Source organism: Struthio camelus, chromosome 12 (genome assembly GCF_040807025.1).
Source record: "Struthio camelus isolate bStrCam1 chromosome 12, bStrCam1.hap1, whole genome shotgun sequence".
NCBI lineage: Eukaryota > Metazoa > Chordata > Aves > Struthioniformes > Struthionidae > Struthio > Struthio camelus.
In genome coordinates, this window is record NC_090953.1 from 10237952 (window position 1) to 10359847 (window position 121896).

At 41.5% G+C, this 121896-nt stretch overlaps 3 protein-coding genes across 11 annotated transcripts; 1 reads left to right on the forward strand and 2 right to left on the reverse strand.

Moving 5' to 3' along the window:
* Positions 1 to 23806: 23806 nt before the first annotated feature.
* Positions 23807 to 47838, reverse strand: MTHFS (methenyltetrahydrofolate synthetase). 2 transcript variants are annotated; one of them, XM_068958355.1, is made up of 4 exons: positions 47503 to 47638; positions 47288 to 47347; positions 44067 to 44331; positions 23807 to 24619 (listed from the first exon to the last, which is right to left on the reverse strand). In XM_068958355.1, exons 2-4 carry the CDS (start codon positions 47324 to 47326, stop codon positions 24396 to 24398), a joined length of 528 nt encoding a protein of 175 aa, XP_068814456.1. In that variant the 5' UTR covers positions 47327 to 47347; positions 47503 to 47638; the 3' UTR covers positions 23807 to 24395. The 2 variants fall into 2 exon arrangements, with proteins under 2 accessions (XP_068814456.1, XP_068814455.1); XM_068958354.1 differs by lacking the exons at positions 47288 to 47347; positions 47503 to 47638 and adding an exon at positions 47685 to 47838.
* A 1854-nt stretch (positions 47839 to 49692) lies between these two features.
* On the reverse strand, positions 49693 to 80806 carry BCL2A1 (BCL2 related protein A1). 2 transcript variants are annotated; one of them, XM_068958356.1, is made up of 3 exons: positions 80684 to 80806; positions 52192 to 53353; positions 49767 to 50684 (listed from the first exon to the last, which is right to left on the reverse strand). In XM_068958356.1, the coding sequence occupies exons 2-3, from the start codon at positions 52609 to 52611 to the stop codon at positions 50580 to 50582; spliced, it is 525 nt and encodes a 174-aa protein (XP_068814457.1). In that variant the 5' UTR covers positions 52612 to 53353; positions 80684 to 80806; the 3' UTR covers positions 49767 to 50579. The 2 variants fall into 2 exon arrangements, with proteins under 2 accessions (XP_068814458.1, XP_068814457.1); XM_068958357.1 differs by lacking the exons at positions 49767 to 50684; positions 80684 to 80806 and adding an exon at positions 49693 to 49742 and having other exon boundaries at positions 52192 to 53766.
* ZFAND6 (zinc finger AN1-type containing 6) lies at positions 80543 to 121069 on the forward strand. 7 transcript variants are annotated; one of them, XM_068958350.1, is made up of 7 exons: positions 80907 to 81042; positions 83720 to 83814; positions 106655 to 106824; positions 108091 to 108202; positions 109854 to 109954; positions 119381 to 119494; positions 120125 to 121069. In XM_068958350.1, exons 3-7 carry the CDS (start codon positions 106674 to 106676, stop codon positions 120271 to 120273), a joined length of 627 nt encoding a protein of 208 aa, XP_068814451.1. In that variant the 5' UTR covers positions 80907 to 81042; positions 83720 to 83814; positions 106655 to 106673; the 3' UTR covers positions 120274 to 121069. The 7 variants fall into 7 exon arrangements, with proteins under 7 accessions (XP_068814452.1, XP_068814450.1, XP_068814449.1 ...); XM_068958352.1 differs by lacking the exon at positions 83720 to 83814 and adding an exon at positions 106294 to 106355 and having other exon boundaries at positions 81036 to 81164; XM_068958351.1 differs by lacking the exons at positions 80907 to 81042; positions 83720 to 83814 and adding an exon at positions 80543 to 80648.
* The last annotated feature ends 827 nt before the right edge of the window (positions 121070 to 121896 follow it).

A 121896-nucleotide genomic window follows, 5' to 3' on the forward strand; every position in this document is an offset into this window, starting at 1 on the left:
CCCAAGGCACCCGGATAAGTCACTGCCTCAGTCACGTAGGGGTTATGGTGATGTATTGTGCAAGGTGCATTGTCTGTGGAAACGGATGGTGCTGTTTACATGATTTATGACGAGATAAGATGACTTATAATAATGAATAACGAATTCCTACACATGTTAACTGGAGCCACAGCATAAATCTAACACCCCTAACAGCAAAGTGTTTGCTTCAACCCAGCGTCCCCATGCGCTCCTTTCCCTGGTGTTGACCTACCGTAGGGTTTGTTTGTCTTTAGTATTTATGCAGCGCTGGACCCTGGAAGCCCAGGCGAGCCTAGAGAGGCGGTCGTGCCCGATGCTCTGTGCCAGGCCCATGGGCTCAGCATTTGCAGCAGCCTTTCTGCTCGGGGCTCGTGGAAACACATGAGACAGCATGAGTCCTCCCCCCCTCCTGCCTCCGAACCACACTCATGCAACTCAGTTGTCTTTTGCATTTGTTCTGCAAGTCGGGTAAACACTCCAGCAGCTTTGTTACTGCAGTTTTAATTATGTTTTTTTTTTATTTATTAGATACTGACAATGCACTCCGTACTGTGGAGGGCTCAAAGTGAGTTTGTCCCCGCTCCTGTGAGGCTGCCAGCCATTGAGGCCTAGGCTTGCAGGGAGGTATGCAGGAACATGAGGCAGGGCATAGCCCTGTGTCCAGAAGCGCCCTTTGATTCCAAAGGCCATCTCATGTAGGAGAGAGGTTGCTACGCCTCCGGATGGTCCTGCTCTAAATGGACCTGCTCCAGTGGTCCTCCTCCAGATATCGCAGGAATACGGGAGGCCCCATAAACGAGAGTGAAGTGTAGTGTGGTTAGCAATTGCTTGGGAAGGCCAGGGCAGGTCATCTCTCTCTGACTCCATGGAAAGTCCTCCCATGTGAAAGTGGCCCGTTTGGCCACAGACTCATGGCACCCCACAAAGGTGATCTTCTCACAGGATGCTGAGGGTCCCAGGGCTGGCACAGGTCTTGAGTTCTTGCTGGCCTCTCAGGAGCCCCATGATGATGAAGATGGCGGACAGGGATTGTATGCAGGTCCCACAGCATGAGTCAGATGGACAGTGAGAAACTGCCCTGAGACACTGCAGCCCACGCTCACGCGGGGTGATTATTTATTGACCATTGACATCTTAGTTCTTGTGAGAATGATGAGGTAAAAAAGCAAAAAGGGTTTTGGAAGAGTCTGGAAGCAAGGAAAAGGAGATGAACATGGATGAGAAAGGCATCTTCTGCTGACAGAGGGAGCTGTCATTCCTCTGTCATTGCCAGCTCCTGAACTCATGTTCTGGGCTTCCTGCTAACAGCCTGGGAGATGTTTTCGGTAATACTTACTTGAAGCTGAGGCTGTTTCATAAATCTCAGGAGATACTTTCAAATATTTTTCCCAGGTGGCTGAGTTGTAGCATCCAATGCAGACATTTCCACTGGTGCTCTGTGTTTTCCATTTTTGCTTAAAAACATTTTGCGGAATGAAAATAGGCATTTTTGGGCGGCACTAATTTTAGTCTAATTTCAGACTGGTTGGTAAGGTAAGGTCAGCATTCTGTCAATGACAAATTTAATGAAAATAAAGGTCCAGATACCAAAATGTTATGGAACTGGATAAGGCTCTTTGATTGCTGTCATTACAATTGATAGTTCTATTCAGTCACTTAAAATTTTATTGATTTTTTTTTTTTTGAGCACTCCACCTTAAACTTATTTTTCATTTCAAGAAATCAATACTATGGATCCTTTGACATAAGGCATGCAGTGCTCTGCCACAATATGTATTTCATGATGGAAGGAGTTGAGATTTTTTTTTCCTGCTCAGCTTCTTCCTTCTTGAACATAAACTGAAAATCTCAGTTACTTATAAAAATACAGATCTGGAGAACCACTTCCTGCCCTTGATTCTCTGTATTTTATCATCCGTGCTGTGACTGCCATGGAGATTTTTTTCCTACTTTTGATGAAAGACAGAGTTATGAATGTGCTTTGAAGTATATCTAACAGCTCTGGTTAATGGAATTTTTTCTCCTTCTTCTGCCTGCTTGTTTCTCTTTTATCAATTCTGTTTTCCTGCGCACAGATGGAAAATCTTATTTTACAATTTTGCCCTTAGACTGAAAAAAATAGTTTTTTTTTCTGCGCAAAGGTTTTCATCTGGTGAGCTGAGTGAAAGAGTGCAAAGTGCATGCAAACACTCCCTGCATCAGGTGAACCTCAGCGAACACACAGAGGGCCGAGGCAACCCGTCCCACTTTCCCTGCGGGTTCATCCTTCAGTCAGGAACCGTTTGTGTCCAGGACACCTGCAAAACTCCTGAGGCATATTGTTGTAGTGTATGTTCTGCTGGGGATATAACGAGAAAAAATCTTGTGGGGCGATGAGGCATTATTGGGATAGGTCCCTGCAGAGTCGTCCGGTGAGATGTGAGAGACTGGAGGTGAGTGAGGAGCCTGCCTTCGCACGAGGTCCCCACACCTTGGGCTTGTTGACTCTGGGGACCAGTCTCCACCATCTCCCCCACCAACACCGTGCTTCCAAGCCCACATCTAATAGCTCTGGCCTAGCATTTCCACCCTTATCTTAGCCACACAGAAGGCTCTGTCTGATGTCCTTGTGCGACTGTGCACAGAAAACAGCTGTAGTTTCAGGCCACGTTTCAATGGCTGCAGAAGGCGCTGCCCTTCACCACCAGCCTTGTATTGGCTCTGATGATAAGTCTTTGCTCTTCCCCTGTGATGGTCGAGGGAGGTAGACATCCACTTCCTAACTTTCACATCCACACAACCCTCCATGCTGTATTTTTCCTAGTGAGTGTACAATTTTCAAAGCCTAATGTGTGCTTGAATAGTGCCCACTGGTTACCACTGTCAGGAAAGCTCAAGGGAATAGAAAGTCAAATCCCTTCTCAACCTGAAAGAGATGACCCTTTTGGTCAACTGAGGTCCTTAGCAAGACATCTGTATTGTGGCTCCCACAGTCTTTCCGGCTGACAAATAATTCAGTTTTCAGCTTTATGAAATATGTGTCCCTGATTTTTTATTGAGTACAGAAATTTTTTACAAGTACAGAAAGTCTCGCCTTTATAAATAATTTAAGTTGGTTACACACAATGGCTTTAGTCAATGATCTGAAATTTAAGTGAAAAGATGACGTATTTGTACCTCTTTTTCAAAGAAAGAAAAAAGAGAGTAGAGGGAGTGATAATAATGTAAGAGTATACAGAAGAGGTGTGTGGACTACATCGGTCTTCAGACTCTCTCTCTGACCCAATGGATGTGTGACTACAGATCTACAGATCTGTAATTTTTGAGGTAAATGAATTCAATTCAGACAGAAACAGGAGAACGGGGAAGGAAGTATGCAGTCAGCTTTTGTATAAGTGCAACAGGTATAAAAAGACAATATTCAGCATCCATATCTTATTACATCCACCACTAAAACAGAATGCTATTAGCAGTCATGGCACAACAGAGAACAGGAGGGTAGACAAAGAAAGAAAAAAATTAAGGACTGATGTTCTCTTCCAGTGTTTGTTATCTTACAGGAAACAGCAGCAGAATACAAATCAACCCATCCCATATATAGAGGGGCTAGATCCTTTGAGACTCTGATTTTATTGATGAAATACATTCAGTCATTGGGAGAAAGGCTCTATAAGTATAAAGAAAACCTAACCTTCTGCCTATTTTTTTTTCAGTCAAGATCTTTAGAAACACATAACAAGACGAAGGTAAACTCTAACTGTAGCTCGGCTAAGGTAACAACTTTCCTTTATCATAAGAAATGCTCATATAGATTTCTTCTACTCCTTTCCCGGGAAGTCCACCCTGGAGGGGATAGTAAAATGGAACACGAGGAATTGTCACTCATTTAAAAACAATAAATCAACCTTTAAAGAAGTAAACAAGCTGGCTAGTGAAAAGTACATGGAAAAAAGTGGAAAAAATACATTCTTCAACCTTCAGGAGACTAGCAGCAGTGACTGGTAGTCTATTTCTTTTCAATCTGCAGTTCTCCATCTAAAAGCAAAAGTTTGTATACACTGCATGCAAAAATAACATGCGTTACACTTCTAAAGGAGTCTGCACCTTCACTGGAGCTACAATCCAAAAGAGGTGGAAAAGCACAGTATTAGAGTTGGCATACGTGCAACGAAAAGACAACACTTCATCTGAAATATTGGGCTCTACTAATGACAAGTTAGTAAAGCAAAAAGGAAAAGTTGCTCACAAAGGAGGTCATATCTTTTCAGTGCAGTGTGTGCTGGGCAATCTCAAACTTTGGTTGACGGAACAGAGTCATGATCAGAGGCAGGAGGCCTGAAAGGACGGAGCAATACAGGAAATGTGCCAGCAAGGTAGGGTCACCACAACACGGTGTTCGCACTGAGCTCTGAATGAACAGGAGTGAAGCAACTGAGTTAAGAACAAATAGTACCTTTTATTACTAAAAAAAGATACCATACTAGCAGTTACATGACACTGAATATCATTAAATCAACTTCCAAAGGATGCTAGATAATTTTGAAATCTGTACTCTCTTCCACTCTATCTCTAGGCTTAGGAAAATCAGAACGATCAGTTCACCATGTTAGCATGTAACAGCAAATACAAAAAAAAGAAAGGGATTCTAGAGGGGCAGACATGTTCACAAGACAGCAATCAATATTTTTACAGCAGTGGCCATCCTAGATCTCATAGTATAACTGGGCTACATTTCCAGAAGGATTTAGATGCTCCCTTTGCAGTTCAACAGGGTAAAAACAAGTCAAAAATGCTTGTGCAAGTCTGAAAATCTGATCCCTAACTTTATCAGTGACACTCTACAGGCAAATGGACAGGGGTCCTTATATGTCTGGCCAGTCTGCAGCCAGGTTGGACTGACACAGACTGAAACAGTGGCCAACTTCACAGCCAGTGGAGCTAGCAGGGAGTCATCAGCTGGTCTAGAATCATGTGGTCTAGAATGTGTGTCTCATTCTGCTTCTCAGAACATAAAAACACAGCAGGCACCAGACTGGAGAAGTAATCCCACCTCACCACCACCATCTGCATTATTTGTAGTGCTGTAGCATGCAGGGATCAATCTTGTCCAGAAAACTCACAGTCTAAGTATGTAAGATAAGACACTGCAGACAGAGGAGCATAAGGAAACAGGGAGGTAATGCTGGACCCTGATGTCTGCAGATCAGCTGTCTAACCACTGTACAGCCTCTTTATGAAGAAAGTATCAAATGTGGTCCCAGGGAAGATTTAAGTCTGGAGCAATGCTCCAAAGGTCCTCAGGAATGGAGGACCACAGAAAACACAAAGACTGACCTATACCACTACTGAACACCTAACGTGAATTTTGCATCACATGATGCAAGATCAGTGGGAGGCCTCACAAAGAGTAAAGCAGAGGCCCATCAGGTTTTCCCAGCAATTTGCTGCTCAGTGGATTGGTCCCCTGTTCTGCAGTATAGGCATTGCAAAGTCACTTCCTATACTATAGTACACATACACCTTGAAAGGCAAGAGAGATTTGATATCAAACTCATTAACAAGAGCTGAAATTTGACTGAAAAGCTACCTAAAGTATTCCCTTTTTCATATCCCTTGCAGATTAACATATTGTGCAGACAGCTTTTATAAACACTTGTGTTCTTTACTAAAATATATTGATTTGCAAGGTGCAGTCAAGACACTGGTCATTATAATGGTATCACTCATAAGACCTCAGCCCCTTCACATTCCCATCATACCAAATATCCCAGATCAGCTGGGATTCTTGGGGTTTCCAGAAACATTGGCTCTAGAAGGTGATTACTCTGTGAAATCAAATCATGATATAAACTGAAGGGCATTTTTCAAATTGGTGATGAAATTCTTAATTATGCAGCATCAAATGCAGCAGTAGTGGGAAGAAGCAAATTCACTTACAAATTATGCACATACATCAAAACCACCCTCTGTTTCAGAGACAAATGCCCAATCAATCTGATCTATTTTGCCATCTACAGCAGACGCTGCATCAGGCTATTCTATAACTATAAATTTTAATGTGTCTTTCCTCACTATAGTCAGTCAACTTATGATTATCCAGACTTGGGGGAGGGAGCTGAACTAACCCAAATAGAGCTACAGCACAGTCACACAACATCTGTGTAAACCAGATTATGAAAATAAATGTTTTATTTGCTATACTATCCTTTTAAAAACTGGAGTTAAGATATGAAAAAAAGATCAAAGACGTGAACAAAAATGTTTTGGTTTTGTGTTACCGTGGTTCATTTGTAATTGGATAAAATGCCCACACATAATTAAAAGTTGACAGTGTCTGTGTTGCAAGCTATGCAAGAGATTCAGGGGAAAGAGCAGACTGGGTTTTCTTCAGTGTTTGCTCGGACTCTCTGGTTTCGTACAGGTGATGGATTAAGATGGTGCTGGAATGCAATTTACAGCTCTGTCCCCTGGGTAGCATTTCAGGAGAAAGGAGAGCAGCTATGCAACAACCGTAATTCTGATCTCCTGGCAAAATGTAACTTGCTTCCAAAACACAAGGGGCATGGCCACAGACAAGGGTTTAAATAAAACCAGTTTGTGAGAGACAGATCTATTGCTAAGATTAAGTAGAAGCTGCAGTCATTTGATACTTGGGCAGCCAATGCCCAGCTGCATGGGGAGGACATACCAAAGGCAATGCTTGCATCAAGAGAATTGGATCGAAGTGGATGTCACATAGCTCTTTTGGCGTTATGTGCACATACAGGAGAGGCAGATAACTGTTAGAAGAAATTCTGTACATTCAATAATCATCCTTAAAGGGATTTGCTTCTCTATTACATTGTTCTGACTTGAGAGAGAGCATACAGAATAAAGATCGGGCACTACTTTCATTCTTTTGCACTACTAAACCAAGCTGGAATGATAGAAAACAATAGAGCTACTTTTTTCCCTCTTTCCTTAAAGGAAAAGGTGGTTAATGGCAGTTTTAAAACTAAGAAGGAAATGGGTATTTAAAAAAGAAACGTATTCCTCTTGGGTCACTATGAAAAGCTGTTTCGTTATTGCCTAGAACCAACGGAAATAAAGCCAGCATGTCATAAAATTCTTAATACAGCATTAGATCTAATTGAATCTTTTGCATCTATTTTTAATGAGCAGCTCGTTTGTTTAATGTGACGGCTACATAATTATGAGATGGGTTTGTTCTCTACTTGGGACATATTGGTTCTAATGTGATGATATTTAATTACTACCTCTCAAGGAATTATGAGAAACAAGCTGCCAAGCTTGAAAATACAGTGATTTACTCCTTGTCCACTGGACTGAGCAGCCTGCTAGGCAGCACCGGCCCTATTTACCTGAGTGACATTCCCTGCTAGATCAAGCCTTTCATCTTACTTTTCTTCATCAGCATCTAGCACTCAGTTTCTGTATGGAAGATAGCCTAATACCAATACATGCAAATGCATTATTGGGTGAGACTTTCTTAAATAGAACTGAAAGCTTTGTAACAAATGTGGGATCGCTTAATGCAGAACAACTCAGTGAGCTGTTAGAAGCAGGACACAATCCAGCTGTTGAGAGAGAAACAATGGCGCACACTGGGAATGCACAGCTGTTTTATTTGTAACCGTGTGACCCTATTTTTGTCTGCTAATAGGTAAGGGAGGCTTCAACGCCCAGAAATGGCTGTTAAGAAGCCACTACGATTCCTGCCTTGAGCTTCTTGTCCCAGTTTCTGTCCCCCAGGCCTGTGACTTGACATGCTTTTGCTGTCACGAGTCACTGCTGAGCCTTTTCTCCTCTGTTCTACTTTGGCAGCTGATTATTGCAGAGGGAGGTGACAGAGGAATGGAGACGAGGGAATCATTGCTGGTAATAACATGTGCAGCAAGTCTACCCTCTACCTTCTTTCCATGCTTTGTTTTAACCAAACTTGCTTAGCATGAGGGGATCAATTATCTGAAAATTTTCCCCTATCACCAAGGTCAAGCCGTGGTTCCCGAGACCTGCTTGCCTTTCTCATGTGTTGTTGTTTTTGCCTGGTATCATTTCAATCACATAGTTCTGTTCTGCTCCTGATAAAATCATCAAAGCTCCTTAAAAAAGCAAATAACACATCTTCACCCTCAATTCAACCCTATCTCAAAAAGAATAGTATATGCCCCATGATCCTCATTGTCCTTTTAAACTAATATACATAGCCACATTTTTGCTAAGATTTGAGAAGAGTTTTTCACTATTTTTGCAGGACTGCTATATTCTGAGCCTTCCTTTTCTAGTCAGGCCTGAGAGCATGAAAGAGCTACTTAGCAGTAAGGGATTCATGCAGCAGGGCTGAACAGAGATCATTTCACACCCAGCCCATTTCCTTTTCTTGCTCTTTATACCATTACCCTTCTCTTCTGTGTGAGACTCCCTCACATGCGACCCCATCAATAACACCGAACGCAATGCAAAGCTCTCTTTCAAAAAATAGTCATGGAGCCTCACTGCTAGTACTTGGCCAGGTCTTCTTATTTGGGGTTGGTGAGCATAAGGGAACTACTCCAAAAACACACAGTTTTCTTTAATGACATATCTACCTACTTACTCTCCATTCCCTGGGATACAGCACTGGCACAAGTTAATTGCAGAGTGATCAGGGGAAAACGTGGTTCTGTTGACCAGCAGAACTTACACTGTAGCCCCCACAAATAACCATGCAATTAACTTCTATAACCCTGCAATTGCCTTCAAATGTTTTATAGATAACAGAAGCCATCATTGCAAGGGATTTCAAAGGTGTGTATTAACAAAATTAAAGAAGATTTATAGTTTAGTCAAAATCAAGAACTCCACTAACATTATAGAATCAAACCTTGCTACTTTACTCATGCAAGATGAACCCACGTAATTCAAAACAACTTTTTGTACAAATAAGATAAGAAGGATTTAGCCAGGCTTCTTATGGAGCGTGCCCAAAAGGTACCATGACGGACATCTGGAGTTGTAACTTCGCATCTTCGGATAACAGACCTAGTTCATCACTCCAAGCCAGGTAAAATCTATATGGAATAAGTATGCAAATGTCTTGGGGGGAAATAGGTCGGACAAAAGCCAGTTTTATAGTTTGCATGATTTGCTCCAGTTTAGAATGACACTGGAAAGGATGTGTTTTTTTAAGAAAAGGCACATACTCTGTCCTTCCAACTGCAAGGAAGGCACAGTACACAACGAGAAGAAGAGACAGAACAGAGTAAAACAATAGCTTGGGCTGGCAGTAAAATATCACACTCAGATGCCTGAATAACCCACAGCGAAGAGGAAATTAGACAAATGAACAATAAAACTGACTGATCCATCTTGTCCTCAATAGCTAGGAAAGTAATGAAAATCTCATGAAAGATAAATGGTAAAGTTAGTTTAAAATGGATTTAATGAAAGTAAAATAGGATGAGTGTTCACTCTAGGCTGCTGATTTATATTTTCTGTATTTTAGCCTTCATAACCGAGTTCTGTCTCGTTAGCCATTAGAAGTTTAATACAGAGTTACATGTTCAGTCAAAATCCAAGCAGCTTTTAATACTTTGAAAGAGCACAATGCTGCATTTTGAAAGATTAGCAAGCGTGTCCTTGGCTGGAGTCTTGCATATTAAAAAGTGAGCTTCAAACCCAAGGCTTTCTTGCAGGGTGGGGAGGGGGGGATGAGGAATAATTCAAACTTTCTCTCCCTTTTTTTCTTTCATTGGACTTGGCATAATATAAAATTACCCCAAAATTGTAACAAAAGGAATAAAGGTTTACAAAGAATTAGCTACAAAACGAGTGGATCTCGTGAAGATGAAACGGGTTCCAAAATTAGCTGGTTTTTTTTTAATTCTATATTCTTTGTCTTTCAGCTGCTCAGATTCTTTAGAAAGAATGAGCTAATTTTTCCCACTTTTTCCTCTCAGTAATTTTTTCACAGTGTAAATAATATATAACAATAACAATATTGGTTTTCTTAGAACAAAATGGAGTCTCTCTCTGCTGTTAGGGCCAGGCTGGATGCAGCCATAATACGGATGCTGCCATAATGTGGATGAGGGTCACACACTGTGACAAAACCCTCATGTTACCGCAATGAGAGCCACGCACCAGCAAAACCATCCTTGGCTACATGTGCTGGAGGAACATCAACAAATGGATGCATATGGATTGGATTCATGACCTTTCAGATGGGCAAAAATAAGCGAACATCCTCTGTAAAGCAGGAGGCACACATAAACTCAGCCCCAGCCTGCCCACATCACCTTGCCAGTGACTCAGCACCGAAACTGAGACTCTCTAAGGGTCGACCAGATAACTCACTCTCCTGTGACTCATCCCCAAAACAACAGCAAGGCTGCCAAAATGCCGCGGGGTGTTGTGACAAAGGTAACTATGCACCAGTGTTGAGCAGTAGAACAACCCACTCTCTTTGTATAGCAAAGGGCAGCAATTTTAAATTGCCACTAGTGACCTGCACTGAATACAGGCGTGGGAATGAACAGGTCTTCGTCCCTGCAGGGTGAGCTACAGCAGTGCTCAGGCAAGACAGGGTTGCTGGAATGGCCAGGAAGGAGCTAGCTGCATCCACAAAGTAATTTAGAGCCCCAGAGGCTGAAGAAGCTCCTAGTCGGCTGCAATTCCCTGCAGTCCCTGGCTGCAGTGAGATAACATCTAGATGGATCTAGATCACATCAGTAATGCCCTTGATCTATTTAGCTGTATAAATAAACAAATAAAACACACACACACACATTTTTCATTAAAATCAAATGGGCATTTTCAATATACGGTCAAGGAGCAGCTCTCTAACTCCGAGTTTCTTCCCATTCACAACCACGGGACTTCTACAGAACAGAGGATCCTGCTCCCCTCCTGCCCGCACCTCTGAATTTCCTTTTCCAAGCTCTGTTGCCATGAAGCAACTGCTAGTACTAAGTGACTTTCTGCATCAACGGTCTTCTCATGAGCAACACCAATATTTCTTCCCTTAGCAACTGAAGATGCGGGGTCTGACTTCAGTCAATTGATTTTGATGAGGATTGCATCCACTTACATAGGGCAGAATTGGATGCACCAAGACTGTCTCAGTCCATGAACGAACAATTGTACTAACAACAAGAATGTAAAGGCAACAGATTTCAGTCTGTTGGAGGTAGCTGTAACAGTCAATCACCTGCACAAAATGACTGTGTTACAGTAAATACTCTCGCTCCATGGAGTGAAACCAACCTGTTGCAGGCCTCTTTGGATTCAAAGAAGCAACTTGTTTCTTGATGAAACTCAGCTGGCCTTTAGTCTCCCATGGGAACACGTTGCATGGTAACTTCATAATCCCTGATCAAAACGAAGGAATGCAACCTTGGCGTGCTTTTAGCTGTAAAGCTCGTGCTTTTAGATGTAAATACCCCAGATGCACTCACTGCTCTGCACTCTGGTTCCGATGTATTAGCACCGAAAAATTACAAGCGGTTTTTGCTGGGTGTGTATTTCAGTAGTGTCTAGAAGTCTCAGCCAGGACTTGGCCCCGTTGAAGTAGGCCCTGCACAAACACGCAGCGTGAGAAACCCATTGGCCGAGAAGCTCCCAGAAACCTGCCCCACTGACGCCTGCCCATGCAGTCACGATCATCCCTCTCCTGTGCTCTTTACACCACGCTGCAAAGGGGTCGTCTGGGCACAGCCGCACCCCAGCTGACCAAGAGACCTGGAAAACTGGGCTACGTGCGTACTACTGCCCTGTGGCAGGTTTCTGGCCACTTCTAACCCTGAAAACACTGTGGGTGCCACCAGCAGGCTCTCACACATCACTAGCAGGGCAGAACAGAGACAGAGGCAGACTGAACTGACACCTTCCACTCCAGCCTTTACCAGCTCAGCAAGTTTTCCTCCCTGCTACAGGAGGGACAAATATATTACCCACCACAGCATATGCCAGATAAATAAACATAGGAGCTTTTTGGACCTTGATGAGTAGAGCACATCTCTCCACAGAGAATAATCTCCCAGAAATCGACGTATAACATTGCAAGACAAATGAGAATGAAAAGGCCCCTCAAATTTAATAGCCTCCATGAATTACACTGCTTTTGGTCTACATGGACTGTCACTCTTTCTATTAAAGATTCACTGTCATCAGTAATCCATTTTAAGATTTATAGATGTAGAGATTTATAGACTTACTGTTCTTATCTTGCCTTTTTTTACATGCATCTTCACAGGCCCCCAGAAGACAGGATTCCAAAACCTCTACCCTGCATCAGACCAAACTAAAACAGTGACAGGATGGCAGGCTTTTGAACTGCATGCCAACAAAGGTAATAATGTCGATAAGGACTGCAAGGACGATAATGTGGTAGGGACAAGGACAAGAAAAAAAGGATAAAAGGTGAAGCAGAGAACAATGAGAGAGGGATAATCCAGGTTTTAATTTATTTTTCACAGACTCCCACCCTGTAAGTTCCATAATTTCTTGAAAGAAAAAAAGTAATTAGCTTTTTTCCTATTTGATCATTTTTTCTTAACAGGAAAGAAACTGCATCCATAAAGTGAATATATTCAGATCTTATTCTTGCATACAACCAGGCCACTTTACAACACTCTCACAAAAAAGAATATGCTCAGGTGGGAGTATACTGGCATTATAAAGTCTCTTTAAACAGCTAGAGGAATTTTAGTAAAAACGAGCCTCAAGCTACCTGCTTTGCATATTTTTACCTGATTCTAGTGCAGTTGCATAGTTTGTTCTGACAGTAAATGAATACCCATGTGTGTATTAATACCTCCAGCACAAAAGAATGGGAATATATTTGTGCTACTTGAAACTAGTCTGTTTGCATGTGCAACTCAATGCTGGGTAAAACTGCAAATACTTACATGACTTAGAAATCAAAGTACTAGTCACAAGCTTATAGCTCATTTTAAGTCGGGTTTGTGCGCGTCTGTGTCAGAAACAGATCTATTTATCTTCACTCTATTATTCTATGTATTACACTGACAGTGGGTAGTGCTCAGAACAACTCTAAAAAAGTAGCATTGAACAAAATTCTTTAGGTAACCTTTAAAATCTCTGTTCCCGCTAAGTATTGTTCGGTGTTTTTGTACATGCCTGTCTATAGGGAGAACTAGGACAAATTTCTTTCAGAGTGTTGCTGCTGTGTTAAAGAAAGTTGCTATATTTGGTGAGGTATTGAATAAAATGTTTTGGTACAAATGGATATGCTTTATACAATGGAAGTCTGTAGGCAACACTATCTATACCTATTAAAAATAAGGCTCCCTTCCCAAATGCAAATTTTCTTAAAGAACAGTGAACTGTCGGGACTGAATGTGTAATGTATTCTAATTTAACTTCCTCTTAGTCGTAGCTATTACCACAGGGTATCATAATACTGGAAGCTGTGTCTATTCTGATCCTTTACAAGGTACACATATGACGGCTGTCAAAGTAATTATCAGCACAAATTTCACTTTCTATTTGTATTTTCTAGTTTGAGACAGAGAGAAACTTTGGTGGTGGATCAACATTGCCATGCTTTTAGGGAAAAGCAGAACAGTACTAGGATTCATTTTAAATTGATCTTGTTCGAGCTCTTCAGCAGATAGGGTTATCACCCATGAATTCCTGCTCTTAGTGATTACGCAGAAGGAAACCACCAAGCCAAATCTGTTACAGCCTCCTCCTGGAACAAATAGTTTCCTAAATAAGTGCCTGGGGTTCATTGCCTTTAATAATCTTTTGATTGAATGTCACTAATACGCTTGTTTTTCTCTCTCAATAGCTTTATTCAGTTGCTAAATAGTTTCTATATTGGGTCTTTTATGCACAACATTTTTTGCATGGCACAACAGCCATTTGAGATATAAAATTAAACAGGACACAGCTGTGAATGATGGAAGTTTAGTGTGCTTACACTTATCCTAGCCCATCTTTAAGGTGACACTGAACACGGGTTACTTTATGGAGAACCAGAAATGAGGAGTCCTTGAAAAGAAGTGGGATGCTCAGATACAACCAAATTCTTCCCTTCTGGGAGGTGCATTACTGTATCCTGAGCATCCAGGGGCTATCTGTGTTGTTCCATGGGCTGTCCAAGGAATAAGAAAATGGGAAAATGTTGTAGAGCTCACTTACCCTTCCAACACTCCTCTTGCATCAGAATGAGGGTGCTCTGTGCAGGCCGCCTCCTCCTCTACCTGAAGACATACATTTGTGAAAGTATAAGAACTGGGAGTTATGGCATCTTCCCTAAGCCCTGGACCTTGAGGATCCAGGAAGATGTTTTACCTGGAAACAGGTTGCACTGTAGCTGCTCCAAAAGCGTTGCTCTTTCCAAGACAACCAGCTCCTGCACACACTGTTGCAATCAGATGAGCTCCTTGCTGACCGCAATATTTGTTCATTGCTGAATGATTCCCACTCGGATCCACAGCAGCAAAGACTGGCGCAGTAGTTTGGGGAATGGCCTTTCACACCTCTTTCCCCAAATGCCCCAAATGTCTGGGCAGAGCCAGTCACGTCAGAGACTTGAGGGAGAGGGCGGCACGTGGCAGCAGCCAGCAGCCATCATGCCTGCATGAAAACTTGCCGAAGAGTACGTTTACCAGTTACTAAGTACATCTGTAAACAAAGCAGACACCTGAAAATGCCATTTCACAGCCTCCTGCCAGCAGTCACCATACTGACAGAGCGCAACTCGGTATCAAGACGGTGGCAGAGCTTAGAAACCATCATTCTCTACGCACAGTTCTCCCCTTACTGTAGGAAGTGATTTAGAGATCAGAGAAAGGATTTGACAGTTTAATATTTAAACAATTTGTTTCATGTTTGGACCATCATGTTAATGATCTGTGTGTCACAACAATAATCAAGTGGGGTGGAAATTCGCTTGCAATTAGCCATGTCTCCTGTCACAGACTACAGTACATCAGGCCCTTGGATTCTAGTTTTAGCCAAATGCTTGCTTTAAAATTTAATTTATGTTCTGTTTCCCCAAGATCCACAAATGCTTTTGTTCCTTATAGCTTAGTATATAATGTCTCCCCCTCTGCTCCTGATTCACAGGGGATGAAGTTGTGGTAGCCCTGGTTCAATGCCCAGACGGCTGCCCTCCTGTAACTGGCGTCCTGTGAGAAACCCACTTCATTTCTAGGTGCCGTGCCGAGCAAGATAACCATGGCATGCCTCGGTAAGGGCTTCTGTCCACGGACCTCTGTATGCTACAAACATTGCGGAGGGACACTGTTATCCCAGAAATGTGGGTACCCATCAGGGAAAACTTGAGATAGAGCCATAAAACGATATGACCAGACTGTGTTACAAACAGTGACGTTATGAGAATATAGCCTGACTGGTCCTGCTGCTGGTCTGCAGCCCTTGCTCAAAGCCAGATTTAAGCCTCTTGCACTAAAATATCCTCATCTTTCCTCTTTGTTCTCCCTCCTTAATATTCTATATTGTGCTGGTACTAATCCCAATCAGAGGCCTATTGTACTGGAGACCGTGCAAAACAAATCCAAGGCCAGCGCCCTAAAGAGCTTAAAAACTCATTTTAATTTTGGTGCAAATTATACGAAACAAAGTGTTTGCAGCACTGTTCAACAAGCTGGGGAATTTCTTTAGGAATTTGTATTATGTTTAAAAATTGAGCTGGACTTTTTTTTTTAATAAAAACAAAACAATAACCTCACCGCCAACAACAGCTTTTATCGACATCGACAGTAACTTGGATCATTTTACAATATGAGAGAGTTTTTGACTGATTGTCCTGTGCACATCAAATCTCAGCTCTGCTGTGGTGGAGACCTAAGTAACCACATCCACACCAACATGCTGCCTGCACCTCTTGAACATCTTTATTAACGATGTGCAGTGGAAACCCTGCTGCTTGCTGGCACTTACCACCAGATTTATGGCTAAGTTCCAGGGCCTTTCCCACTACTCTTAATTTATTATAACAAGTGTGCATACATGAGCATTTCCTGTTAGGGAGACAGTAGCGTGTCCAGTAGCATTACAGCAGATGAAGTGTATTAAAGCACTATTCGTTCAGGCAGCAAAAGTCTCAAGGAAGCAAGTCTCTCACCGCTAACAAGCTGCAAAGTTGCCTTTTAGTCCTTGCACGGCGAAGAGTGTTTATCATGTTCGCGAAAGAGCAGTTTGCATCTGGCCACTCGCTCGTGTGAGGAATCCCCAGGAGGGCATCTGCAAAATGCTCTCTTTTGCTGAACTTTGAGCTAGGCTGCTTTGCCTCCCACCAAGTCTCTTAAAACAATTCTGGTAATCTGTTTCATGTGATTGATTGTCCCTAAACCTCCCAAAATTCCCACCTCAGCTCCTGCTTCCTGATAAATTTACCTGCTTTCTGTCGATGTTTTCTACCTAACTGCATTAAAGGGCTGGCAGGGCCCATGAGCACGCTGTTCCCAGAGGACCACTCACCTCCCCCACCTGAAGAAATGATGTGAAAACTCTTTAAAAAAAAGAAGGCCTGAAGAGTGAAGTCTGTCCTCCACAGCTGTCAGAGCCTCTGCACAGCCTGATGCTACTGCAGACCTTAGAAAAAACACAACAGTTTCCTTCACTCTCCTTCTCTTCCTGGCCTGTCATCTCAGAGAGGAGCTGGACGAGCCTCGGGGGCCTCATGGAGAACAGACTCCCACGACTCTCCGTGAGGGATGGAGGGAGCAAGCTGACCTGCAGGGCCAGCCCTGAGAAAACACAAACCACACAGGTGACAAGCCGGGGCAAGCAGGGGTTGACAACCTTGTTCTTCACAGTCAGAGTGTACCTGAAGCACGGGATCACTCTGCGGCAATAGGTTAGCATGACTTGAAGGTAATTTGTAGTGTCAGATGAGACTTGGGAACTGATTCGCTCAAGCACCTTGGTCAGAGATGGTACCTGCCTCACCTGCCCTTGCAGCCAGGCCTCGTTCGCGGTGACACTGATTTCTGACTCGGCCCCCCTCTTGCCTTTGCTCTCTACAGCAAGGAGAACTTAGGAACTGCTGTGCCTTTGAAACCAAACGGCATCCACTGCTGTCAGCTGGATATATGTGCCTTCCATGTGCAAGGAAATCGGGCACGTGCAGTTGCACTGCCTGCCTGCCTCTCTCCCCATGTGAGCCCGTTTTCCAGTTTCCACCAAATGGGAGCCGGTAGCGAGTCTGTATGAGGGCCAGAAGACATTTTCTAGTGACTTGCCAAGCAGCTCAGCAGAGAGGCAGTAGAAGAGCTCCATTAGAAGCCATTCCTGTTAGAAAAGACATACTGTCTCTTTTTTATCCTGCCAGTGCCTGTGCTTGCTGGCTGGCTCTTCTCACTCCCTCTACTCGCAGCACATTTCTGCAGTCTTCCTTAGGCTAAATCTGACCGTTCACTCCTGCTCGTTCAACTACACCAACAGCGACTTTCTTAAAACTCTCCTACTGGGCTGCCCACGACTCCTCTGCCCAGCAATGTCCCCAGCACACAGACTGCTCAGACACAGCGACAGCAATTAAAAGTAGCAGAAACGGCCTTGGCTACGAGGAGTTTTGTTGGGACCGTGTCAGGGACAGCTGCATTGCTTTGAAGGTACAGACACCTGCAAGGAACAGGACTGCTTTTCTTCATATGTATGTTTTGGGACAGCTGTCTGCTTGTCACAGTCCCAGAATATTTGCAATCTCTTGTGTTATTGAGGACGGACCAGGAGACAAGCCCTGGACAATCAGCCTGCAAAAACATTTCACACAGGTGCATTTCTGCAAAAAGGTACAGTACAGGAGTGAGCGGAGCGTGCAAAGGGCCAGCTTCTCCAGGGCTCTCGCATGCATCCCTGACCTATACACCCAGAAAAAGCAAGCAAGCAAGGCAGCCCCAGCGGGACCTCCTCTTCAGCACAAAGCCCAGGAGACTTGACTGTTTTCCCCTGGATGGATCCCTGAGCCCCAAGGCTATCCCGTGTTATCTTACTCCGGTCAAGGGATACAGGTGAGACTATCTTTGTTTCCTGCCTGGATCAGTCTCAGGCAGTCCCTAGCTCCACTCTGACTTACCCCTGGAGCGCACACAGGCAGCAAAAGACAGCTAACCAGAGAAACTGAGTCACAGGCAATGCAGCAATAGCAAAGGCCCTTCACAGTTTGTTTGCAACTACATTTTCTCCAGCTGTATCCAGAATGAAACAGTCACATACATTTTAATATGGTCCAATAACAGTTACTCTATGAATCTAAACTATTTAATAGCTAATGATCCTTTTCAGTAATTTTGTTTTAGAAATTCTTTATGAATAATTCTTTATTAAATTTGACAGGGCGGTAACAAAAGGCTACAGAAAAGTATTCTGTTTTATTACAGTCTTCAGTACTTTTCCACAAAGGTTAATACGGACTCATCACTCCTAATAATTAAATGGCAATACATCGACTGAGAACGTTCACACCTTAGAGCTCTGCTCTTTAGAGACTAGGGTGTTGCTTTACATTTATGTTCTACTCCACTTTTCTTCTGTGGTTTTCCCCATGAATAAGCTACATTTGCAGAAATTTAGGGCTGTCTTCCCTTTCCTCCTCAAGTACTACTGGATGCACTACAATAAAATACAAAATAAAAAATAAAATCTACTGATCACGACAATTCTGAAGCCGTCAACACATCTTGTTCCCTAAACATACATCCAAATCATCTCAAAGGTATTGTAGTCTTCTCTTGGAGCTGATAAGCCATTTAATGTATTATTCTGGTGACAGACAGGATGGCATTTGCTACAAGCATTTTTATGATTCAGTAATTTTCAGAAAGGCTAGAAAACTAAGCAGCAAATTTCCACTACAACAAAATAAAAGCAGAGATCTCATCTGCTTGATGAATGACTAAAGCAGCTTTCATCTAAGGATTTTCAGCTAGTTTGCCTGAAGGTGGAGGACTTATTGTTTAGGACATGATAACAGTACCCTAAGGCTATAATCAAATGGCATGCCTCGAAGGCTCTAAAAGACAGAGGGGAAATAGACTGTTAATTTTGTGGCAGTGTCCATCTAAGCAAGACATGTAAGCGCAATAAATTTGAAAGGAGAAGGAGATACAAGGAGATGAGAAATTCTATATGCATGTGCATGGCCTAATAAGCCACTTAAGTACCAGAAACCCTGCCTGGCTGTCCGGTCTGCTCGGCCAGTCGGTTGTTTGCTAAGGGTGCCACAGCAGCATTTACCTCTTTTTTCAGAAAGAAATAAATGCAAGGGTAAAGGCAGCTCCGAAGGGCTATTACATACATAAAATTTGGCATCAACAGGCAGGCAGTATTACTGGCTGTCTCGTTCCTTAGCAAACAGATATTAGATAATGCCTCCTTCTCTGCCAAACAATGAGTCAATGGTTGAGATGAGAGGAGCGCTCTGGCCTCTTGACTTCCACTCTCCACATCTGACCAGAGATCACTCCATCTTTCAGCAAAGGTCAACTCCAGAGGAACTTCAGGAGCAAACACTTAAAGCACGTTTGACAAGGGAGGGCAAACAAGTCAGGTTTCACCCATGCATTTGAAAAGGAGAGTGCCATTAAGTAAGCGTGCCTGTCTTCTTGGCACCACAGCCCGCATTCAGACCAGCTGCCACACAGGGTTAACCATGCTGTTTTGAACTGAAATGCCACAGACAGTAGGTGTGAGAGCAATGGGCTATTCACATCTACTACCAAGCCTCAGCTTTGCGGGCAGCTGCTGTCGTAACATGAAGTTAAGCATTTATAATAATGGAGCCAAATATAACCCAAGCATCTTCTTACTTAGCATCATCCCTGATCGTTCAGCCCACATCACCTGCACCCTATTAAAGGCCCCGAAAAATCACTTCATGCCCCGCAACAAAGCAAATGGCCATGAGGACAGGAGGCGCTATCAGACCGGAGCCTGTGAAGGACATATGGACTCTTCTGAGGCCACTGGGAATACCGGTCAAAATCAGCACTCGTGTTTGTATGCATGTACATTTTGGTGCTTTCCAAGTGACTTTTAAAACATGAGTGATGCCGGCTTCCAAAGATTTGCCCTATATTGGTACCTTTCTCACAGTCTTCCACTTGCTTAGCCACGAACATGATTTTAACAAAGCCATTTCAACCTCTTAGTTAATTTGTTTCTGAGGCCTTTCTCTTTCAGAGTGTGTAATTACCCAAAAGAGCCTGGAAAAGCCCCTTACAGTAAATAATTTACAAGTTCCTCCCTGGGGACGTTTTTTAATTATAACTCCACCGGTCAGATCTTACTGAATACTCTGAGATAGCATTCTCTGCTGGGATCCTGAAATATAATTAACTGATTCCTATGGTAATGATATTTTTCCCTTAAATTATCCAATTGTAATGCAGAGTAGGTAGATTTGTTTATAAACAAAGCAGAAATTGATAGATGCTTTGTCATGAGAATAGCAATAAGAATAGCAATAACGACATTCACTGCAACAGATAGGGCACATCAATTTGGGGAAAGATGATACCGTTTTGGAGCAATTTTTATAAATTCTACCCTGACAATGCAGAGCTGAGAAAGAGAGCAACCAGACAACCCAGATTCCTCTCCTTCTGGCAGCTTACCTTGCTCCCCAAGTGCCACTTTATGCATAGCAAATATAAATAATTCTGGCGCACCTACCAACCCCCTAACCTTTGTGCTTCGGAAACACTGTTACATACCATCAAACTGACAGTGATTTCATGTTTTGTGGCAAAAAGAAAAAACCCTGAGCGACAGCAGCAAGGTTCAGATGTCAAATGAAAGCTGTCACATTTATTTAGCTCTATGATTCTCAAGATAATATACATAAATATTGTTTTACTATCCTCATCAGCCAAATGGTAAGAGCTATCTCTAAGAGCCAGGGCTCTGCAGCTCCCAAATCCTGGCCAATGAGCCTGTGATGATCTCCTGGCCCAAGAGGGGCCAGCAAGAGACAATGCGGCAGCTCTTCCTGTTCCCATTCATTCAGTACATGAAGCAGTTTCCTAATTCGTTCCCACTGCAGCTGTAGCCAAAAGGAGTGTGAGCAGGGGAGAACGGCTCCACGAGGCATCGAAATGTGATCTGTGAGATAAAAAGTTTGGGGACACTCACTGCCTCAAGCCTTGACAGCCTTCAAAGCATGTTGGCTTCTGCTCTACCAATTAGCTCCCGCAAATCCAGCTAGCCCACAAGGACAAACCTCGGCACGTGCCTGAGGCTGTACTAGACAGGGGTGCCTATATTTGGCATCCAAATTCCGGATTTTTACTTCTTTCCTTGTTTTAAACTCCCATACAGCAAAACATATGACCAAGTGTTCAGCTCTCTCTAAGCACTTGGTTTCTGTACAGTTGTTAGTGCTGGCCCTGAAATCACTTCATCATATGCTAGCCTTTTTAAACGCAGTTGTTCACCCATTATCACCTGCAGTGAAATATGCATGACTCAAGCTCACCCTTATTCTACTGTATAAATCAAACCTCAGTCAGCCAGATCAAAAGCTAATCCAAAAAGGCTGTAAAATTTTGTGAATAAACTCATATCTAACTGGCCAAAAGAATAATAATAGACCTCTTATATAACGAATGCCTCGAAAAGCAAAACCACGAGGCCCAGAGGCTTTGGATAAAACATTTGTTTCCACAGCAGTCACTTGATTTATGTGACATAAGGTATTCTAATAAAAGAGACCAAAAAAATCCTAGTATCCACCTTTAAAACCAAACATCATGATTTTTCCCTCAGCTTGATTGCAACAGCAAGAGGTGTTATTCTCTGATTTCCTTCTGTTATGCTGACATGGCCTTTTAATTTTGTACCTAAAGCAGAACTTGAGTAGCATCCACGTAATCAAGCTGAGGTGTCACACTAACCAAAGACATAATTACCTCTCAGGATCCCATGGCTAAGCCTTGAGCCACCACTTGACATCACTAACACTGTACACTGATTTTGGTGGGATGGAAATATGTGGTTGGTTGAACGGGGCTGGACTTAATACACGCATTTCAGACATTTATCAGATTTGGGAGCCAAATTGCCACAATGAAAAATACAGGCTTCAGCATAATTCTGCCAATGGCAGGCCATACCATACAGCATGGTCCTGATCCTAATGTGACTGGCGAACTCAAAAAACCTAGAAGATGAACTAGAGATGGGTCTCCTACACACAAAGACAGTCCCATCTTTTTTTTTTTTTTTTTCCATACACCAGTAGAAGTTCAGAAATGAAAAAGGGATTAAAACACTGACAGGATAGGCGTTGTGAAAAACTGCTCCTATTCTCATCACATTTGTTCCCCCAAAGTCTTGAATGATAATAGGCTGTCTTTCTGCTGTAAGGCAGTACAGCTGGCAGCACTGCAGAGCTGAAACAAGCTGGAGAATGATCTGCTCCATGCCCCAGCACCAATACTGTCATCTCACCTGCTGGTTGCAAAAGCCTGTATGACGCACGAACATATCTTACTCTGCACAGTTTGCAGCATGTGAGGTGCAAAAATTCAACTTGTGGTTAGTGGAGTGAGGTAGTTTGATATCAAACTGACAGAAGGCCGTATCTGAGCACCAGCATTTTACTAAATAGCTGACATTACAAACTGCCACCGGCTGTCTTGTTCAAGTTGCACCCTTTCTGTATACACTGGTGGGAACCCTGGCATGCCAATACTGCCATTCCATAGCAGTTGGAAGTACCAGGGAGCACGAACCAGAGAGTCCTCAGTTTGCTGAGCTCACATTAACCCCGAGCAAGAGGGTTTAATTGGTTACTGTATTAGCAAAACAGAAATAAAATTGAATACAAGCATTCTGAGGTGAAATATACATATAATGTAGGCACAGTCTTGTTCACAAAAACAGTTATTGTCTAGGAAGTCTTAAGGGCATTCTGCTCTGCAGCTAGTCCTTGAGAACTCATGGAATTTTTAATGAAGACACAGAGCAGTTTGGTTAAAATAAATGCACTGATTTACTGCTTGAGAGAGGAATTAAACACGTATAGAAGAAGTTAAGTCATGCTGAAGAAGGCAAGGAGGATTATGAACAGTGCAGGAAGGCGAGACAATGAGTAGCTTGCCCCCTTTATTATTGCTTATTGTTTGACTTTAATTGCCAGAATTCAGTTTTACTCTAAAAACCTAGCACCATCTCTCTGAATGGTAGTGCATTTTTCTGGGCACACATACTTCAGACACGGTGCAGACCCCAAGACTGAGGCGTGCTTTGGTTTGCTTCAGTTCCAGTTCATCCATGCAGTGCGTATTTAGCGACACATAACTGCAGCAAAAGCCCCTGCAATACTGGTGAAGGCTTTTGGGCCACCACATCTGTACCACAAGAGGCCCTGCAGAGACCCTGCAGCCATTCCCATCCACCTGTCAGAGATCGAGAAGTGCGGCACATCTCCCCCCCATTCTGAGTTGTTTGCTGTGGCCAGGACTAAAGCGGGTCCATCCTCCTCCAACCTGCTCCTCGACATCATCACACCAATTGTATGCGATTGCTTTAATCTACCCTGGGGTAAAATTAAAAACTCCCACCCAAAACCTTGCTTGATCCAGAAAAACTGTCCTCCGTAATTCTTAGCTTCTCTTTATCCTTTAAAATACCAATATTTCCAACATTATCCTGGGATATTATGAATGGCTCATGTACCAAATTATAGAGGTTAAAATAATTCTGAGTTTTGTTTTGTTTTTTACAAAGAAACCCTTGTTCTTCACACTGAGAATCCACTGACCACATTTCAGATCACAAGACATTCCTAAATTCAGATACAGTAAACAAATGTGTACCAAAGCCACGGTTGCTGTTATTAAGAGATACTCCTTTTATTATTAGACAACTTTAAGAAGTCAAGTACATAATCAAAATTATTGTATACACTAAAATTAGTTAAGGCTCTCTCCCGACCACCATTTTTTGCCTAGCTTAGTATAAGGCTTATCTGGTGGTTTCTTGTTTGGTTGATGGATGTATATAATTTGAAGTAGTAGAGACATTACTCTTAACTTTTGCCATAACAAATATCTGACTCCAGAATGGATCAAGAAATCTCACTAGGACATAGCTCAGTTCTAAACTGGAGCAATAAAACTGCTAAATAGCGAGCAGCTTGGTGCTCCGACGTATGATGAGAGGAAATGATCCTTACCATAATAAACAGACAGCCACACACCCTTGTTTCTATTTATTCTAGAACAAGAATTCACACCAGATATTCTCCAATCAGAAGCAAATCCGTGCAGTCCTCAATTACCATGACCACAGTTATTGTCTTTCGTTCAAACAAAAATAATTATTTCATTGCTCCCAAAATCATATATGACTTTTAAAAGTTGTGATTGGATCTGAAGTCTTCAGCTGGTCACTCTGCAGGTGGTATCGAGATACCTTTAGCAGTCTTCATACAGGATTTCATCTATTTGGACATCATTTTCTGCCACAGGCACTGATTCACAAATCTGTTCTCTAAAAGCCAAGGCAATTGTGTAAGGCTTTCCACTGGGATGTTTCATACACCTTTCAAGATAGGTATCGTAATATCCTTTCCCTCTTCCCAATCTGTTGCCTTTTTTGTCAAACCCAAGGCCTGGCATGAAGATAAGGTCAAGACCCCCTGTAGAAAATGAAATAAACATTAGTGGATGCATCGTGGATTTCCCAGTGGCCTGACTACATCCACATAACTTCAGACATCAGCAAAAAAAAAAAAAAAAAAAGCTTCATATTTTGCAAAATGCTTCCTTTTCTTTGATCAGATGAAAAATACCTTGAATACTAAACCTGGAAATTTACATTTTCATCTTATCAATTGCATACTAGATCAGCTGCAAAATAATTAGACCTTGAAAAGCTAGAAAGTAAAAAATCTACTTTCTAACAATTTTTTTTTTTTATCATTTTAACCCTGCACTTCCCACTACTAATGACTATAAATCTAGGCAGAGATTGAACTCATAGAAATTATAGCCAGAGTTCATAAAATTATAACTAGAGAGTAAATGCAGAGAGAATCAGCAAATCAAACGAACTTCAACATCAGACACCAAATTAGAAAAGGAAAAAAGAACGAAGAGACACAAGAAAGAGAGTGTCTTCTTGACTTAACCGTAAAATGTCATGAACCTTCACTTAACGCCCCCAAAACCAAAGGGTCTTGAATACAATATACTCTGAGAGTGGGCATTTGCCCTTTTATATCAAGATCAAGATTTGAAAGCCTGTTTATTCATGATGTCATATTCCTCTTCTCTCAAAGGACTGTTCTCCTGAGCCTCCAGCAATGCACTGTTCCTCCAGCAGCACATGCAGCAGTTTTGCTTGCTTTCCCCAAATATGCCTCCCTCTGGAGGGATGTATGGGCTCCCTGAGACTTTCTGAAATTGTACGTGATTGGAATTCAGAATCAGTGAAAAAACGGAAACAAGTAGCATAAGCAGCCTGTCATCTGGACAAAACGGATCCAACTGGCTTGCAAAACCCTGACAAAAGATCCCAACAGCCAGCTAAAAAAGGCACTCTACATGGAAGGTCAAGCCATTTTTTCCTGCTTTGCTCCTACTTTGCAAACAGATGTGGAGCGGCATCCTGCCAGGCAGGCAGCTAGAATTTACAGTTTGCTGCCCACTTGTTTCGGGAGCTGATTCACATCGCTGCCAGGTAGGCAAAGGAAAGGGGCTGCCACGCTGAGCGATGGCCAGGCACAGAGGCAGCCAGTGCACAGGGCTCCATTACTTATGCAGGGCTTGTTCTTTTAGTGTGAGACCTCATGCAAGGACATCCTCTAAACAAATGAGCTTGGTTGTCCTGGTTGCTGACTGCTCAACTCAGGAATGTACCAATTTCACAATGCAAAGGAAGTCTTTCATTACTTGCTGCTGTAGAAGACAGACACTTAAAAGAGAGAAGGGCAGGAACGGCAGGGGAAAGCCAGCACAGGCTAAAACACAGTTAACACGAGTCTAGAAAGGAAGCAAACATAGCATCTCCATCCTCTGCTTCCTACTTCTTACTGAAACTGCATTTTCGTAATCAGCTTCTGCTCCTTCACCAGGGCGAGGTTGTGTCAGGTATTTTTCTTCTTCTCCCAAATCCAAATGTGACCGCTACTGCCATTTTGGATTGCACAGAGACCACCATCAAACACTCTGTTGGCAAATATCGTATGATGCTCCTACATCTAGCTGAGGAATGAGGCTCAACATACAAGCTGAAGCCAGATGATCTTCTCCCCCATTAGCCTGGTTCGTGGTACAGATTCGGCAGGTCAAATCCTCCCTCAGTCGCTCCTGGGCTCGTTACTTATTCTCTCTGTGAGTTGCCTTGCACTGGCTTTGCACAGGTATTCAGGAGACCCAAGGACCAGCATGTACCAAACAATAATGATGCACAGAAAGAAACACATTCTGGCTTACGCTTTTCCAGCTTTTCTTCCTCCAAGTGATTCTCATGGCAAAAAGCAGAAAACGTTTGCAGTCACTGCTGTTGGCAGGTAAGAATACACACGAGGGGCAAATCTGCAGAGTAGAAGGGCGCCATTTCTCCTTACATTTATATTACAGACAGGAGGAAGACAAGTTAGTGGAAGCAGTAAGGAAAGAGGAAATTGGCAGGAACAGCGCAGGGACAAAATGTATTTTCTATGTAATTTAACTGATAGGACAAGCCACATTCAAGTGAATTTAGATGTATTAAAGAACAGTGTTTTCCTCTTGGTTCTCTGGAGAAGCAGGGTCTGTTTTAATGAGTCAGCTCTCTACAGTCATGGATTTTTATGCTGAATAACTCAAACAAGCTTGTGCAAATCTCAATATGAAAAATGATGCTGTAAATACTGTAATAGTTACCTTCATATTTTTTTCCACTGGAGCACTGTGATGCTGAATGCCTTTGCTCTGACTCACAACACACGGTCTGATATCAATGCAACTCACACAGCACAAGATTAAAGTAAAATGCCAAGCCAGACTTTTAGGAGGAAAATGACACAGCTACCCTGCAAGGAGCCTGAAGGCAGCTCAAGCAGCATTAGCCCCAAATCCTACCCTGGGAACTAGAATGAACAGCAGAGTGCCCCATGGAGAAAACGCTTCCTCTCTTCATAACTTGGGGAGCAACAAAACCTCTTGTGGTGCCTGCGGTGGGGCGGGGGAAGAGCTGTCACAGGATGAGAGGTGACACAGATGAGACCAAGACTGTAGACAGCTAAGATTACTATCAGCGCTGAGCATACATCAACAGGATGGTGAGCGAGGGTAATAACATCTTGTCCTTCTAGGCACATGACCATCGCAGTCCCAGGCACTTCCAGCGCTGCAGGCCACTATTTGCCCCTCAGGACGCACGGCAGGCTTGCTCCTTTCTCACACCCTGCAGTGTGAAACGGCATCCTCATCCCTGAGGAGACAGGGCAGGTGTGGGCATCAAACAACACATCAGTTTTTACTGCTAACAGTGTAAGAGCGGTCTCATGAGCTGCCCCCACTTCTATCCCTCTCCTTGTCATGTCTGCTGCCCACCACATATCCAGAGTCGTTAACTGGAGACTCTTGGATCCCTGAGGGTCCTGTGACTACACACTAGGGACCCAAGAAAGAAAATCAAGAACCCACTGTCAAGAGGTCTTTTGCTATAGGGAATCCATGCTTCTCCTGGAAAACTTTTAGGCGATCTGCAAATTGTTACAGGTAGAAAAACACTATCTCAGGCAATCATATACTGCACCTGCCCAGGGCTTCCAAGCAGGGAGTTGCAATGCTTCTTATAAACTTCAATTAAGCTATATGGTATCCCAGTAAGGTTGGCAATTATGATGACCATCACCTCATACTTTGCTGTGTCTGTGACGTGAGCTCTTGCGGCTACGGTTCCTTCAACTGTGTATAACTGTGTCTGAAATAATATACCCTGACTTATCAACGCGGGCTTACAGCCATGCTGACATGGCCACACAGGTTTCTTTTATACTGCTAAATAAAGCAGGGCCAGAAAGCAAACTCATTTACAGGATCACAGATGGCTCACGCTGCTTAATTGTCAGCACACTCCTGACGTGATTCTGGGACTGCTTAGCTTGCACCGTCCAAACGAAACCCAGGCATATTCCAGGCGACAGGATTCCCAGGAGCAGCAAAAATAGAAGTGTCCTGGTCTGGCTCCCTTCCCCCTGCACAGTCCTCCTACACCCTCAGAACAGGCTTTACTTCTCAGATACAGATGCAGGTTTTCCTGACACATGCCAGAACATGCAACACAAATCTTCAGTTTCACACTATTAAAACACCCCTGCCAAAAGGTCTCATGTTATTTAAGATACTATGCACTGGGGGAAAAAAAGCACAAAAAACCGGTATTGTCTTAGGGCCACAGAGTCCATTTGGTCCCATTACACGGACCAAAAAAGGAGAGACAGGACAAGTTCTATGTAGTGGACAGGACTAGTCTGTGCCCCTTGGCCCTGTTTTATTTAGCAGTATAGATATAGTCATAGCTTCAGAACCCGCCATGTGGGTGTATAGGCACAGCTCATTTGCACTGACTTGCACACAGACATACCTTATGGCACAGAGAGTGAAATGACTTGCCCAAAGACTCAGGAAATGTGTGGCAAAACCATATGCAAAAGGCAGGTGTGCAATCTGCGCGTCCCCTGACTTAACCAGCAGACCAAAACATTAGCATCCCCTCTCTGCTATTTTAAATAGGAATACAAAGTTTCACTTCTTCTAGGCAGCTGCCCTGAATTTCCTGAGTTCAGCAGTGCATTTCTCATTACCCTTTATGATGATATCAGGTTTGATTTGTTCCCCAGGGAAGGATTTTCTTCTTGCACCTCATTACCTGTCTTCCCCTTAATCTGATGTTCCTACTTGAAACGCCAACCTGCATTTTCTGAAGTGCTCTTGACAACGGTTAATCACACAAGGGTCCGTCAAACTGCACGGCTACAAGTCATGTGAAGACTGCTGGGGACTTGACCCACCCACACAGGGAGCGCTAACAAGGCCCATCTCCTTCCAGATTTGAAGAGGCCTAACCAGCCTACTGCTACCCCTCTTTGTGGGCTCAGTTCACTTCCCCGTGCATAGCTAGATAGTCTTAACAGCCAGCGTGGTGGGAAGATGAAACCCTAAAACTCTGTCATCCCACGTTCCCATCCTTCTTTGCCATTTGCTCTGTGAACATAGCAAAGTGCTTGGGACCCATGAAAATGAGAGGTAGGTCTCTTCCGATCCCTGCCTCCAAAGCACTTACAAGAGGACTAGGCAGAGACTGAGCAGTAGCAACTGCAAAGAATAGCAACGTGTTTCTCAAGATCATGCTCACAGCACAGACACCTGCTAAGCTCAAGACTACCAGAGGTCAGACAGCAATCAGCTCCATATGCCATCGCTGTTGATTTTCACAGCGGCAGTTGTACAGTTGAAGCATCTTTTAAAATAAAAAAGTTTGTGCAGTGTTTACTCTTGTCCCCACAAAGATGACTTGATTCCCCCAGGCTGGTACCTGGGACTAGAACGAGCTCTCAAGTGGTTGGGTTTCTTCAGCGCGTTGGTAGTTACGGACTCCCCCTGCTTTGCTCAGATGTAAATGATTACATAAGCTGCAGGACTGTGAAGAACCGGGCCCAGACAGGAAAATTTTATTTTCTGTTTACAGAAAAGGAGAATCTTTCTGCATAATGCACACCATAAGCAATGTCAGATCAGTCTATGCACAACTTCTGCAGAGCTGACAAATACTTAAAATCTGTTCACTTATAAGGAATGAAAGCTTACTTTGGTCCTTTTACGAGCTAGCTGGGAAGCAAAGACCACAAGGGAGAAAAACTGCTAGTCCTTTTGCAGTAAAACTTTACTTTTCAAAATGAAAAGGAAGCAGTAACTGCCTACTGCCCATTTATCTGCTACCCTGGCACAGAAGCAAAGATTAACTATCACCTGATCTTAATATTGAAAGCATCAGTCTTGGTGACATGTAGAGTATGGGCCAATGAGTTGGAATAATGCAGAAAATTCTAATTAATGACAGGGTTGTTACTGTAACTTTAATGCTATTAGCATAGTTGGACCTCTTAGGTAGGCTTAGCTTTTCACCATGCACTCTTTAGGGCACAGACCATCATCCTGTTCCATATTCATACAGCACCTAACACAGTGCGGTCTGGATTAATCACCAGGCCTGGGGGAAACCAACTCCACAGAAGTAAATATTTATATTGTGCTGCAGCAAAATAAATCCCTTCTCCTTTATGACTAGTACTAGGCTTCTGCCATAGAACGTCCTGGATGTCCCTAGCACCACTACTGAGGTTGATAGTAGCTTGGTACCTTCTTCCATTTAAATGTTTTCTGCCCCTTGGAAAAGAAGCACAGGCTTCAAACATAGCATCTCTGCTATTGCACATTTGCCTCAGCACAGGCTCGAAAAGGGAAATGACAACTCTGCTCACTACAGGCCGAATCCTGAACCCACTGAGGTGTGTGGTTCCTGGAACAGCCGGGATTGCTTTCAAAGGAAACCAGTTGTGTTCTCCTGAACAGCCCATGGAAAAGAAATGAAAAGGTGCTCAGCACCCTGCACCCTGGGCAGAACCTGGAGGTAGGCCACATTCTCACTGCTCTTGGCCTCTGGGACAAGTGTCTTGTAGGATAAACTTTTTCCACCAGCAGAAGAGTTGTTCTATGGAAGCCAGGTAGTGTCATCTCCCCCATCTAATGAGCAAGGAGATAGAATTACCCTTTGCTGCAATTGATAAGCGTTTGAAAAAGAATCATTCATCCAGAACCAATTACGCTGACTTTTTCCAGTAACACAAGTGATTACAGACATAAACAATTACATTGCTTAACTTTCTCTCAACTGGTCTGCTAAAAAGCAAATACAATCCCTTAAACAGAAAGGAAATTCTTATCCAATAACTCATGTTTGCTCACACGATACAGTCTTTAAAAATCAATATTAGAAGCACAGCATGAACACTCATCTCCTTAGAAGCCATGAGTTAAAGTACAAAGGAGCAGCTCCTCGGCAGCCGTACATCAGTACTGCTTCAGTGACTCCACTCTACACTGGCCTCAAGAAAAACATGCAAAATACCACAAGTTAACTGACAGAAGTTTGAGAAAAATCAGTTCATTTCTCTTGTAGACATTTGTTGTTGTTCATAAACAGCTTTTCTCTAAATGCTTTTCTACAGTGCTCACTCTGTAGTTTCCTTAGGATCCCACACACAGTTATACGACAACACGACTAAAGTTATGTTTGATATTAGAGTGAAAAACAGGTAAGTTTAAATGGCAGTCATTACCTTTTTTCCCAGGTGTTTCCATTGTGTGAATGCTTTTAATTGTGCAGTATCATAGCCCTTTGCCAAGACTAACTTTTCTCTAGCTACTCGTATGCTTTTGTTTCTTAGGTAGGAAAGCCAAAGAGATGCTCACTTTTTAATCCAACAACGCAAACAGATAACTCAAAAATCTAAATATTGGCACAGAAAATCGAAAACGCTAGCACAGAAAATCGAAAACGCTAGCACAGAACTCAAAAACGGAAATGTTGCAAAGCGCAGCTGGGTGCAGACTAGCACCATTCAGCAGCCGAACCCCCTCAGTGCCCACCGAGGCAACAAGAGCCTTTCCCTAGTTCCCATTAGCTGGCTTCAGCCCGCACCAGCACACAGCCAAATCCCACTGGCTGCATCCATGGTCTCCAGTTATGGGGCACCCCATGAGGTCCTCAAAACCACATACTCTGCGCGGCTTCATGCCTCCAAGCCTTAGCACACCAAGGAGGACACCTTGGGAAAACACAGCTCTTGTAGCATCCTCCAAGACACACCAGACATCCACGTCCCTTTCTGAGGACAATCTCCAAGGCTCTCCTATGGCCCCAAGACACTGCAGCACTCCCATACGCTGTTCACCTCTGTGAATGCTGCAGCACAGGGGTGGCACCCAGCCCTCCCATCTACAACACGGCACTTCAGCTCGAGGGAAGGGGAGTCTCACCACACAATGAACTCCACAAGCAGCGTGAGGCAAGTTTAAGCACAAATTCTTCAAAATCCCATCCAGTATTTAAGTGCTTTTTTAAATCCCTCCACTAGCAAAGAATGAAACGTTATTCTAGCCCAGACAGAGTTGGGACTAAGGGTCTGGGCAGGCGTGACAGTGGAGCACCTAGGTGAAAACACGCGCCAACAGCCCTTCCTCAGGCAATCCCTGCCTGACTTGCCTGAGACCTCACCTCGAAGTTTTGGAGTCAAGAAAGTTATAACGCAACCATCAATGTACAACCTACTGCTGGGCAGAGGACTTCTGCCTTTCACTTCATCTAGGGAGGAATGCTTTTACCATTAAGGGCAATCATTTGATTTATTTTTGATTCCTATTTCTGTGTAAGACTACTGTAGGTATCGGGCAGGTTTTGCTTCCTTTTGTCTTCCGGAAAAACAACATTTTACCTCGCATCCATGCACATCCATGACCCACAAATCTATCTTTCATACCCATACATACACCAAGCAGACTATTTTCCCCTGCAATCCACGTGCCACAGGTAACTGGCCCACTAGCACGACTGAGATGCCTTTTGCTAACGTTTCAACAAAATATTTTGCAGAGAATAGAACCATCAGCAGAATCCACAAACAAGCACTGAGCAACTCAGCATTTATCTGTCTACTCATCCATGTCAGTACTTTGTGTCAGCATGAAACATTGGTCTCCGCAGTTCACACTTGCCCTTCTGAACTGCAGCATAATAAAATATTTATACTTCTCCCTAAGAAGCTACATGATAGCCATCAGTCATACAGGTTTAAAACAACTGAGTGGCAGTCACTCTCCCATTAATAAATTTGCAAGCGCACTAATAATGCTTTTTGATCAGGTCCTGTGCTACTAAGGTAAGATCAAGTAAGCATCCTCCTTCTATTATGAATTAATTTAAAACAAAATCTTATTAACTCAGTTTACAGCACAGAGTCAGATGTAGACTGGGTCAACCTTGCACAGTCAACCCTGTCCAACTCCACCAATAATACCATTTCATGGATAGCCTTTCACATGCGATCAGGGAAGCTGCTGTGTAAGGTTAAGACTTGTGTCCAAATTCTAGCTGGTTTCACAACGTGGGAAGATTGTGCGAGACTATAACCATCACGCTCATTTCCCCTGAGGTTTAAGCTATAGTCAGCTGAGGTGTACTGTCTCATTTTCAGAACTTGCCAAAATGCCTACCTAAAAGAAATAAAATACGAACAAGTTCTTTCTTATTTCACTATTATTCATCAAGTCTCCATAACCACAGTAACTAAACCATAACCTCTCAATGCCACCTATAAAAATGTCTGGTTTTCCAAATTCAAAGTAAAGGAAATCATTGCTTAGAAATGTTTTAGTTATCTGCCTGTGAAAAATGTTTTATTTACTCCCGATATTCAGGTATGTGAGCAAAGAGCTAGAACGGTTTGATTGGGGAAACACTGGTAATGGAAGATTGTTGGTTCTTAGCGTTGCACCTGGGTTATCCTGTGATTTTTAACCAACAAAATACTCTGAAACAAGACTTTCTACGGAGCAACTCCAAAGACAGGAGGAGAAACTGCATTAGAGCCACTCTACAGCATTATCAATGCATCTTGTTAAATCAACAAATGCTGGCTGCAAAGCTTCTGCTTTAGAGAAACTCTGAAGGCCCTGGCACTTGGACTGTTTGTGTCTGGACTGCCATGACACTGCTACAGCATAAAATACAAGGATCTTTGTGTAATTTTATGTGTGTTTATGTGAGATTTTTTAAGATCTTATCAGCTACATTTCCCATAGCGTTTATCTGAGCACTTATTCAAATACTTCCACTTCATACACACGCATGTGCACTTCGTTTTTTCACTCAGGTCCTCTTCCTTTGCATACTGCTGTCTGGATATTTTTAAATCAAAATATGACACACATGAATCATTTGGGGATTTTTTCAACACATCATGCAGCATCACTATCAAAATTTCCAACCTCTTTTACTCTGTCAGCAGATACTCTGCAATAAAATACACCAAATTGCCCATGAAATGTAAATGGTTAAGCCATCAACTTCTTTGTCAGTGCACAAACATGACTCCTGTAAAGAGCTACTCCACTGGATGGAAACATTCGGAAAGCTTACAGGCAGGGTTTATTGAATATGTCGAGTCAGCTAGTTTGTAGGTGACAGCACCTTCACTGTTAAGTCTCAAACATATGTTAACATCATCAAAGCTGAGAAATTCAGCTCCTTCTGTCACAAGGTTTCTCTGACAAAGCCTGCAGAGCTTAAAAAAAAAAACCCAACCGTCCCTGGAATCCTCCATGTCCCCCGCCCCAGCCACCGGTTTTTGGAGATGTTGGGCTGGAGCATTTGTTCTCCTGTGTGTGTGATTACAATGCTTGAATGAGATTTTAATTATAGGAAAACAGCCTAAATGACACCAGCGCTCCATAGTAAATCTATGGAATACTGACACCTGCCGGCAAAGGGCTTCGCATCACTCCTGAGAAGGAAAATCCTCTCCATCTACACCCCAAAAGCTGATTCCCATCTCATTTGCACAAAAAGCCAGCACAAGCAGGAACAGAGCCCAGCTACAACGCCAGCGCAAAGACTGGGAGCTATCCTTACTGTGCAGCGTGAGCCTCCCGCGCTCCGAGAGCCAGCGGCTCCCTGCCAGGCTCCAAGGAATTTCCCACCATAAGGGAAATGACAGTATATTTCGAATCTCAGCAAAGAGCACTGGGATTAACTGCACCAGGAAGACAGATCTGTTGTAGCCTGAAAAGCGCTGACTATATTTAATAGCCCACTAAGCTGGCAGAAAACAAACCAAAGGGGAAAAAAAGGTCATTTTCCACCAGACTCGTGAGCTGAATCTGCTCAGCAGTGAGGGCCAGAGATGGCACGAGTGTGAGGGGTGCAAACAGGGAGCACAGTGCAGGCAGCAAGGAGGCAGCAGGACTGTCCTTTCTGGCAACAGCGGGATGCAAGCAGGGCTCAGCTGTCCCACCAAACTGCACCCTGAACCACGCTAGCCTGCACAGCCGGGCAGCGTGGAAGAGCTCCCGTTCCTTCACCAGACTGTCCAGGCTCTGTGCACAAAAGTACAGAGACAAGCTTCGCATAGACAAGCCTCCTCTCCAAAACTAAAATTAAAGGGAGATAAAAATCTCTGTTTGAATTAGTTAACACAGCCAGAAATACTTGCATGCTTGCATTTCTCCTTTACTAGTTTGTGGTAGGGACTCATGCCACATGCCAGAAAAGAACATACCTCTCATTTGCTTTTGAAAGACGCCTGTATCTAGGAAACAGTAAGAAGAAAATGACAGCGCTACTGTTCACGCTGTAACAAAATCAGCCCTCTTCTAAACAAAACACTTGAGGGTCACTGGCAGTGAATTTTAAACCTTTGCCGATCTTGCTTTCTCTTCCCTTTAAATTTTAATTAATTATAGACAAAGTAATCTTTTTAGTTGTTTTGCTGAGCACAAGGAATTAGCAAACAATGTTTTATGCAGGAAAGCAAATATGAATGCAACACTTAAGATGATTACAAAGAAAAGCCCTCTTTTAAAGCCCTAATGAACTTTATGAAAGCAAAAAGCTTTAGTATTCGAGAGCTCAGAACTCCAGATTCGCTGCAGGACGCCACCGCACAGACGGCGGATCGGAACTAAACCACACCGTGCTCATGCGCCAGTCCGCACGCTGACTTTTGCATTTCAGAACTTTTTTTTTTTTTATCTTCCAAAGAAAGCGATTCTTTGGGATTGTGCCATACGTGCTTCTGAGCAGAGGTACTGTAAGGAGCTCCGCTAAAAGTGTCCTGTTCACCTAATAAAACAGGTGCTGGTTGTCACCAAGCTGCTCCAGAGAGCTGCGGAGGCTAGAGCGGGCGTCCATCCAGGGCAAGGGCAGACGCCAGCTGCAGGGGAAGCCATCCCAGCGCCAGCGATGGAAGCTCACATCTTTCAACCAAAGGGTGGCATGCAAAAAAACCCTGGGGGACCCAGTTGCTATCACAGCTGTGTCCTAAACCTGAAATATTTTATTTCCAAGCAAGTATTTTCCTAGCTTTACCTATGAGGGAACATATTGTACAGAATAAAACTCTCTCTGGTCTGTTCTATGGATCTGGAATACTGGAACAGGCATTTCTGCTACAGCCTGTAGTTGTGGGATACCTGTGCGGAAACCAGCGAAAAAGATCTGCCCACTGATCTTGATTAGAAAAGCAGTGTTATGGTATATACAGAAAGAATTAATTTGTACAATGCCATCACATGTATTTCACAGTATGTCTTCACCCTGGAATATTACGCTCTTAGTCATCTTTCCTCCAAAATAACATCAGAGAAATTCCAAAGGCTGAAAGACCAATGGGTGGATACATTATAGATGCAGAAAAGCTTCAATATGAGAATAAGAAAATGCATGAAGTTTGTTAGAGAAAAAAAATACAACTGATATAATAGAGGTTTAACTAAACAGTGAATAACAGAAAGTAAATCAACATCCTTGTTTACCTCTCATCACAGACAAATGAGGTATCAGTTGACCTGAAAGCAGCAAATCTAAAACAAATACAAGGAACTATATTTCACATTACAGCTAACTAACCAGTACAGCTCACTGCTGTCAGAAGGCAGCAGAGCCAAGGGCTTAGTACAAATAAAATTACATGCTTATAGGAATTATCAGATTGTCCAGAGGTAAAGAAAAAACAAATCTATTTATAAGGGGATAAACCAGGAACTGCAGCTGCAGAGGCAGGAAAAAAATTTACTTATTGTTACATAGCTACACGTCAGGAGATTTCTTGAACCTTTCTGTAACTCATGACACTGGGTTGTCCAGTGCTCTGATCCTCTATTATGTGACAGGAAGCAACTTCTCCCCACAAGAAGACTCATCACCAGAATGCTAATGCCTCACTTGCACTGAATTTGTTCTTCTTATGCATATCAAAGTACTATGGCTCATTGTCTCCTAGCAGAAGTTCATTCCAAACTTTAAATCATTTCATTAAAAAATAAATTACATTAAGAGCTAAGCCTCAATTTTCAACTTTGTTTCATGCCATGGTCTCAGCTTTTCTTTTTTATGACCAGCGTAAAAAGATTTTAAATTATAATCTATCCCTTGATATATATCGTACTGTAAGTTTTAATCGAGTCTCCCAGAGGAAAAGAAAATCTAAGAGCACCCTCAATCACTTTACAGTCTTGTTTGTAGTATTTTCTGTTTTTCTGCTAAGCTCTAATATTTAACATCTCTGCTTTCTGCAGCCTACCGATACTTCATTTCTTCCAGACATGTTCCAATCTGCATATATCTCATTTAAATATGTCACGGCTACCCCTGAGTATTATTTACTATATGTCTTTCTTCAGAATGATTAACATCTTTTTGTATGATCCCATTACACCTTCATGTACAGCTACAGAACATCTAATGGGTCTGAAGTGACATATTAGACATTCCTTGTGTTTCCAGTTATAGCATTTTCTCCTTATATCGTTTTTTATTTCTAAACTCTTATCTGCCTCATATTTCAAAATCCTTTCATTTCTGGTGCATGGGGATTTGGGGGCTGGGGGGTGTCCAAGCTATTACCTTTTTTTCTAAATCTCATTTTATTCCCCATTTCTCTTAAGACCGCATTGCCACTGCTTTACTCACACTTCGAAAGAACTGTGCTAAAATTTGGAATAACTAAGAATACCGATGGCATCACAAAGCCATCAGTTCTGGAGCAATTGCAACCTCTGCTAACATATGAATAAACAGCAGGAATTTAAAGACACACGAAACAGAGCTTTTGCAGACCAAAGTGTTTCTGCAGTGCAGATCCTAATGGCAAAGTTTGAAACAGGGCTAATGGTCCCTCAGCAATAATTTCCAACTACTTGTAAATGGGCTGCTTGAGGTTGTAGACTGGAGGTAGCCAGCCATTCTCCTTTCCATAGGGCTGCAGCTTCCTGGCGTAAATAGCTCTTATGTACCAAATGCAACCCAAGCAGTTAAGGGGTCACTGTCTGTTTCTGCTACTAGCAGTGATTATGTTATTTATGTTACACAGCAAGGCTCAAATTGTTCTGGAAGTTATAAGGGCAGAAAAATATAACTACCTTAATCTCAGGAGCCAACTTACGAAGGTTTATGCGAAAAGGAGGCAGCAAGAAGCCAAGTCACTGCTAAACATACGTTAATATTTCCTCGCTTGATTTGAACTTTGTATTTTTCCCTAAAATTATCCATGATAAATATACTGTCATTAAAAGTGTGGACCATCTAGTTAATATTTCACTAAGTATTCGGTAGATAAAGCACAAATATTGTCATCATTAAAGTTTCCAGTACAGGAAATTGTGTAACTCTCCAAATTAACTTACAAAATACAAGTCCAGTTCTTCATACCTTAATTTCTGGGAACAAAAATATATTATGCTTCAGGAGAGAAGTAGCAGAGCATTCAACACTACTCATTACATATAAGATGCAATATTTTCAAGTGCTGACATTTTTCAGCCTGGGCATCTGTGCCAAGCTGAGGGTTTTTAATGTTTATGTTTTATTTCAGGCAAAATGGTTCATGAGTTTCTAAGAACAAAGCTAGGAAAAAACAGTTGTTGGGAAAGCTCTGTTGCTTCATACTTTTAGGCCAGAACTTGAAATCTTGCTCACAGTAGCCTCTACGTCAGTGAGGTGGCTTTAGCCTTGTTCAAATCCATTTGAGTTTGGCTTATCAAATGATGTAAATGTTTGAAAACCTGTCATTTGCACAGGTTCAGAACAGACGAGCTGGGGGTTAGTGCTCGGCCTCCCTGAAGACATCACGCTTTCTGTAGCGCTGCTGCAGTCCCAGAGACCTGGCCCCACGGTTCTCTCTCGGAATCAGTGCTGCTTCCCCATCCTGGCTACTCATTCCCACCCCACACGTATTGCACAGACATGGCTGCATGATAAATCGAATCCATTTGCTGATCTGGGTTAAAAAAATCCCCAGCAAAAAAGGCATAGGGGATAGGGGAGGAGAGGAAAATATTTGTCCTCCAGAGTAGTTCACTGATCCAGTTTACCGCAGAGAGGCAGGGGGTAGGAAGATGCTGGAAACACAAGGAAGAAAAATTCCTAAAGCAAATACTGTTGCAAAGACAGTGCCTTTGGAGCTGTAAGTGCAGGTCCTGCGGATAGCCACACTCCAAACTGCAAAGGCTGAAAAGGACTTTCATGTCAGTGGTTGCTCCTAGCTGCTCTGACTGGGACCAGACTGGGAACTGAAACATGGAAGGAAATGAGGACTGAAGTTTCACGAACATTTGCTTTGGCATGTCAGTGGTTTATGCAACTCCACTTCACCAGCTTTCTACCAAGCCTTCAGCTGTGTCAGTCTAAAGCTTTGTAGTGGCCCTATCTGAGATAAGAACAGCCTCTTGTTGGTGGTTCTGCGCCATTTCTAACCGAGATGAGTTTCCCAGTGGAGCTCATCATGTGGCTGCATGGACAATGTCCTGGCACAAGAGCTGAGGGGTGGGAACAAGGAGAAAGGAAGCAGAGGAGGAGAGAGGGCGAGGGCTATTTAATCGGGAAGCACCCAAAAGCAACAATCATGAAACTACGCTCGAGAATCTCTTTTGTACTGCTTAGTACAAGAAGCACTATTTAGGAGAAGAGGAAGTTTTCCGAGCCGATGAAAAAGAGAAAGCAGATAGCTCAGTGGGGAAGGAAATGAGTAAATTTGGACAAGCAATCTTGTATGTCTGGAACCGGACAAAGGAAAGAAGAGAAAGCACGCTCTCTCTTCCCTTCTGGCAGTTACAAGCTATTTACGCTGGCCCGGCCGCCCATGAAACGACAACCTAGGACTGAGAGCAAGAGGAAGTGGGGAATATGGTCAGAAAGGCCAAAGAAGGTTACTTGGAGAGGGAGATTCAGACAGGTTGGGCAAGGGGCTGGGCAAGGAGCAGGAGGAGACTGGCATTGTGTAGGCAAGAAAAATTAAAACTGAGAAAAGGGGGTCTAGCACAAGGACGAGACAAGACTTGGGAATTTTGGAGGGAACAGAAAAGAGGTGCTAATGTTTGGAAAAACAAGCAAAAGAGTCTATATTCACTGGGAGCTGCTTCTCCCCACAGCCTAGGCTGGAATCCAAGATCCTGAGCCTCTGCTGTTCCTCTTACAGCAGATACCGGTTAATATTTTTAAGTCTCTGAACACTATAGCGATAAAGAGCCCACATGGAAATGAATACCTCTGTCTCCATATGAAGATAATGCAAAAAAGGCCTGAAGCTGTAACTTGAACAGGGAGAAAACAAATGACCAAACGCATACTCATTAGCAGCATTCGTTAACAGCAAGCAGTGTTCATCTTCTGCACGAATGAGTCCAGAGGCAATGCGCTAAGAATATATGATGATGATTTTAAGGATTGGGCCAAAATATACACAGACAAAGAGGCTGAATTAAGTTTGTACACCTAACCCCATTTCTTCCATTTCTTAGGAGAGTGCTTTACAACACATCAGAGTAACCAGATTCAGAGTTACCATTTCTAATGCCTCTTGATTTTTCAGCTAAAAACAAATATCTAAAAATCCTTTTAAACCTTTCCCCCTCACCCAGATGAATGTTTTAAAAGTTGTCTAGAATTTATTATATATCCTCAACTGTAATTTGGCTATAATTTGGTTATGACCAGTCAAGGGATCCATTTAGCTCCAAGATTTCCAGCTGAGATCTCTCGGTCCAAAGTTTGCCACCTGCCTCCCTTCAAAGAATAATACTACGAATAATATCTTTTTTGGAGGAGAAACTTAGCTTTTCATCCATAGCTCTCAGAGCAGGTTTATACAACAATAAATAGCATTAGAGATGAGAAAACCCATGTCCAACCCGCTGAATCACACCGCCTCCCTAAACCACATTGAAATTAGGGCTGCTGGGGAAGTGTCCTTTAAACTTCTGTAGGAGTTGTGATAAAAAGCAAACAAGGAGTGCGGTTTTATCTGATTTAGTCCTTTCAAAGTTGTGCAAGGTGTCTACACTCCAGTAAAACATTTACTGCAACCAGCCGGAACTGCCATCAAAAGTATTACCTTGGGCAAGAAACAATATGAGTGTACATTATGTTTCTGATGGACAAGGATACCAACATGTGAATTTGTACTTATTAAGAAAATATACCAGGGGCTTGCTCCAGAAGTTGTGTCTTTCAGTAGGTGCAACTGTAAATTAATCAAGTCATGAAGTTATATACGCTCCTACCTGCCCCCAAAAATGAATTTCGTCCTCTTTTTTTCTTTCTGCTGCTGTGTCCATTTAGCCTAAAGAAAGCAACATTTCATACAAAAAATGCTGTCACTCGTGCGTGGTTGAGAAGATGACAAACCTTCTACCACAGAAACTGCAGTGATCTTTGCTTATACCAACAATTCGTAACGCAGCGCACTGCCCAGATGAAAACAGACAGATCCTGGTCCAACAGAAAAAGGACTGTCTCCAAAAGGAGGCGTTCCTATCTATTGCGCACAGCCTGTCCTACCAAAGACTGAGATACTCTACATGCAAATTATTCCTAGTCTTACATTTGAGCTATTCACAACAATCATGCCAGTATAAAGGAAAGAAAGTTTTAAGGACAGTCTGAATCTAAGCTTTTTGTCATGCAAAATGAATACACTCAGTAGTGACATGACTTATTTATGTACCTGCAGGGTATTTCTTGGAAATTACATAGCAACTTATGCAAGCAATGGGAACATTACTAATATAACACCATGTTATCTCCTTATAACGATGTAAATGCCTCAGATCACCACAGTATTTGATAACATCACAGATATAAATGTTTCATGCATGCATAACTCCAACAACGGAGGATGGACGTAGTAGCAAGATCTGCATTCCAGCAAGTGTACCAAAGTTCAAAAAAATATGGTAACTGAGACAAAAAATATAGCAAAAGTATTTCAGAAAGATATTCAAATGCAGTATGTGCTTCTATGAGGAAAATCTCATAGGGTTTTTTTTTTTTTTCTGTTTGATCATGCAATACTGCAAAAACTCTAAACTTACTCTAATCTTCAAAAACTGTTCAGGGAAAAAGACTAAGGTCTGACTTCCAATCCAAATAGAATTATTCCTGAGTTACTAAGTACAAATAAACTGAAATCAAGCTTCAGGCAGGACAAGTCTGGATGTACATACACTAGTTGTTACAACACCTGGTCAGGAAAACAGGACACCATTTGAAAAGCCAAGTCAAAGCAAAGGAGCATGAGAAATGCTGAGCAAGCATGCTCTCATCCTTCTACGCTCCTCAAAACATGAGACACGGCATCTATGTGAAATGTATCCTACAGCTTTTCCCATGATCTAGCTCACTGCAGTCCGCAGCCTCTTTCATGAGGATTACTGTAGCTCTCTTGGTGTTGCTCTCTGCCTGTAATCACACCCTGGTGCAGAGACGGAAATGGGAGCTCCAGGACTAGCCAGGTACCAAAGCTTGGTCCCGTCTTCCCACTTTTCACAGCCTTGCATCTGGGCCATCCCTGAAGGTACATCCCAGTGCACTCTATACCAGGTAGTCTCTGTTCCCACCATACCTAACAGTTAATGGTCACACCTGGCATTTAAAGGGTCATCTTCAAAAGCCCCCAAATCCCACTGATGCACACAAGGTTTTCACAAAAAGTAGGAAAATAAGTAGCAGTGCTAAGCATTAAATGCAAAGATGACGACTGTACAAAGCTGTAAAATCCCTCACTAGCTATAATGTGAACACAGACAGGATTCTGAATTAAGAAAGAGGAAAAAAAATCAACAAAAAAGAAACAAAATACAGGGAAAATTCTGATAATTGAAGACCTAATGCTCGGGGTAACGCTCCCGGCACTAATTGTCTGAAGGGTAGTGTTCTGGGAAAGCATATTGGCAACCCAAAGCAAACACAAAGCCCAGTTTAACCAAACAGATTCATATAAACTCTATGTTCTTCTATCTAGCTTAAAAAGCTAATAATTCTGTGCAGTGTGTGGAACCTGTTTGCATGTTAAGTTTCCACCTAGAGAAATGTTCCAAGACTGAGGTTTCAAACATGAATTCAGCATGAGTTTTCCATTAATATCATTAAACGTGTCTGCAGATATTTTAGGAAGATGTTAAAATTTTTTACAAAAATCATAAAACTAATTAGTGTGAACATCAAAATAAAATTTGTTTACAATTTTGTAGAAATTGGAGAATTTTAGGTTAAGAAAGAGAGAGGCTATTGTGGACCAAAATGAATATGCCACTAGTTCGACTTAAACGTCCTCTTCACTTTTCAACCTTATGAAGAATCCAATGTTTGAGCTGGCATTATAAGATCAAAATAAAAACATGAGAGAATAATGATGGGAAAGGCTTTGCAATAGTCATCCAAGCCTACAAAAAAGTCCTTTTATTCTCAGTCAAAAGTATCAGGCCAGAGAGCTGTTCTACATGGGCAGCCTCCATATCAGCACTATGATTCATCCATGCAATACAATTTGCAGGATCAAAGATTTCAGAAAATTCCCATGTTAGCCTACAGGCATCACCCTAAAAGTTGCATAACTTTCAGGCAGTGGAAATTAAAGTTCTCAGAAAGTATCCAAAGCTGCAAGTCCCCATGACTCTCAAAGGCAGTCCAAGGAACCCCTTGCAACCCATTCCCTCCTTCATGTGCACCTCCATGCTCTGCTGTCCAAGACTGCATCAAGGCTATCCATGGAACTGGATCAGCGAACTGATTTATCTTTTTTTTTCCAAGTTGGCTCAACTGTGCAGTTTGGTTCCCTGCACAAACAGCTCTGCTGGCACATCACAGAGGGTCGTACAGGGTAGAGAAAAACAAGCAAGGGAAAGTAGCTTCCCTTCCATGAACTTAACCAGCTCTACCACAAAATGTAAGACCAAAACCTAATGTTTCCTTCTTGCTATCAGATCCTACTGACCTCCAGGCTACTCCTGCTCAACACCAAGGTGTAGGAAGAAAATACTCACCACCAGAAAGAGCTTCCTCTCTTACATGGTCATCATCACTAGGCTGATGAATATTCCAGGATGTCAAAGGAAGTGAAGAAATGTCTTCAGCTGATGATAACTTTAGCATGTCCATGTGATTGCTGTGAGGCTTGTAACGTGGGATGAAACACTCTTTGCCTTGCTTAAAAATGTCCTTAATGATTTCTTCTGTCTGGATTTCATCTGACATGCTCAGAAAGATTGCAATTCTTTTGGATTCTTGGTACTTGGAATGGCCAATTACCTATAGGGGAAATTACTGCAATCAGCTAATGAAAAGTTTAAAAAAACATCAATTCAGATTATTTTAATTAAAAAACAGCTGGAACAAAACATCCATTTCAAAGAGTAGAGATACAGACTACCATATATCATAAAGAAAATAAACTGATTTTGTTTCTTACTCCAATGTTTCTATCATCAGCAAAATCAAAGTAAGTAAATTTTTGCACCCAGTGAACAAAAGATCGTAACATAGGCTTGGGCCAGCAAAAAACAGTTGTGGGGACAGTGCACTGATCCTTTAAACATCTGTGCCATACAGTGCAAACATTCCCAAAGGCCCAACATCCTTGCAGAAAGGTGAAGAAAGTCAGAATTGCTAGTTTATAGAAGAGATAAGGTCCTTGCATTCCTTTTTTTCCATCTCTTTTGCATGCTGCATCTGTTACTTAAGATGTAACAGATAGCCTAGGCAGAATGTGAAGTGCATCAATAACAGTAACTCAAAAGAAAATTAGCATCAGAGCTGATGACTGCAGAGCTCAAAGTCTTGCAAAATCAGGCCCTTCTTTCTTTAATTTTTTTAAGCTGAAATGCCCTCCATGTAACAAGTTTAGACATAGGACTTCAAACATCACCTGGTTCTAACAGGTGATCTTATTACTGCACATTTTTCAGAGCCTGAATGGCTTTGCCATTTTTTGACTTTCATGAGGTTCTGTAGGCTGGACTTCTGAGAGACTTTAATGTAGGATGGAAAATAACAAATGCTTACATGATGAAAAAGTAGAAACAGACTCATACCCCACTATGTCTCTGCACAATTCCAGATTAAATTCCAGAGTGGAATGCTGAGGATTTTCAAGGCTTGTCTTCTCCTTCTCCAGGACCTTACACCTTTTGTTACTTAGATCAGGACAAAACAAATACAAATGTGTCCTTTCAGACTTGAATGTGAGTTATGCTTATTTTACACAGGTACAGAAAACTGTCAGAAAAAGCAGACAATTGAGAAGCTGTGCTTATCTGTGGAACAGAGAACACCCGATCTTCTCTTCTGTGTTTGCATAACTACAGGGTAACTGCTCCTCTCAGCGTTAACCCTTGCCCCATCCCTGTTTTGAGCGATACCTGCCAAATCTGAGTTTAAAAACGGCTCTCATCCACTTTTTTTATTTCTTTCCAGCACCGCAGTGAAAAGCCCAGGTAAAATATTCAGAAGACGGACATATTTTTGAAAGGCAAAATATTAATCAAACACTGCAGATCAAATTATGGTAGTGTGCTGGTGACCATAAAAGTGTGTAACAATTCAAAAGCAGATTTTGCTTCCTTTTGTAATTCGTGCAGCATTATACACAGATTACTGTAACTAAGCGAATAAATTCTTAAGTAACAGAATTTCCACGGTAGCTTTTGCTTAAAAAAATTGACTGTTTCATCAAACTACGGAATCTGTATAATATCTGTGACTGATGTCATTGAGGTCAGCCAGAGCTGAACCTCTTCACGGGTTTGGAAAAAAGAGAGAAATTGAGATACAAAACTCTCCTCTTTCAAGGTGTTACTGTGGGCGGCTGTGGGCACCACTCAGGTCAAATCTGTTCTGACATGTCCAGTAACACACTGATTAGGCAGCACAGAATACACTGAGGCTGGAGAAGTAAAACGACAAGCTACCAGGAAGACACAATTTCAGATGTCTTCAGAAACACGAACATGAAGCTGCTAAGTTTCGGAGAAGAGTAAAAAAATTTCCACACTTGCAAAAATTATCTGCCCCCTTTCACCAGCTGACAGCTACTATGGCAGAATCAGAGCATGCAAACAGCATGACTTTAAGCATGAACATAAGCGCTAAGAAAGCACAGCCATCCAGAAGCTAATTAAATACTAGTGGATAGGTCAGCCAGTGAAGCTCTTTCAGTTTGAATTTAAAGATCCTTTCAAGACGAGATTTCACTGGTCAAGATATTGTTTAGGTGCTATAAAATAACCTAGTTGCTTTTATTAACTGCAATTTCTGATATGGATTGTAAAGCTACATCTTCAGCTTCATATCGTTCAAATATTTTCTCAAAATTTCAAAAACATCTTGATATCTGCTGTATTACCTTCTCACAAGGAAGCTTACAGGTGCGCAATGCCACTAAAGAAAAGGTCTCAAGAAATTTCAGGATTTTTAACTTGGGCGAGATTATTATTGTACAACAATAACAATTTATATATTTCCCAATGTCTTCTTTTAAGCAAAACAAAAAATGTATCTTTTAGGGTGCTTTCACGGCCAAAAAAAAGAGTGCTCTGTTGCTGAGTTTACCAGCTGCAGTTTAGAGAAAGGCTGAGAGTTCCTAAAAACTTTCTACTACACGGGCTGGGTGCTTATAAAATTGGCAGAGGGCTCTCTCTGCGCTTTTGAGGAGGATGAGTTATAATGTATCCCGGATATTGGGAGAATTAAATCTAAGATGTGGGATTACTAAGAACACATTTTCTTTATGGTAGGACCTTGTAAAAAAAACAAAAAAACCCCCCAAAAAACAGCATTCCCCATGAAAAAAAGCCTACGCGAGTCATTTAAACTTCCTTTTACCTAAAGTTTCTGGTGCTGCCATGTCCCATTCCTGAAGTGGCTGCACATTAGTACTACACAAAGTCTCTAAAACGACCTGCGATTCTTTGGCAGGAAAGGAATAATATAGACCACGTGGAAGCCCCCACTGGCGCAGCACAAGAGGAAGGCTGTGCTCTGCTACTCGCAGCGACTGTAAAATAAAGCCTGTGTTTATTAAAAGGATAAAATACATCAACGTAATAACTTGGTAATCCAGACGTGAGCAGGATGTTTCAAAAGCACGCGCTACTACTGCGCCACCTCAGGACACCGCTGAGGTGAAGGCTGTGGGATATGTTTTGAAGTACAAGCATTAGAGATCGGACTGCACGCGAGACACAGAGGGGGCACCGCAGCCACTTACACGGGGGGCGAAAAGCAGGCAGCTGCTGAATTTTTCCATGCGTTGGCTATAAAGCCAGATCTACATGAAAAAAAAAAGAAAAAGAAAAGAAAAACAACCGCCATGAAACCACGTGAAACTCCACGGCTTTGGGGTTTATTGCGAAGCTCGTCTCCAGTTTCCATAAAGAGGCCGGCGCTGCCCGGCAGCCGCCCTGCCTACTCCCGCTCACACACCCGCGACGCGGGGCCTTAAACCCCGGCCCCGGCCCCATCCCGTCCAGGCGGCCATCGCCTTCTCGGGGCCTTCGCTTATGGCGCTCTTCGGGCGGGAGGGCTCCGGCGGGGCCCCCTCGGCCGGGCAGCCCCCCCCCGCCCCGGCTCTTCCTGCCAGCGGCCTGGCGGCGGCCCGCACCCACCTTACGGCTCAGCAGGCGGGACTGGCGCTGCTTCTCCGCCTCGCCCAGCGCTCGCAGCCGCCGCCGCAGCTCCGCTCGCAGCGCCTGCTTGGCGGCTCGCAGCGCCGCCGCCATGTCGCCGCCCGCCCCGGCCGCGCCGCCGCCGCCGCCCGCCCCCCGCGCCTCCATCATGCGCCCAGTGAGCGCCGCCGCCGCCGCCGCCGCGCGGGCCGGGCCCGGGCGCCGCCGGCCGGGTTCAAGGGCGCGACCGGGGCGCAGCAAAGCCGCCGCGGGGGCTCCCCTTCTTCTTTTTATTTCAAAGCCTAGAGCAGGTATCATAGAGAATTTCCCCTTTCCGAATGGCGCCGTGGAAAGGGAAACCGCAGCTGAGCAGGCTCTCTTTCCGCCGGGTTACCGAGTGGTTTCGTACCCCTGCCGCGCCCGCCGGCGGGGCCGGGACGTTAGGGAGATTTCGTGAATTAGGGGGAACAGAAAGCGGGCCCGCGAGCGGGACGGGGCATCAGGCCTTTTCATTAATCTGCGTGTTATGGGGTGTCGCCTCAGGCCTGCGGGCTGTGTGCGTAGATGAAGGCACCAGCTGCCCTGCTCTGCTGCTCTTTGACGGCGTCGCCTGCTCTAGAAAGGGCATTGTCTCCTCCCATGTATTTCCTGAAAGCTGTGGGGACTTCTTAAGCGGTGGTGCCCCCGCACCTGGGAAAATACGCTTCAGGCAGTGTCACCTATAACTTCATGACAGCTAACACAGCATATCTGTAGTATTTTACAAGACTTAGATAGTAAGAGTAGCACCATGGTTTTAAGATACTCTGTTATGTGGGGGTCGTATATCTCATCCTTGCTTTTTCTTGTTCTTAAATGCAGAACAAATCGAAATTTTGTACTGGTGAAGATAATCTGCAGTCCACCAGACGGTTAACAATGCAGGCGTCTTTTATTTAAACCCAGGTCTTATCTGTGAAAGGCAAGTTCCAAAGTCATTATATCACCTATATTGTTTAAAAGGCCAGGCTAGCCTTTTGTATTTAATTTAAAAATTGTACTCCCCAGCATAAAATAAGTTACTTGATTAGAATAAAGGGAAGTGACTATAGTATTCATAACTAATGTTAGCTGTATTACAATATAGACTTAAAACTATTATGAAAGGGAACCGAATAATAGTTATTGCTCTTACCAAGAAGACTTCGGTTACAAATAATAAATATTTCCCAGAACATGCTTTAAATATGATTCCTGACAGAAACTTGCATAGCTGTCTTGGGAGTGGACGTTTTCCTCAACCTGCAGTCTGCCTTTAGGAAGCTGCCATCTCTTCCTCAACAGCAACAAAGTTTATCTCAAAAGTCCTACTATATATACTACATAATCTTGCTTTCATTGGAGACGAGCAGAGGAGAGGGAGCAATACAGTTTCTAGCAAATATTAACATCTGTTTTGTTTTCTAGTTACACCCACTAAGTTGTATGAGGGAACGATTATCAGAAGGAGGCTAGCTCATTCTCACAATACCATAAAGCCCTGGTTTTATAGAGGATTTGTGTCAGAGAGTAACACCACTGGGTACCACAGACCCACTGCTGCCTCACCAATTATCTTCCAGCATGTCCGCAAAAGAGTGTCTAGACCCAGCCTTAGTTCCCTGATGTAGGAGAAAGGATCGCTACAGCTAAAGACAAACCATTCTGGAATAAATTCTTGAAAATTAATGTTTGAAGTTGGAAAGTAAATGGAATTTGAGTAAGAACAAACATTGCCCCAGACTGTAGCCTGGAAATCTGTTGAGAGACAACTCTTGTGAATTTGTTGGGTTTGCAATATATCCCAAAATGCTAAGTACTATCATCCAACCTGATCCAATTAATTTATTTTGCTCAAAAGCTGTCTGTTTCTTATACAAGTTACCAGGTAATACTTAAGAAGTACTACAGAAAATGAAAGTCTTGGCATCTGTGGACTTAACGCTCAAACCTATGTACTACTTAGATTTTTGCGGTAGCTCCATATTACCTTTTCTAATCCAGGTAGATCCTTCCCTTTTTCCCACCCTCCAGGTTTTTCTGAAAGAAATGAAACCAAATGTACAACTTTAATACATAGTTTAATTTATTTTTCAAAAAATATTAGTGTATTTACACAATTTTCTTATTTTTTAAAGCATTTTGTTCTTGCCTATTTAAAAACATCTTGTTGAAAAGAAGTTCAGTCAGGTGACTACATTACAAAAATTTGAAAGAGCAGTCACTGTAGATATAAGCAATTAAAAAATACAGCAAAAATTGTTAAACACATACCATTCCATTAACAGTAAGTAGGAGTGCACATTTTTAAGTTGCTTGTTTCCACAAATTGCTCTTTCCAAAAGATTGTTTAGTCTATGTCAGTACACACTTCTGCATCAGAATTAGCATTTCCTTTTCCTCACTGACCCCCCTCCCCTTTTGCTTATACAAATGTTGCAATAAAATGCATTACAGTAGTATATCATTTACAAAACAAATGAGATTAAAACTTGTTTCTTAACCCATTGGATTGTATTTAAGTAAGCAATGCCATTTCATAGACATGCAATAGATTCCAAAAGCTGTTTGGATCCGGATAATGATCTCTCTCTCTGTGTCTCTCTCTCTCTCTCTCTCTCTCAGTAGTCCTGCCTGAAAACGTTAATTTGCATTGCTGAATGATGCTGTGTTGATTCCTCTTCAGAGGGTTCTGCTTTCCAGTTTTGGCCATTGGGATAGCATGTTAAACATTGTATTTAGTAAAAATAAATACAAATAAATTAAAAACAAATTATGCAAGAAAAGTATTCTCCAGTTGATATTGCTTATAGGGAAGCTTTACTATGAAGCCTGTGGCAATATCTAGTTTATACGCATATGGTAGGTCCATTCTTTTCAGTAGTACTCTCTCAACAGCGAAAAAAAAGCTATGAATATGGCTGTAATTTTGGAGAGAGACAGTAGTGATCTCCTTTCAAACTTCGTCAGGAAGCCATTTTCCTGAAAAAGAGCATACGTGGTTAGGGATAGCTTAAAAATAATGAATATGTAGGGAAAAAAGCACTGCCTCATGCTAGTGTCGAGTTAAGAGTGCTACAGCGTTGTGTATAGAGGGACAGCTTTTCAGAGCTCTATCTGAAAAAAATGAATAGGTTTTTTAAAAAAGTAGCTGAAAATAGCTACACTTTGCTGAATGTTTGTTTTATCTCCAAGTCAAGATTATGCCCTCCCCATATAAATAGAAAATGAATGTGAACTATATCATTTGAACCCATATCTTTAAGGAAGGTACAAACACCGTGTTTCTGATGTAATAATATGCTTATAAATTTCTTCCTTTAAGCCTCTTTATTCTACTGTGATGAGCCATATAATATGACAGAGAATGTGTCCAGGAGCTGATACTTCTCATAGATAGGATTGATTCTTTCTGAAGAAGATGGAGAGAGGAGCCTTTATAATAAATCTGATGTATGAAGGATCAATGACTCACTATCACCTTTTTTACTGTTACCAGAGAAAGGACCAAAGCAAGCAAAAAGAAAATAAAGGAAAACAAAAGCACTAGAAAATCAGTGGGGGAAAAAAGTAATAGCAAATAGCAAATATAAGAGAAGTGGGAAAAGAGAAGGGTGGAAAGAGAAAGCACCATTTACAAATAGGTAAAGGAAAAAAGTACCAGGGAAATAACTGACTGTGATGTCATTTATTCACCGCTTCTCCTAACTGCAATACAAAAAGGTACTGGTGTGACGAAACTGCAAAGTGAGAGGAACCTCCCCCTCTACTAGCAGAAGTGAATGTCAGCAGCTTAACAAAATAACCCACGTACTGATAAATGCTTTCCTCAGTTTTGGCCATTAGTATATGAAGGTTCTAGGATTGTCTCAATCCAAAACAAATAGATAGGATTTGCCCCCAGTTGTATTTAGCTGTAGATTCGTTCAAGTAAACTGCCTTGGGGGGGATGAAGTAGTGGCTTCATTGAAATCCACAGCAAAACCATTGACTTCAACTCTGAGGATCGCACCTGCATGTTCTTTGCTTACCTTCAACTTGGACCAATTCCTCTGTGGAAGCATAATTGCTGAACCTATCCTTAGGATGCCATTTAATTTTAGATTTAAATTTAATAATGGGAAATTCGATGGAACTCATAGTTGACACTGCTTTGAGCAGGAGGTTGGACTAGATGATCTCTTAATGTCCCTCCCGATGCGAATTATGGCATGATCCTATGACTCAAGACGAGCGATAAGGTTTTGACTGTTAAAGGTACAGAAAGCGACCTTTCTAAAAGGAAGGTATCTTTTAGCATTGTTGCACTTCAAGCAGAAACAAAGTTTTCACTGTAAGTCTCAAGCAGAGATTCCAGACATCAGAAATTAAGCCACCAAATAAAGCCCTGAATATACTGTTTTTAACATTGTCTGTAACATTATTTTCCCTTAATTAAGAACAATCAACACTTTTGTGGAAAATGACAAGATGCTGGACTGAAACTTACCCAGCCACCGTTTGCATCTATCCATTCAGCTTTGTTGTTTATGATGTACTCTGTGATGAAATAAGAAATCCGCTCCTTCTCCTCTCCTGTGAGCTGAACTCCATGCTCTTGAAGCTTCTTAGTGAGAAGTCCTCCAAATGTAAATATGGTCATGATTCGTCCCCAGTTAGTATTTCCATCAGCAAATTTTTCTTCCATGACTCCATTGAAAATTCTCTTGGCAACATCTACAGAGGTAATATCAATCCTATCCAAGAACGGTCGGAGAGCCTCCTCTGTTTGATCTTGCAGCGAAGATGCGATGTTTCGCAGGACGTGAGCAACTCTGGTTTGGGCTGGTCCAAGATGTGATTCTTGAAGAACATACTGCAGATAATCATGAGCTAAATAATAAACGTAATAAAACTCAGCGGTTTCCATTTAGAATCAAACTTGGAGAGCAGTGTACAGCTCTTAATCTGGGCAATAATAAACAGCCGCAGAGCATGCATGCAGCTTTTTATCTTTGGGGTTTGATGGAATTTTTTTTTGCTTTACCACACAAGTTCCTGTAAAAAGCTAGGGGCTTAATGATTGTGTGGGTTGTGGAATATGTGACAGCGGAAATGAAAGAAAAAGCGTCAGCTCAAAGGGAGAAAACATGTCTTCTTGAATGATTTATTATTTCTGTAAATAGTAAGATTCCACAACTGAAATCACCAGCTTTTACCACATTCTTTAGCAATATAAATTGTCATTTTCTAGGGGCTTCTGCTATGTAATGCCAGCAAAGATTAGGCATTTGGCTTTTAAAAAAATGCTGTAGGAGCATGCAGATGCTCCCCCCCCCCCCCCCACTCTCATCATTGCCGGTGGCTAAGGCTCCAGTCTGTACTGTAGGTATATGGATTATTTCTAATTCACAGCTATTGCAAGAAACTGGTAGAAGTTTCTAACAGGATGGAGAAATAGATAGACTGTCTTCATCATTCAGGGGGCTTTATATAACTGCTTGAAGAGGGAACACAAAGGTGGTACATCTTTCCCAGCAAGTATGGAAAAGTGAGAAAGCCAGTGTTATTCCCCTGTTCCAAACTCTCCGGCACCATCTCTCTGAGTGCTCTTCAAGGTGCTTTGAAGATTTGAATGTAGCTTCAAAGACCTCCTTCCTCCTCAGGGAGTTCTAGTATAAAAGACAATATTAGTATAAAAGACAATACTAATGCAGTTGGCACGTCATAAATGAGTAAATGAGGTGGAAAATATGGGGCGAAGCTGGGGATACGTGATATCATCTGAATCTCTCATGACAACAGAAGCTACCATGATACCTCCAACTATTGCTCTTCAATTCAAATTTTTGGTCAAGCAGTTGTTTTGGGGGAGAAAAGCTGAGGTGTTTGGAAGGGTGTAGCGCTCTCTCTCCTGATAAACTCTCTTTGCCTGAGGCAATCTAACTCTGCTAGAGGGTCAGGATGTGTCTCTAAAGAACTTCACTCCGTTGCAAAGGCTTCAGGGCAGCAAGCAGTTGGATGCTTGAAGACCCCTCTCTTCCTCCATCCTTTCTCCTCCGTCCCCTTCTTCATCCCTCTACTCCTGAGCCACCTCTCACTCACCCCTTTTCCTTCCCTGGGAACGAAAAGCTTTCCCAATACCACACTCCAAGAGGTCTTCTCCTCTGCGGGGATGGAAGTAAGCCCGCAGCCTGTCTCCAGTCCCGGGCACTGCTGACACAGGGCTTGAATCTCAGATGTTAGGACAGCACTGGTACCTAATCTTATTGGAGCGAAGCATATCTAAACTGTGACATGACTGTGGTGTCCGTATTTTGCCTGACACTAGCCTGGTCAGCCATTTAGCTCCCCCCCTTTCCCCCGCCCCCGCCCCCGCCCAATATGTAGTCTGCTGCTCTGACATCACAGTTTTGCAGAAACCCCTTTGAGTAGAGCAATGTAGTTTCCAGTTCCTTCTCAGGGTTTTTCTTCTGTATATGGCAAGTATCTCAGAATGACAACAGTAATCTTCCATCCTCAGCAGGGTTTGAAACCTCAGGCTAACACCAGTGTAGCACAGACATCCATCACTTCAGTTACCAGGCTAGGGAAAGTCTTTGCCTCACTTTCTTTTGGAGGCAGAAGGTGATCAGAGCCACGTTCACCTTTGGGAGAGAATGGGTTTAGGGGGGCAATATGAGCTGGAAGAGTTCCTGTGTTAAGTGCTACTCTCAGGAAAGGATGAGATGCTAGGACTGGAAATGGGCTTGGGGTGGGAAGCTAGCTCTCCCTACCTCCATACACACACGTTCTTACCAAAGCTAATTTTGAATGGTTAAATAGGTCCTCTATCCAGTACCTGCAGCCGCTGCTTTGGCAGAGCTATTAAGCTGGCTTTGGCTTTTCTATGTTCAATGTTTTCAGAAAATTGCAAACATTTTTATGAAGAATGCAAATGAAAAAAAGAAAGGGGGGGGAGGTATGTGACAGTTCTTAACTCTTTGCAACTCAGATAAATCTGGGCAGAAATTTCTGGGACAGAGGAAAGGCTTTGCTCTACCCAGACAGCTTCTCTCCTGTCAACAGCTTGCTGCAAACAGGGCTAAGAGAGCTATGTGAGGAAAAGTCAAAAGAACCCTTCTTTTATATAATAGTCTGTGAAGTTGTAGTACACTCCTGACTGTGTTAATAATTGATTGATGAAAAGCTCATTGCAAACACTCTGAAGGAAAGAAAGAGTTAAGCATGAGAACAGTGACCGATACCCAAGGAGGCAAGTTTGCTTTCCTCGCCGTCTATGGGAACAGAGCACTGCCAGAAGCAGGTATTTCTTTGTAAGTGGAAGCCTTTAGGATTCTGAGGAGGGTGATGAAATAAGGCTACCAGCACGGCACGTCACCATTGTTGAAAGAAATCAGTGCTAATGACTTAGCCATTCTGGTGCAAATGCTGCCACTCACAGTGTCTTGATCTCATAAAGGCGGTATGGTGAAGCTCAGATCTCAGCTGGCAGAAAGGGAGCTGGCAGCTCTGAGCAGGTATTTTCTGGAAGGACGAGGTGTGACTCGGGAGACCAGAACTCAAGATGTAGCTGTTGCAAACTGCCCCAGGTCTCTTCAGTTCAGCGTTAGGCACATTTGCTTTTCAGTGGAACATAGTGGAAGGTGTAATTCCAAGTGCTGGACGTTTAGCAGCAATGACAGTTTAAACTGGTTTCTGGGACAAAAACATTCTTCAGGAATACTCTTGCATGAAAAGCCTTAATCCCTTATTTAAAATGAGGTCAAATGAGCACACTAGCCCACTCTTCCTGAGCTCCAATGGTCGATTCTGGACACTGTAAGAAATCAGATTTGGGATCTCATCCTTATATCACGCCACTCTGCGGCTCTGATTCTTACTTGCTACACTAAGCAGTGCCTTCCTTTCTCCTAGCAGATTTCATTAACTTTTTTTTAGCTCTAAGTGAATACCTTTAACTTAACGCATCCCTGCTCTTTCTTCTACCTGCTCTGTCTCCTCAGTGCTGCATCTACCTCACTGCTTCTTTCATCTTTTCTTCTTAGCTGTGAATACTTTGTCCTTTATAAATAATAACTGTTAATAATAGATTTGAAATAGAAACTAGCTTGACATGGAAACTCAAATGCAAACTCTCCTCTTGATATCTGGCATAGCAAGGGGCTTCAAATACTTGAATTTCAGTCTGTGCTCTGTGGATTTGACTCTGTGTTTTACCCTAACCTGAAAGGCTTTTTTTTCTAGAACAGATGGGGACCGAGTTTACAGGTCTTCATAAAACTGACTTGTAAGAGACGATATCTCCTCTTGTTTGAGACAAAAACTAAGCCAAAATAGCTAAAGCTTTGTTGAGCTATTTGTACTACATCTGCTTTGGCAGAGACTTGCTCCAGTTCCTGGTCAATGTGGGAACCGTGAGCTCTTCTAAGGCAGCTGAGCTTTATCTGGAGGAAGGGTTTGAGGCCTTGAGAAAATTCTTACAGAATTTTCCTAGTTTTCTTCCTGTTTTCAAGACCAGACCAGTGCAATTTTTCTGTAGTGTTGGATTTCACTGCAAAAGAACTGCTCAGATAAGTTTTAACTTTCCAGTTGCTCTGCACAGCCGTGATATAAGACTTCAGGAGGCTTTGGTGACTTTTATTTACCCTCTGTTTTCCTATAAATTAGAATATGGCTTTTCTGTGAGCAGAAATGGTTAGTTCCTATTAAAGACAGAGGTTGGATTTGCTCAGTGGAGTGCTGCCACCTAGTCGCAGACGGTTTGGCTGCATGCACAGAAATGTGCCAGGCACAGATTAAATCGTTGTTACCTGAGTGTGTCTTGAATACACATCCAAATCTTCTGTACTTTGTGATTCTGTATGCAGCAAATAACTAAAATACAATAGCATTAGGACTCATCCCCTGGCAATGGTCTAAATTTATAAATGATATAGTGTCTCCTGAAGAATTCTGTCACGAAAATGTCCTGTCAAAAGCTTGGAAAGCTCCTCACCATAAGAAGTTTTGGGCCCAGTTCATCCTAAAAAGCTTCTCCCCATCCTAAAGTTTCTAAGATAGAGAGAGAGGAAATATCCGTAGCAGGATCCTGGATCTCAAATCCTATGGCAATTGAACCAGAGACCTCAAGCCAGTTTACATTCTGTGTATCTCAAGAGATAGAGATGTAGCACAGAAGGCAAGTTCCAGGGAGAACGTAGCCATTTTTGCATATTCTGGGCCACCTGAGAGATTCTGGGCCGACTGGAGGGCTAGAGTGGTCCCCAGCATAAACTAAAGCAATTAAGGGGCTTCTCCAGTTTACTGTTGAGCTGTGGTGCAGCCCGGAATGACTGAGGGCTGAGCAATATGGCACGAGCTCTCTCCTGCTCCTGAAATACCATACTGCAAAGGCTGGGAGGGTAGGTCACATGAAGATGCACACTGCAGTTCCACGTGGCTCAAGCATGAGAAGAATCCTCCAAAAGGCCATCCTGCTGCCTTTATGACTCCTCTATACCACTCCAGTGATGGAAAGGGACTATAGCAAGGGCCCTTGGTTGTGTTACTCAGGGCTCAACCACTGCCTCATCACTTCCTCTGGTAACTCAGCTCAGCTCAAAACTTCGCTTTTTCTGGATCCTAGCCTCTCCCCATCATGAGTTAAGGGCGTAGGCAAAGCACACTGCTCCACAGGATGCTACACATGCCCTGTGTCATCACATGCATGCGTGTGGACACACGTTTTCTTCTAAGTTCTCATAAGCCTTTCTAAATATTTATCTAGTATTGGGAAAATTTGAGCAAATAGTCATAGCTTGTCAGCAGTGAACCAAGGAAAAGTGAAGCTTTGTAAGCCTCTCAGACAGTGGAGCAGGAACAAATAAAGTCTTGGTAGAAGCCTAGAAAGATCTTGCAGATCCAAGATGGAGCAGTGTAGACTCAAGCCAGCTTCATTGCTGAAAATACTTGCTCCCAGAGGGAAAAGAAAAGGTATATGCTTGTGAGTATTTATGAAACAGGAAGTCAAGGGCTCATGCCTCACCATGATAACCTAAACTTGGTGTGTCCCCCACCCCCAAAAGTTAGGCCTTTGGTTCATTGCAGGTGCAGCGTGAACATGTGCAAGGTCCATATTAATCTGCAGCTTTGGTTCAGATCTGTGTCCATGTTTAACCATAGTGCCATCAGAAGAAATAGGCATTCAGCAGCAGCTGCATTAATGCTTTAAAGCTACTTTACTTGGTGGCTTTTCAGTGGTGACACAGCATTTCAGTAACATATCTGAGCCTTATTTAGCATATGGATAATACCAGTGGAAGAGATTTTCAAAACACAGACAAGATTCAGGTACACAGTTTCCACTGAATGTGAATCGGATATAAGTGCCCAGTTCCTTTAGGCACCTTTGAAAAATTGTAGCTATTGGCTTCGATAGGGCTGCTAACAGTTTAAAAATAGGCACACTCTTACATTCTTGGATATTTGATTTTCCTTGAGAAGTTTATGTATCTCATATTAGTACAATAAATGCCTTTAAAATTCAAGCTCACTCCATCAGATGCAATTACCCTGGATGCTTCAGGGGCTTGCAGTCTTCTGCATCAACCCTCCCATGAGTGCACGTGCTTCTGTATTTCTCCCTTATCTAAATGAAGCCTGCATCCACTCGTGTTAATACTAGAAACTTTTGTCGCGGGTCAAGTGTTAGTGATTCATAGATTAAATATCTTTCCTTTAGAAGATAATGTATTCTCTTAATAAATCATTTTAGTCCCCCTTTTATGATATCCCCTGTGTTCATGACCCAGTAAAAGAGGGCTATAGTAACACCAGTATTTCTACTATAACTCACTCTTCATGGAGGTTCATAACTCCTCTTTAGTTTGTTTTGTATGCAGGATTCCAATCCGGAAGCACATTTGTGTTTATTTCCCTTTCAAATTATCTTGAATTATTTTAAGTTATAAAAATGGACAAAAGTACAATTTATAGTGTACAGAAATCTTCCTCTTTTGTAATCATTCCCGATCTGCATTGAATAGAAATGATGTTTAAAGAAACGAATGTGAAATGTGACTTAAGTAATTTTCATATGCTGGAAATTAAATAAAGTGTTTATATTAAGCCATTTTTGTGAACCCTAATTCAGTAATTTTGCTACAATTTAATTGCCTCCTCAAATGTATATCTGCATGAAGACATTGTGGTGTTAGTGTCTACTGTTCATGGCCTTTTAAAAAAAACCTCTTCATCTAACATATCCGGAAATGCACAGACTACACTGTAGTTTGGTAGGACTTTTCTGAAGTCTAAAAGCATTTGGTGTGAAATTCATTCTATCCAGCTATCGCCTAAAAAAACTGGGCTGCACATTGTAGAATAAAATCCCCTGCATAAGCCAACTGCAAGGAAGAACTTGTGAACCTAATATCCCATACAACCGTTCTAGAGGGGCTTTTAATTCCGCCTATATGTCTATTTCTTCTGATTTGTACCATTTCAACACACACTCTGCTGTTGGCGCTGTGTAGTATTTTCAAATCCACAATGATTATGTGTAAATTGCTGCAAATTATAGCAAGAAATTAGCTGTAACCCCCATGGTATGTTTTTGTCCTTGTGTTTGTTATGATTTTCTGATCCTCCGAAAAAGCATGCTGGGATGTCATTTCTGTGCTCCTAGGAGAAGGCTGTGAGTAGCAATAGCGAGCTAATCTGTCTCTCCAGGTATTTATACCACATTCACTGCTCTGCTGTCTGAGCATGTAATACTCTCCTCTCAATTTTTTTAAGTAAAATGACGTCCTATTAAATAGTGTGAAAGAAGCTGATGGTCCTGTGACTAGTTATCCAGACCTGCTGCCATTTTTTTAACCATAGCAGAAGGACAGAAGGGAATTTGCTTTGGAGCTCATTTTTTAATCATATAATTTTACAGTGCTCTGTGCTTTGAATTATATTTTCCCATCACTCCATTGTCACATCTGTATTGAGCCCCTGGTTTGTCTAGGGAATTAAGTCTGCAGCGAAACTGTAAGTCTGTCATTAATGGGGCTAATACCAGTACCTGCTCAGGCCCAGAAATGCCCTGTCTTTCAGAAAGGCTAGTCCTATAGACCCTTCCCAATCATCTCCATGCAAAACATTTAGTTATTTGTGCTGACTCTTATAAGCAATGAAGCAACACCTTCAGCAATGCCCAGGTCAGGAATATGGATTGCCTTGTGCTGGGCATTTTGCCTATTAAAACCAATAGGAGTTTTCTGTCCCACTTCACTGAGCATGGGGAGGAGGGCTGAGCCTACATGAGGCCCACCGGCTGCACTGAGCAGCAGGAACGGGACCATGATAGTCTTTCGCTGGGCAACAATGAGGATGATTGCATTTAATTTGCGAGGCATTTTAATGGCTATCAGCAGCAACAGCAAGTTAAACTCTGTACCAGCAGTTCCATGTATGTCATTTTGAGTTTTCACAATAAACCCCCAGAATACCCATTCATCTTTAGCAGACTTGCCTTTGTATCAATTTGAGACTGGATTCTTGGCATGCCAGACTATTATGCCTTATAATGACTTAATCAAAGGCTTTCATAGATTATTCTAGAGCCAAGAAACCTTTATAAACCCAAATGCTTGGGTGGACGCTTGGACCCAGCAGTGAGTGCTTTGCTCATGAAGTCAGAGGAGCTCTGCAGATCCTGGCCTTCTGTGCCTCAGCAGAGCTCTATTGACTTTGGTAACTTCTTCTGTGCAGAGGCATGAATCTGCCTGCAGGGAGCTAAATGAAGCCTGAAGTCACTGATTTTCAAGGGAAAAAACACTTTATTTAAAGATCTCTGATGTTTTCTTAATTATTCCTGATTTCAAAGTATGACATCACAGCAGAATAATGATATTAAGGAGCGGCAGCAAATAAAACAACCTGTTTCACATGATTTACTGCAGTAAAACCAGAGAGAATGGGAATGACTGAGTTAGACAAGGTTTTTACTTGTTCTTTGTGCTGGATAACTGTTAATCACTCAGTGAGAAATGCATATCCAGTGACCAGTTCTCGAGCAATGTAAATAATAACAACATCCTTGTTTCTCCTTTGCCCTTAATCTCCTTTTGTAGGTTTGGCAATAAACAGCCATTCCCAATCTATTTTGCAACTCAGACCTCAGATCCAAAAAGCCCCCATCAAATGTAATCAGTTTGCTCTATATCCACCCTTTATATTCCTGAGCTAATAAATGGGCACTGCAGTTCCAAAGGGAGTTCATTTTTATGGCTGCCTAGAGGGGATTGAGAGAGTTGTTGTCTCAGTTTTGTACAACTCAATTGTTAGCTGAACGTACTGGCAGGGACTAGTGTTCTCTATGAAACGTGGCAAACCACAACATCTAGAGCTTTTTTACTCTGTATAAAACCTGGTGTTTGTATGGTCTGGAAGACCCCTTCAACTCTCGGAGTTTCAGTTTCCCTATCTGTGAGATGGACTTGTCAAAAAGATTTGTTGACTCAGCAAATATGACTTTTTTTTCCATTTATGCTATAGATTTCCTGCATGACCTTGAGAAAGCTATTGGCCTCTCTGTGACTCAGTTCCCCACTTCTAAAATAGAGGAAATAAGAGAATTACATTCACATGCACACCATTTGCCTGAATTTAGCAGCCTTCCCAGCAAAGCTTGTTGTGGGGAACCTATTTATACCTATTTGCAGTTCAGCTGGCTCAGCTTGCCCTGAGACTTTTTAGCCCAGGCTATTGATGACTGTGAGCATGCAGTCACACACCAAACTGAGCTGAAGAAGGTAAGAGCTGACTCAAGGGAACATCACCTCAGCTGTTTGCCAACTGAATGTGAGTCAGAGCACTAATACTTGTTTTCTTCTATCCTTTGTCTGAAGTCAGTGGAGCTATTTATTTGTACAGCAGCTAGCACACTGGGACCTTGATCTCAGCCAAGCCTGAAAGTGCTATTTTTTTTAATAGCATACTCTAGTATAATACACTGTAGAGTGAGATGTTAGTTCAGGTATTCTTTTAATATGTGTATGTATATATGTCTCTCTCTTAGATCCATTTTTCTCCTTCATAACACTGTAGATGACAGATCTGCCCTAGAGATGCCAAAGATGTAGAATTCACAGTTCTCTGAACATATATTTTGGTTAAGTCACCAAAGACTGAGTTCTTGTGAGGCACTTTGAAAGGCAGTTTTATCAAGTCCATCTCTTCAAACCACTTTTCTTTCACAGTAAGGTTTGCTAGCTGTAAAATTATTCTATTAAACTGTGTTACCATGCTTTGAAGGGATTCATTTTCCAGTGCATTGATCTTTGATCCAGGATACTTTTTCCTGAAAATATTCTTCCTTTTTAAGCACTTATAGAGAAGTTGCTTTTGTGTAATCTGAAAGTCTTTGTAGACCAGTATATCTTGTGTAGTCTGTTATTTGTTATTTGCTAATCATTTTTTCTGGATAGTGGATTTGTGAGTGGATTCCTGTTCAATCATGGTCAGATTCTTCATGGGGTTTAGTATACTAAATTAATTCCTTGTGTAGCTCTCCAAAATAGTCTAAAATGATAGATTTCATAAATGGATATAATCTCATTTAAAAATAAACAAACAGTTCTGGCAGTTTACTACTTAAGTGTAAGTAATGTTCTGCAAATGGAAAACTGGCAATACTTGTAATAGCAATAAACTATATCTATAGCTAATTAACTTGTAATCTAACTGGAAACCCTTCTCTTTTTAGAAGGTAAGAGGCCAACACTCTTGCATGATGTAGTCAGATTTTCTGTTATTAATATCCAGCTGGATAGTCAACAAAGAAAATATTGGGTTTTTATTGCACTAATTCCCTGCCAAACACGGCTCTCTACATTAACCACGGCCTCTTGTGAAATCAGCAGGAGTTTTAGGTATGCTTGGGGGTCTCCAGTCACTGTGTCTGTTTGAGACAGGGATGTTTTCATCCCAAAACATCCACACAACAATCTTTCTTCCCTTCGTCACATTCAAGGCCCGGTCCTGCAGCCTCACATATGCACATGCATAAGCTTTACTGAGAGCGCTTCTGTCTGAGCATAGGGAGGCAGTGATCCTTTGCAGGATCTAACCTGTAAAGTTATCATCTCAATTCTAAAGAGTTATGAACACTCCTATCATCTTCTGATGAAGTACAGCTGGATAACAAAGTATCCAGGCACGTGCCCTCTGGAGTAGGGTTCAATTCTGGCAAAGCTCTTCCTCATTTCCTCGCAATATTAACAAGACAGGAGTGCTGAGACAAACATTTACAACCTCAATAATACATTGAAAGTGCAGTTCTGCTGTGAAAAGTGACTCAGTAAAAATGTCACTTCCAAGCTGCAGGATTATTGGCTCTCAGTGACTCGAGACCAAATGTGCTCGGTTTACAAGCAAAATTACAATATTTACTACTTAGCTGCCAGACATGCAAATTGGTCAGGATTTTCTGTTGCCTTACACCCTGTGTAGTAGTAGCTTTCCCCTGGGTAGGTGTTGCAGTCATGGTTTGGTATTGTCTTACTTACATCCACTTTACATTTACATTACCTAGGTTGCAACTAGGTAGGAAGCAGGTCAGAATAGGTTCTTTGCCAAAAGCAGATGGCAGATATTTGAATGCCAGATCATCTAGCCTGCCCTGTTTGATAACACAAACCACAGAACTTCAAGTAGTACCTTCTTGCTTATAGCTCCTAACTTCCAGCTGAGAGAGTGTGCTGGCCCAGTGAAGCCACCACAGCAGCATAATTTCATTTCTCTTAATAGCTTTGCACAGGTCTAACAATCCAGATCCGGGACTCTGATTCATATGTGATGATGACTTGCCTTGCAACAAATGTTCTGGCTCTTTGTCGCAGAAGCTGTTCCCTCCCACCCCTCCTTTCTTCTGTCCTGTCCCTACTGCAAAGCCAGCTCAACTGAAGCAGAATCTCAGCTGCTGCAACTTGGATCCCAACATATCAAGGTGAAAAAACAGTGGTTTAGGTTATTAATACCCTCTGTCTCAGTTTGGAGCAGTTCAGTAGCCATGACATAACGGCTGAGCCATCCTTATGGCAGAGGCAGGTCCATGGGCTAGTGGCAGGGACCTTCCTAGGTGTCTCGCTGTGAGCTAATCCCACCTCCCTCTGAGCAATTCAGGTGTGTGAATCCGGAGCTACCTGAATGGTGCATGTAAGAGGATTCAGGGCAAGAATGTTGTAAACCATCTTTCTACCAGGATGCACCTGTCTTGATATTCAGTGTAAGTTTGCTCCATGCCACTGATGCTCAGGAAAGCTTAGCACCAAGTTCAGTAGTTAGATAATATGATAGACAAGAAGTTCATTGTTAAAGCTAAACACTTCATGATGTTGTCTTTCTGCCACGTTCCTACATGGCCCTGAACTCGTTTGAGTTAGGTAGGATACACTGATAAAACGTTCTGTAATCTGTTAACATGCATAAATTAGCATTCATCCCTTTGGCCAGACAAAACCAAAACCCTTTAATATAATTTGGGGTTTTGGTACCTTCTGACACACAAATTAGGAAGAATGCTGAGTAAGCACAGGCCATGCCTTGTTATCATGGGTGAATGCTTGCAACAGTGTTGACTCCTAAGGAATCTGTAGAAATTTATCTTGAGGAAAGCAGCTGAGTTATCAGCCTGCAAAGGACTAATCAATAGCAACCTGTTTCAGCTATTACAGTTTCCTTAATTTGACACATTCTCCTTTTATTGGCAACATCAGTGTTTTTTCTGACTTGAAGAAATTTGAAGCAACTTGCAGCTTGAAGAAAGGGGATCACTGTCTCTTAAGTGATAAGTTCTGGGAAGCTTTACCTTCAGATTTGCTATAACATCTCTGTGAATACTAACCAAACTATCGAGAGGCTAAAAGAAAGACTAAGGTAATAGTGTGCAGAGAAACTTCAGTGCAGAGATTTAGCTATGTATTCCTGATCATGTTAATGGGAATCCTACTGTTAAATCCTAGTGTACCCTGCTAAATAATTTGCCTAATGATTTCAGTGAAGCACAGAAAAGCATGCACCATCTGAAACTGAGTCCATGTTTGACATAATATGCCTGATGCATGGGACCCAGAGAACAATATAGAGCATTGCAATGGAAATACCTCATTTCCAGTATGGGAGGAAGGAGACAGGTCCTAAGAGGGGTAAAGGTGTCCTGGCTCTCTTAGGACACCAGGGCTTGCTGTAATGGATCCCAAGCCTCTGTTATAAAGTCTGCTTTTTATCTTGCTGTTAAGTAAGCACTCTTCTTACCCTGTTTTTTAGGATCCAGTTCTTTACTGAGGGAAAGTCCTGGGCCTCTCAACTGAGCTGGACTCCAAAAGCACTGCCCAGCTGTAGGGTCTAGGACTCTCTAATCTGCAAGGAATTTGGAGCTGGAGCTGATTTGGACACAAAGCACTCTCTCTTCTCCTTTTCTTTTTTTTAAACAATGATGTTTTCCCATGCCTTCCCTGTAACTCAGACTTTAGCTTTGGTGTATGCTGCTTCTGTACTTCCTACCTGCCTTGGGTAACAGTTTAAAGGATGGTTGGTCAGTGAACTTTCCTTGCAGTACAGTTCCACTCACGTAATGATAGTTCTTGACAGACTGTCCATATTATGCTGCCTTTATAACCTATCTGCTGTTTCATGCAATAACTACATCCTATCATAACTGCATGTAACAACACAGAATGAACGGGGAAAAGTGACAATGCAAGAATTTCTCACCTTTCACACATTCAACTTTGATCTTTCCATCTTTTGAGTATACGTGGCAGAGCCAGCCCCAAAGCAGAATTAAAGCAGACTGTGGGAATTGACTCATGATGCATCTCTAAGTCTGCTAGAATGCTATATATCCTCCTACCACATTTAGGGAAGATTCGCTGTGCATTAAATAGTGCAGTATTTGCATTTGCAACTTGGACATTAGCAGAGTGCCTACACATCCCTGGCTGAAGGCTGCCTGTCATGATCCTTCCAACACTTAACGTGTATTTGAACTGTACTGGGAAAAGCTGTTTATGCCAAAGTTCTTCTAATACAAAGGAAATTGTGCTTCAGAAGTCATTGGACTGCTTGGGAAATTTTCTTGGGAAACTCATATGCTGCTACAAATGAAGCTTTTTGCTGTCCAAGTCACAATCTTATCTCTGAGTTCAGTTGGAAATAATATGTCAACTGCAATGACTGGGAATCTTACACTGGTGGAAGTGGCATCGCTCAAATGATGAAATTTGACCCACAAACACTTTGGGACATTTTTCCAAGCAGCTGCATCTCAGCTCTCCTGTCTTCATCAAATCCCAGCTCAAGTAATTAGCCTTCCATTTCAAATGGCAATATTATTCTTTGCTTCCCTCCTGCACAAACAATGTTACATGAGTGCAGTAGGGAACGCCACCATTTCTCCAGTTTAGCAGCAGCTACAGTTTAGCAAAGAGTAAAAAGACCCATTATCAGTCTCTACAGCACCTTCGTTCTCTTCAAGATGAATGGTACAATATAAGTGTAGAGGATTATTTAAAAACCCATTGCAAACGCTTCTAGCATATTAGCCATAATAATAGTTTGACTGTTTTATTTGGCAATAATCCAATTCTTTTGTCAAGATACAGTACCTGGCACTTGTACTCACAGACTAACTGAGAGTTGGATTATTGGCTCATAAAATAGCAGGATGGCAAAATTATCAAGAAAAACAATGACATGGTTTTTATGTTGCTGTAAGTTATGGATGTGTAATAAAAGGGGGCCATGAAGTTCTTGAGCCAGTAAGTATAAAGGTGAGGGTTTTATTGCAGCTGTAAGCTTTGAAATGTGCATTTAATACAGAATGATCTTTAGCTGCCCAGCCTGATTTTTGTGTACTGGAGTAATGAAAATAAACGTGAACTAGATAACTTAGGAATTAGGAATTCTAGAAAGCCAACGTCTTTCTTTGAGATCACTAAGCAAATGAAAACAATGCAAAATGTTTCCAATTAAAAGTAAAAATATAAGAGCACAAATGAGACATTGGCCTGAATTCATTCCACATGCAGTTTCTTTGAAATATGAGGAGACAATCAAGAGAAAAGTTCCCTTCTTATATTTGAAGAACATAGTCACAATAACACAATTATAGCAAATCTAGTTTCTAGGAAATGTAGTTTCTAAATCTTGTGCTTCTTATTAACAGATCTGTACTCTACAAAGGATACCTCCAAGGTGGAATTTCTACATGTGGAAATGGAGCAGTGTGGTCACTGACAAAAGCATATCTATCAAATGAATTATCATCTCTAAATAAGATATAATGTTGATAATACTCATCAGCATTAACAAAATAATTTCCTGAACAAATGGTATTCAATGATCCATAGAACTGCTTGAATTTTAAGACTGCATTTTGAAACAAGCATTTAGTTAAACATGAGAACTCCTAAGAAGAGTTTACTGACTAGCTAGTAAATACCGACAGCGCAAGAGTGCAAGTTGCAGTGCTCTTACACTGAGTATGCTCAAGGCCTTTGGAGTTTTTTTACAAGCATAGTTTTTTTGCTCTGGGCTTTAAACCCTTCAGTTTTAGAGCAGTGTCACAGATCGGCATAAGCAGAAGCATTTTTGGAAGCATCTCCAGAAAGACGTGATTAAGAGTGGGTTCTTCACCCTCTCTGTTTCTATTTCAAAGTTAAGCATGGAAGAGGGATCTACGTGGTTGTCCCTCACACTCTGCCAGCTTCTCCGGACAATAAGTCAGTGGGTTTGCAAACTGAGGGAATCTGAACTCCCAAACTTTCCTTGGTGCTTGCTTATTTGTTCCCAAAGGAAAACTCTTAGAGAGGCAGAGCTGCAACTGGTCCAGGCCTGAGATCTATATAAGGCTCAACAATTAAGAGACGCATTAGGCACAGACGTGATTAGCTAAGCCTTAGAGCACCTTTGTGCTGCAGGTACTTCATATTATCTTTTTGTTTCTAGAGGTGGTCCTGAGAGTTACTCACTGTCTATGAACTATGGAGTTTCTTACTCCACAATAGTGTCACCAGAGAAGAAAGTGTTACCCAACATGAGTAAATGTGACAGGGTTTGGGTCTATAGTTAAGTCTAATCTACTCTGAAGTGAGAAATGAAGCAGGCCTATCCCTGCTTGATGAGTCAGTGGCAGAATCAAGACAACAAGAATCCCTTATTGCTAACTCTGTGGTACAAACATATGCCTTCCCTCTCTGCTTTCCCAACCTTTCATTAATGCAGCAGTAGCAGTTAGATTCCCGTATATTTTTCTCAGGAAAAACTTTAGCCAGCGTTCCAGGGTTAGGTGGGAATCCTTCCTCTGGTCTCTCTTCTAGTTAACTTCTAGAAGTTAACTTCTTCTTCGTTAACTTTCTCTGCTCCTGTAAAATACCTTTTTTGGTGTTTGCCAACTGGCCAGTGTGAATATGAAACAACAATGGCTGACAAATACAAAATATTTCATACTTGCTTGGTTGCTGCCCTTAACCTCTCACCCAAGTAAGCATCCCTTTACAACTCTACGGTTACTTTTCATTCTTTGTGGGCTACTGTAGCCCAATATGAACATATAAGAACTGAGTCAGGCTGCCAAAATTATGTGTGACTGAAAATCACAAGGATAATTAAAAACAATAAAATGCATATTTTTCTATTTGCCTTTGGGTTTTCTGAACATGTGAGGCACACCTGTTTCAGGTCATCAAGCTCTTTGCAACCAAGAAGACTAGAAATTCAGGGCTTTTTTTTTTTTTTTAAATAGGAGTTGCACAAAAATTCTTGTTTCCAGAAAAACAGTGAATACTGTAAAACCTGCAACAAAATGGCCATAATTGGCAACACTGCTGTCAGTGAATGCAGTCAGTGAAACTAAATGAGTGATTTTTCCTTTTACATCTAAAACGTGAGTTTTGCTTTTCACGTTAGCACAATGACTTAGTGTTTGGGTATCTGAAACTACTTGAGGAAGTACAGATTGTTTTTTGCGTGTTTTTTTTTTAATTCTATCAGTGGCTGGCATTAGATGAACTTCACAGTAGGGCTGATTGTCCTGTAAGACTGCACTTTCAACTCATGGCTGACTGTGCCATTGATTTGGCTTGGGCTTGGCATATTCATTTCATCTCTTCACCTTCACACAGCCTGGTGCAGTTAGACTGAATATCATTCTTAATTTTGTTCATACAAGCCTTCTCTCCTTTCTCTAGTCTCTAGATAAATTCTGAGCCTTGTAGCAAGAGGTTCAAAGGGCTAGACTCAGCCCATCTACTCACCCAGACCTTCAAACTTGAACCCCTAACTAGCAGCTGCATCCCTTGGATAAATGGGATTCTGCAAAATGACAGTGCAGCTTGTCTGGGAAGAGGACTGGCCCCATCCAAGAGTAAGTAATGAATTCCCTCCAGGGCTCAGGGCTGTCACAAACATGACCACCTTCTGCTTCCTGTGCCAGATGCAATTCCTAGAGCTTACATTCTTGGATATAAAGAGTGCTGATAGTACCTGCCAAGACATACAGTCCTTCCCCTGAAGAAAAAAAAAAAAAAGGATGAGAAAACAACCTACATATGGCAGATGTTAGTCATCTTGCTTGTTGCACTGTTGGCACAATCTCCACCTGGAGTTCTTGTAGTTGCATCCATGATTTGGGGATGAATCAGACCTACTGCATATATACTTATGGATGATTTGAGCAGACACAGAACATAAGAGATTTTCTTGATGTCCTGATCTGCTCTTTGTGCTACAAAATGCCTGTAAATCTTAGACTCCTTTTTTCTGTTTAGGCAAGGTTACTGGATGGAAAAGGATGGCCTACTTGTAAGAAATTACATATATGATAACATCTGATAGTTTGCTAGAATGGAATAGGCTAATGATGCCAAATCCCATAATTTTACTGTAGGCCATGTAGTGGTGATTTTTCTGAAATCTCTTGATTCTGGAGTCATATTATCATTCAAGAATCTCAATTATACAAACAAAGTTTCCATATTTGTAAAGCTTGTTTCATGTGATTCCCCAGCATATCAAAAAAGTGAAGACGAATAAGAACATACTGAACTCATATTTTGAAAACCAGAAGTCTAGAAGCCAATCACATGGCTTTGGAAGGCCTGACTATTTCTGAACAGTTCATGCTGGCAACATTGTATTTTTTTCCTTTAATAGCTATGTCTGTGCTTGTGTAATTTGGCTTACAACTCTTTCTGTAATACAACGATCAGCATTATTTTGTATATATTAAACTTTGTTTTATTTTTCCCTTCTAGTTCCTGAGTCACTAACTGGAGAGAGAATGTTATATGCAAGGCAATTATTCAGGCGTTGCAAGATTAAAACATGGAATATATTTCCCTGGGAAATAAAGTTTTCACACACAGTCTTCTACATACGTGGAAAGGGGGTGAAAGCTTAAACACTGCCTGTTCCAGTTGCCTGCTTCCAACAAAAGAAAGGGTTGGGGTTATTTTGTTTTTTGGGGTTTTTTTTGTTTGTTTTTAATGCCTTGAAAGCAGAAAAAAATTTAAAAGAGAAGGATTCAAAACAGGAAAGAAAAAAAAGCCACTGAGCTAAAGTAATGTATTGAAGGGAAAACGTTTGTCAGCCCTCAACTGTAGCGTCTCACTTACATAAGGCTGCTTTATTGCAGGCAAAACACAACAACATTGCAATGAATAAAATATTAAACGATGCTGAGGCTTTTATAAGGACATTTTTATAGTTCTACCAGGTGCAGTGGCATTATTTTAATTACCTGGACATGACAAAGAGTGCTGTCAAGCTGAAGTGTTGATTCTCTGGCATATGTGTTTGGTAGTGAAGGTAACAGCCAACAAAAGGAACTCAAGAACTGCAGGAACAGTCATCGCTGTTTGTTTTGATCTGTCCACAGTTATTACCCTGCCAACTGGTGGAAACCATTTTAAAAGGTATAAAACCCATTCTTAAAAAGGTCAATTAATTTACCCATCAAATGAATTCAAATTACTGGTGTCTTCCCAAATGCTAGCACTTGTCAATGTCTCCCACTGGGCCTTATTCAATTTACATACGTAATGGTGTAAGGGATAACCTACGCCCAGTCCAGCTATCTGCTAATGCTCACCCCTGTCTTCCTCCATCTTTGTAACTGTGCACTCAGACTCTTTTCCACCAAAGACCCCAGTCCTGCTGCAGGACCTGCACATCTGATAACTACTGCCCTCTGCTAAACAAGCAAAGCTGCTTGACCATGAAGTACTGCTCTTTATCACCATCATTCACAGGACCTGCTCCCTTAGAAGTTTTTCTCAAACGCTTCCCCAGACATCAGCAGGAATTTGTTCCTTGGGAGCAGAATTGGTCCTGACTCCACTGAAACATTTTCTGCATGTTGTGCCAATAAGAAATCAAATGGTCTTTGCCATTTGCCCACCGAGCATGAAGAGTATAAATGCTTTCCCCTATACCTCTCTATTAAACCTGCTCCCAGTACCTTGATTAGGTAAATGCTCCTGAGAACTCCCGAGTCTCCTCTGTGCCCTCAGCTCCCACTGACTTCAATGAGGCTTTAGGCCGTCCCACTTCTATCTGCCTTTTGCAGGCCTTCTCCCCACTTCGGGACTAGATATAATCCCATTTAATGTGAAGACTTGTCTTTGAAACTCTGCAACTCACAGCACAAGCTATAAGGTATGGAAGTATTATCTAACTCCAGGGCAGAGAGAAATTATGTATCTTGCCCAAGGTCACACAGAAAATCTGTTGTAGCACTAGAGGAAAAAAAAATTCAGAATGTTTAGATTCCAGTTAAGTATAAGATGTTCTTTGCTCTATTCCAAGGGAAACAGTCTGATACAAATTGTATTGCCCTTATACTTCTTGTGTCCTGTGGGAGCATGAATGCATATACTATATAGAGAAGAGTTAACTTTTTGATAGATAGGGACTAATACATGGGTCTTCGATGTTTATGATTTTCTCTGTTCTACCATGACTTAATATTGATTTTGGACTACACGAGGATATGTTGTTAGCAGACAGCTTTCTGTGTTATGGTTTATATTTCTCCCAATCCCTGTCTTCAAGAACAAGGACTTTTGACAGATCATCTGCAGCATATTTTGTAAGTAGTTATTGCTGCTTCACTGCTAAGATCAGTGCTTCTCCCAGTATTTTCTGCCAGGTACTATTGACACCAGCACAAGGGTAGCACCGCAGGTTGTGTGTCTATACCACAGTTCATAGTTCAGTGTCTTAGCACCAATGCACCTCCATCAGTATTTTAAACTGTGAACTGGGCCAGCTGAATTATAAACTAGGTTGCCACCTCTCTCTCTCTCTCTCTCTCTCTCTCTCCCCCCCCTAACTCAGCCCTAGAGAATTTTGAAGATTGAAGGACTGAGGGAGCATAAATATATTATCTCAAATTCTAGCAATGTTTAAACCAAAGGATGAAATCATGCACCCATATTTTTTAAGAGAAACTTAATAAATACATATGAACAGACAGAAAAAGACCATCTTTATCCACACGAATGATTAGTACAAGAGGCACTGTATCACACAAATATGTGCTTTCAAAACTAATGTGGGGTGAGCAAATCAAGTAACCGCATACACAGTTCACTCAACCTGCTGGATGGATGTGAAAGAGTGCAAATGAGGCAGAAATAATACTAGAAGAGATTGGGAGAAGGTGCTTTTTTTCTAGTGTCACAATTTTTCTTTCTTTTAGGAGAGGAGAAGTAGAAATGGATGAAAAGTAGAGGGAAGAAAGCTGGGAGGGAGGCATGATTTATCCCTCTGATGTCATAATCTTCCCACTCATCAATTGTGTCATAATCCCTCTGTTCAATGGTAAGTACTGCATAAAGCAGCAGAAGAGAAGAGAGAAATGTGAAGCGCAGAAAGGGAGAAAGATGAAGAGGGGAAAAGATCATGGAGAAGAAAGGAGGAACCATAGAAGTCTGAAGTTCTGATTTGACTGAAACACATTATGAAACGTTAGCTATGCTGTTTATGGGAGGATTGCAAATGTTCCTGTGAGCGTGATGTTAAGGTAAAAACCTCTCTTCAACCACAGACCCTTCAATGATCCAGATCCTCAACCTTACTCTGCGTGTGCTTTTGCTCATGAAGTCCATCGGGGCATTTACCATGTCTATCACTGGTAAGTTGCTAGTACGTATTGTTTTTATGCACTGCACAGTGTACAGTATACTAAAAGATAGCATGGGAAATCAGGCATTCAGATGAAATTAAATTAAACAGTATGTGTGCTGAATCACATCTAGTTTTACAAAATGTAGCAGGGACAGGATGGATAGGCCTCTACTCTTCCCTAATTCTCTACGTCATTGTAGACTTTACATAGGCTAGAGCTGTCTAAGAGCTACTCACACGTGATGGTCCCCAAAGGGTCTTCCTCTGTTAAAAAACTGGAACAGGATAGGCTTTCAGCACCTCTCTTTATCTCTACCTCTTCCTTCTACCCTATGTAGAGATTGCAGGGAGTGTGGTCTGTAACCTATATTCACTAGCAATTCCTTAGGAAATTGCCAGCATGGAGGTCAGAGAGGGACAGACTCTGTCCCTCCTGATGCTATACAACAAAGAGTATAGTACACTCGAGAAAAGTAGTTAGGCTGTGCCATATTTCTGGCTGGAAAGACTTAGGGATTTCTGTGATGGCTTTAAGATCCTCAAAGGAAAGGTACTACTCCAAAGCAGACATACATAGCTATTAGTTTTCAAAGTCCCTACGTTTCTTTCCTACTGTAGACTACTGGAACAGCAGTTATCCCATTTCAGCTTGATATCCACTGCCCATGTTTGTGAGAAAACTCAAAGACGATCGTGACAAAATACTTGGCTATTATGGGAAAAAATGTATTCTAGGTATATTAAACCTCTCAACTCCCAAGTTCCCTAATGGTAACATTCAAAATCTCAAACACATTATATATATCTGTGAAGCTACAGAAATGCCTTGTTCTATTTTTTTCCTGCAGTAAAATATTTTATTGCTTTTAAATCAAACAAAATCTGCCTACATTTTGACTGTGAAGATTAATTGTCTCACTTAGGGAAACACTGATCAGATCTGCTTTGCTGTAAAACTTTTTATTGGTTGCAAATTTCAAGTCATTCCAGCCATCCAACGCTGCACTAGAGAAAGACTTCAGGCATTATAATTTTACAAGAAGTGAATAACTGCTTGGGGATTTTTCCAAAACAAATGGTTTACTTCTAAGCAATCCAAGGGACATTTTAGTTTCTCTAATGAGGTAGTTCAATCAAGAGGCTGGAGATACTGACACTAGATATTCCCTCTCTTGCTGCAGCAGATTTCTCTGGCGTTGACAAATAGCCTATCTGAAATAGCAAGTTGGAGGGATAGTAACAGAACAAGCAACAGCGTCAAAGCCTTACTAGTCCAGTGGTCTTAGCATTCCTAAAAAAAAAAAAATAGGTAGACAGATGAGCAGACACTTCAACTGCTGACACAGAACCTTTTCCTTACAAGCTGCAAGAGGATCTGGGATTTGTGACAGTCATCAGACCGACAGTTCCTCAGACTAGGAATTCCCAGGAGCAAAAATTAAAACGTTTTGCTCGATAGCCCTAATAAAATCCAGGCTGCCTGGTTGAGCCAATTCCACCAATGTCAGTCAGAGCCTTTCCTTTGACTATAGTAAGAGCTGGATCAGACCCTGAATGGGAAGCCCATATTCTTGTTTTATTCCGGGCATCTCTGACCCACTTTGTGCTGTCCTGTGCTGAGTGACAGAACATGTTCATGAGAGGCAAACTTAGCAAACATTCATCCTTGAAGCATAAGGTTTCTGTTGTAGACTTAGAAAAGATACCTCCAAACCTGGCAGGTACCTCTACAGCCATAGGATGCCAAAGCCATGAGAAAGTCCTATACCCCTACTGCAGCTCCAATGCATGATTCTGTTCCTAACCCCTTGGATTCTGCAGAGAGAGCTCAGCACGACCTAGGAAGATGGGCAGTTTTCCATGCCGTATTTCAGATGGAGGAAACGGTAGTGAAAAAGACACTTGAGTGTAGATCAGAACATGAAAGACCATCAGCAATGCTGGCTCTGCCGTTATTGGTAATATTCTTAAGAATCAGAGACCTGAGCACTATCCCACTTTGTGCCAATAAAGATTCTGAGAATGGCAACTGTTGCCAACTATATTTGAATTAGTCTCTTAAAAGGACAAGAATTCATATTATGGTTTTAGTCTTGTGTTCCCTCTGGGAAATATAATGCATTTGTTTATATCAAAGCCCATGGAAGTATTCTTAATTATTTCCATTAGCCTGGAGGAATACCAAAAAAAAAAAAAAAAACCTCCTTTCCTATCACTTGCCACTGCGGGACATATCTCCCTTTGCCTCAGAATTGTCACTGCTAGATTTCACCTTGACTTGTTCATTATTAGGATGGTTAGAATAATAACATATGAAAGACTTTCATTAGTCACCTTAAGGACAATATGAAAAAATTAATTTCATCTGTAACTTGGCTTTTTTCAGTCTTAATAACCTAAAGTGTTAGGTCAGGCAAAACCATAACTCATTTTTGCCAGCAGTTTTCATATTGCCATTCTTAATGCCATTTTCTCTCCAATGGTCTTTCATTCAGAAGTAGCATTCTTAAAACATTGTTCACTGGCAACTTTTGCGCTCAAATTCTTCTGTTCAAGCACTGAATGGCAACACTGCTGGCTTCATGGTGTTGCCATGCCAGTGTGTTTCAGAACAACTTATTCTGTATCTCATGAGCAGTGGCTGATAGCTTTTAGAAAAACTGCAAGACAAATACTAGAGTCTCCCTGGCAGTGTCACAGAAAACCAGCAATATAATTACATATTAAAATAAATCATATCTGCTCATTTCTCTAGCATTTGCTATCCCTATTTTTAAACTTCTTATACAACATACAACCAAGCCCTTTGGATGGTACGTACACTTCTCTGTCCTCTTATATTTATAACTAGATGTCTGAGAGGCATTTCAAGTACAGTGTTTGCTACTGTGGCACCAAGATTATTTACATAGAACAGGCCAGCTATTTCTCTGTCTCTTAAAACCAAGAATACAGTGACAGAGTCCTAGCTAAGAGCTCCGCTCCATGCAGTGGAGGTAACAGAAAACTGCTGATGTTGCAAACTAAATTTAATGTTACAATTTAGGAATCTAGGTTTTAATTTTATCTAGTAATTAATAATAAAACCATGTTTCAACAGTAGAGTAAAAGTCAAGCACACACAGAGGCCCACATGCGTACAATCACTGTTAAGGGTAGCATTTGGGAGCCCAGAGAGACTCTCAGTGCAACTGGAGATGGCTGTGTTAATCACTAGACATGCATAGCATTAGCCACTCCCTCCCTGAAAGACTTTACTGTCTAGATAGACAAAGCAGATGCAGGAGAAGAAAAAGCACAGAGGTACAAAATAATTTCTTTGCCTGAAGTTACTCATCAGTCAAGAATGGCATACTGTTCTCCTAAATACCAGGCCATATTCAATTAACTATGCAACATGCATATTAAAAGCCTAAGTAGGGAGTTGTTAAGCCTTTAAAAGGTCCCAGCCCAGATTTCTAAACAAGGCTATCTAGAACTGAGGCTCCCAGATTTGTAACTGTGTGGCAAAACCATTTGCCTCACTTTCAAAAAGGCTGAGCAGCTCAGCAGCTCTGACCAGAGCAGACCGGAGTTCTGCTCTGCTGAGGACCTCCATCCTACAGTGTGTCCTGCTCAAGAAAGATACTGAGCAGCCTGTTTGCTCCAAGGACCCCTTCACAGCTTTAAAGAAATCAATTTGGTGCGGGGTCCATACCTGGTACCATGACTCCAGGTAGGGCACTACTGACCTGGCTCTACTGGCTGCCTGGATGCCTTCAAGTAGTATAGGGCTGTAAGAGACACTCTGCCTAGTATCTTCCTTTTGCAGTTTTGACCCTTTGATTCTCAAACTCTACCTTGGTTTTTATTTGTTGTCCTTTGCGATCGCTCAACTTTCCCCGGATCTCCTTCTCTTTTCCCACCTCTTGAGAGACAGAAAAACATTTAGTTCTTTTAGGGATGGACTCATATCTCTCTCTGACAGCAAAAACATTAAGTACAGAAACTCAAAGCAGACTCCTGGACTTTTTGTACATTACCACACCTTTGTATTCTGACCATTTTCATAACAGACTTGATGAGTAAGACTCCAGAATGCCATGCAAAAATGCCAAGAAAAGGGATTTTCATTTCTATTTTTTTTATGATGAGAAATATTCCCTGAGTTGTTTTGGAAAATAAATGCTGAAAGCTGGAAATCCTAATGGTAATTAGTGTTCTTTCATTTCCATATGTGCATCTTTCTCACAAACTATGTCACATCGGCACAGTAAATATCCTTTATGCAATTTAAAAGTAATATGTAGCATGAAGCATGCTGTTAATTCTTGATGATAACATCACATAAACACAAGCACGAGGGAATCTGAAAAGGTTCTGGACCAATTTCTACTCTTGGCTAAAAGAAATGCAAATGAAAGCAGAATTTGGACTCTAGTTCTTCAAAACTCTGAATGTGAGCATTGAAATAGAGAGCTGGCAACGCTGCTCATGAAAGGCCACTGCCAAATGACTGCTGGGCCAAATTTCCAGTAGGCCTGGCTAACTAAAACTCCAACTCATCCTGTTAGTACAAGGTACAGAACAGAACTCAAAGTGACCATGGGAAAAAATCCAGTGAGATTCAGAATAAATCAAAACAAATTTAGACTCGGTTGTTCAAGGAAGTCTTGTGCTTACTTTTGGATTGAAACAGTCTGTCTCTTGATAAGTAGGGGCTGTTTCTGCTCTCACTAATGCCTATAGTGAGATTCTCAGCGGTTTCAAGGGCTGCCTGCCAGGTCCCAAACAACTAGATTAGAAGAACTGAAATGGAGTTATCACCAAACATCTGATCCAAAGCCCACTGAAGTGAAGAAGAGACCTTCCATTACCTGCTCTGATGACAAATGTACTTCAAAATAAATACATTACTAAGATATCTCAAGTGATTTCTAAACCTTTAGCAAAATAAGAAGAAATAACATTCCACTGTAGCCGATGCAAACACAAAAGGTCCTCTGTGTTAGCAGCTATATTAGGTGGATTTGGGAGAAGGGAGTAAAAATTAGAATAGACTCATTTCAGAAAGTTTGTGCCAGTGATTTCTAAAGAGACATACGAACCTATGGCCCTTAAGAATATGAGAATTAAGTTGTGCTGAGGCATCAAGGTGACTGGAGCCTGAAAACATGATGAACAGATCTAAATAATGCAGGCCAAGGAGATTAACTATTGTTTCAATTGTGACATTACAAATGAGGAAGTAACGTTCACAAGTTGATCCACAGATCATCAGATCACCAGCATATCGGTAAAACCTTTCACCTCTCTCTTGGTGTTTCACCTTGGACCAGGATCCCCCACTTAATAGTCTGGAGCTGTCTTTGACTACTGCTCTGTCAAAGCAAAATTATGCCTGGTAGAACAAAGTTCCATCAAGATGAACATCCCATTGCATATGAAGCTCCACATGCTTTTGGAGGTCCTATGTCCTGCTGAACATGTGTGTAGTCTTAAAAATCAAAACTGCTATTAACTTATATGAATAGCCTTTTACTCCTTCTCTGCAGCGTTCTACAGAAAACAGTCGTCTGTTTTCATTTGCTGCCTCATGGTCACTTTTGACTTTTCCTATTTCCTTCAGCTGATTTCTGTCGCTTTCTCACAGTCAAGGATGTCCCTTTCTGGATGGTTAACAGCTTAGTCATTTCTCTGATCACACACATCCCTCTTTCCTTATCCTACTTGAGTTCAGCAGGGTTTTTAGCCTATCATTTTTAAGATTTTCAAATGAGAAAACTGAATGCTATTTCTTTAACATTGTGTCTTCCATTCAGTGGATCAAGATTTACAGTTACTTCTTAGCTGCACTCTTTATTCTGCTTCAAGAATAAGCTTGGCCCTCTTTTTACAGATTTTTCTCTCTCTTTTTCTCCAGATGACATACAAGTTTGGGTCCTCTACTTCCTATTTGTTTGCATTTTTGAGTTGTGGCAGCTTCTGACTGTACCAAACATACTGATTCTACACTTCCAAGAAGTCCACTTACTCCAGCATTACTGTAGCTGAGTGTTCTCATTTTGGCACATTAGAAAGCTGATGAGCTTCATACACAACTCCAGGAACACCACCTCTGAACGTTCTGCTGTCCCTCCCCCTTGACATTCAATCCTGTAACTTAACATTTGTTCCACCATGTGTTGCTGGTCAATAACTCCTGGCAAGAGATGCCCATCTTGTTCACTGTCTGCCTTTCCCTTTTCAGTCTTGCTGCGGTACTGCCAGCTGTTGTGCTGGTTGCTTACAACTGCAAAAGAACCAGCTGCCCTTTTTCTGAAGGGACACTGTGAATGTTCCACCCTTCTATTCTGCATCTATATCTCTAATGAAGAAAGGAAACCTGGCCCAAAGAAAGTAGTCTGAGATGAACCAAAGGGAACCTGGGGTTTTAAAAAAAAACATAAAAAAAAGATGGGGAGGTGGGATCATCAGATGGGGAGGTGGGATCATCACCCTCCACAGCTCTTTATGATTACTGCCAAGACCATTAAAGCGCTCCAAATAATGTTGTGGGGAATGCTGTGATACCCACATGCAATGCAGGTCATCTTCTGTTCATGCAAGAGGGCATTTGGAAGACTTCTTGCATCAGCAAAGACAGCCGAGTGTGAATAATCTCTACCAAAATAGCTGTAAAACTATGTTAGCACTTCCATGCTGGTTGCACCAGCATTTTCTAGTGTTGATCCAGGCTCAAATACTCAAAACAAAAAAATTAGGAGCCCTCCTCCCATTAAATGGTTTTGCCAGGTTTAGAGACCCATGTACTCAAACCACAATGTTTGGCATAGCGAGCTCTTGCCAGTGGAACGTCTCTGCTTGGATTTTTTTTCGCTGAAATCCTTGTGCGTGTCCTCTCGCAATGCCTTCCTTGGGATATTCCCAAATTCCTCTGCTCTAAAAAGAGCATAAACTCTAAAATACTGTTAAGTATCCCCCAGTGTTTTAGCCATCCTCAACTTCTCCGGCCTCCCTTGAGCCTCGGAGCCTTCACAACCGGCCACCTTTTTCCCGTTGAAACACTCTACAAACTCAGCCCAACCGGCTCCCCCAGCCTCACACTCAGCTCCTCCAGGCTCGGCCTGCTTCTCTCCGCTATCCATGGATAAAATTCCTCATGTATTTGAGTTGTTTCATCTCTCCGGAATCCTATCCTCCCTTCCCGTCTGCTATCATCCTTAAAACCTCCCTTTATGGTATAGTTTACAGCTCTGTGAAATTATGTGAGCCCATGTATTGCAGGTGCAATATAAAAATGTGCCGTATAAAAAAGAGCTGTGGTGTATTGTCTCAGCGCTCCCTCATACTTTAAAAAAAAAAAAAATCAAAACCCGTGACCTGTTGTAGATAACAACAACAGATTCAAAACCTGCAGCTGACTTTTTATAGGGGAAATAAAAGTAGTGAGGCAAACTCCTGCTCAACGACCCCGGGCGCGTTGGCCGAGCAGCCCGGCGAGGGGCTGCGCTACCGACCGCCGCCACAAAACCGCCCCGGGCCGCTGCTGAGGGGCCCCCGCCGGAGCGGGCCGCTGAGGGCCGGCAGGCAGCTACGCAGGAGAAATACACCGCCAGGGCGGGAAGCGAGAGCGGGCTCCCTCGAGGCCGCCCCAACGGCCGCCGGGGGAGGGGCAGCGCCGCCCCGCCCCGCCTCAGGGCGCGCTCGCCCCGCGCCCACCGTGGCTGCCCGAGCCGCGGAGGGGCAGGGCGAGGCCGGGGAAGCCGCCAGAGCCCGCCCGCCCGCGGGCAGGGAGCGCCCCCGCCGCCGCCTCCCGCCCCCTGGGTAAGGCTCCTGCGGGTTGCGCACGCTGTAATTACCCTGACTGGCCGGCTCGCTGCCCTGCTCGCGCCCCGTGTCTGGAGAAGGTCATGGGAGGGGGCACGTTGACGGGACGAGCCGCTGTCCCTTTAAATGCGATTCTGCGCTTCACGTCGCCGCCGTCTCCTTCTAAGAATTAGTCGCGGGATCCGGCACCACCTGCCCCTCCTCCCGGCCTCCCTTCCTCGGCTTCCGCCAATCAGCGCCCGCCCGCGTCACTCGGAGGGCAACGACACACGGAGAAAGGGGGAAAGAGAAACAAAAAAAAAAAAAAAAGTTTGGTGAGGAGCGAGCGAGCGCGGCCAGGCGCGGCCGGGCGGGCGGCGGCGGCGGCGGGACGCGGCGGGCCCTGAGGCAGGTGAGGCGCGAGCGGCCGTGCGGGCCGGGGCCGGAGCTGGAGCCGCGGCCGCCGCTGCCAGGCGGGGGGCGGCGGCGGCGGCGGCGGCGGCAGCAGCGCTGCCCCTCTCCCCGCGGGGGCAGGTGGGGCGGCGGCGGCGGCGGCGGCGGCGGCCGCGCGAGGCTGGGCGGCGGCGCGGTGGGGGCGCTCCCCGCCCGGGCCGGGGGGCTGCGGCGCTGAGGTGGCGGCCGGCGCGGCGGCGCCCGCCCCGGCCGGGGACTGTTTTCTCCCTTTTTTGGTCGTTTCTTCTCCCCCCCCCCCCGCCCGAGGCAGCGGGCAGCTCCTGGCCGTGTGCGCCGGAGCCGTCCCGGGGCAGAGGTGTTTGTGCTCGTGTCCTTGGGTGGACGGGACGAGTAAACTCTTCCCCGCCGCGGCGCTTCCCCCCGGCCAGGGCGGCCGGTCGCCGCCCGGGTGCGGATGTTTATTCCTCGGATAAGCTCAGCGCTGCGTTTTGCGTTGACTGGGGGCGCGAGGGTAGTCAGGAAGTAAAATTCAGTTTGTGCTGTGGCACCCTTCCCCTTAAACCAGCTGTTGGCACCGTCTGTCATCCCGTTGTGTTTTACTGTAGAAGAAGTTCCTTTTGTTGTTACGTTCACCTGGACGCCCTGCTAAACTTAACTCTTCCGAGAACCTCCTAAAAGCCTGCAATGGTGGGTGAGGGGTGTGAACATCCACTCTGGTTTCCACAGGATGTTAGGCCCTAGCGGATGGTCTTAAAAATAAAAAGCACTGATTATCTTACCACTAATGACAACAAAATACGGAAGCTCCCACCAAACCTGCTGGTGTGGTGTGTAAGCGCTCGACAAAACTGGTAGCAGTTACTTCTCCTCTTCTGCGGACTGGCTTTTAAGTGCACTGTGGTGTTTTGAAGTCCATTCTCTGGATGTTTGTCCAGACTTGTCCTGTAATAGATGTCATTGCATAAGAGTTGCAGGGAGTAGAGAGCGTGCTGAGTTTCTTTCATTCTTCTAAGGATCTGTGCTCTGGACTGTGCCAAGCTGTCTGTGTACACTGAAGGGAGAAGGGTGCAGCTTTGTTAGCTGACCTATGGACTTGGTGGGGGTGGGGGGGGGGGAGGAACCACTCTCTTCCTCCTCCTGCTTCAAAGCAAATAACTTTATTTGCCTGATATCATCTTAAATAATTCCGTTCACAGAGCGCTATTGCTTATCTGAACTGTGGATGATAGTAATTCAAAGCTTCAGGAAGCGAATATGCCTATTCTTCCCTTATTCTCTTCCCTGGACCTCCTTTACCTTTTGTAGCTTGTAGGTGGTTACTAACTCCCTGAGTTCTGTCTGGTCTGTTTATCTGATGTTGAGGTACCTGGGCCTGTTCTTTATAGAAAATATATCGCATAACCTAGAATGATGGGACTGGCTCTTGTCTCATCTGTAAAGTATTTGTTTAGGCCGAAATAGCTGTGGTTTGGGGGATTTTTGTTCCTTGTTCCTGCATATAAAAGCTGATGACTTATCAGTGGCATACCTCCTTGATTTTATTACTGTCCAAATAGTTCCTTTGGCAGTGAAGGATTTCCTCTCCTATATATCCTGTAAGTATTTCTTAGTTACTTCTTAAAATAACTTTTGTCTTGCAAGACTGTAAGTCAGATTAAAATAGTTTTCCCTTCTAATAATCACGTGTTACTGGCAAAGATGGAAAACTTCTGTATGTTAAGTAACAAATTTTTGAAAACATGGTCTAAGAATGTAAATTTGCATTTCAGCTTCTTGTTACTGTGTGATCTCGGAGGGCACATACAAAACCCTATACAAATAGCTTGAAAGAGATAGTGGCAAGTTATCAGAAGGAGTAACGTTAACGCAAACTACTGAAAAGTTGCTGTGGTTACAGATAAAGATAATCCCTGTTTTTGTGAAAGTGTGTCCTTTTGTAACAGCTGTATTAATCAGTCTAATTTCTGAGAGAATTGTATACCAACTCCTGGCTCTTTTCTTGGCAGCTAATAGTTACGCACCTATATTTGAATATCTTTTGAGTTAAGTACTGAATGTGCTTTGACTTGTATTCCAAATGCTTGATCTAAACTACAAAGAATAATACAGATCATATATAGAAGTACCTGGAACATGCTGAATTCAATGGAAATTGTAGCATACAGTTTTGTTTGTTTGTTTGTTTGTTTTAAACTCAAGAGATACCTGATGTCAAGGGGAAGTTTTTGCAATGCCTGAATCCTTTCTGAAGGACTCTGACCAAAGAGGGTGATTTGTGGCATCTATCATCAGAGTCCTCAGCTGTGTAGCTGTATAAGATTCAATTCCCTGTCTTGGTCTGAAAAAATACTAACATGGCAACTGCTGTGAGTGATTAAGACCTGTTATGGATGTGCAGCTTTATAAGCCAGGAGATACTGTGGAACAAAGAAAAATTGAAGCTATTCTCTTAATAGTTTATTCTCTAGGCGGAAGGAAGCAGTTGGAATTTGACGTGTGGATGAAGTGTAATTAGTTCTCATGGCAGCTAACTTTTGGGTTGTTTGAGATAGCTACTTGAACTTAGGGGAGTGTGTTTCTGTGTCTGGTGCCTCTGTATTGCTATCCAGGAAACTAAGCAGTTCTCTCTGATGAAGACCTGATATTTGTCACATGCACCTTTTTATTATTTCCAGATTTGATTATTGCAGTGCAGTAGTACATCTTGGATTGAAAGCATCAAGAGAATTCTCAGAAAGTTCTTCAGGCTTACTGAAATCTCATCAGTCTGGTATGTGGCTCTATCTAGATGCCTGGAATAGCAAGCTGAGTCCAAAGTCTTGTTCCCTATATGCAAGGGCCTCCTCAGTTAAGGATACTGAAGTTCCTAGGCCCTTGGCTTGCCATCAGCAACTTCATTCTTGGGAAGAAATATGCTACCAAGAACTATGGAACTATACATTACAGGAGATGCCTAGGAGATAGTTCTTGGTAGTGGCGTTCCTATCAGGGCAATGAACTTGCACTCAAGGATCTTCAGTCAGCATGCACTCTGAACTTTTTTCATCTCCAGACTTCTGTTAATAAAATCAGGTTGGAAAGGGGTGGTTACTAACTGACTTTGTACTGACTGCCCATTGATAAATTGGAGAATGTGTAAAAATATGAAAATAAATGTTTATTTCGTCACATTGAGACTTTTCCCCTTTCCTCCTGTAGACATGGTCCCCGTGAAGATTCATGTTGTCTAGGTTTGATTTTAAAAGGCTACTGACTTCTCAAAATAATTTCTCAAATGACAAATTTCTGAAATTTGTACTTCAATATACTATTACAATTTTTAAATTGTACTTTTAAAATATAACTCCTATACACAAAGTTTGGGAAAAAAAATGCTTGTAAACAGGTTTTGCAACATCTCAGGGCATGAAAGGAATGAGAAGCTAAATATTAATTTTAAAGCTGTCTCTAACAATAAAAAAGCTAACACTATAGTCGTTTAAACAAATTCAGCGCGCGCTGAGGTGCGGACATAATTGACAAACAGAGGGTGAAGTCCTTTTTCTACAAGTTCGGCATGTGTAAGCAGCGGTTCTCTCGCTTTGCCACTTATTAACCTGTATAACACCTGGAAGATGTAATGTACTTAAGACTGTGAAAAACAGGTGCAGATTGTGAAGAAAGCTCTTGTGATTCTCACTGATCTGTTGAGAACTGGACAGTCAGTAGCCATCTCTTCATCTAATCCCTGAACAACCATCACAAGTAGCTTTTGATTGCTACTATTCTGGTCTCTGTACTGGTGACTTAAAGATGAAAGGCTCTGTTCTTGATCTCTTGAGCTGTCAAGTCCTCCAAACTTACTGTCTTTTGTGTACATACGATTACGGGACAAATGGGCTTTTAGCTGTTCTGTGCTTACAATAGTCAAATGGGAGTCAGGTGCTTTCTCTTGTTGTTGTCCTCAGTGCAAAGTTCTGTGGCAGCAAACTGAATCTTTTTAACACTGCTGTCAGAGCTTCCCTGTTTAACGTTCTTACAGCTATAATCTGCTATTGTAGTTGTTACTGCGGGTATTAAGAGTAGCAAAGGCATGATTTGAGCCCGGACCTTAAATTGGTGACTCTGTTTTCCACAAAATGTATGTGCTTTCAGGAAAAAATGTGACCTGGGTACAGAAACTAAGCTTATAAATTAGGTCTCCTTCGGTATGAGATGGTGACGTAAGTAACGTTCATTCGTCTGGATTTTTAACATCTAATTACAGGTATGCTCACCAATGATTTCTGGTCCAGGGAAGTAGGGTCAGCTGTGAATCTGGTTTTGATCTCCACTTCACAGATTTTGGGGATCTGTTTACCTCTGTGAGGACAGCAAATTATTTCTGTGGCACTTTTAGTAAGATGGGTTTTTAATGAGATGAAGTGAGCAAATCTAGGTGGTCACGCTGCTGGAAACAGGAGGATCTGCTTTGCCATTCTCTTCATGCTATGGGTAAGCCATCCTGCTGCTTATTAGAAGCTGGCCAAACTTCTGCCAGATCAGTGAGTCAGAGGCACATGGAAGGCTCTGACGAGCACCATAGCTGGGGCAAGGGAGTGGGTAAGGTAGGGAGACAGAGGAATGAAACTTCTCCCTTGTACCGATAAGGAGCTGCGAGTCACCTGTGCAACAGCAGCCTGAGTTAAGGGTGGGATGTTCTTCAATAAAGCTTTCTTTCATTGCCGTTGCAGTTGACATGTAGCTAGACTACTGTGGTAGCGTATAGAGCTGGAGAGTTTTAGGGTAGTGTTTTTTCCTTTTGTACCTACCCAAACAACAAAACTGATTTCAGGGTTGTCATGTCCTCTTCTAGCTAGCACTAGGCAGTCCCATTGATAAGATTTGTGACCTCTGCTGTTGTTTTTATAGGCCTAAAGTTAATGTGTTCTAAATTGAAGCTTTCCAGATTGGTCACTGGGATACTTAGAGGACGCTTTACTGGTGTGTTTTATTTGCTTGAACTGTTCTTGGTTTTGCTTAGATAGCATTTATTTGGTCAGAAAGTGTCATACGAGCATGGCTCCACGGTTGTCCTCAGGGGACCTGATTAACTTCTTGTAGTACCTTTGAAGTACTGGCTCTTGCTAGGCACTAAACTCAGGTGCAAGGGTTCACATTTGATTCTTTCAGCTCACGTTTTAGTCTGTGGGGAAAGTTACGTAAACCTTGTTAACTCCATTCTTGTAGTGCGCTCCATGCTTATTAACTTATGACTGTACGAATTGCTGCTTTTCAGTTCTGTTTGGATTTATGGTGTGATAGATTGCTTTAAAATAGAAGGTAGCACAAAACAAGTGTTATGTGACTGTTTAAAAAGAGGAATTAAATACACTTTCTGAAGGGTTTTTTTATGTTCTTTTTGGTGTGTGTATCACAGCTCAAGGGAGTACCTAGCTATAAATATACTCCTGATGTTGGGTGGTATTTGCAGTAAAACAGTAAGCTAAACTGTCTTGGCATTGATTAATCTGCAATAGAAAAGTTAAAACAGACATCCATTTTGCAGTATAAAAGCAGTAGAAGGCAGGCTGCTGTAACACTATCTAGAGGAGAAGTGGTAAGAACCAGAAACAAGGAGTGGTTTTTCCTCTTCTATTCCCTTGCATAGTTTAAAAACAAAACCAGATATGCTTATGCTGACAAGTGCTATAGCTTTATCTAGTTTATTATTTGTAGTTATTTTAAACTATACACATGAAAATGTTTTATGTAAGATAGCTTTGTTAATCAGTTCTGTGTAGCTATTATGTTCCTCTGTGGGTGCAAGACAGAACAGTCTTACTGTATTTTAGGTCTTTGTAGCGTTTTCTGTTTGGAACAGGGCAAGGTTTTTTGCAAAGGGGTTGTCATATCTACACTTGTGAAATACTTGTTACACCTCGTCTTGTTTTTACTCTTCTTGTATGTTCCAGGCTTTCATTTGATAGCTGGATAGGGAACTGCTTTAATATTTACAATAAAAAAAAAAAAAAACACACAAAGGCTTTTAATGTAAATGACAAGTTTTTGCACAGTGTTAGGAGGAAGTTTTACTGTGTGAAACGCTGTTGATTCAGAACTTTTAACAACATGTTGCAATTTTTTTGGTCAAGTGAAGCCTGAAGAAGCAGGACAAGTCCCTAGCGCAAACACAGCACCTTGTCAGATGAAGACAGCCACTTCCTGCCCAGCTCACTTTTTTGCTGACTCATCCTTTAAATTGGCAGAAGAGAGTTGGAAACTGGCAACTGCACGTATTTTTATTCCGAGTTACTAATTTGAATAGTGTGTCCAGCTTCCCAGGGTAACTCAAAGCCCTCTTAAACAGTAGATTGGGCTCAAAACCCACATCTAATTTTATCCCGCAGCCGGAGCAGGCGGCAGTTACGTAACGCCGTGTGGCAGGCGCCCTTGCAGCGCGCTTTGATCCCGACGCGCTGTAATTTGCACCATCACGAACGGATGGGGCTTTACAAGGGCGCTGCGGGAGCTGCGCGGCGTTGGCGGGCACGTGCCCCCTCCCACCCCCCTCCCCGGCGGCCGCCGCGTCCGCGCTGCCGCCCGCGCCCCGCGTGGGGCCGCGCGCGCGGGGCGAGGGGCGGCGAGGGGCCGCGCGCGCCCTCCCGCGCCCGCCCGCGCGGGGCTTGTCACCGCTGCCGGTCGCGTCCTGTCCCTTTAAGAGACCAGCTCGCCCCGGGTGTTCGAACCGGCTTAACCTAACCTGCTAGCAAGGAAAAGTTCTTTAAATAATGGATACGAGGCGCTGCCAATCAGAGAGCTGAGCCTGGCTGAGGGGGTGGAGCTTCCCCGCCTCGGCCAGTGGCAGCGGGGAAGGCGGGGCTTGGCGTTCAGGGTAGGTTGCTCCGAAGTACAGCTTCAAGTGAAGTTAATCTGGGGTGAAGCAAACAGAAAATTGTGCAGATTTTGTTGGTAGGAATTTTCTGGTTCTAATCTTGTCGTATTTCTTTATTTTGCCCTCTGAGGCACTTAAGTTCATGCGGGTGTGGCTTTTTCTCCGTTGTTTTGTTTTCTGATGATGGCAGAATATTAACATTTATGCAGGGAAGCAGAACAAAAGGGCTCTTTAGACAGGAAATAAGGTGTTGAGAGATTCAAACTTGACTGAGTTTCTTTTGTCATTTGTTAGCTTGCACCGCTTTTTTTGATCTGGAAAGGTCAAGTTGTGCCACCTTACCTTAGGTAGAAATGTTAATTCTAAAATATCGAAGGTAATGCTGCTGTTTCAGAGTTGCACAGTCTTACAGGAAGAGAGCTTGATTTTAACTCTAACTTCTCTGATTCTGATGAGATTTGAGCTAACTAATTATGACAGCTGCTATTGGATTATTCAATGATAGCATTTGCTCTAAGTCATTTATCTTAAATTGTCTCTTGTTATATCACTGAAGACTGCTATGCTATTTTTTGTATGTTTGTTCTTGATGAGGTGTCTCATTTAGATCTTTAGCCTTTAGAATGAAACTAAGGCATTGCAATTTTTCTCTTCCTCTTTAATCCAGTTTTCCAGAATATCTGGGACTGTCAGAGTTTATTACAAACACGGACAGGAAAATTAAGTGTTATTGCCCTATGTTGCAGCTACTACCCTTGCAGCCAAAGGGGAGGAGGAGAGGTTTCCTTTGGAATTGGTCAGAATCCCTCTTGAATACTGTGTTGCATGATGATGGTAGATGTCGTCTTTGTGTGAGGGTTATTTTCAGTTTCTGTACCAGATTTATCCTTTGTGGCCTTCATAACACTATTTTTAGAGATCCTTTTTTTTTTTTTTTTTTTTTTAGTTTAAAAAAAATGGTCTTCAGAAATAGGAAATGCATAGTTTACCGTGGGTGGGATGGGATGGGGGTGAGAGGGAGGAGAGCAGGAAGTGGACTCAGGAAGCAGGGGACTTCTAGTGAGGATGAAGACTTTAATTGTCATCTCTTCTGCATCTCTGACAGGGATGTTAAACGAGGCCACGTACAGAATAGTGAATATATTTTCTTGCTTCCCAAAACGTTTTCTGTTTTTATGAAAACACTTGTGCTTGTACACACCTGCTCTGGGGAATTGGAAATAAATACTTGTGGCCCTAATACTTGTTGAATCTGAGTAATGAGTTTGATGGGATTTGTATGATTAGTCAAGATGATAGAATAGATGTGGAAGTTGAACAAGAATCTCACAAGTGACAGTGGAAAGCATTTGCTTAGACCTGTGCTGAATGTAAACAGAAATGTGATTATTAAAGTATACCTCATGATTTCAGTTTTACATTGAGCTGTTGTGTTTGCTCCCAAAATACTGGGTATGAATTACTTATGTAAGTCAAAGCATTTTAACACAATGGCATCTTGCTGTGCTCTGGTAGTTTACGGGTCTGTATTAATTCACTTCTACTCTGTATTTTCATCTGTTTACAACATTTCTTAATGTTGTACGTTATATTTAAACTCTGGAAATGCTGCTTAAAAAAAACTAACTATACAAGATCTTTTATGCACGAGGTGGGCCAGATCCCTTGCATAAAGGGAGATACTTGAGAAAGGGATATGTAAGTTTTAAATATCAGTTTTTGATTCATAACTTGAGTCAAATCACTTGAGGATTTAAGTAGTCATTCCTTTACATCCCCACCCTACCACCTAAACTTAGGAAAAATGCATTATCTGGGGCCAATTTTCACAATTTATTCAACGTAGAAGTGAACTGCTCAGCTCTCTTACCGCATGTATACAGTTCTAATGCAGGCTGTTTGTAGAAAGCAAATCTGCCCTAAAGGATAAACATACTGCTTTGCTGGCACAGCTGTACAACTTCTGTATTCAGGATACAGCAAATGTTTCTTGCCTGGACTCAGAGCTGTCGCTGGCAGGACCTGTATTGTCCCCACGTGCCAATGGGTTGTTCCAGCACTTATAGTTCATAAAACCTTCTTTTGCACATGCTCCATCTGCAAATCTTAAACATTGTGAATGTGTTGTGTGCTGTGGGATTTGTGTGTCTGCTTCTTGTGCCAGGATGGAATATACATCTCTGATGTGAATAAGAGATTCTTAAAGTGATTATAAATGTGCATGCAAAATGCAGGACCAAATTTTATCTCCTCTGTTAGCGAGGAAGAGGGGATCTGTGCTGTGCCTTCCACAACTGTTCTCTTCCCACCAACTGTTTTCTCCCCACAACCTGTCTGCTCATACTGTTTCACAGTGCTGGGAAGTGGGTGGCCCTCCCTTTGCCACGATGGTAACTGCTCTCTAGTTCTCTTTGATATTATGTAGGGAAGGCTATGTACCTCCCTTGGGATGGTCTTTGTAAAGCAAGCCCACGGCCGTCGGCCTTAGGGAGGACGGCCGTCAGTGACGGTGCCTTTGGTTCCCTGCTTGCTTGTCAAGTGCCCTCTGTTCTGTCCTTGTGCCTCCCACAGCTCTTCCAGCAGTGAGGATGTGTGAGCACTGGAGGCAAAGTCAACTAGGCTAGCTTAACTTATTTTAAATTAGTGGCTTGAGTCAACCTGGCTGCCTCTCTCTCTCTCCTCTTCCCCCCCCCCCCCCCCCCCCCGCCTTGGCCTTCTCCCCAGTGGTTTAGTGATCCTTTATGCTAGTTGTGCGTGCCCAAGGCAGAAGGGAATGGGGGGAGGGGAATAATCTTAGAGTTTCAGCTGTATCCGAAAGGGGACATCTGTTTATAGCTTTAGACATGGGCTTGCCCCTGTTAACTAGCTTGATTGCAGCTTCTAGCAAAGACCTCGTAAAGTGGTAAGCTCAGTAGCTGTTGATCTTCACAGCTGTGCTCTTAGAAGATTGGTAGTGGAGGCACAGCCTCTTACTCAGATACAGGGACTCCTTACGGAGATAGTTGGCCTCCTGTGGTGTGGAGCTCAGTCTGGGTGGAGCAGATGATCTGGCCAGTGGTGTTTACACAGTATTAAGGTTTTGTGAAAACAAGCAGTTAATTAAATATGACCTACAAAGGAATAAACATAACTTGGGTCTGTACTTGCTTTAAAATCTGTTTAACAGAGGTATGAAAGGTTTGGGTTTTTTAAACCTCTTTATTTTTTTTACCTTTAGAAATATCAGGAACACTAAGTCCTTCTTCCCTGTTCTTGTTGGATGTCTCAGCTGTGTCATAAGCTTCTCAGCCCTTAATTGAAGGGGTGGGGTGATATATTTTTAACAGATCCCTCCTTCCAAGTGTGTTTATAGGGCTTTTGAACTAAATACAGATTAGCAAAAACAAAGATTTGACAGTGTAAAAACCGTTTCTCCTCAATCAGGTTTTGTTTCTTTGTTCATTCTCCAGCTGTTGACAGAAACTCAGGTTTTGTTTATCTGAAAAGTAACTTTTTAGGCTACTAAAATATGCATTATGAGATAAACTGAGTTAAATCCTGACTTCATCTGTTTTCTGCTCCATTTAGATCAACTTAGGACAATCTTTTGAGTATTAGTTAAACAAATGAAGTCTTGCATTTGAGTATTTCCTAAAAATAGCTCCTTTTTAAGCAGCAGTTCTATAGAATGTACTGCTCTTCCTTTAACTTAATGGTTCAGCAGCAAGCTTGCAGAAGCTGAAATTCTGTCTCCACACTGTTCTCCACGCTCGAGACCACCCTGTCCCAAGCATTCTGCTCTGTCAGGTTATATTTGTATCACGGTGCTCTAGCCTTCAGGATACGGTATTTGTCAGAGTCTGAAGTGTAATAATCCTGTATCTGTAGAACTAAACTGTAAACAGTGTGGCTGACTTGGCAGGCCCTGACAACCACCTGAACGGTTTAACTAGCCCAGGGTTTAAGACAGCACTGCACTGGTGTCTTGTGATTCACAGTGCTAATGCATTTTTATCCATGTGATGGATTAGGAAATAAAATATAAACTTCATAACTAAATTAGAGCAGGAGCTAATAGTGCTCTTCAGGACAGAAGTGAGATGCTTTCAGCTTGCTTAAATGTTCTGTATTGGATGGTTTCTGTTTTTGTTTAACGCTGACTTAACTTTTCACCATTAGCTTGGACAGGGCAGAAGGCTAGACAGTTTTGTCTGTGCTGTTGAATATGCACAGAACTGGGCTGATGAAAGCCAAATGTTACATGGGGAAGCCAGTTTTTTTCCTCTGAATGTTTTAAATTCCTCTTGGAGGTGAGAGGCAAAAGGGAGAACCACTCATTCTACAGAGAAAAATGTAGAATTTCTATATTTAAATCCAATTCAAGCCTTGTTGCACAAAAGGCTTTCAATTCGGTTGTCAGAAGAAAACATGTAACCACTTGTTGGTCAAGCTGTTTCTTGGGGAGACCACTTGTTGGTCAAGCTGTTTCTTGGGGAGGGGGGAAGAGATGAGATTGGCAAAGAAGGATGAAACTGTCTATACTGCCTCCTAAAGAAATTGAAGATGCTTTTCTAAAATGCTCTTATGGAATCAGGATCTTTAATGCTTTTGTAAATTTATTATGTAGTAAATATTTTCTGTGGGGCAAAATGACCTTGTGTTGGGAGTCTGTACCTTGTCAAGGTAGGGCAATAAGTGTCTTAAATATTTTAAGAGTATTTAAAACGGGAAAAATTTTGAAATTGTTCTGCCTGCCTACCTAATTTTAAATGAGCTAAGAAGCTTACAAGGTAGCTGTTGCTGGTGATGCATGAGGGTTTTATGTTGTTCTTAGTAGGCTCGGTCAGTATTAAGCTTTTTATGTTGGCATGATGCCATTCAGATATCGTACTCGTATGATATACTGTTGGATATTGGTGTTAAGTCCTTGATAAAGTGATTTTTGTGGATATTTATTGGAATTGGCTATCAACCAAATGTTGTTGTCCTGTTCAAATGTAAGTAGAAAAGTAGCTGTTCTTGCAGGTTAGTAGTAGATTTGGTATCATAAAACGCTAAAATAATTGCGGCAGTATGAAAGGACTTACCCAGAAGGTTTCAGGGAAGAGACTTTAGGATTGCTCAATAGAACTGTTTTGAATATTTAGTGTATTTTCATGGGTTTTGTTTAAAGTACGCTGGGAGAGGAGGAAGAAGGCACTCTAACCTTGAAAACAATATTCAAGGTAAGTGGGTTATTAGCTAGTTACGTAACTTTCAGTCGAATGTAACAAATCATGCTGGGACTAAGACTGTTATTGAAAACAATGAATACTTGATCTCCTAAATGATAAAATTAAAAAAAAAAAAATTGTGGACTGGCCTAGTAGTCATGCATGGATATGTTGTCTTCCTAATAAGTCGAGTCAAGCTTGGCTTAGTGCTTTGATTTCAATTTAAAACTCCTATGTATGACAGTGAAATAACTGACTGGCTTTTAAATGTGTGTATTTTTTAACAAAAGATGCCTAATTTCACCCTTTGGTCATTCGACTCATTGTTATCTTCCTGCATTTGCTTTTCACTAACTTGGTGTCTATGAAACTTTTGAATCTTTTTAAACTGGCATGGCTGTTATCTACAGTCTGTCTCTCTGAAACAATTGGCTTGTTATTCTGCAAAGTCATAATGTGACCCATGGTCTAAGTTTATACCCAGTCATTCTGTACATAAATAAATCCCTGATTAGTTGTATCTACTTGTCCTTCTGTATTCTACCTCAGATCCCCCATTGCACACTCAAAATGCTTGAAATATCAGTCTGTTCTGTTCTGTTGAGGAATATTTCTGTCCTTGCCACAGCTCTGACACCTTAATTTCTCAAACTGTCAAGGCCTGAGATGAAGAATTTATTGAAGTTTTTGTGTGGCCTGATAGCTCTGTCTGGTGAACTTAATCAGGATGGCACATCCATTGTAAAATGTATGTTGCAGCGTTGTTTTATCTTAAGCAGTATCAATGTTATTTGTCAAAATAGAGGGAAAGTTTTCCCTTGAAACCTAGGATTATGGGTTACAATTAGTGACCCTTATGTAAGGGATATGAGTATTCTTCAACAGTGTTGTTCTGTTTATTTTTGGTTTAAGTCTTCTCTAATGGAGTTTGAGACAGAAGAGATTTGTAGGAGGCAATGTATTAGCACATTGGGCTTTTATTTTTTTTGTCGCCGTGGCAAGGACATTGTAGTTGTGGAATCCTAACAGGATGCAGCAGCTTGATGGTGCTTGTGAAATGCATCTGCAGGCTAGGTTGAGGGGCACTAATCTTACTGATTTCCCTCCCATTTCTGACCTTATACTATTAAAAATGGGAATATGTTGTGTCCTGTTTTTCCATTCTTTCATGGCAGAAGTTGTGTTGGCCAGTGGTTGTGCGTGGAAAGGAATGAGTGTCATGACAGAAATCCACATCCTGCCATCAGCTGCCCAAAATGGGGTTGGATATCTTGTGAGCAGATTTTGGTATCGCACATTAGAATGGATAAAGAGGGAACAAGCTTTAATATGCCAAGTAAAATAATTGAAGTGATATTTGGCTGCTTTTCTGCGTTTTCCTACTTCTCCATTATATCAAGGACTTTACTGTCTCTAGAAAGTGCTGTTGCCCTGTATTTTATTGATCCGTTCTACGGCCGAATACAATCGCTGTGACAAGAGAATGAAAAGAGAAGGAAAAGTCAGATATACTTTAACAATTTTTGTTCAAAATACTCAGAAATTTGCATTTTTAGAAGTATGTGGCTTGAGAAGAAAGAGGATCGCATAGCACTACTTAGCAGCTCAGTCCTTTTGGATGCGATCCCTCCCTTAAAGCCGTTTACGGCTGTATTTTTCTGCACAGAGTTGTGGTAAGAACCCTGTACAAAGGTACCATCATAATAAACGGGGAGACAGTGGCATCCAGCCATGCTATTTTTAGGCTATTGTACTCTTAACTTGCTGATCTAAGTGTTGTGGACATTAAGTGAGGGAGACCTTGTACTAGGAACGTGTGCTCACATAGTTGAGTCCTGTTTGAAAACAGAACGAATAGCAAATTTGGTTACTGGAAAGGCAGTTTACAGACTTGTACCTGAAGTGGGTGTAAGTAAGGTAGAAAGGATGCCATGGCGATTAAAGTACAGTCTTTACAATGCAGACTTTTATTCTAATGCTGGCAGTTAACTCTGGCTTTTGTCCTGCTTAGGTTGAGAAACTGAAATCTGTGCAGTCTGTTCTGTATGGATTTAGAAAGAAACATTAAAAATGCAATCACGTCTGTTCCATGCTAGCAGCGAGGAAAATGCCTGTTGTCCTCAATAAAGTTTCTTTTCCTCCACTAGTTCCTAAGCTTTGCCTGAACGGTGTAATGACTTCTCCATCTGAGCACATGATGTGTTTTGGGACACCTTCAAAGAGGAGGGTGCCTTACACGCTGCAAATTCACGACAGTTCCTTAGCCCCTTATCTGTTAATCTGACACAATCTCGGATAGTTAAGGCTGATACAGGGCTAACTCATATTTCACTTTCAGCTCCAGCCTCCTGCTGATGCTCGCAGCTTGCATTTTTCCATTGCTTAATGCTGTTGATTGAGGCTGTGTTTTAAAGTTCAATTCTGATACTAATTTGATAGTCCCACGTTTTTGCTGCAGAGCACTGCCACCTTGTTTTTACTGGCATGAAACTTTGGAGCTGCACTATGAACCAGATACAGGAACCAGTCCAGGCTTTTGAAGAACAAAGTCTTCAAGGTAGATCAGTTCCTGGCACCACGCCACTGTGACAGAATTATCTATCTAAAGCTGACTTTATTCTCAAATTACTTGTATCATGAAACCGTCACATTGATTGCATATACACTCCTCAGTTCGCATGTTGCAGTGTTTAAGGCAGCATAAGAGACAGTTAAAAGGACTAAGGAAAGATGCAAGACTTCATGGCTGGTGACCAGTTAATTGGTATATCCATGTCTTCAGTGCAGCTTGATGGTTTAATAAGTGATAGATAAATTTCATTTGCCCAGCAGAGCAGTTGCTGATCAACTGTGTAACGTTTTCCTATGCTGTGTGCAAGGTGACCAGCTTTTCTATTTAGTCATCCAGTAACTTGTTTGGACATCTGGACGTTTAACATAATTTCTCCAGGAACTGGGATATTAAAAAAAAATCAGAATGGCGTTGAGGTTAAAGCAAAGTAGCACCTCTGAGTTCCCCAGATTAAGTGCATTGCCCCCCCCCCCCAAAAAAAAAAAAAAAAGAGGAGTGGGGGAGGGCAGCTTTGCCTCCGGGAGCATCATACTTATACCTCTTCTGCTGAAAACTTGTCCCCAAATACCCTCTGTATTTGGTCAGACTTTAGCTTTAAGTTGAGCTCTCCATCAAACCACAGTAAGGGTATTGTATAATTTTGAACACTTAAATTAGACATCTTGCATATTTCTAAATAGAACAACACGTCATGCATGATAATCATAATGTTTATAGAAGTTGAGTTAAATTCAAGATGCCCTAACCAGGAAAGATGATGATACTTGTATTTTATTTATTAACATCTAGGAACCCGAATATTACACCAGGACCTCCATTAGCATCAGACCTATAACTGCAGCATTATAAGCTAATTAAAATTCTACATAGTGCTGTTTACAAAAACAAATTATAATGTGTTTTGTGCTTACTGTCAGTTCTCAGCAACAGGTGTTTCGTTAGCAAGAAACTGTCTATTTTGGGCACTTGTGTTAAAGCGACTTTTCTCTCTTAGGTTTGATATGTTTAAAATAGGTGAAACTTATGCTGTATTGCGAGAAGATTACTTATTCACTGAAGCTCAGAAGAAAAGACTACTGAATCTCTATCTGTTCTTTTAGTAATCATATATGTGTACATATATCTTGTAAATGCTTGAATCTTTTCTACAGATTATTTTTCAGCACTTTGCAAAGCCAGGCCTGTTTTTAAAATACTGCAGCAAATATAGTTTATGGGCTTGCAGTGCTTTTTGCATGCTTTAAACTTTAGTCTGGGATCTTGAAGGAATGCAGGGAATCTTAGAATCTTCAGATTCTAATTTTAAGCATCCTCTGATTTCTGAAACGGCTAGCTTAAAATGGGATGCCAAAGAAAGCAGAACGTAACCTTGGATTGTCTGTTTCAGAATAGCATCCTTATCTTTTATAAAGCACTTCAGAAGAAGGCATTTCTATACTCTGCCTGTCAGATTTCAAATAAATTTTAAATTTACAGAGCTATGGCAGAAATACAGCAAGTAACTTGAGGATTCCTGCTTCCTTTGGCTTTAGGCACCTCAGTGCCAAGGTACAGCTATGAGATAGTACTCTCTAGAGTTTGTGCTGGGAAGGAAGAGGATTCATCAGGCAGTATCCACAACTGATGCAGCTTGGCACCCATTCAGTTATACATGATGGAAACTGTGGTTTGTGCCAGCTGAGGTAGTAGACTGCTGACAAATAATTGCTGAGATGATTTGATTTTTTTAAAATGGATATAATGCCTGTTTTGTGTCTGGTGTTTTTTTTTTTTTTTTTTTTTTTTAATGCTTTTTGAGCAGAGAAGCCTGAACAGGACTATCTCAAAGCATGCTCTTTTAATAGTAATTATATATTCTACCAAAAACATAACTTCATGTAAGATTTCTGTTACAGTCTTATCAGAGACAGCCATCTTCTAAAAATAGACCCACAGAGTCTGTCTACCTCTAGTCTTAAATCTAGATCGATATTCTGGGTAGGCTTAACTGAGTAAGTAAAACTCCTGTTTTAGGGTAAAAAACTTAGGTCTTTCCTCTGGCTTATGCGCAGACTTACAGCGCCTTGGGTAGAACAGTGTGATCCCCAGGGTGGCTGGCCAGTGTCCCCTCTGCAGGCCTCGGAGGTGCCCTTGGACTTCTTTCACCAGGACAGTCCCAACGATTCTCATACAAAAGCTGTTCCCAGAAATGTGTGACATGCTGCTTTCTGATGTTCATTTTTTTGACCTATAACTGACTCGGAAATGGTCTTTACAATGTACAGAATTGCTGTGGTTACTCTGCTCTCAGCACTTTTAATGTTTAACTAGTTATCTTTATTGAAGGTTCTTGTTGTGTCTTACTGTAAACAAGCCTGTCCAGCTCAAAGGATTATTTGCCGTTTTTTCTCTTGAACCCAAGAAGTGATTTTATTTTTTCTGGTGGTGTGTTTTGCATTGTTTTGTTTTATTTTATTTTTTTTAATTCTCTTTTGGAGAGGTCATCCTAAATCTAAGCTGACAAAGCTGTATTCTCTGATAATCATCACTGAAGAGACTAGAGACTTAGCATATGCTAATAGTGCCCTTTTTGAAAGCATCTAGGTAGTTCCTTGGGCTGGAATTTCCTGGATTAACTGAGGTTGCCTACAGATGTATTGTGCTGCTGGGGAGTAAGAAGTAAATAGGCTGTTCAGTTTTCTCAGTCATAGAGAAGCTGTTGTTTCTTTGAATTTCAGAGCTGGGTACTGTCATGTGGAAGGGCGTGTGCTTCTAGTGGTGCCGCAACGTTAGTCTTGATGAACCAAGCAGTCTAAACGTACTAAAAATGATAAAACCTTGGCATCTTAACGTGTATTTTGCTGAATGTGGAATATATCATAAATGGGGAAAAATCTTGAAGGTTATATATAGCTGCATTTGGTGTTTTAGGTGCTGAAGAAGTTACCGGATGCTACAGCACAAAGCAGTGATCATTCCTCCCTTGCCCTGCCACCAACTCCTTTTTTTTGTACTCTGTCTCTCTGAAATCTGATGTAAACAAAATGCAGTTTGTCTTACTAGTCAATAAAAGGTGCCTGTTATGCTCATTATTTTTAGGATTGACTTTTCAGTGAAGTAGTGAACTTCATGGAAACACTCCCTGATTTGTTTGGTGCGGTGAATATACTAAAAGCTTTGGGAATGAAATAACAAAAACTTACTTTTTCTGTTTTGCTTGCAGTCACCCCTCTACAGTCTACAAACAGCAATTAGATGCATATGTGTGAGATGAATGCAGTTAATCCTTGTTTTCTTGAAACTGCTCTAGCAATCTGTACTTTGCAAAGGGTGAGCATGGCCCCAAGTAGTAATTACTGTTTCAAAGTAACATCTATTAATAGTGTGGTGTATGGAGACACGGGTAGAAAGCTGAATCCTTATAATCAGTGATCCTTTTGATATCAGTATAGAATTTGTGCATCTGTACTCTTGCTTAGTAAGAGTGAAGAGGTTGTAGTGAAATGTTTTCTTGTTCCTCACGTAACCTTGAGTACAACAGCAGACAGCTGTAGTTAACAATATAAATGCTTTAACAGTAGAAGCTTTGTCTATACCAAGTGTTCCTGGGTTGTGCAATGATGTAATACTGTTACTATGATATTCTGGCTCAGATCAGTTATGAAAGTTGCTGATGTTCCTTCCCTTCTTAAGACTTGTACTGTCTTTTCTGTCCATCTTCCCTTTGAGATTCCACTTTCTCTCATGCTTGTTGCAGCTCTTTTTTTCCCCAGTGTAATTCTGAACCATGTGAGTAAACAATCTCCAGTCTTAAATTAGTGTTGCAAGACTTTAAAACTGTACAGGGAGGGTAGCTTTCTTGAGGGTCCAGATTTGTTTTATATAAATTTAAAAAAAAAAAAAAGTCTTGTACTAAGAGATCTAAACTTGCTGACTATTTGAAATTAGAAGTGGAGAAAAGACTTGGTGTAACTCCTTCATCTTTTGCAAAGATTTGATTAGGACTATCTCATGTGCTTGTGTTTTAGCCTAAAATAAGTCTATGCATGAAACACAAAAGTAAAAAGTTGTTTAACAGGAGTGGACTGGAACACAAGTGGATATTAGATGACTTCTCAAGTGAATTGAGAAAACATGTTATGTAAGTCTTTGGTCACTGGTTTGAATATTATATTTTCGATATTAAGGCATTATATAAAGTTTGTTTGTGTGGTTCAAATGGCAACTTAAAACCTTATTTAGTTGTCAGCAGGATGAAAACCTGGGCTCTACTGGAATAAATTGAAGGCTTTAAAATGCATAGATTCTTCGGGTGCTGAGGAAGTTGGATAACTCCTGTGTTTTGAAAAATGCAGCAGCTGTGTGTTCTGCTGCTACATGAACAAAGAGGTCACTGCCCTTACAGATCTGCTTGCATAGTTGGTCCTTAACCATAATCAGCGTGTGTGTGTTTGGGTTTTGGGTTTTTGTTTTTGTTTTTTCTTGTAACCCAAAACATTCTGATGAAACTGGGTCAGAGTGTAACTACGCATGTAGTTGTGCTGGCAAATCTGAACCAGCTGTAGTGTTTTAGCCAGGGTGAGCTGTAGATGAAATGCCATTTCTGACTGCAACCAGAAAGCTAGGCAGAACTGTAATGACTGAGGCCCCTATTCAAATCAGCCAGTTCTTTTTGGCTGCGTAGCAAGTTGCTGAGACATGCTAATACCTTAAAACGGCTACAAATGATTGCTCGGTGAATGTAAATTGGAGTCTTTTGGAAGAGAATGGTGGAGCAAAAAGAAAACAGGACTGTTCTGTAATTTGCTATTAACTTGTGCTTCTGGTGCTCTTGTACCCTCAGTATGCCCTGCTTTCAGTAGGGCACCTCAGCGTTTATGTTGCCTGTTTCTGTAGATTCCGCTGTGAAGCGATATCCTCTGACACAGCACTTCCAAAACTTCTGCAGCAAGATTCCATAGAGCTCTTTTCTTGGCCTTTATTTGCCGTTTGTTTTGATAAGCCTCTAGAAGAATGCATTTCCTATTAATTGCTTTTTGTACTAGCATGCCTTTTCATACAGCGATACAAGTGGTATCAGACATCTGCAGCAGTAGGTGCTGTAAGATGAAACGTTTTTGTCTACATGACTTCATGTCTTGCTCTTATTTGGGCCTGGATTGAAGCTTTATATGTCTGAGAAGTACGAATTACCGTTTTGCAGTTTCTTTCCTTGCCTCATTAGCAAGAGGAGGAGATGACTATTAGCACTGATGCTATTTAAATCAATGCTGAACTGCTTCATTATAAAGGGGATTATAATAGAGGAGGCAGTAGTTTAGTTACTTATTTTAAAACTGGATTAATCTTTTAGGTGATTCGAGGTAAGTATCAGTTGAAATCATTCAGTGCTTTGGTCCATCTTCCTTGACAGTGAAGAAAGTAGCTTAAACTAAATACTCTGCTTTCTCTTTGCGAAGCATTTTTAAAGCTGTCATCAGTATGGTGCAAACTGTGTTTAGCTTGGTACTGGAGCTGAAGCAGCAGAATGCTCTTTGGGTGGTCTCTTCTGCTTCAGAATTGATATTTGGGAGGGATCTGCCTCATACCAGTAATGAGTTTTGGGAGTGTTTGCAGAACACAAAATTGCGTGTGTTGATGAATGTTGAACCTGTGATAGCTGCTGTGAGGATGTGCTTGCTTTCCCTACCACAACTTAAAACACTGGTAATATGATAGCAGCTGCCCTTGTGCTATGCACCTACTTTTTTTTCTTGGTGTTGGCAGTCTCTGGTAAGACACCGTAAATTGTGATGGAACACGCTTTAGAGTGGGATTAGAATAGATGCTGTAGGACTGGCTATTCTAGAACGTAAAGGAAGTATGAGGAGAACTAGAATGCAAGAGACCACCTTCTTTGTGGAAGACAAATGAGGAGAACGTTGACTTCTGTGTGGGATTTTTTTTTTTTTAGGAGGGAGAGAGATTATTCCTAAACCATGTGTGTTTAATCTTACTACATGCTGCTCTCTCTGCTCTTACTGATTAACATTTGAAGCCTATAAAGCTAAAAGGATTGGTTATTTGAAACCAGTAGCATATAAACATTTTAATTAAAAAAAAAAAAAAAAATCCAGTATCATAGTGTCTGCTCTATGGGGAGAAGATATACATGAGGATTTTGTTACTTACTTTGCAGGGTGTTGGAAAAGATGGCCCTTTTTCCAGGGAACCTGATGTCGACAAACTTATCTTGTTTTAACATTTCCACGGTGTCAGCTCTTTATAAATTTTATAATCGGCAGCATCCTTTATATGGTTCTTTGTGATTGTTGCCTGGTACGCAGAAAAATTCACCCTCTGACGATGTGCCCCGGTGCAGGGGAACTAGCACCTGTAGCAGCTGTATAATATATGCTGCATGCGAGATTTTGGTGCATCGGGTGTTACAGATGCACAAAGGCATCTGTGTGTAACAGTAAGAGAAATTGATAGACTATAAACACCCTTTGAGTTGGTAGAAGAAGGATTTAGTGTGGTAGCACACAGCTCTGCAGGCTTCTGGTGGCAATAATTATTTTTAAATGGATGAGTAGTGATAAGCAGAAATTATCTCCATGTTTTAAGATCAGCAATTTTGTTTCACGTGATACAAAAAGAGGCCATTTCCACAGTCTTCAAAAAGTGGACGATGTGGGGTTGCGCTGGGACAGGGAGAGTTGTTTAAGGTTCTTGCCCTTCTCTCTAGTATACTTCCCTCTCATTAGTGCTCGTACAACTGGTTATACAACTATACTATAAATCAAATTAGGGAACATCCCTAAAATACTATAAAGTGTGTGTTTTTTTTTTTTTTTTTTTTTGTCTTTAAGCTGAATCAAGTCTGTGATTAGACTAACAGGAGGACCCTAGAAATATTGGGAGAGTACAGTTGGGGCTACCAGGCCAGGTTGTGTGGGAGACAGGCCTAGAAATACTTCCAGCAGCTTTATGAGCTTCATATTTGTTTTGTGGCGCTTCAGACTGAGCAGGACATGTTTCTGCCCACCTTGGTCCCAACACCTTCATCCAACTGCGCAGTTAGCTTGACTTTTGTACTCAAAGCAAGCTAGGAGACCAGTTTTGAAACTACAGATAGGGTATACACGTAAGATGTATTTTACAGTAGGTTTAGTCCATTGTAATGGCTAGCTGTCAGGGAAAAGCATTGTCCTGTTCTTAGCCATATTACTTGCTTTGCAGGATGTTTCAGTTTTCCAGAGCTGGTCTTCTGTTAGATCAGCAAGTCCACCAAAATAAATACTCCTATTTTTCCATCCCGTGAATAAGCTGATCTGACTCACTACGTGATTGTTAGATCCAAAGCAGAGGAAGGGGTGGGAACACACAGCAGGGGATGGGGCTGTGAGAGCAGGATTACCCCCTTTTAAAACACTTCTAAAGGTGCAATTTCAGTGACAGCCCACCATTACTAGCTTATGTGATGGTTGGCCTGAGAGATATGGATCTTTCTGCATGATGAATTATGGACGGTTTTAAAACAAACCTTCCAAAGTTGAGCCAAGAACTGAGGGAAGGAGGGTTGTCCCTCCCCCTGGAAACATCTGTTCAGTGATCTCTCACCATTGCTGTTTGTTGAGACAGGAGTACAGGAGGCTGCTGCACTTTTCGACTGTTTTGACTCCTGCCATGCCCAAGTGCTGAGGGAGAAATGCCACTGAGGCACAGTGCTGTGTTGTCCCAGCTTTGCCCTCATGCGTGGAAGGATGTTTACAGGAGAGAGGCATAGCTGAAGTTCAGTGATTGTAACTGTCAGCACTTGGATGTCTGTTCCCTTATATTCCCAATGCTTGGGTTTGGTTAATGGCTTTTGTAACACTTTTAAGCCTGGAAGCCTATCGCTAAAAGAAGCGGTTCCACACATGTCTCTTGCTGCTTTTCCTCCCACCCTAGCCCCTCTCTTGTGCCAAAAAAAGCATGTGTGACAAACCAAAACTGGGAAATAGGTTAAAACTAATTTGGCAAAAGATGAAATGGTTGGTTTTCTACCTTCAGTCACTTCCCTGATCTGTTTCAGTGCATGGTAGCAAAAGCGAGCAGCATGGGAATAAGAATTTTGAGCAAATTTATACTACTTATACTGGTTTGCCATTATGTGACAGATCGGTTCAGCCATCTCATCAGAGACCTCATAGACCTTACAGGCAGTTCACGTATGTTGTCCCTCCTGTTCCCATGACACTCATGGCATCAGTTCCACTGTTCATCTTCCTTCTGTTTTTGTGTGTGTGTGTGTGAGTGAGTGAACTGGTTGAGCTCGCAGAACTGTCAGAGAATTTTCTATGATGGTGATGGCCTTTTTTTGGTGGTTGGCATAGCGAACCAACTGGGTCAGCAAGCATCCGGATGTGGGATATGGGGGAGTGTACATGACTGCCTCCTCCTGAGTGCAAGAAGCTGTTGTATTAGTTCAACTTTTCTCATTTGGCTTAGTAACACTGCATCAGTTTGATGCCATCTCTTCTGCGATTTATTCCCCAAATATTAGCAACCGGTGAAAGATCTTCCACTTCCTGTGGCCTTTATTAAAACTCGTCAGAAGAATCCCTGGCACTTCCCTTGGAGTTGTAAGTGCTCTAGAGCCTCATGCCAGTGACTTGGGCTTTGGCTGGTGGCTAGATCCACTGGTTAGTGAACTCGGGAACTGGCTGAGCTGGACACAGTCCAGCTTTTCTTGTTTTTCTTCTGGGCATCTTTGTGCACCTTTCACAACTTGTTTACCAAATTGAGCCAGACTTTTTTGTTTTTTATCCACCTTAGAAATTGTTATTTTGTGATTGCATTAGCTTCTGGTCCCTTCAGCAACAGTTGTTTCGGGGAATAAGAAAATTTATAATAACTGCTGCTCTTGTTGAATTCCAGCACACTGATTGGAGCTATCTATTGAGCAGAAGTGCAGTCAGGTAACTTCTTAAAGTTAGTAGGGTAGGTTTTCTGTCTGCCACTGTCTACTTCGAAAAGAAAAGGTAATGTTACGTTGTGGCGCCAAATTTCTATTAGCCACTGAAAAAAGAAAAAACCTTTAGACAGGATTTATCAGTCTTTCAAACTCATTCTATGCTGAGGCAGACTTGCATCAGGTTTCATCTTTAAAGTGGTTTGAGTTACCCAAACACAGAAAACTTGTGTTAATTTATGTTCTATTCAAATGGCTTAACTGAATGTTGGGCCTAGCATAAGAACTGAATTCCCACATGCGTTATTTGCTGTTTCTTCTTAAAGGGCTGTCTGGTGAAGGAGAAGAATGGAAGTGTTCTTTCAGCCACGAGTACAGAAGTTCAGCACAATTCTAGCTGCTGTTTAAAGTGAATGGGAGCCCTGTATGTCAAAAGCAAAGGTCCTATATTGTGGCAGGGGAGTGCAGTCAAACAGCTGAAATAAGCCTAACTGCAGGTTGAAGCTGAATAAGTAACTGTCAGAGATGTTTTTAATCCTCCTGCCTGTGCATCTCCCTTATCTTGTATCTTGAATACTTTTTGGTCCTTAGAGTAGAGTAACTTATTACTGTGAACAGAAGACTAGACTGTCACTTCTGTGTTGCTGTTTGCTTTGCAACCTGGAGATTTGCTTTTGAGGTATCAATTCATAGGGCTTTGGGAAATAAAAACAACAAAATGCAATAGGTATGGGTGTGAGAGGAAATGAGAATATTTGTCTAAAAACAAAATAATTGGAAACTTACTTTTATTTGGCCTCAAACACAACTTATGTAAAAGGGGAGCCTTTTACCCTGGCATACTTCTCACTGGTTTAATCAAATTTTACAGCTTGGCAGTTGGTGAAGTATTCAAATGTCTTTATTCAAATTCCCCTCTGGATTTTCACTTCTCTGCTTTTGAAACATACACTGATGTTACTTGAAATGTCGATTTTCAGTTATGTTGTTCATTTGTCTTTGATTCAACATTACATTTTGTCTTTGTTTTGCATTAAAATTGCCCATGTTCAGCCTAATTTTTTTAATCAGAGGGTATAAAACAGTAGACTCAGGTTACTTTGAACGAAATAATTGATGCATCAAAATACTTATTTTTTTAATGAGAAGAATTTTTGTCTTTCAAAACTGATGCAAAAGAGGGCCAGAAGATATTCAGAAAAATTGTACGGAAAATTCCTTTAGTCTCGCTAATTGACGTACAAGTCAGCTAAATTTGAGTGACAGGTTTCAATAACATGGTCTATGAGTTCAGCCGCTTGAGAATAGTTAAAAGGCTCAGAACGTCATTGGAGGAGATGGCCGTCTTCTTTTATTAAGAAGGTTAATTGATCTACCAAAGATAGAAATACAAAATAAATCATGCAGTGTTTTATAAAAAAATAAATATGAGGATGCTATGTTTAATTTTGTGTGAAAGCGTACTAAAAATAAGAAATAAATGTGGGAGGTGTGTGTACCTAATACAATATTTTTGACTGAAATGTCATGATTTTTGGATGTGAAAGATCATAATACAGGTTTTGTGGTAAATAGTTTTGTTGTCTGTTGCTAATGACGCAGTGGCTAAATAGTAAGCTGGGAATTCGTGTGGCTGTTGTTAATTGTAATTACTGTGTGGTAAGTAAGCATATTTCCCTGCTTGCCTTTCATTTTATGGTTCTACTTTGCGGTATCAGGAGTGCAAGGTTCAAGAAGAGTTCGGAGCAGGTGTTCCCTCCTCTCTCCTCTGCTTCTAGTAGTAAGTTTAAAACTTCTAGCATTTTCAGAAATGACTTTTTTTTTTTTTTTTTTTTTAACAGCGACCGTATACAGATCATAAAATGGGACTGGAAGGGACTCTGTGGGTTATGTAAAGCATATGTACTGCTGTTTTAATGTTACAGGACAGAATTTATAGGCCTTTTTTAGGAAGGGGCATTGAGTTACCCACCAGAGATCTTTTTGCCAAGCCATAGGGAACTCCAGATTTCTAAATGTAGCCCTAAAAGAGAAGTTTTCTTAGGCCACTACATAATGGGTTGTATGTATCAATTTCAGATTTATAGAAGAAGGGGAAATGGCTCAAGAAACCAACCGTAGCCAGGTGCCTATGCTTTGTTCCACTGGTTGCGGATTTTATGGGAACCCTCGTACAAATGGCATGTGTTCAGTGTGCTACAAAGAACATCTTCAACGGCAGAACAGCAATGGTAGAATTAGCCCTCCTGGTAAGTAACACTTAACAAACTGGATTAATGCCGCTCACTTTGGCTTCTGTTTGAACAACTCCAAAGGACACAGTAGGGCAAGACTTGCTTGCTGACCGTGTCCAAATAGGAAATACACTTGAGAGCACAGAGTATGAGCACAAACCACTGTATTCTACTTAAATATCTTACCCGATGGAATAAACTTAGATGCAATCATAATACTTGGATGCTGTAGTTAATCTCCTCGTAAGTAAACTGTTGCTGATACCTGTTGTATTAATAGAAGTGTTTTCAATTCCAAGATAAAAATACAGTGAAGCACTATACCAACACACTGATTCCTGAAATTACTGGAGTGTAGAGATAACATTTAACTTGGGAAATGTTAGTCAAAGCATTTAAAATATAGGTATTTTAATATTGAAGCCTGATGCCAAAGGATTATCCCAAAAAACTTTTTCTTAGAATAATTTCTCTTAATTTCATGTAGATATGACTTCTTTTTTCCTTATTTGACCTAATGCCGAATGTACTGTGGTCATTCTTCCAAAGCAGATTTGTCTGACCCATTGAAATAAGTGCTGTCTTCCTACTTTCACTGCTTTCTAGAAAAGCTAGCAGGGCTTTTCCCCTCTATAAATGGTAGTGCCAAGAAAGAGAAACCCTTTCTGCTGTCTTTCACCCTGATGTTTTGAGGTTCAGCCTGCTATACTGGGGGAAGGCTGGTGAGAGGGTACTTCCTTGCAGACTCAAATGTCTCTTCTGACTTGGCTGAATAGTGACACCAAAAAATGTCCTATCGTGCTTCTTTGAAGACTTCCCTCCTTGACTGTAGACTCTTATTATTGAAACAGTAGCATTCATTACATGAAATCTAGGGGTCTAGGTTCTGCACCTTTAAAACTGATTTTAAGGTGGCCCACATTGGGATGTTACTGTACATCTATTCTAGTTTATTACAAAACCACGATAGTGTTGTCAGTGCTGCAGCTGATTTTATAAATACTTTGAGTAGTAGAAAATACTCTGTTAAAGCTCCTGCTTTGGAATTTTGTAGAGGAGCTTCCTGGGGCCCGACACGATCAGAATATGGCCAAACATAATTACTTTTTGTAAAATTATGCTTTATTATGACACAGGCTGAGATTCAGCAAGGATTGTAAGCACATGTTTAATTCCTTTCCTGATTGGTAACACGGGGGTGGCAGAGTAATTACATCGTGTGAAACTTATGCAGTCCCAGGAGGTAGTGTAACACATTTTACATTAGTGTCTTCCTTCCAGCATCTTCTGTCAGTAGTATAACTGAGTCCTTACCGGTTCAGTGCACAGAAGGCAGTGCCCAGGAAACTCAGTCAACTTTAGATTCTACATCAACTTCATCTATGCAGCAAAGGTAAACTGTCTTTGTTACTGTTCTGCATTTTTACTTAAAAATGTCTTCCACGTGGTTAATTTAAGTATGCTCTGATTATGCATAATTATATTCTGGGCCCTAGATTAGGATAATATGTAAGACTAAACTGCTGATTTTAAAGCATGAGATCTCGCAGTAAGTAGTAGCTGATCTGTTAGTTACATCTAAAGTTCAAATGCAAATTTGTCTTTAGAATTTGGCCTCTAATAGCAGCATTGTCAGCTTTGTGCAGTTCTACAGAGACTTGTCTGGCTAACTGGCTAACTTATCTGGCTGACTTATCTGACTCCACAGCATGCAGTTGATTGTATTTTTACAAAGAGAGAGCTTTTTCCATCTTAGAAATTTGATTTTTTTTTTTTGGTAAAATGTCAGAAAGCTCTTGACTAGAACTCTCATAAATAAATGTATGTTAATGTGATAATAAACCAGTTGCTTCGCAAAAAGTTGAGAGTACTAGAACAGGGAAAAGATATTTGAACCTTAATAGAAGCTGTGCTACCAAACTCCGTTTTATCAACGAGTCATTTTATTTCCAACTGGATTATTCAAGAAAACGTAGTGTCCTCTTGTAAATTACTCTGAGGCTTACTGAATGCTTTCCATTTTTAAAAGCTAAGCATTTGTTTATATTTGATGTTCACTGCATTTCGGTATAGAATGACATAACCAGCAGCAACTTTTTCAGTGCTTTGGAATTCTTTGGAGTGAAAGATGATAGTTATGTAAAGGAGCTTGTAGTTGATTTTAATTCAGACTTATTTTTAAGAATAAGAATATATTATAACACAGGCCATAGGTAAGTAGAGTTGGATTTCATCATTTACTGTTGATTTTCTCTGATCAGACAGTTTCCTGCTCCTTAGTATTTTTTTTATAAGAGGTGTTAACTCCCGCTCAGGTCCTGCGGATGAACAGAATGTCACATGCCGTGCTTGATACTATATTAGATCGGGTGGCGTTACCTCTAGCTTGGGGCTCAGCTTTGTCATATCCTGTAGCAGAGCTGCTTGCCTGTGAATGACTTGCTAGAATGTCTCTCCCATAACTGTCTAGGGCGCACATCCTGTGCGTTTTCAGCTGTGCTGTGATTTTAGCAGTATGGCTGATGGGCTGGGAAGCTTGACCATCCTGCCTTTACATTGTGAAAATCTAAGGGTTTCTGCGTACAACTGAAGATGTGTATTATGTCCAATGTTCTGGAAACATTAATGTGTTGCAGTTTTTCTTGTTCATGTTACTAGAACACCAGAACTAGCTCCTCTACAATTATCTTGCTGATTTATGTGATAAAAATCCTCACATATAGTACAATGCATTATTGCTTCTGTGTGGAAGGATGGCGTGCCAAACTACCCCCCCAAAAAAACCAAAACCTTTTTGTAGTTGAACTGGTTTAAGGTATTCAGTGCTAAAAATGCTTAGCTTTTTATCAGTTCTGGTCTTCTAATGTTCTGACACATTGTAGCATTCTTTTAATGGTTACAGAAAATCTTAACTTCTGAGTAAAATTTTTGGGAATGCTTTCTTGTCAAGACTTACCCTAATATATTTTTGTAAGGAATGCTCCTCCGGACTTGGACAGCCCTCGTAAGCAATCCTAACTTTTTTTTTTTTTCCTCCTCCCCAGCCCTGTGTCAAATCAGTCACTTTTAACAGAATCTGTAGCATCATCCCAACCAGATAGTACGGCTGTGGACAAAACAGTACCTGAGACAGAAGATTTGCAAGGTTGGTGCCTAGGTTTAAGAGATCAAAAACATCACCCATATAAATTTCGAACTTGACAATTCTTAAGATACTCCTGTCCAACAGATGACTCTTCTCAAAAATAAATGTTCTGTGAAATAAGAAAGCAAAATAAGGATATACTTTGTCTTCTCTTAATGTGCAAAACTTAAATTGGAAATTTTCAACTTCACGTAGCTATAGATTTTGGTATCTGCTATAGTATGTATGTGTTAATTGGGGTTGGAAATGTACAGCAAGAGTAAATGTATTGCCCGTGCTTTATGCTACGGCTATCACATGTAAATAGTTTTGAATATCGATTAGGTTTCAGAGTAGTTGCAAGCAGCTTGGGCAAATACCACAGCTGTGTGTTAATGTATTTGCGATAGTGTTATCACCTAGCTGTTATAATAAGCATAGGGTTAATCTCTAGTCTACCTGTGAAACACCTTTCAGTTACCAACTCTATAGGTACCAAGGTAGTATTTTGAACCACTGAAATGCATGTTTTCCAAGATAAAATTATTGAACCACAAACTGGTTGTTTTCAGGAAACTGTCTGGCTCTGTTTGAGTGGGTGATTTTAATTATATTGCTCCAAAATCCTTATTGCTGGCACAACGTGAAGGTTCTTTCCTCTATGCAATTGTCTTTTTATGTGCAGGCTTGCAGAGCTTAAAACCAAAGAGTATTTAGTAGTGTTTCTTAGGAAAATGCAAAAGTATCCGGATAATATGCCTAATTTGCTCAGACTGTACTCTCTAGACATTAAAAAAGATGCTTAAAGGTAAGTCAATATTCCACCTCTCCTTCTGCTAACACAACTAAGACTTCATTTGGTGGAGTTCTGTTTCTGTAGACTTATCTTAAATTAGGAGTTTGGGTTTTCCACAGATAATGCATAATTCTTCAAGTTGTAAAACGTAGGTTCTTTAGTTGTCCCTCTGTTATCTGAGTTCTGCTTTTCAAGTACTTTCTAAACCTCAGCTTTACCTTTTTGTAGAGTGGAATAGAAGAGTCGTTCTTTGTGGCTACTACCTGTGCCGAGTAGGGCCGTCTTCTTGGTCACACAAACGTAGTTGTAAAACTGGGAGAAAAGGATTTAATTCTAATGCCCTTTTGTACCTTTGATATCTCTGAGTATGCTTTCATCCATGTTCCGCAGTATGGAGAAACTGGGATGTGTGGCCTAACTGCATAGGAGCTGCGCTACAGCTGTTATTTCCCTTGCTGGGGACCTCAGAAGTAGAAAACCTCAGTTGGCATGTTAAGATTGCACTGCAGATGAACTCTGATATGGATGTGGTCTATATCAGGGAATATAAAGTTGATCTCTATAAGCTGATTTTTACTACCCAGCCACTTTTTTCTTTTTCCTCACAGCTTCAGAAGCTTCCAGAACTTGTTAGTCTGATAATTCTTCATCTTCTGCCTTGTGCCTAAATTAGTCTATTTGTTTACATGTGTGTCTTATTTGCTTGGATTAGCTATGAATTGAAACTCAAGGTTTGCAGCATCTAGTGTCTTTTCCCCTTGGGGAGAAAGGGAGAGTCCTTTATTCCACAGTGATCTTTGATGCTTGTACTGTGAGATGGCTTGGGCCTGTGAATAGACGTTCATCAGCAAATATTCAGAAGAATGTCTCTTCTTACCCCTTTGGATACAGTTATAGTCTTAATTTTCTACCTCTAGAAAGTTAGTCCTCCCAGTGAGAAAACAGGATACTAAAATCTAAGCCTTGATTTCAAGGGTATGTTGCCGTATTCCTATTTCACAACGTGGATTTAAAGGCTCGGCCTATGCCAGGTATTTAGAGCACTTCAGCTGTGTCATGCTTGCGGTGATGTTTATGTTGTGCTTTAGTGATTCCTAAAATGAGAAGAACAAAGTAATTGAGGTTCTAAATTGCAATTCCTATTTATAACTTGACGTGGCAGAGTCAGCCCCTCTTTCTGAAGAGCAATTCTGTGCTACCCCTTAACTGCAAATGATCATAAATATAGTGTTTCCAGTCTTAAACTCTTCTTGCTTTGAAAGCATAAGTTTGTAAAGAAAGCAACTTTTCTGGATGCTAAATGGATTTCATTGACTTGTATTTTCAGTTAGTGGTTGCGCATTGTGAAATTCTTCATGTGTTTTTTTTTTTTTGTTTAAATCATTCCTAGTTTGAATTTTAGACTTCTAGCCAAAATGTAGTAGAAATGCATGAATCAAAAGTTAGTTAGTATGGCTTGGCTATGTACCTTAAGGAGAAGGGAGAAAAAGTAAAAGCACTATGGGAGTTAGTCCCAGGCTGAAGTTTATATAATACTACTTAGTTAATGTAGGGGAGGAAAAAAGGAAGGGTCTGCTTTGTTCATTTATTCATCAGTTATGTGTTCTGATAAAATCTTGCTTCATTGGAAAACCTGTTTGGGAGCAAATTGTTCTATAGTAGTTATAGTTAATCTGTTTTAGTTGTGTTTTGTAGAAGTCCCCTTAACTTAAGTCTTAAACAAAATTTACCAGGCCATGGTAATAATAAATGAAAGGCTGACTGAACAGTATTTTTAATTATACTTTCTTAGGTTATTTTTTAAAGCAGACAGATAAATGCAACTTGAGTTGTGTACACACAATCCTTGCTGTTTGTTCCTCCAGAGAAGTTACAACTACAAAGGGATAAGCAACTCTTAACTGTTCTCTGGGTTTTTTTTTTTTGTCTTCACTCGAGCTATGCATTGCAAAAGAAATAGAGAAAGATATAGAATATGTTAATAAATCCAGATTTTTAGATTTAGCAGTCATGTCGTAATATTACAAGTATTGAACGCTGCAGGAAGCCCAGGCACTAGATAGTGCCTAGTAGTTGTGTTGTTTTTTTTTTTTTAGAGTTCTTAAATATCATGAACATAATCATTAAACATGACATGAAAGAAAAATAAAGGTACAATCTAGCTTTTCTTATGCATTGGAGCCTTTCTCCAGCTCATTTTGGATTGCTTCATGGACAGCTGTGCTTTTAACTCAATGTTACAGCGCAAGTACAAGTAGCCATTCAGGATTCTCTATCTGATAGCTAATGGATTAATGAGGCTACTTCTTGGCAAGCCTGCAAGCAAGTGAAGAGGCTCTTTACATCTGTAAGGTTAATGGGCTTAAAAACATTCAGGTTAAGATTTATGCTTAATATTTCGGGGAAGTTTTTAAAGGTAAACAAAACATTTTTGGAGGGCTGTTGCCTTCCATGATAAAACTAATGGAGCTCTTGCAACTCAAGAACATAAGGCTAAAACTATAAACCATATTGATGAGTGGGTGCTCAGCTACTTGAGTGATGCTGCTGTTCAAATAAAGGCATTGTTTTTTCCACGCCTTACCCAGGAAAATTGAGAGGTCCCCCTCCCCCCTCCCCTTTTTTTTTTTCCTCCTTATGAGACTTCATCTATCAGGTGACTTTGAAGTGTTCTGGAAGAGACACTGAGTGGCTTTATGCTGCCTCTTTGAGCCTGAAAACTCCTGAGATCCAAAACAGCCTCTCTGATTTGCTCAAATACATTGCAAATGCCAGTGTTCTGTGTTTTAACATTGCAGAATGGAATAAATGATGTAATATACCGTATTTCTATTGTATTTGGAAAAATGACTCATCCCATTTGCATAACAAGCTGCAAGGTAAATTGCTGCTCTTCTCAATGAAGTCTCCTGATTTTATGCTCGCCTAGTTTTCTTTTGATTTGAAACAGTTAAATAATTTGATCGTTGCTGATGAAAATATAAACTTAATATTAAAAGTTGCTGCAGAATTTTACATAGAAAACTGGACCTAAGGTGTACACTGTTGAACTAATGGCACCAACTTCGGTGGACCTTATCAAAACTATTTCAATAGACAGTACTGGAAAGGAGTTGATGGATGCTTCAGATTTTCGTGACAGTACCAGGGACTCAGATGCAGAATGTGATTACGATACAAGCATAGAAAATAATGTAGAATGTCCTGATTTACTGGATGAAGGCTCCAGGGAGAGAGGAAACATGCATGATACAGTTTTAAAACTAAATTCTTTAGGTAAGTTTACTTTTCTTTAAATGCCCTACTATCTTACGTAAAATTTTCCTTTGTGCATCCATGCTAACTTTACGTACTAACATTGTTAATTTTTGTACCAGGTTCTTTTTTTTTAACTTCATAACTTAGGAACTTTCTACTCTACTCCAAAGGCTGCTCATGCAGCTTAAAGTGATGTGATTCTTTTCAACTTTGAATTCCAGTTCATGCTCATAATAAATAGCTTGTGTTTGTGATCTGCTACTAACATCTAATTCCTATTGGTAAATGACCTAGGTTTGTGGTTTTTTTTTTTAATGTGAATAACTTAAATACCATGACTTTAAGCAGCTGTTTTTCTTTGCATGCTTTTTCTTTTCAGGGATTAGTTTTCTTCTCATCTGTCTCTCACTTTTACCCCCTCCCCAGGTTTCAATAGGTGTAACTAGGAGCAACTTTCATGTTAGTTCTGTCACCAAACATTCATCACTTCCAGCCTCGTGCTTTTCTACTACTGTTTGTGAGTTTCTCCTACAGAATATCAGTCAAAACTCTGGCATACCTCACAGCGCTTTTTATGGAATATTCGTTTTGTATAAACTTAAGTATAATACATTTTTCAAGGGAAGGTCCAGTGTGGACAGCCTTATCCTGGAATACAAATGTAACTTTAGTTTTGGAAGCAGGCTATTTTCCTAGCTTGTCTAGGGTTTGCAACAGCTCAGAAGCAGCTGTGGGGGTTGGAGGAAGGAAGTTTGCATCCTCTAATAGTTGCTTATAACTACTTTGAACTCTGAAGATCTTAACCTCAAGGAAAGCTTGAGCTGATGAGACTGGGGAGGGAGAAAACGTAAGCGAGGCCATTAGTGAACAAACCACCTTCTCAGGAATGACTGGAAACCAACCCTCTTTGCAGGTGCTTCAAAGGTTGTTTTCCTCAGTGTACCGGAGGAGAGAACCCAGTTTAATCTTAGCTGTATTTGGTCTCCTTCAAACACTGAAAACTCCTTATGAAAAATGGAGCTAGCGGCTATTCTAAGCTGTCCAGTAAACAATATTTTGGGAATAAGCACTGGAATCTATTTCTCCTTTCTTCTTTTCTCCCCAAGCCCCACATTCTCTTCCCATTAGATGGGATAAATTGTGGTGGTGGTGGCAGTGTGTGCAGGGGAGATGTTTCAAGAGCTGAGTCTGCTAAGCTGAAAGCCTTGTTGTCTTAGTGGATCCAAAGCCGTGACTGATGTTTTAGGCTTAATAGGAAGCACTGTGTTCTGGTTAGAGATTGGGGGCTTTCTACTCAGAGGACTTAGCCTCTTCTGCCCTCTTCTCCCCTGAGAGTTTCGAGGAGTATCTGTTGTTAGTGTTTGTTCCTCGTTGGTTTGGAAAACAAATACAATGGTTAATATACTGAGGTAAGTGGGAGTTAAAGGATAAATTCGTGTTAACAGATCATGATTTCTTAAGTAAAATTGTGTGACAGATGAAGTGATGTTAAATGAAGTTGTTTGGCTGTATGGCTTTCACTGCCATAATATCCAGACCGCAGAATAGGCTCAGTTTTAAAGAAGATGCTGTAGTAATTAATCATGCTTTTAAACATAGCCCCATTTCATCTGAGAGGCTTTCATCTCTGTGGTATTTGCGTCCCCTTATCAGTCCTTGGCTGAAGGAACCAAATCCAGTTTTCTTTTTTCAGTCCAAAGTGTCTGTGTGGACCTTATCTTTCTGATCTTGCTCTGTAGACTCAATTTGAAAAATACAGGATGAGGAGGGGAAATATTTTTCCCTGCACTGGAACTTGTAAAAGTTTGTTTGGCAACACTTTGAGTAGTTAGAGGATATTGGATGCTTTGTTTCAGCTGCTAGTTTTAGTTCAGCTGCAATAATAGAACTTCTTAAAGGGAATGAAGTAGTTCAAAAATATCTAGGTAAAGGGTTTTCAAATTAAAAATAGGGGAATGTGTGTTCCGTCTTTTACGTTCGCTTTTTAAATAAAGGTTTTCTCATATGTTTGTGCTAGTGAAAGGTCAGTCTGATTTCTCCAAGTGGAAAGAATTCAGGAAGGAAGCCTTTTTAAACTGCATAGGAACTTAGTGTGAAGAGCTACTGATAAGAAACTTGCTTTCTCCCTTTGTTTCCGTCTCAAAGATGGGACAATCTCCCTATACCACTTTGGCTTGCTTGCAAAAAGTAGCACGTAGCAATGTCCTAGTTTCAGCTTTAGTAGGTACAACGTATTTTGGGCTGATTATTTCAGGGATAAGTATTGAAACGTTAGGAAGTCGTGATCTTCTGTTTAGCATTAATGCTTCATTCCTTTGGAGGACTGGGTGGTGTTCTTCCTACGCTTGATCGGATCCGCTTAAAAGGTAAATGTACCTTTGGCCATCTATCTATGGGAATGACCTTTTCCCTTCGGAAGCTCTGCCTGGTGAATAGAGAGGCAACAAACCTAAAACATCCAGGGTAGGGAGTGGAGAGAAAACAGATGAAGAGTCAGGTGTCTTGCAACAAACTGTCGTCATTCTGTTGTGTGCCAGCAAGGATGCAAGGACTGCAGTGCTCTTCATCCCCAGTACACTGAAGTTCAAGCAGGTTTGCACAAGCAAACCAGTAGCAAAAGCTTTTGTTCTCAGAAAGAGATCCAGGCTCTGATTTTGATCAACTAAGAATGTGCTTTGTAACACGGTGAGCACGTAGTGGGCAGCCCAGGTTGTCTCCTCCAGAGAAATTAATGTTTCTTCATGCTTTTTTCCTTTTAGGCTAGTTAGCGGCTTGCACCGGTACTTCAAGTGTTTCTGTACTCCAGTGAAATGTCAGACAGGGACTAGGGGAAAGGAAGGAATCCGTTCAAGGATAACAGGCAGAACCTTCCTAGAATCTGGGCAAAATACAGCAACTGGTTATAACACGTCTCCTGAGAGCCCCAAGCTTGCGTGGTGGTGTATTTTACCTGGCTTTTGTGTTGTGTTCCTCACAGCTAGCTTACAGATGGAGCACTGAACACTGGCACCTTTTAATCATCCAAAGATGATTTAGTGGTTGTGATATTTGATTCTCAAAGAGGATTTTGAGTCAACTCTCTGGCTCCTGCACAAAAGCAAATTGAGATTCTAAAATTTATGCTTACTATAGTAGATACCAAGTGACTTGTGGGAGCAGTAAGAGAACCTTCCCACTCAGTTCTGCAGTGAGCAGCAGCCCTTAAACATTTTTAAACCTTTTTCTTTAATGTGTGAGCTGTATACAGAAAGTAAATATAAGTATGAATGTATTAGCCTTGTTTTACAGGGAACAGTGCCAGTTTTTCCTAAATTTGGCTAATAGTTACAAAGGCTTTCTGTAAAATCTTATGTTGAGATGACTGGATTTTGCTACAGGAGGAAATGCAAACTTGAGAGCATTAGCTGCTAAATGCCAATTCATGGCATAAATTTTTCTTAATGAAATAATAAACACTGGAATGTCTGTTCTGCATAACACTGCAAGAAGTCACACAACTTCTAATATTAGCCTTGCATCTTTTAGTCCTTACAGCTTTTTATACTTACCTTGCAAACCTTTGGATATTATCTTTTCACTTAGAAATGTCTCCTTTAAGAGCCATTTAAAGCTGCTGAACCTTTCTCTTGCAAACATTAATTTTTTTTATAAATTTCAGGACAAAGAAAAGCTGTTGGTTGTGACACAGATGATCCTTTTTAAGGATCTAATAAACCACGTTTAACAGTCATTCTTTGATAGATAGCTTTTTAAATATACTATCCACTTGTGCAAAATCTTTTCTGGCATTTAGGTGTTTTGCTACACTGATTTTGCTTGATACAGAGTTGAATGTATTTGATAATTGCAAACTGGTTAGTTTTCCAAGTTTACCTCTACTTAAGTTTACCAGGCTTAAAATCACAAAAATCCTCTGTTACGGATCCACTTGTTTAACTACTTTTTTTTTTTTTTAAGAGTTTTGTGGCTTATCAGCCTGTAAATCTTGCACTGAAAATGTTCATAGTGCATATTCTGAAAAGGGAGTATGTATAGACTAAAGTGCCTTTTCCTTTTTTAAAGAGAAACCTCCATTTCAAAATAATAGCACAGAAAATATACAGAATTGTCAAGCAGAGCAGTAGTCAATTGGCACAGAACTTGCATGGTCCTTGCTACATCTGATGGTCTCTGCCTAATAAAAGTCCAGCTGCATAGAGATGCCTGCTTTTTTCTTTTTTTCTTTTCTTTTCTTTTTTTCCCCCCCTCCTGACAGATGTCTAGGATTGTTGTTGTATTCCCTTCTTTACAGCATTGGGTTTAGCTCTCTTTCCACTGATGCTTCTCCCAGCTGTAGCTTGCTTTCATTCTTTTGCTGTCTTTGCTGCAAATACTTTGTTCTGCTAGCTTCTGTGCACCTTATCGCTGGAAGCTTGTCCTACTCTGATCTAGTGATAGTTGGTAGGCAGAGAGATTGGCTCTTAGCACTTCTTGAAATGAAGTTAAGTTTTCCTTCCTTTCAGTTTTTGTTTCTGTAAGGAATGCGCAAGTACTGGAGAAAAACTGCCACTTCCTATTTTTGCCTGGATCAGGCAAATACCATTGTTATTTATTTGTATTCTTCCACGCAGTCTGTAACCTACCTCTTTCAGACGTGGGAGAGTATTAAAGTAGGTTGAAAGTTATTCTAGCGCAGATGTCCTTAACGTGATAGAAGTGTTTAGCCTGGCTCCTTCTGGGTTTCTGGATAGTGTACTTCCTCCAGATAATTCTGTGCGCCTTTGGGTAATAGTATCTAACCCCTAGGTAGTGACTGCACAGGCTTCTTTCTCCTGGTGTACAGGAGCAGCAGCATTAGTGGTAGAGATTGTTCTGAAGCGCTGCATTTTGTGTGGCCTCAGTATTGCTGTCTTCAGCAGAAATAATGTTGATTCAGCGTTTGGAGAGAGGAGTGTTGTACTAAACTGATCCTAGCAAAATGCAGCGCTACTTAGAAGAGAACTTTATGAAGCCGATGAGCAACACTAGTAGGAAACACTAGTTGTTGAATGTTCTTCCCTCCCCTGCCCCTCCTGAATCTGACAATGCCAAATCTAAGTCTTAAATAGTAGTTTTTGACACTTCTGATACATAAAGGGGGGGCAGATCAAACTCATTACTTTATGATGTTTTTGTACTGGGAAGTTTGTATGAACCTTCTGTGAATTCTTTTCCTTTATTAGATTGGAGGTTTGATGGGAGGGAGCTCCAGTATCTGCAGTTGAGTACATACCACTTCAGAGATGGAAGTTATAGTGAAGTTGTAGATCCTAAATTTATAACATAAGCTTTAGATTATCATGACACTTGCGCAGCAGAAGGGGAGAAGACGACACTTTCTACTGTTCTCATTAGTTTGTTTTTTCTAATATTAGCTTCAGTGTCAGAGAATGCAGAGCCTACGCCTGAAGAACAAGACAAGTCTCTTGACAAGCCAAAACAGAAAAAGAATCGCTGTTTCATGTGTCGGAAGAAGGTTGGACTTACCGGTAAGAAATACTGACTGGTTTTTTTGTTTTTTTTTTGCTTAATGAGAGACTTGGTCTTTGGACTTTTGAAGTATTCTTCTTTAAAGGGAAAACGGGGCATAGTCATCTCTTGATGTTAGTTATTTGAAATAAAACTTGGCGAAAGGTGCTTTCAGCTGGCTTTTACTATGTTTAGTTCTTTGTATGTCCTTTTCCTTTTCAGTTTGCTTTCTCTAAGTGAAATTCTTAATTCCAAATGCTGCCCTTTAGAGGTTTGCTTAGCCAAGGAGTCAACTGATAATTTGCTGCCATTCGCTAACCAGCCTTTGCAGTAGGTCAGTGAAAGAGTCTAACTGAACCTGAGTTCTGTGGGGTAGAGGTTCACAAAACCAACAAAACTAGCAGCAGGTCTCCATGAATGTGTTTTCTATGAGTGTATCACGGGATAGGAAAGAACGGGCAAGTCAAATTTTAACTATAATCACTTAAAAATATATTATTTGTGATTCTTATGCTTTCTGCAGCAGAGAAGCTCTTTGGCTGATTGACACTGATGACTAAGATGTATTGATAGGGAACAAATTCGGGATTTAAAACAAACCTGTATAATTAAGACTATTGAAATGTCTAAGCTAACACTTCTGTCCACAGGGTTCGAGTGTCGGTGTGGAAACGTTTACTGTGGTATGCACCGTTATTCAGATGTACACAGTTGCTCTTACAATTACAAAGCTGATGCTGCTGAGAAAATCAGAAAAGAGAATCCTGTAGTTGTTGGGGAAAAGATCCAGAAGATCTGAACTGCTGCTTCTGCTGGAATACAAAATCCTCTGACCATCTGCAGATTAAATTGACTTGAGCTTTTTTCCTTAGTCATCAGGAATGTAGAGCAGTGTATCTTGCCTAGACCTTTTAATCATGCATGTCATCAGATGAATAGGTTTTGTTTTTTGTTTTTGTTTTTTTGTTTTGAAAATGACTCTGAACATTTATTTTCATTGCAGTTTTCTGTGGCTGAAGACTTAAGTAAACTTTGCAAGTATTATCCTTTAAGATCATTTTAATTTTAGTTGAGTGCAGAGGGCTTTTATAACAAACATGGAGAAAATATTGGAGGGCTGTGCTTTTCCAGGTAAAACATGCATGCGTTAACTTTGCAGTTTATTTTCTTGTTGTATATAGCTTTTCTCTGCAGCACAATTTCCTCTTTTTTTGATAATGCCTTGTATGGCACAACTAGCTATCAGTAACTGAATGTATTTTAATCATTATGGCTGCTTCTTTTTTTTCCCCATTAACGAGAGGTTATACATGTTCGCATATTAGCTTGTTTGCACCCTCTACCTATTTATGTATGAATCATTTGTAATGAGAGTGTGTGCTGAGATTGTGTGGTTTTTTTTTAAAAATTTGGTTTTTGTTTTTTTGTGTGTGTGGGGGGAAGGCTGTATGCACTTCATTGACTGCAGGTTTCATTGGGATTACATCCATCAGTCTGTCTGTACACAAATATGAAGAATGATCTGAAGTACCTGTGCTGTATTTATGTTTATCCACGTCTTAACTTTGATTAAATAAAATTTAAAAAATTTGGGACCCCTGTGGTTGTCACTGGCATCTGTAATCTGTGTATTTTCTGCTTTATTTACGTGGGGACCTTTCATTGGTGGCTCCCGTACTTGCAGCGCATTCATCCACAGAGACCTTGCATATCTCACTGCCGCTAACTTTTGTCTGCTTTCTACCTATTCACTTACAACTGCTGGAAAGACTAGTTTTCTGAAACCTTCTGCCTTGCATATTGATACATGCTGCACAAAGAGTTTTGCCATGCTTCCTGTGTGCAGCGCCATTCACATATGCGGGAGGGAGTGAGGTCATTTCCTGCGACAATATACCTAAGTTGAGGGGAGGCCCACAGGTGGGACATGTGGCCTGTTTAAGTCACTGACTGTGCAATGATTCCATGAATGTCATTCTGGCTTTAGGGAAGATAGCTGTGGAGTTTGTGATCCAGTATCTCTGTGACACAGCACTGCATTAACTTGTTTGAAAGTAGATGAGAGGATGTTTTTTGAGACGACTTCTCTGGCGAGCTGGCCTTGCTTCTGAGGTTTGAAACCCTTAGACTTCAAGGCTGATCACCACCACTACCTTCCACATGCTCTTTAGTGGATCTACAGGCTTGTAAGTAATCCTGACTTAGGGTAGAAGGGATTGTTCTCTTGTTACTGAACACCCTCATCAGACAATTTCCTTTTGATCAAGTTTGCCTGTCTTGTCAGATCAGCGACTGTGCCTCAAATGTTCAATTGTGTTGGTCCTCCATGTAGCTTAAAGGTTGAGTGGCTTATGTAGTGCCACGGTAACTTCAGCCAGTGTTGCTTACCACAGAACTTAACACTGAAATAAACAAATTCCTC

Coding starts and splice junctions, on each gene's coding strand:
- MTHFS (XM_068958354.1), bottom strand. CDS start 47,798: ATGGCGGCGGCGCTGCGAGCCGCCAAGCAGGCGCTGCGAGCGGAGCTG. Junction 44,332..47,684: donor CCCGCCTGCTGAGCCGTAAG/GTGGGTGCGGGC, acceptor TTTCCCCTATAG/GTAATTGGCCATTCCAAGTA. Junction 24,620..44,066: donor AGAGGAAGCTCTTTCTGGTG/GTGAGTATTTTC, acceptor CATTTTCTACAG/GGGGTCTTGACCTTATCTTC.
- BCL2A1 (XM_068958356.1), bottom strand. CDS start 52,611: ATGGAAACCGCTGAGTTTTATTACGTTTATTATTTAGCTCATGATTAT. Junction 50,685..52,191: donor TAGATGCAAACGGTGGCTGG/GTAAGTTTCAGT, acceptor GCTCTTTTTCAG/GAAAATGGCTTCCTGACGAA.
- ZFAND6 (XM_068958351.1), top strand. CDS start 106,674: ATGGCTCAAGAAACCAACCGTAGCCAGGTGCCTATGCTTTGTTCCACT. Junction 106,825..108,090: donor TGGTAGAATTAGCCCTCCTG/GTAAGTAACACT, acceptor TCTTCCTTCCAG/CATCTTCTGTCAGTAGTATA. Junction 108,203..109,853: donor ACTTCATCTATGCAGCAAAG/GTAAACTGTCTT, acceptor CCTCCTCCCCAG/CCCTGTGTCAAATCAGTCAC.